Here is a 116,648-nt window from a genome sequence, read left to right as displayed (position 1 = left end):
AGCGACGCCAGGTCCCAGCTTGTCAGGCTCCTGCTGCCAAGGCCCCACGGCGCCGCGCTGGCTGGGGCTCCCGGATCTGCTCTTGCGGGCCTGGGGGCAGGACGTTCTCCTGGAGCCCTGTCCAGGAACTGCCTCGTCTCTGAGCCCGTTTCCAGGGCGGTGGGACCCCGTGCGAGGGGTGTTTGTTCAGCCAGGCTTGGGCCCAGCGCAGCGGCCTCTCCTTCCTCAGTGTCTGAGCTTTGGAGCTGCTTGCGAGCCATGCGCTCAGCTGGCCCCGCTCCTGGTGCTCGAGCTGCAGGCAGGGCCTTCGGCCCCACAGATCTTTGCCCAGACTGCTCCCAAATCCCTGAGCGAGGCTGAGGCAGCCCCCACCCCACCAGGAGAGCCAGAGCCAGGCCCAGGCGTGGGGGGCAACACAGCAGACCCCGGGCCCTGCCCTAGCGCTGTCAGAGCAAGGCTCACAGCACCTCCTAACTACTAGTGAACTGAGCCTCACAACCCACCGGGCTGAGCCAGGATCTCCAGCCCATTGCACAGATGGGGAAACTGAGGCACAGAGTGGGGGAAGGGGGCCAAGCTCACCCAGAAAGTGAGTGGCAGAGCCAGGAATAGAACCCTGGTCCCCCAAATTCTAGTGTCCCCCATCCCTACCCTGTGCTCTAACCATTAGAGACCCCTCCCCTCCCAGAGCTGGGAATAGAACCCAGGAGTCCTGGCTTCAAGTCCCCTGCCCACCCCCGCCTCCCAACCTCAAGAGCTGCAGATGTGTGTGTGTGTGTGGGGGGGGGGATGGGACCTATCCCCTTCGTGTGCCATTCACACCCATTGACGCTGGCGCAGGGCCAGGTTAGCACACAGGACACCCAGAGACTCCGCAGGCGCGCGTTGTAACCCGGTTACCACCACGGTGCAGCCTGCCCAGAGAAGCCCCGTCAGCTCCCTGCTAGCCAGCCCTGTGCTTCCCCCCAGGGGGCAGAGCGTGTGGGAAGAATCCCTGCTGCCCCCTCACCAGCGGCATGGGGCAGAGGCCGGGACATCCCCCCGAGCCTTGTGGCCAAGGGACTCCCCGGAGAACTCAGGATTCCCGGCCTCCAGGCCCCTGCTCTACCCACTAGACCCCATTCCCTTCCCGCTCAGACTGGCACGCTCGCTGGACGGGAAATCCCCTGTAGGTCACTCGTCCCCAGTTCAAGGGTGGGCTAAGGCAGGGCCCATGTGCTAGCGCCCTGTGGGCAGAGGGGGCAGTGGGGCAGAGCCAGGGACAGCAGTGGTGAGGGCGTGGGCGAGCATAGCCAGCCGTCTGGTCTCCCATGTTTAAGAAGGATGAATTCAAACTGGAACAGGTACAGAGAAGGGCTACGAGGATGATCCGAGGAATGGAAAACCTGTCATATGAAAGGAGACTCAAAGAGCTTGGCTTGTTTAGCCTAACCAAAAGAAGGCTGAGGGGAGATATGATTGCTCTTTACAAATATATCAGAGGGATAAATACCAGGGAGGGAGAGGAATTATTTAAGCTCAGTACCAATGTGGACGCAAGAACAAATGGATATAAACTGGCCACCAGGAAGTTTAGACTTGAAATTAGACGAAGGTTTCTAACTGTCAGAGGAGTGAAGTTCTAGAACAGCCTTCTAAGGGGAGCAGTGGAGGCAAAAGACATATCTGGCTTCAGGACGAAGCTTGAGAAGTTTATGGAGGGGATGGTATGATGGGATAGCCTCATTTTGGCAATTAATTAATCTTTGATTATTAGCAGTAAACATGCCCAATGGCCTGTGATGGGATGTTAAATGGGGTGGGATCTGAGTTACTTCAGAGAATTCTTTCCTGGGTGCTGGCTGGTGAGTCTTGCCCACATGCTCAGGGTTTAGCTGATCGCCATATTTGGGGTCGGGAAGGAATTTTCCTCCAGGGCAGATTGGCAGAGGCCCTGGGGGGTTTTCGCCTTCCTCTGCAGCGTGGGGCACGGGTCACTTGCTGGAGGATTCTCTGCACCTTGAGGTCTTTAAACCACGATTTGAGGACTTCAGTAACTCAGACATAGGTTAGGGGTTTGTTACAGGAGTGGGTGGGTGAGATTCTGTGGCCTGCGTTGTGCAGGAGGTCAGACTAGATGATCATAATGGTCCCTTCTGACCTTAAAGTCTATGAGTCTGTCTGTCCGTCTGCTGGGGAGGGGCTGGTTTTGCTGCTCCACTCTGGAGGAAGTTAACAGACTCCAGAGTGGGAGGAAGGCAGAAAGCCAGGGACCGGGGGTGGTGTTAGGGTTAAGGTTGGACTTGGAGGAGGATGGGGGAGCAGGGAGAGCACCACAGCGTGGGAGATCCCCAGCCCTGTCCGCCCCTTCATGCACCTGGCCAGGGCATCAGCAGTCACTGGGGTAGTCAGACCAGAGCAGGGAACTGGTCCGGGGGAAGGGCTCCTGGTTAAAGCAGATCCCTGCTCCGACCAGCCTCCATTGATCCCAGCCAGTCAGCTGCAGCGCCTGCCCCACCCAGACACTGACACATCCTGCCCGTCACAGGGTGAGCGAGCGGGACCCGCACACCCTCCTGGAGAAAGGTCGCCTAGGGCAGGAGGCACCCAGCCGCCAGCCGGGCTCTCTGCCAGGGTATATTTATCTGCCCTGCCCCCACACGGCAGGCCCAGGGCATTGCTGCAGTTTGTGTCTCGTTTAGGGACAAGGGACTTGGTGTCTAAGAGGGCTCTGGGTGCCAAGCAGCCATGCCTCTGAGTTGGGAATCCTCCCGCACGGGGCGAGTGCAGCGTGCCGTGCCCTGCGCCTGGAACGGACACACCTAGGGCAGCGCGGAGGCAAAGTCCAGGCACGCATGTGCTCTCCTCCCTAGGAGTATGGTGTGACGGAGCAGGGAGCGGGGTGGGGTAATCAGTAATGAGAACCAGCATGAACAACAGACCCACCCCCTCCTCCAGCCCACACCTCTCATCCCCCTTAGGGCCTAGACTCCACCATGCGTCGGCCTCGCTGAATGCCCAAAACGTCCATCGCTGGGACATCGAGGCACGAAGGGACTGATTTGCAAAGATGCTCAGTGGCCTTAAGCAACCTGGCCCTCCCCTTCCAGGAGAGAGAGCACAGAAACCCACCCCTCTCCTGGGGGAACCGGAAATGGAAACTGACTAGAGACTGATTCTGAACACTGTGAAACTGACTCGTCTACTTCAAAAAAAGAGATCACCCTGAAAACAGCACAGTCCTGGGGCTGGGCTGTCAGCACAAGGCAGGACAGGATTGGGGTTTATTTAACCCTTTGTAGGCATTAGACGGCATCATCCCCCTAGCCCAGGGGTCAGCAACCTTTCAGAAGTGGGGTGCCAAGTCTTCATTTATTCACTCTGATTGAAGGTTTCGCGTGCCAGTCATACAGTTTAACGTTTTTAGAAGGTCTCTTTCTAGAAGTCTATAATATAGAACTAAACTAAAGTAAATAAGGTTTTTAAAATGTTGAAGAAGCTTCATTTAAAATGCAAACGCAGAGCCCCCCGGACCGGTGGCCAGGCCCCGGGCAGTGTGAGTGCCGCTGACAATCAGCTCGCGGGCCGCCTCCGGCTCGCGTGCCATAGGTTGCCTACCCCTGCTCTACCCTCTGAGCATCGATGAAGATTAACAGAGCTGGCAGGACGTTATATTTGTGCCTAACCCTGTCCCTTACAGAGAACTGCACCATGACCTTGTCTAATGCCCGTTCATATTCTGTCTGTAGGCCCAGCCTCATCCAGTGCACAGGTGGGACACACGAGGGGCCCGAATCACGACTGCGTGGGCAGCTGCTTATCTGCCATCTCCTTTTCGAGTGCTTGACCTTGACAGCTCCCGCATGTGCTTTTCAGGTCGGCTTTGTGCACGTGTGTTTTTAAACATGATGCCGTCCCTGATGTGGCAGCTGAGGGGGCAGGGTTGAGAACGCAGGCGGGTTAACGCCTCTGCATTGCCTGTGTGATAAAAACGAGAGCAAACGGACGCAGCAGCCGGGTGCCTCCTCGCAGGAGGGCAGGCCATTGGTTTGTCTCTTAGTTAGCTGGTAGCTCCTTGCTGGTGCGAGCTGAGTCCCCCAAATGCCTTGCCAGGGACCCATTAGCACCGAGGGATCAAGACAGGCCCAGAAGAGCAGAGACTACAAGGCAGCTCTCTGGCCTCCCAGAGCTGCCCCCATGAGCCCAGCCTCCTGCTCTCCAGCGCTAACTGACCAGCGAGCACCTCGGCTGTCTCGGTCTGAAGGAAAGAATCGTTTTGCGTTGAAGCAGCTTCGTGTGCAAGAGATCTGGGTGCAGCACGGGCTGCACTCGTAGGCTGGCAGGGAGGGGGCTGCAGTTTGAATCCCCCCAGGCCGAGCAACCTCAGCCTGCGTACCAAGTGCTGGTTGGGCCCCGGGAGGAGGTCCGGCGTGGCTCAAGCCCCGCTGCCCTTCCCTAAGCAGCAGGCTGAGAGAAACTGGACAGGCCGCACCCAGGCTGGGCTCCAGGGCACAGACTGGGACAGCGTTTCTAGCTCTTCCGCCCAGAGCAGAACATCAGAGCCACCCTTTGCTCCCTGTTCCTGCTCTGCCCCCAGGCTCCAGACCTGGTCTCGCTCCAGGCTCCAGCAGAGATCACCAGCCCTGCAGAGCTGAGCTCCCACCCTGACTTCACGGCTGGATAGCCCTGCACACCCAGAGGAGGGCAGCTTCCAGGGGCACACACCCCGTGAGCACCCCAGTTATGGCTGGATTCCCAGTACACAGGGTGAGCAGCTTCCCCTTGCAACAAAGGCCCAGACACCAGCGTGAATGAAATGCCCCCTCTTTATTAAATGGCTCTATAGCTGTACAGCGAGGGGCGCGAGCTCGGCTAGCCAGCACATTCCCAAAGAGCTCCGCGCCCGCACACCCCCCGCTGGTGTCACAAGCGGAACAGGAGGGGGAGGGCAGCTTGCCATGCACACGGGCACACAGGAGACGGACAGACACAAGCACAGCACGTGGCAAGGTTCTCCGGCTGCTCCAGGCCTCGCCTCCCTGCCCCCGCCTCTAGGAGCCGCAGCCTGGAGCAGCTGCCAGCCACCCCTTCAGAAAGGCCCAGCGTTGCTCGGGGCTCAGAGCTCTCACCTGGGGGCTGTGGCTCAGGCTTGGAGACGCTCTGTGATAAGAACAGGAGCTCCAGGCTGAGTGCATCCCCCCAGAGAGCCTTGGCGGCAGGGGGACAAGCGCTGCGCAGCCAGTTTGTACAGAGCACAGCCGAGGGCCGTCACCCAGCCATTAATGCAGAGGTGCGACCCATGGAGACTACATTTCCCAGCATGTAGCCCCAGCCACACTGGCCTGAGACAGAACTAACTGCCCGCTGGGCCTTGCCATCTCCCAGGGCTGTGCTCTGGCCATGCCTGGCTCCTGCTGCGAAGGGAGCCTGAGGTCTGTCTCTTCTAGGCCCCAGGGCAGAGAGGGGCCGGCCTGGCGCTGGTTTGCTGGAGCCTTGCCCTGTTTCAAAGGCCACTGAAGCACTTTGTCCCTCATCAAACCTGTAAAGCACCAATAGGCTGGGCTAGTAAAGCTCAGGGCTTGCACCACGGAGAGGCAGGGGGTCCCAAGCCCCTTCAGGAGAACCGGGCGGGGGCATTAACGGAACAGCCAGCAGAGCCCCCCCCCCGCCGGAATAGTCAGTGCTCTGCCCGACAGGCAGGATGCCAGAGCGGCCCGGGCCACAGGGGAGCCGGCTCAGCCCTGCTTTAGTCAGCCAAGAGCTCCGCCCCCCCCCCCCCCATCACACAGGAAGTCAGTGGCAGAGCTGGGGAGAGACCCACGGGTCCTGCCCCCCAGGGGTACAGTGCAGAGCACCATGGGGCTGACCCCTAGCACTGGCAAGGAGCGCGGTGGTCGGGCTCTTAGGAGGTGCTCAGCGCTGTGGGAGCAGGGGCCCCGGCCTGAGGCCTACAGGAGCGGGGCTGGGGGGGCGATTGTCAGTTGTGTATGCAGGGAGAAGGGGTTAGCAGTCAGCCTGGCCTCTGGGAGCTGCCGCTGTCACTCAATAACCTAGCAGAGCTGTACTCTGATTGGCCGAAGCCGCCCACTCCCTGTGCTGTGACTGGCCATCCCTGTGCTAATGATTTATAAGGCGGGAGGCACAGCCTGTCCCATGCTAGGGGCCCAGGCCAGACTTCCCCCTAGCAGCAGGGAGGGGGGAAAGGAGGAACAAAGCTACTTTAGTCACCCGATTCTTTCCTTTGTGTTGACTGGGGGCCGGGGCAGAGGACGGGGCCTGTCCCCCCTGCTCTGCCGTCCAAGGGGAGGCTGCTGGAGGGGGCCTTGGTATAGCTCCCAGAGGGCCAGGGCCAGTATGAGAGGCAGCCCGCTGGGCGGCAGGCTCAGCAGAGGCCCTGGAGACGGAGCTCCCCTCTAGCCCCGAGACAGCAGGGCTTTGGCACGCCGGGAGGGGGCAGCGGGGGGCTCACTCTGCTGCTGCCCAGGCTGTCTGTGCTCTGAGGCTAGAGGGGTTGAGGCGCCAGGGCCCACGGCCAATAGCAGCAAGTGGGGTGTGGGATCACTTGGGGGGAGCACGGTGCCAGGAGCAGTGGCACCCCCCGCACCACAGACAGGACAGTTCGGGGCCAGAACACACGGAGCTGCATGGGCTTTGGGGGAGGGTGCGGCCTTGTAAAGGCCCCAGCAGGGATCGGACTCCAGCTCGCTCCTCCTCGGGGGAGCCCAACTCTCCACCCTTGTTACAAAAATAGATTCTGATGCGTCCCTCCCCGCGCGGGAACCCGGGCCTGGCTGGGCCGGCTGCAGCTCGAAGGAGGATCTTTACTTGGACTGTGGAAGAGGCGTCGCTGGCTCTGCTCAGGGACTCCACAGTAGCTTCTCCCGCCGGCAGCCGGAACCTGCACAGCTCTCCCCTGCCAGCTCGCTGGCCTTGCGCAGGCTCTGCGGTACTCCGTGCAGCTCTCGGCCGATTCCCTCCAACACGGACAACACATATGCAGACACGCATACACGTATGTACTCACACACGCATTCACCCAACATGAGTACGAGTCAGAGTGATGTTGGCTTGACACACGTCTGTACAGAAGCTTCCACTGCAAGGCGCTGACGTGGTGGTTCTGTCCCTTCGGCATGAACGCCAGCGCTAAGCACCTCTGCCCGCCCCACCTCTGCGAGACAGGGGAGGGGGGCCGGGACCCTGGGTCCTGCTGCCCAGGCTGCTCCAGAGTCCGGAATCCCACGAGATCCTCAGCCCCCAGAGCTACACCTGGAGGAGAGAGCCATGCCGTTACCTGGGAACGGCCCGGGCCCGTGGCCATCCACCCCCGTGCCCTGCCTCCGACAGGGGCCAGGACCAGGTGCTTCAGAGGGAATGAACAGAACAGGGCAATTATCAAATGATCCAGCCTGTCGCCCAGTCCCAGCTTCTGGCAATCAGAGGCCAGGGACACGCAGAGCAGGGGGTTGCATCCCTGCCCATCCTGGCTAATAGCCATTGCTGGACCTATCCAGTTCTTTTTTGAACCCAGTTATACTTTAGGCCATCACAAGATCCCCTGGCAAGGAGTTCCACAGGTTGTCTGTGTGTTGACTGAAGAAGTACTTCCTTTTGTTTGTTTTAAACGTGCTGCCTGTTAATGTCACTGGGTGACCCCTGGCTCTAGTGTTATGGGAAGGGATAAACAACACTTCCCTGGTCACCTTCTCCACACCAGTCACGATTTTATAGACCTCTACCAGAGACACCCTTGTCAGCTCTTTTCCAAGCTGAAAAGTCCCCGCCTTTTTAATCTCTCCTGGGGAGGGAGTTGCCGGCCAGCAGCCCCAGCCCCAGCCCACCCCGCCAGGGCAGCACTCACTAATGCCCTGCTCACACCACTCCCCCCAGCAGAGCCAGGCGCCTGGGCCGTACCTTGTGTATCTGAGGCGGAAGCTCATCCTCCGAGCTCTCCTCTGGAACCGGCTCCGGGTGTCGGGCCGACTGTCCGTCCTCAGCCCAGCCCCCTAGAGGCAGGCGGGAGAAGTGCGACGGGGCTCTGTGCACTGTGCCCGGATCTGCGGCATGGGCACAGAAGTCAGCAGAACGTGTAGATACGGGTGAAGCAGGCTCTGGTGCCAGCTCCCAGCAGGGCACCACTCAGGGGGCTCTAGGCCAATCTGTCTAACCCCCCAAGTGAGAGGGAGGGGCTGTTACTGGGTGGGAGCCTGTGCAGCCTTCCCCAGCCGACAGCTCCCCTGGAGGGGCTCCTCCCCACAGCACGCAGGGTGACATGGGAACATCACAGCGGGAGCCCACACACTGCCAGCCATGGATGAGCAGGGCTCCCAGGCGCCTCCTGCAGGCGCTACCACGCAGTGGCACCTGCCAGCCGCCAGCCCCAGCTGATCGCCTGGCATGTGGGGGGGAATCTCAAATGCTTCACTGGCGTTTAAACGATTACCCAGCGACCCGATGATGACAAACCAGCGTGTGGACCCACGGCACGTTCCAAAGGCAATGCCCCCTGGCCAGGGGGACAGGGAATGTGTGGGGAGGCTCCCAGGCTCCATCTGGAGTGGGGATCCCTGTCTGGAGGGGAGTCCCACAGCACGAGGCTGCCCCAGCACGTACCTGTGATGCCGCCGTATCGGCGCTGGAAGCCCGTCTGCAGGGTGGCCAACTCCTCCACAGCCTGGCGCGGCGAGGAGAAGGGGTAGCTGGCAGAGCGGGGGATGGCGGCGGGGGCGCCCTTCTGAGCATCCGGCTCCTCTGGGGCACTCTCCCCGCTCTCGTCGCTCTCCCGCCGGTGCCACACGTGCCGCTCGGGCTCTGTCTGCGTGTGCTGCTTGTGCAACTGCGCACAACACAATGGGGCGGGTCAGACAAGCAGGGAGGGGGGACAGAGCCGCAACCCCACCCCACATCCAGCCTGCAGGAGCCCCCGTGGCAGCCCCACAGTAGTTCTGGCTCCTTCCCTCTCCCCCTGCACTGCCAGCTCCTGGCACCGCTGCTCCCTCTGCCACTCCAATGCAGGATGGGGGCTGTTCTGCATCAGGCCCTCCTGCGCTCTGAGGTGGCATGCAGGGACCTGCAGAGACAGCCAGCATTGGGGAGCGCTGCAGGGGAAGGATATGGGCCTGGCTGCCTTTGCGGGACCTCCTTTACCCCCTGGGTACAGCACACCTCTCTCCAGCTGCCAGGCTGCCCTGCGCCCCCAGTGCTGCCCCCCCCACGAGCTGCCCTCTCTCCCCCTGGCCCAGGGCGCAGGCCGCTCACCTCGTGCATGTAGAGTGCGTGCAGGCTCATCTCGGTGGAGGCGTATTCCGACAGGATCAGGCTCTGTAACTGGCCCTCCCAGGCGCTGCTCCCGGAGCTCGCTGTTCTGGCATCTGTGCTGCAGCCGGGACACAGAGAAGGGCTGGGGGAGGGGGTCTGCTGCCCAGGGGCATGGCCCTAGCAGGCCCCACATCGGATCCACACAGCCCTTCTCGATCCCCTGCCCAGCCCCACTGCACTGCTGGGCTATGGGGTGTCCCATGGTGCCACCTCACCCACTCCCTGCCCTGGGTTTAGAAAGGGCCCCTCTGCACCCTGGATACGTGCAGCCTCTGCCCAGACAAGTGTGCTTTGCTCAGTGGGGTCCAGCCCCAACACAGGCACCCCCAAGGGCCACAGATCCCCATCACAGGGGGGCAGGAGCGCTCCAGCGCCCCCTCCTGGGGCGGAGCAGTCACTTACGGAGTCAACCCTTGGGGGCAATTCTTGTTCTAGCCATCTGTGTAACCTGCTCCATTGCAGGGGAGGGCTCAGAGCAGCCCCTGCAGGGACTCCTCCCGGCATGTGGGCGAGGAACGGACTGCAGAGCGTGCCAGCAGGAGGCGCTGTGAGCTGCTCCCAGCAGCAGCACAGGCCCAGTGAACCAGGGGAGCAATCCCTTCGGTCTCAGGTACACGAGGAGCACCCAGCACCTCAGGAGCAGGGCCTGGGCTTTGCAGCTCAGCAGACTCTTACCCAGAAGCCGTCATGGTGCTGTGGGCCCGGGGCGGTGCCCCCTCCACGTGGGACCCGGACGTCTGGAAGCCGCTGTGAGTTTGCTGGGCAGACTGGAGCGGGGAGAAGGAGCGCAGGGCAGAGGCCACCTCGGAGAGCTGGCGGGAGGCCTGCAGCTCGTGGCTCGCGTACCCCAGGGCCGAGGAGCCCGCGATCGCATTGGCAATCAGGCTGTGAGGCTGCAATGGGAAGTGAGGGGAGTCAGCCGTGGACAGGCAGCCACCAGACAACAGGACAGGACCCCTCCCCAACCCAGCTCCTATCGCCCCCCATGCCGCAGGGCAGAACCCCAGAACACCCCACTCCACACACCCTTGGAGACGGGCCCAGCCCTCCCTGGAAACCCAAGCCCAGTTCAGACCCAGCAAACTCACTGCACCGGCCGCCTGAGCCAGCCCCGCTGGGCTAGCTAGACAGTGCAGGGCAGCTGCTAGACCCCTGCCCTCCAGGCAGCCTTGGAGCACCAGAGCCCCTTCCTCTCCCGCCCACCCGCGCCCCGCCGCAGCTGGGGCACCTCGGACTCCGACTGCAGGGACTGGATGGAGGTGAAGAGGGCGTTGTCAGGCAACACGGCCTGCTGGGCCAGCGCCACGCTGCTGTCGCGCAGCACGCGCTCCTTGAGGAAGCCGATGAAGGCCGTGCTCTCGCGGGGCGGCTGCCACCTGGGGTTGGTGATGGCGAAGTGCATGAGGGACAGCTCAGTCTTGCCATCCTCGGCCTGCTGGTAGATGGAGGCCTCAGTCTTCCCCGCTGACATCCACTGCAAAGCACACAGGTGAGGTGAGGGAGGCCACTCCAAACCCATCCTTGGACCCCCCCCCGGGCCTGCCATACACCCACCGCGGGGTCTGGGGAGCCCCAAAGGCCAGGCCCCACAAAACCCACCAATGCAAAAAAGCCAGGAACCCCCCAGCAGCTGGCCTGGGACATTGCTCGCTGGAGCAGACACTCCATAGCCAAGCACGCCAGCTCCAGGGCCTTCCAACGCCCGGGGTAGCATCACATGCCCCCCTCCAGGGCACAAGCCCTCACCTGGGCAGCTGGGCTCATGCACCCATTGAACGGGACACCCCACGGAGCGTGCCCGGATGTCAGATACGAGATTGCAACAACACAGCCCACTAAGACTACAGGCCCCAGCATGCAACGCTTCAGCTTGATTGGCGCAGCCTGGCCACAATGCATTCTGGGACTGGCAGCCGCAGCAGAGGGTGTAAGATCTCTCTCACTACGGGCTGCTTGGCAGAACTCCGTGGGGGACGTCAGCCCACGCCTCGGTTCCAGCCACAGGCAGGACCCCCCCAAGTGCGGGGGGAGGGGGAAGGGACCGCGCCAGCCCACGCCCATGCCGCAGGCAGGCCCTACCGCTGGGTGCCCGTGCTGGCGCACGTCCATCTGCGCGAAGGAGCAGGTGTCGCCCACGCCCACCACCTCCACGGTGAAGTTCCGGAAGAAGTCGATGATCTCCAGAGACTTGGGCCGCAGGCAGAAGATGAGGATCAAGGGGGTAACGATGGGGCTGAGGAGCTCCTCCAGGATGAACACCTGGGAAGAGAGAGGGGGGCGCTCAGCAGGCAGCCCCGAGAGCAGCCCGAGGGGGCTGCTGCACCACGACTGGGAGGGGCCACCCAGGGAACATTGCCGGAACAGCAGCCCCATGTCAGTATCGCCCCCCCAGTGCTCTGCCCCCAGCTGACCAAAGATCCTCCCCCGCCCCCCCCACGTCCCTTGCTCTGGGGAACCACAGGAACTGCTGAGCCATCACACACACGGCCCACGGCCCTGGGGAGTGAGGCACACGCAGGTCCCCAGTCCAGCCCCTTCGCATGCACCAGCCTCTCTCTGGGCATCGCAGTCCGACAGACAGTGGCCCTGAGGTGGCACCCGTGTGTCAGAGACCCCCCCCGGGCACCGCGAGTACCCCTAGCTGAGCAGAGGAGTGCAGGAGTCAGTCCAATCCCACCCCGGTTCCAAGCTAGCCAGAGGGGCCGGGCTCACCGCTTTGTACTGGAAGAGCTGAGAAAACTCGTCCCGGGTCTCGTAGCGGTGGGCGTTGGCCTGCCAGTGGTCAGGCATGTAGTGGATGTGCGCCAGGATCACCCGCAGCAGCTGCTCTGGGCAGAACACCAGGTGCTGGTCTGGGATGAAGGACCTGCAGGGGGCAGGACAAGGATAGGAAGGACGGCACTTCCCAGAGAACCCCGGCCCGGAGTCTCATGCCAGGGGGAGATCACGCCTAGAGAAGGGCTGGGAGACCTTCCCCCACAGCCTTGCCGGTGCCCCTCAGTTCCGATCTGCAGCCCCCTGCTATCCCAGCCCTGCCTACCCCCAGCCCTGTCAGTCCCCCTCAATTCTGACCCACCCCGCCAGCCCTGCCAGTGCCCCATGGTCCCGACCTGCAGCCCCCTGCTACCCCAGCCCTGTCAGTGCCCCTCAGTTCTGACCTGTCCCCCGCCAGTGCCCCATGGTCCTGACCTGCAGCCCTCTGCTACCCCAGCCCTGCCTCCCGCCAGCCCTGTTGGTGTCCCTCAGTCCCAACCCGCAGTCCCCTGCTACCCCAGATGTGCCCCACACTAGCTCTGCTGGTGCCCCTCAGTCCTGACCCACAGCCCAGCTCCCTGCTATCCCAGTCGCTGCCTCCCCAGCTCTGCCGATGCCCGTCAGTCCTGATATGCAACACCCCTCCCCTGGCCCCCACACTAGGCACTGTGGCCCCAGGCTCTTCCTTCCCTACCCCCTGCCCCCCCCCCCACGCGTGCAAGATTTCTGCCAGTGCCCTTCACTCCTGGCCTGACCCACTGCTCCTCATTTCCAGTCCTGGGCCTCCCTAAGCAGACTTATGTTCACTTGTGGCCCAAGGACAGCCCGCAGCCTCCCCCTTCGACCCAGGGCAGGCAGGCCGTGCCGGCCCGGCCCGTCTCACCGGCAGATGGTGACGCCCACGCCCAGCAGGGTGACGGTGGTGAGGACGTGCTCCACGGCCAGCACGTCCTCGTCGTAGATGGTGAGGGCGATGAGCACGGCTAGGATGGAGCCGGCGAAGAAAGCCACGTTCTTGGCCACGATGGTGAGCAGGGGGGAGATGAAGCAGTTCATGTACTTGGAGGCCGGCTTGTAGCCCTTGCTGAGGCGTGAGTGCAGCTCGTGGTCCAGCTCGTTGAAGTGGCGCAGGTAGCAGCGGCCGTAGAGCGACCAGCAGCGGGCGCCCAGGCTGCCCGGCTCCCGCTTCAGGATCTCAGTGTAGCTGAAGAAGGCATAGAGGATCTGCCAGATGAGGATGAGGGGGCAGAGGATGAAGTTGGCGATGCCGATCCAGAGGATGCGGGCGCTCAGCTTGTCGGCCAGCTCCAGGCGGTTGCCGCCCCGCTTGTACTCCGCCTTGAGGCTCCACTCGTTCTCAAAGAGCGAGCCGGGCCCCCAGAAGAAGATGAGCTCGAAGTTGTACTTGAGGCCGCGGGTGTAGAAGATGGTGTCGCCCAGCCCGGGCAGGTGGAAGCGGATGGGCAGCAGCGACTTGTTCACCATGGCCACCATGTAGTTCTTGAAGCGCAGGATGCGGTGGTAGATGTCCAGCTCCGTCAGCTCCCTCTTGTGGATGCAGATCTGATGCTCCTTCTGGATCTGCACGATGCGAGCCTGCACCTCCTGCCAGGTGTAATAGGGCAGGTTGGACTGGCCGGGAGGAGAGGAGGCAGTGTTAGAATCTGGGGGAGACCAACAGGGGCCCGCCGGGCAAATGCTGCAACAGAAACTACAGGTCCCAGCATGCACTGCTCCAATGTTCCACAGACAGGCCATGCTGCATGCTGGGAGTTCCAGCCTCACATCAATGCTGCACCCTGCTCAGCATGATGCTTGCTGTGTGCTGCTCTGGGGTTCCCAGTGAGAGATAAACGCAGCCCTCGGGGGGGGGACAGGAGCCTCACCACCCCACCTGGGCTGGCAGGAAAGAGCTAGAGAACTACACGGGTCATCGCCACACGCACCCAAAGGGTGGCACTCCTATGTCTCCGTTACCGCTCCGAGCCCTTCCCAGCTTCCCCCTTCCCAGACGGGGAAGTGATGGGACGTGCCCAGTGCCCCGTGGGGAGCCTGCAGCCGACTGGGAGGAGAACCCAGGTGTTCGAGCCCCAGGCCCATGCCCTATTCCACAGGCTCATGGTCTCGCAAAAAATTAATGTAAAGGATCCTGCTGTTACTCGACTTACCCACATTCTCCCCGAGGGAGACCCTGGGCTGGGACTTGGGGCTCAATACCCAGCTCTGCCAGCCTCCCCCATGGCCTTGGGCAACGCCTAGCTGCTCTGTGACTCAGTTTCCCTACCTGTACATGGGGATAGAGACCCTGCCCCGCCTCCCAGGGAAGGCATGAGAATAAACTGCTTTACACCTCTGAGGCTGGGACACTGCTGTCGGCACAGCAAAGAAAAGCCTAGCGGTTATAAAGCAAAGCGATTGGCTGGCAGATAGTCAGCAGAACACAGCTGTCCCGCGACACACCCAGACACACCAGTGTGCAGGGGCAGGTTTGCCGGAAAACAAGCTGTAAGGAGATACACCGGATTATGTAACTCCCAAGGGAGGTCCGAAAGAGAGAGACCAGAACCCCTGAAGGCAATGGGCCGGTGAAACCCTCTCCTACAGCTTCAGCAAGGCAGCCCCGAGCTGGGGGGCAGAGGCAGGGGGAGCTCCCTGCTCCGCCACAACGGCCCAGTCCTCCAGCCCCAGGGTCGCTCACCATGGGGATTTTGAGGGCGTTGATGTAGAAGGAGTGAATCTCCCAGTAGCAGCAGATGTTGTAGATAAATTTGATGAGTCGATGGATCCAGAAAACCCCCGCTATCACCAGGATGGAAATGAGAAAGCCGTTCTGCTGGATTCTGCAAGGGAGAAGAGACTGGCTGCAACACTTGCCTTTCGGCATGCCCCACGGCCGAGCCTCATCCCACAGGAGCCCAAGCTATACGCACTGTCAAGGGATCGCTTCACCCACCACCAGAATGTAGCCACATCTGGGGAGGGATGCACCAGCTGTGTAACAGCACACAGCAACACTGCCATCAAGCACCAAGTACATACCCTGGGGATTACATGACCCAGAATACAACGCAGCTTGGCCACTCGGACCAAGACAAACCAGGGACTTGCAATCTTGGCAGGCTACATGCCTCTACTGCTGATGAGGGCTGCGTATTGCACGTGGGTGAGGTTCGGCCACTCCCACTGTCCTCCTTCTGGAAGGAGTCCTGGATCTTTAGCTCCAGTCTGGAGACGGGCAAAGAGGGAGCTCCCACTAACATGGCCTTTGGAGGGTGGCAGGCTGCCAGGGCTGGGGGCGGAGGTGTGGCTGCTGCCCTTACCTTGCGCTGCACACGCTGGGAGGCAGAAAGGCATCTGGCAGCGTCACCTTGACAAGCTCGCTGGAGTGCTGGCTGTGATTCACCATCTTGTTGGCAAACAGGATGTCATAGTCGACGCAGCTGACAAGGAAGGTGGTGAAGGCCACCACGAAAATGAACTGCCTGTGGGAAAGGCAGCAGCCATGAGGGGCATGCTCCTTCTGCCCCCAACTCCTAACACACCACAGTCAGGAGTGGCTACTGGGTCACACCCCACTGCCCGTGGCATGACGGGGGCAGATTCTGAGGAGAGGGAGACAAATTCCTGGGGATGGAGATGGCCAAAAAAGAGAGAGGGAGACAGGTCCTGATTGAAAGGGGAGTGGCCCTGACCACCTCACCCCCTGAAACCCAACTCTCAGCCATGGCTGTGCAGGGATAGCAGGAACACTGGGGCCCAAGGCCCTTCACCCCAACGGCAGCGAGAGCATGGGGAGAACCTGCCCCCTCCCTGGCCTCCCCACCCCCAGAGCAGGGGGACTCAAGACGTACATGAGCTCAAAGATCTCGCCAATAAGCATGCAGGTGAAGCCGTTCTTCTGATGCAGGTTATAGACGTGGGAGCTGCAGTCAAGGAGAACAGTCTGGCAACCCCTCCTCTCCAGCCACCAGCCGAGACCCCCTTCCACCAGCTGAGAGAAAACCCCTCCCATGCCAAGCCACCCCCTAGCCACCAGTCAGGACGGATGGCTGCAAGGCAAGTGCATTCTCTGCTTAGCTACAAAACGCTCCTGGGGCCTGGCCTCCATGCCCGTCCCAGGCTGAGGGTAACGCTAGCCTGTCACAGAAACCCTGGCCCCCACCATACCCCAGCAGGCGACTGTGAACTCTCCATTCACAGACCCCCCTGAGCCCTCTCCAAAGTCTGCAAAGGCAGGACCTGGCCAGCACAGAGGCAGGTAAAGCCATATCCAGAGCCTAGCAATCACAGCGACAAAGAACGGGCAGGAGGCTATCACCAAAGGGCTGGAGGGACCCGTTTCTGTCCCCCTACAGCCCCGTCTCCCAAGGGAAGGGGTGGAAACGCCACAGCTGGGCCCGTTTGGACTCCACGGAGCAATCCAGCCCCGGATGAGACAGGACCTGCGCCAGCTATTCCAATTCTGATCTGCGCCAAACGGACAGACTGTGTCAAGCTGATGCTGGGCTGGAGCAGCCGCCTCCCCTCCCCCCGCACGCAGCAAGGATATGCGAGAGAAGAAGAGGTCCAGGTTCTCTATGTGATGCCAGGGAGCTGCAGGAAAGAGAGGAGGCAAAGGGGGTGAGTGGGGCTCGCTACGCAGCGGTTTGCCCAGCAGCAGGGGGTCAGTTGGTTGCCGCTGGCTAGTTACCCTTGTGACACAGCCCAGGGCACAGAGCAGGCTGGGTCCCCCCGGTCTCCCCAGACTCCAAAGGGCTGCTCCCGGGTTTACACAGCGCACGGAAGAGGCGTCACCGCTCCAGATCAGACCCGGTGTCTGGCCTGCGGCAGTGGCCAATACCCGGTGGCACATAGAGGATCCGCCCCCGGCGGAGGGAAGGACTTGGGAGAAGGGGGGGATCCCCCCACCCTGGCCAATGGGGGGAAGGGCTTGGGAGAGAGGGGGATCCCCCCACCCTGGCCAATGGGGGGGAAGGGCTTGGGAGAAGGGGGGATCCCCCCACCCTGGCCAATGGGGGGGAAGGGCTTGGGAGAGAGGGGGATCCCCCCACCCTGGCCAATGGGGGGGGAAGGGCTTGGGAGAAGGGGGGATCCCCCCCACCCTGGCCAATGGGGGGAAGGGCTTGGGAGAGAGGGGGGATCCCCCCACCCTGGCCAATGGGGGGAAGGGCTTGGGAGAAGGGGGGATCCCCCCACCCTGGCCAATGGGGGGGGAAGGGCTTGGGAGAGAGGGGGGGATCCCCCCACCCTGGCCAATGGGGGGGAAGGGCTTGGGAGAGAGGGGGGATCCCCCCACCTTGGCCGGGGGGGGTAAGGGCTTGGGGGGGGGATCCCCCCGCTCGCCGCTCACATTTGCTGCCCTCGGGGACGTGCACCAGCAGATCCTCCTCCCCCGGGGGCGAGTCGCTGTAGGAGGCCTCCAGGCGCTGGTACTGCGTGTCGAAGTGCGCCATGGCGCCGGGCGCCGGGCCGCATGGAGCGCGGGGCCCTGCGGGGGAGAGGCGGGTCAGGGCGGGGGGCGCCGGACCGGACCGGACCGGGGCCGCCCCTGGGGGCTCGGGCCCCGCCGGCCCAACAGCCCTCGGGGCTGGGGCCGGGACCCTCCTGCGCGGGCCGAGCCCGGCCGGACTCCTGGGTTCTCGGCGGGCACAGCCCCCCCTCACCTGCCCGGTCTCCCCGGTAACCGGCCCCAGCCGCCCCCGCCCTGCGCCAGGCCGGGCCGCCGCCGCCTGTGTCACTACCTCGGAACTGGCGGCTCCGGCGGCCAACCGGGGCCTGCGGGCGGGGCCGCGGGGGCCAATCCGAGGGTGGGGGCGAGGCGCTGGGGGCGGGGCGACAGGGTTGTCCTCCACGGCGCTCCGTAGTGGGGCGGATGTGACGTACGGTGCGTCTGTCGTTAGCATCCGGGTGAGGCGCTCCCCTCTTCGCTGCCCCCCGGGACAGGTGAGCGCCGCCCCCGCGGCCTGGGGCTCTCAGCGCCCCGCCGGCCCCGTAGGGGGCATGGTCGGCAAGTGCTGGCCAATGCGGGGGAAATCCCTGGTCGCCCTGGCCAATGGGGGGGCGGGATCCCGGGCTGCTCTGGCCAATGGGGGGGCGGGATCCCTGGTCGCCCTGGCCAATGGGGGGGGGCGGGATCCCTGGCTGCTCTGGCCAATGGGGGAGGCGGGATCCCTGGCTGCTCTGGCCAATGGGGGAGGCGGGATCCCTGGCTGCTCTGGCCAATGGGGGAGGCGGGATCCCTGGCTGCTCTGGCCAATGGGGGGGAGCGGGGATCCCTGGTCGCCCTGGCCAATGGAGGGCTGGGATTCCCCTGACTGCCGTGGCCAATGGGGGAGGCGGGATCCCTGGCTGCTCTGGCCAATGGGGGGGAGCGGGGATCCCTGGTCGCCCTGGCCAATGGGGGGGGGCAGGATCCCCTGACTGCTCTGGCCAATGGGGGGCTGGGATTCCCCAGCTGCTCTGGCCAATGGGGGGCTGGGATTCCCCGGCTGCTCTGGCCAATGGAGAGGGTGGGGGATCCCCTGGCCAATGGGGGGGGGCAGGATTCCCTGGCTGCCCTGGCCAATGGTGGGGTGTGGGATCCCCCAGGCTCTGCTGGGCAGTCAGGGCACACGGTGGCCTGCGCTGACCCCTCTAACCCCATTGCCACCTTCAGGAGATCGAGAATCGTGCGTCGGACCCTCAGAAACCTGGAGATTGGCCCCCAAATCGTGACATTTAACCCGGATTCAATTGTGTGGTTTTGGCCAGTCTTGCCCCCCGCCCCCCTTTCCCAAGCTGCATGTGAGGGACAATTCGTGTCGCCTGCTCCCCCACATGGGCTAGATATGGCCACCGGACTCCTCCTTGTTTTTGTGGCTACAGACTAACACGGCTACCCCCTGATACCCGGCTGCAGGAGCTCTCACCCCCACATCTGCTGTCTCCTGCCCAGCACTTTATCCTGTCTCCCAGCCCCCCCCCCAGTTCTCTCCCCACCCAACCCCCCTTCAACTCCCCAGTTCAGTCTCCCTCCCCCATTGCCTCCCACGGCCCTCAGTTCACCCTCCCAGCACTCACCCCATCTGCCCAGAACCCCCATCAATACAGCCCCCCACCCATCAGCCCTCCCCCTCCTCACTGCAGCCCCCAGTCTCACCTCTGCTCCTTACGGTTCTTCACCCTCCCCAGACCCGGGGGAGGGGGGGGACTGCAGTGGGGTCCCCTCTCCCACTTCCCAGGCTAGCAGGGGGGCAGCCACCTGGGCTGACAGCTGGAGCCCCGGTCACGCCCGGGGTGGCTGACAGGATTTCAATATAAAATTAAGCCGATGAAGTGGGCTGTAGCCCACGAAAGCTTATGCCCAAATAAATGTGTTAGTCTCTAAGGTGCCACAAGGACTCCTCATTTTTTTTTCTAGTTGATTCAGTTGTTTATTTGAGGGTTTCCCTCCCACCCTTTCTATGTCCGAAGAAGTTTCTCTTCCCTGCTGGAGTGTAGGCTCCTGTCTCTTGTTAGCTTGACAGCTTTGTTTATCTGAGGTGTCAATGAATTCTCATGGTCTTTGAAAGTACTTTGTAATTAGCTGCCTGGTGGAGGAACCACATTCCTTTGTTCAGGGCGGGGTAACTCCTGCGTGACTGGAAAAAAACATCCTGCCATGTGAGCATTCTCTTATTCAGAAATCCCGACTCCCGAGAGTCTGCGGTGGGGCACTGGCCTCACGGTGCAGTTGGTGCCTGGTGTCCGTGGCGCAGTCCGTGGCAGGCTTGCCAGGTGGTCACATGGCTGCAGGGCTAGAACTTGGGACCTTTTGCTCCAAAGCCGCGGCCCTGCCCTGGAGGTGGACCTCCATCGCCAAGAGCAGCACTGCCGGCTCCCCCTAGCTAATGGGGCGGCACAACTGCCCGTGCTGGAGCAGGCTGGCCATGGCCCATCTGCACATCTGCTGTCTGCTCCAAGGCATGATGCTCCTGCCAGGTCACAGGTGCCAAGTCACAAGAGCCTGTCCATGGCTCTCTGTACCTCACTCTCATTCCTTCTTCAGACTCCTGCTGGAAACAATGCAGCCCCTCGAGGTCAGGTCTGTGTTCGAGGCTGCCCAGGACCCCACCTTCCTGCATGGACTCTCCCTCGTCAATGGCTTTTCAGAAGACTTGCCGTCCACAGACTCGAATGCCATAGTGCAAGGTAGCGTCTAAAAGCCAGTGAGGGGCAGTAGAGCCAGCCAAGGGGCTTCCTGGAGGGAGGGCGGGAGAGTGTCCAGTGGGGGGATTGATTTCACAGCAGTCCAACCCTAAGGGGTATCCCACTCTCTGGGGCTTGGTGGCGTGATGGGCTCTGGTTGTGAGCTGCTTTGCCCCAGTCAAGAGCCTTCAGCCTGAGGAGCGCAAAACACTTCACACGCTGAAACTAATCCTGTCTGGTGGGTCGGTATCATCCCTGTGTTACAGGTGGGGAAACCGAGGCACAGAGGTGAAGTAACTTGCCCAGGGCCATGCATCAAGTGAGTGGCAGAGTCAGGAACAGTCAAACTAACTCTTCACCCTTTGCTCTAGCCACACTTTGGAGTGATCTGTCTGTCCTATAGCCCTCTGTCCCACTCCAATGGAAGTGGCATATCTTCCCTGAGTTCCTCTCCCTCTTTCAGAGAAGCCAGTGGCGGGCGATGGGGAGGAGAGAGCCCGCGGGGTCCCAGAGATATCGGACCGGATGTGCTGCTCATCCTGCTCCCGGGAGTTTGACAGCAGGGAGGAGCAGGTAGGCAGCAGCCTGAGGGGTGGAGGTGGATGGGTGGTGTTTTCCATTGCCACCAGCAGGCAGCGCTGTGAGCGAGCAGGGGAAGCAGGCTGCTGTGAAATGGGTATGTGAATGGCCAAAATGTGGACCATGGAGCTCTGTAGTTGTGGCCTGGATACGTGGAGATGCAGCCCAGAGACTACTGGTCCTGAAATGCAGTACTCCATTTTGGGCTTACCCACCTGGCACAAGGTGGACTATTGCATGCTGGGATTTGTAGTCTCCATCAGCCGCACCCACAGGATGAGGGAGGCTACAATTGATTCTATTTTAAGCTAGTCAAGTGCATTCCTCAGGCCCCTGGTAAATTGCGGCTGCAGCTCTCAGCTGGGCAGGGTCTGGGTGCTCTGGCATAGCCACATTACCAGCTTCCGCACGCTGCAAAGCCCTGGCCCAGGGGGTCAGACCGTCTCTTATAAAGCTGGGGCCATGTCTCTGCAGCCCTGGGGGCAGGATGGGAACTTGGCAGTAAGGGCATTAGCTAACCAAGTGACCATGACATCGAAATCAGCAGAAGCTGCCTTGCTTTTTTGGCAAGTCCCCGGCAGGCTGGCATCTGGCTGAAGGGACCTCCGCGCTGTCCAGTCCCGGGGCGTGGGTTGGTGCGCTTCCATCCATCTGACCTGGGGGATCATCAGTATGGGATGCCCCTTCTCACTCCGTTTCCTCCCCAGACTGAGCATTACCGCCTGGACTGGCACCGCTTTAACCTGAAGCAGCGTTTGCTAGGGCGCCGGGCACTCACAGCAGAGGAGTTTGAGGAGAAGACCCGTGCAGGTGAGGGGGGACAGACGGGAAGGGCTGCTGTCATGGGCTCGCTTGAGCTGGTGGAGTGCCGCACGAAGCAAGCACCCTTTAATTATCAGTTGATATCCAACTCCAGGTGTCACCTGTGCTATAAATTCTGTCACTGGCTCAGTCCCAAGGTGCGGTTGGGGTTAGGCCCCTGACCAGACCAGCTTTTGGGATCAGCGGGAGCAATCCTTCCTTCCTCCCTGTCCTAGCTTCACCCAGAACTGGCCACTGGAGGAGGCAGCTAGCTGTTTTTATCTTGCCTGCTGGGCCCTGATTGGGTTTTGCCCACTCCTGGCCTTTCTACCTGCCGGAGGATCAATTCTTGTTGCTTCCACTAGCAGCTGATCCTAGGGGTGGCCTCTCTAGGCAGCTCTTGGAGGTCTAAACTCACTGCTTTTTTCTCCCCAAAGAGGATGCCTTCTTTGGATGGAGAGGTGACAATGTGGCGGGGGCATCCAATGTGTGGTACGCCCCATCACCGCAGCCCTTCAGCAGGGACATAGGCAGCAGGAAGCCTCTCTGGTGGCACCTGACCAGGTGGAGAAGCTCCGAGCACCAATCACACTTACCTTCTCCCCAGCAGCTGCCGGCTTCCCGGGTCCCTTTGTTTGCCTGCCCCATGCGGGAGGCTCCTCTGGGATGAGTTCAGGTCCTGTCATGTCATATCATATATTACCTCTGTATAAATCCATGGGACGCCCACACCCTAAATACTGCGTGCAGATGTGGTCGCCCCATCTCAAAACAGAGATATTGGACTTGGAAAAGGTTCAGAAAAGGGCAACAAAAATTATTAGGAGGAAGGAACAGCTGCTGTATGAGGAGAGATTAATAAGAATGGGATTTTTCAGCTTGGAAATGAGACGACCAAGGGGGATATGGTAGAGGTCTATAAAATCATGACTGGTGTGGAGAGAGTGAATCGGTAAGTGTTATTTACCCCTTCCCATAACACAAGAACTAGGGGTCACCAAATGAAATTAATAGGTTTAAAACAAACAAAAGGAAGTATTTTTTCACACAACACACACTCAACCTGTGGAACTCCTTGCCATAGGATGTTGTGAAGGCAAAGATTATAACAGGGTTCAAAAAAGAACTAGATAAGTTGCTGGAGGATAGGTCCATCCATGGCTATTAGCCAGGCTGGGCAGGGATTGTGTCCCTAGGCTCTGTTTGCCAGAAGCTGGGAATGGGTGACGGGGATGGATCACTTGATGATTCCCTGTTCTGTTCACTCTCTCTGGGGCACCTGGCATTGGCCACTGTCGGCAGACAGGATACTGGGCTAGATGGACCTTTGGTCTGACCCAGTCTGGCTGCTCTGATGCTCTTTGTGGTGAGGTTGGTTCTAGCCCCTCCTCTGCCCTCCGGAGCTGGCTGGCTCTGACCTGTCAAGTGGGGCCAGGCCATGGGCGGGTACCTCAGTGAGAACCGTATGTTCTGCAGATGCCTCCTCCCTCAAACACTCGCTCCTCCCCCACCCCAGGATCCTGCTGCACCCCATAACGCGGCGCCCTCCCTCCACAGCATCCGCCTGGCTCGCTACCCCTGGAGCGTCAGATGGGCTGTCTCCACATTGTTCACGTTGGCTGGGCTGCGAGAGGCCATTGCACGTGACCTAGAAGGCTGGAGGGGGCGAAGGGGGGCAGGTGACATTTGGGGGATCTCGAGGTCTCCAGCTGGGACGTGGAGGTGGTGGCTCTGTGATCCTAGTGGACTGGGAGTTGTTCCCTCCTCTTCATTTTAGGACTTGTGCCTTCCTTGGGTGCCTTAGCATCTGACACCCCGTCCCCCTCCTGCCCGGTTTGCAGGTGACGTCTCCAGCATCTCTGGGTCCGATTCGGATGACTCCGATTCGGGCAGCGAGTCCGATCTGCTCTCTCCCCGAAGCCACGGCGACCCGGGGAGCGGCCAGCAGAGCCACCGCCCAGGCACCCGCTCGGCTAAGGTCCTGTTCCACAACTCCCAGGGCCAGCTGCTCTCCGCCTACCGCTGTGTGCTAGGCAGTAAGAAGGCAAGTGACGGCCCAGCAGTGCTGGGCCCCATCCCCAGTGACCTGCCAGAGGTCTGGGATAGCCCTGTCGGGCCGGCAAGCGGGGTTTGGCTGGGACCCCGACCCCTCCTTGCCCTGTGATCCCGCGGGCAGCTGGACGCGTGTGCAGGGGAGCCGGGCGCCAGCTCTGTCGGGATCTGGTCTGGGTTTAGCTGCTTGCCAGAGGATCCTTGCCCAGGTGCGGGGGGTGGGGCCCAGGCCCAGCTCATCCGGATGGAACCAAGGCTTTACTTGGTGCCTGATGAGCCCTGTTCAGACGGGAGCTGCTGCTGCTGCCGCCATGATCACCTGTCTGGCCTCAGCCGGAAGGGGCAATCCCTGCTCCCTGCCCAGCCCCTGCCCCGTGGGTCAGCCCCCAGACTGCCCCTTCCCCCACTGCCTGCAGAGCCCCTGGCTAATGGCTCCCAGCTGGGTCATCGGCTCCAACAGGGGAGGCAGCTGATGGCCAGGGAGGGTGTGTGCCACCAGGCTGCTAACAGGAGGGTTTCCTTGTGCCAGGGCGGTGGTGAGCAGCAGGCAGAGCTGGTGGCATCTCTGCAGAGCCTGGGTGCAGGCACCTGTTGGGTTATCCTGATGACAGGCGGTGGACACTTTGCAGGAGCCGTTTTCAGGGGGTGAGTGTCCCAGGCTGGCCCTGGGGCTGGGGCAGGGGCAGGGTCTGGGTCTGCTGCTCCAGCGGGCAGAGTCCTGTGCGGGCCTTGGCGTGGGAAGGAGTGCTCTGTGGCTTGCAGGTGGTTTGGGGATGTCTGCCCCTGGCAGAGGGGATCAGAGGGGACGTGGTGAGATGGGCCCTTGCCCCCTGTCTGCTTGTGGGGGCTGGCCCAGAAGGCGCCTCTCCTCTCCCCAGGGACACGTGGCACTGCCACAGCCTTCACGGGCCCCTGGCAGCAGCAGCAGCTCCTGGGGTACCCTTCTTGTGCCAGTCCGTCCCCCGAAGCTAGCAGCTGCTCTGGCTGGAAGAGGAGTGTTCATTTCCCTTCTGTACGGAGGCTACGGCAGGGGCAGGGGCTCACCCGGGTCCCAGAGTGAGTCGGTGCCAGAGCTGGGAAGAAACCCCAGGAGTCCTGACACCCAGCCCAGCGTGTGCCGCACAGACCCACGGCCAGGCCTGCCCTCACCGAGTGGGGCTTTGGCTCTATTCCCCCATGGCAACGAGGGTCCCCGTCCTGCTGCCCTGGCCCACTCTGAGGTTTCTCTCCCCCAGGCCTGAGGTGCTGGATCACAAGACCTTCCACCGGTACACGGTGCGTGCCCGCCGGGGCACGGTGCAGGGACTGCGCGATGCCCAGGGCCAGGCCTCCATGCCCAAATCGGCCGGCGCCTCACTGCGGCGGTACAACGAGGCGGCTCTGCTCAAGGTGGGGGCGAGCGCACAGGCCCAGTTCAGGATGGGGCCCTCGCTGCTGGGGCAGCCTCTGGGTGGGGGCTGCCTAGGCCATGAGCAGCCCCTCCAAGGCCTTGGCTGCAGCTGGCTCCGTGTGTCCTATGGCTGGGGCGCCTCGGAGTGGGGATGGAGAGGGCACGTGGGGTCTGGCGGGGGGGGCTGGTACAGTGCCACGCTCCCCACTGGGATGCCACCCTGGTTTTCAGTCCTTCTGCTTAGGGGCTGGGGCATGAGATAGAGGCCCCTGTGCTTGGGATCCCTCTCCCACCCCCCAGGGTGCTCCCACCCCAGGCTCTCCGGCAGTGCCTGAGAGGGGCATTTAGGGATAACACCTCCCCGATCCCAGGCCAGCCTGCCGGGCGCATGTCACAGATCTAGCTCAGCTCCCTTATTGGCACTGACCCGGCTGCTGTGAGGGATTCAAACACTGGCATCTGAACAGGCCGGACGCTGCCCTGGCTTGGGGTGTCCGGCGTACAATGGAAATGCAGACCCCTCTTTAGTGCCCCCTCCCGAGAGCTGAGACCTCCCGGGCCCCTGCCCAGCCCCCGGGGACTGCTGCTGGCCCCTCAGACGTGCCCCATCGCTTAAACTCCGCCCCTGGCAGACCTCCATGGGCCGGGCGCTCTGGGGTCACCCCATGCACCCTGCACAGGATCCTACCCCACCACTGCTCTTCACTTCACAGCACGAGAAATGCCCAGATCTAGACCTAACCGATAATCCCTCTTCACATCTCCCTGCCCCAGCTTCCTCCCCGCTGCAGCGCGCTCTGTAGGGCCATGGCCCTGCTGCAGAGCTTGGCTTCACGTCGAGGCCGGCGTCCTCCCCGCCATGGCCAGCTGGCTTTCGCAGTCCTTGGCTGGTCCCACCGCTGCACCGGGCCCCCCTGCTGCAAAACCGGCCTGTCCCTGTGCCTCTCCTGCCCCGTCTTCCTGGCTCTCTCGCCAAAGCTTCTCCCCAGGAGTCCTTTTTAACCCTGCTGTGTCACCTCTGCCTCTGGGAAGTGCCCACTCTCCAAAGCAGCTGTAGAGAAAACCTGCACCTGGCTTCAGCCAAGCCCCTTCGCGTACCCATTAGGCATCAGAGCAGTTGTTAAGGTTAACGAGTCCCCGTTGTCCCTAGGCTGGGGGGGTGCCGGCAGGCAGCACATGGGGGGGATCCTGCACGTACACCCTGGTATTCCACGATGCAGCGAGCACCAGACTGATGCCTTGATAATATCAGAACCCCTAAGCTGTATGGCCGTATCCCCTGAGTCCCCGTCCCCACCCCAGCACCCCACAGCTGCACAGGGCTGGCCGTGCTTGGCCATACCCCAGTGCAGAGGAGGGCTGGCAGGTGGGGCCCGGGAGCTAGCGGTGATCCCTCCCCTTCCACCCCCAGGACATCCAGGACCTACTGGCTAGCTGGGCGCAGCATCTGCAGGGAGCCCAGCGCATCTTCCTGCGTGCCCCCCGTGCTAACCGGGCACTGCTCTTCAGCGGCAGGAACCCCCCTCTGCACAAGGACGACCCCCGCGTCTGCAACATCCCCTTCAGCACCCGCAGAGCCACCTTCAGGGAGGTGCTGCGGGTGCACGCGGCCCTGGCCACCCTGCAGGTGTATGGTGAGAACTGGGGCATGGGGACACTGGTGCTGGGGGCGAGGTGTGAGCGGCCCGTTCCCCTGGCCACCAGGCCGGGCTGGCATTGCTTCTAGACTCTGCCCAGGCCAGGGTGGCAGTGCCAAGCTGCCTACTTCAGAGGAACTCACCTTGGTGGGGGGCAGTGGGTTCCTCCCCCAGGGATGCCCCCTCCCACTCTGTCTGCAGCACCTGCCCTGCCCCATGCGCTATGGAAGGGGGGGGTGGCTCCCTGCTCTCGGCTCTGTCTGGGGATGGTCTCTGCGGGGCCCAGCTGGCGGCCCATGGACCCAAGGCTCCTGTCCCGCAGGGAAGGACACAGCGGTGGCGGATCTCGCTGGCTCCCCCCGGAAGGGCTGGAGGAAAGTGCCGTGTGCGCGGGTGGAAGAGCCCCAGCAGGGTGACGCCAGCAGTGAGTGAGGGGGAAGGGCGCCGGCGGGTGGGGAGGGCACTGGCTGACTCGCCCCCCCACCCCCATGGGGGTTTCCTGGATGGGGGAGGGTGCCCAGCACTGGACCCTGTGTGGCAGCAGCTGCCTCTTGTTTGTGCCCCAGCCTTGTGGGTCCCCTTGGGACAGCAGGTTCCAGGCATCTGGGCACCCCGTAAGAGTGCGCTGCCGCAGGGCAGAGTCTGGGGGTGGGGGGCAATCGTGGACAGTCATCACCAGCGGGCCCTTTCCCCAACTCACCTGCAGAGAAGGGGTGGGGCCTCTTTGGCAGAGCACACTGGGCAGGCCCACCAGCCCTAATCCCACCTGTCTCCCCCAAAGCCCCGTCGGAGGAGGAGGAGGAGGAGAGCCAGGCTGGGGAGCTGGAGACGGTGGAGGTGACGCTGAGCACGCTGCAGCTCCGGGAGTTTGAGGTGACGCCTAAGCGAAGCCGCAAGAGGAGGAGGAAGAAAGAGAAAGTGGGGAGAGGTGAGAACGGGGCTAACGTGGGTGTCCTTTGGTGTGTTTGGGGGGGGTGTATGAGCAGGTGGAAGCTGCTGGCTTCCCTGCCTTTGCCCCGGGGGCGGGGGGCGGGGGGCAGCTGCACGCCCCCAGGTTGGCGGGGAGGTGTTGGCCCCGGACCGTGTTTCTATCCCTCTCCCGGTCCTTCCAGGAGCAGGGGCCCGCACCGAGGGGCCAGGAGGCCAGGAAGAGCCCGAGGGCTCAGCACCCCAGCCGGGAGCAGAGACGGTGGCAGACCCTCAGGAAGGGCCTGGGGCAGAGCCTGCTCCCTGGGGGAAAGGAGGTAAGTCAGGCCGGGCCGTGCTGCTGTCTCTGCCCTGCCCGCGTGTGCCACGTTGGGGTTACGTGGGCTCAGACCGCTCCTCCCCCTGCACCCCCCCATGTGCTGCTGGGTGCGAGCAGGGGCTAGGGAGCCAAAGAGGCAGAGCCGTGACCGAACAGAGCGATCCGGATCGCCCAGCCTGCGCTGGAATACAGGCAGGTGGAAAGGCCCACCCCTAGGAGCGAGGGCTGCAGGCCACTCTGTGCAGGGGGGGCTGTATCCTGGCAGCTGGGCCTCGGGAAAGGACTGGGGGGTCAGTGGTAAATGGCTGAGTGAAGGGCTAACATGAGCCTTGGGGTGTGAACAGGGCAGAGAGGAGGGGATTTCACCTCTGTACACGGCCCTGGGGAGACTGACCCTGGGGTCCTGTGTCCAGTTCTGGGGATCCACATTTTAAGTAGGATGTCGAAAAACCGGAGGTGCAGAGAGGAGCCCCAGAAACGATTGATGGCCCCTTGCACTGAGACCTGTAGGGAGCGCTGTCTGCATCCCTTACGGAGAGGTGGTGATCGGGGGGTGTCACCTCTTGGGGGAGAGCCCGGCCGAGATAGGCAGAGCCAGTGGCCGCACAAACGAGAAGCTGGTGCACCTCGCTAACCTGCCGGCTCGTTAACCACAGTGTCTCCTCTCTCGCTGGCTTCGCATCCGGCCTGGTGCCACCCTGGAGCACGCTTTAGCCTCACCCGGGGTGACGGGAGGGGGGCGCACTCTGGTGTGTGCCGCACAGGGGTCAGACTCTGCGGGTCCCCGAGCAGGTTGTTCCCTGGGGGGATTCCTGGCTTTGGGGTGGGGGAGGAGCTGGCTCAGGCAGTGCTGCTCGGGCCGGGGGGGCCCTGGGGCTGACTCTGATCTCATCTGTCCTTTCCTGCCAGAAACGCTCCTGGGCCAGCTCCGCGACGCCCTATTCACGGCCTGCAAGACGGGGGACGTGGGGACGCTGCGGCGCCTCCTGGGTGTGGCAGAGAGCGGGGCACCCCCAGCAGGCAGTGAGGATGGTGCCATGGGGCAGCCCCAAGGCCACCCTGGCAGGGTGCAGAGTGAGGGGTCAGAGCCCAACCGCGCAGCCCCTTGGGCAACCCCTGGGCTCCTCTCGCTGCTCAGCGAGCCCATCGACGGGACCGGCTTCACCCTGCTGCACGTGGCGGCTGCGGCAGGGAAGGGGGCGGCTGTGCGACTGCTGCTGGAGGCTGGTGCCGACCCTGCGCTCAGGTACAGCCACCCCCGAGCCCAGCGCTCTGGGCGGTCACCCACCCCTAAGGCTGGCCCTGGCCCTGGCCCTGGCCCTGCTGGTGGGCCCGGGGGCCTGTGGGAAGCTGCCCTCTGCCTGCAGCCTGTTTAAAAAAAATAGGTACATCTCCATATATATATAATCATGGAATTGGAAGGGACCAGTTGAAAAGGTTGTTGAGTCCAGTCCTTGCCCCAGATCCCTAAGTGGCCCCCTCAAGGATTGAACTCACAACCCTGGGGTTAGCAGGCCAATGCTCAAACCACTGAGCTATCCCTCCCCTGTCCCAGGGCATCTAGCAAGCTGGGTGGGTGGGCTGGTCTGGGAGCTGGGTGGGGTGGGGTCCCCTTCCCAGCTCTCCCCAGGACTCAGCGGCCCCGAGGGGGCCTGGCTGGCTCGTGGGGCTGCCCATCCTGCGGGGGGGGCAGCCTGCCAAAGGGAAGCAGCAAGCCCTGGCCTATCCTGGCCCTGAGCTGCTCTCCGCTTGGCTCCCAGGGACTGGCAGGAGCGGCCCCCGTACTGTGTCTCTGCCGACAAGTCGACACGCAACGTCTTCCGCAAGTTCATGGTGGATCACCCAACCAAGTACGACTACGGGCAGGCCAAGGTGGGTACCTCCCACTGCCCTTCCAGCCCGGAGATCCCTCCCTGGCACCTTAGGACAGCTGGGGGGAGCTCAAATCCCCCCACCCCGGGGTGCCTGAGCCCTCCCTGGGGAGCACCAATACGGCTCCAGGCTGCTGGTTCCCCTCACGCACTTTGGGGCCCTGCCCCTCGGCTGCACCTGCCCCGCTCTGAGTTGGGGGGAGGGAGCCGTGCGAGGAGCCGGAGGGGCCATAGTGTTAAGGCCCCTGCGTAAAAGCGAGGAACCCAGCCCCCGTCTGGTGCAAGCAGCTGTGGGGGCTGTTAGCAGAGACAGGGAGGGGCTGCCAGGACCTCCCCCCCCTCCCCCACTGCCCAGGGTGACGGAGCCCGTCCTGCCCCAGGTGCCCGGGCCCCTGACGGCGGAGATGGAGGCCAGGCGGCTGGAGAAGCAGCGGGCGCAGAGAGCGCAGCGGAAGCAGCGGGCGCAGGAGCTGAGGGGGCAGCAGCAGCGGCTGGCGCAGGAGCAGGAGGAGAAGCGGCGCTTTGCGGCCCTGCCAGACCGAGAGAAGGTGAGGCCTGGGGCGCCCAGACACCCCGTCCCCCCGTGGGGGGCACCCTGCCCCGGCTCTCGGGCTGCTCAGGCTCAGACCCAGCCTGGGCCCCAGGGCTCACCCCACTCACTGAGGCTCCGGCTCTCTGCTCCGCAGAGGGCCCTCGCTGCCGAGCGGAGACTGGCTGCCCAGCTGCCGGACACGGGCGCGGCTCTCGCCAACACCAGGTAACGGGGCCCTGGGCACTGAACCTGCTGTGGGGCTGGGGGGGGAGGTACCTGGGGAGGCACCGGGGGGGGGGGGCCGGGGAGGTACCGGGGGGAGGAGATGCGGGGCGGGCACCGGGGAGGCACCGTTCCCCTGTGGGGCTGCCAGATCCCCTCTCCAGTTGCTGGCAGGGACCGGGACTGGGCCCCAGCCCCCAGCCCATGCTGTACCTTCTGGTTTGTGCAGGCGCTGCTGGCAGTGCGGGGAGTCCCTGCTGGGCCGGATCCCCTTCCACTACCTCGACTTCTCCTTCTGCTCCACGGGCTGCCTGCAGACCCACCGCCGGGGCCGCGCCGGCCCCACCTAGCGCCTGCGCCAGGCCGGCCAAGGCAGGGGGCTGCCACGTGTGGAAACGGACAGTCGCCTGCTGGGTGCTGTGGGGGAGGGGGAGGCGCTGGGCACTCCCGGGGGGGCTGAGCCCGAGTCACAGCCTCCTTCCCAGCCCAGGGGGCAGCCCCCTGCACATGCCCCCGCCTCGAGGGGAAGGGGATCATGGCACAGGATGGGTTGGGTGGGGGGACGAGCACCAACCCTTGGGCGGGAGTATCAGTAACACAAGGGGCAGGGCCCTGGTTTGGGGCAGGGGGAGCAGGCTGCAGCTGGGGGCAGCGTGGCTGGTGGATCAATGGAGGAGGGACCAGGCACCCTTGCCCTGTGCCCAGAGGGCACAAGGCTGGTGCTGTGCGAACCGCCTGAGGGGCTCCAGCTCCCTGTGCCAGGCAGCTGGGTGGCCCACAAGCCGGGGAGGGGGTGGTTAATGACGGGCAGCTTGGCTCAGAACAGCGCCCCCCATGGGCAGCAGCTCATTGCCTTGGGTGGGAGCTCGCTGCAGCACCATGGGCCCTGCCTGGCACCCGTGAGTCCTCCCCTTTACCCAGGGGGTGCGCTGGCCCCCCGCCCGCTCCAGGCCCAGGGTAGCTGAAGTGACTGACTCAGGCCACTGCCCCTGCAGCTCAGCCCAGCCTGCGTCTGCCCTTGCTGCTGGACCTGGGGAAGGGGGGGGGGAGTGATATACCCCCCGTGCCCAAGGCCCTGGTCACCCCCTGCATGGTGGGGGCCATGCTGCAGACGGGTGCCCGGTTCTTCCCCAGGATCCAGTACCTTGACCCCAGTACTCTGAGCAAGCCCCCCAATGGCCCTTGAGTGCCCCCAGGCTCTGAACCCAGGCTCTGGCTCAGGGCAGCTCAGCCGGGGCCCCCGGGCGCCCCCATGGTCAGTCCGAGCTGTTCACAGCCCATGAGGTTTGCTGTGAACCACGCTGGGGCAGGCGCAACGCCAGGGTGACAGAACACGCCGGACAGGGCAGGGAAGGCACAAGATTTTGCTTTAACAGGTAATAAAATGTAACCCCTGGTGCCCAGCCTGGGGGGCGTGAGCCAGCAGGCAGGAAACCGGCTCCCGCGGCTTTGCTGGCTCTGCCCCCCACCCCGGCAAGCGGCCACAACGCACCCCAAACCTGGCAATAAAGGGCAAGCTGCAGGCAGTGAACGCTGTGTCTCCATTCGGCGGGGCTCCGGGTGGCTGGGACGGATACCTGCCCATCCCAAGGGGCTACACGCGGGCTCTGCCGCTGGCAGAGGGACAGGCTCTGCCCGCTGGGGGCTGGCCCAGCCAGTACCTGCTACTTCACCAGGAGCAAGGCTGTCCCCCTCCTCTGCGGCTGTAGAGGCCCTGGCCCTGCCCTGTGAGTGAGGGTGGGGGCAGCCCGCAGCCCCTGGGCTCTGCTCAGCCGGCTGGACTCCCCCGCCCCTGCTGGCTGGACTGGCCACGCCCGGTGCGGCCAGGAGATCTGGGCATCGCCAAGGCACGGGAGGATGTCCAAAGGCACCGGAGCTGTAGCCAGCTGGGCCAGGGCCCTGGGCTGGGGGAGCCTGTGGGGCCCAGGAGGCACCGGGGGGTGCGTTAGGGAGGTGGTAGCTCGGTCCCAGCCTGGGGGCTGACGGTCTGGTTGAGCAGGGGCCGGTCCAGGAACAGCACGAAGGGCCTGGGGGGGGCCCCCTCCAGCTCCAGCAGGGTGATGTTGTTGGGGGCCGAGGCGCTCAGCAGCGAGCCAGGCACGAAGAGCGTCTGCTGGGGGCCCCGTGCCGGCCAGTACCGGCCCACGTTGAAGCCGTTTATCCAGAGCTGGCCCTGGAGGGGCAGAGAGAGGGCATGAGGGGGGGGAGCATTCTCAGCCTGGCACGCTGCCCCCCGCCTCCCATCCCCCTGCCCGCTGACTCCACCCCACACACCTGCCCGGTGCCCTCCCCCCCCACCCCCGGATCTCTCCCCCTCCCCCCCGGCAGGGGGAGCGAGCGGCTGTGACGTCCAGGCCCCAGCCGGCCCCCCCTGCCCTCAGCGGTACCTTGCTCCAGCCGGGGAACTTCACGAAGGTGTCCCAGGCGATGCCAGTGGTCTGGAAGGCCCCAGTGTAGAGAACCGGCCCCAGCCCGGCCCTGCTCCCCTCAGCCTGGGGGGTGGGCGGGGGCCAGCCACGTGTCACAGCCGAGTCTACGTCCAGGGGGTAAATCAGCCAGTCGCTGAGCAGAGCCGAGTCCAGGGAGAGATTCTGGAGCAGGCCCTGCGAACACGGGGACAGGAGACCGGTGGGGAGGGAGCGGACGGCCCTGCCCCCCTTTCCCCCCTTGGCTGCCCCATCCCCACTGCTCCCCGCACAGGGCGAACCCTGCTCCCCGGCGTCCAGAGGCAGCGCAGGGCCATGCCAGGAGGGGCTTCCACCTCGGGAGGCTGCCCAGCCCTGCTCCATGCCTGACTCCACCAGCTGCTGCCCCAACCCTGCCCAGCCCCTTCCTAGTTCTGCAGGGGCGGCAGCACGGAGGATGCCCAGCTCAGGGGGCACCTGGCAGCAGTGCGCCCACCTCCCGTCCCGCCCCTCACCTTGAAGTCGCTGGCGTTCACACCAAAGTTGATCCTGCCCATGTTCTCCACCAGCAGGTCCAGTGTGGCGCCAGCCTGGCCCGTGAGGTTCAGTGTCATCTGCCCGTCGCGCTCCAGCCTTCCCTGGTACTCCTGGCGCCAGGCAGGCATGGGGAATCGGGTCAGCACCAGCCTCCCCTCCCCCAAGGCCCCTCGGTGCCAGCCTTCCAGGGCCGGTCTGGGCCCCCCCACTCCCTGCACACACCGGGACAGGCGAGCGACCAGATGGACTCTCCCCAGCAGCAGACAGGCGGAACCAGCTCCCAGGTCTCCCTCCCATGTGGATACCCTGTGGGGTGAACGCGAAAGCAACCCCCCCCCCCCCCGACAGATCCACCCCATAGCGGAGATGGGACCAGGGCAAAGGCCAACAGGCTCCGGGGGCCAAGTGCAGGAGATGTGCCTAGAAGCAGGGACCCCTGCGAGGGTGGCACAGCCCCCACCCCAGGCTGCCTCCAGCACTGCCAGCCCCTCCGCCCCACGGGCACTAACCCCCCCGCTGCACAGAGAGGGGCTGGGCATTGCCCCCCGGGGCCCAGGAGCAGGACGGTACGCACCCCGTTGAGCAGCACGTATGCGCGGTCGCAGACGCCATTGGGAGGGGAGCTCAGAGGGGCTGGATCCCAGACGTCCCGGGGCAGGTGTGTCCGGTACAGGACGAAGCCATGAGCCTGCAGCAGAGCGGAGGGTGAGAGCCCCGTGGGAGCAGGGGGCCGAGGGGCTGCCCATGGGAAACCCTCTCCAGGGCCTCCCGTCTGCAGCAGGCCCAGCTCCTTCCTTCCCAGGGAAAGCCTTGGCACAGGAGGAGCCTGGCGCCAGGACCCTGTGCCCACCCCGCCCCCTCACCTGCTTCACGGCCTCGAAGGTGAGGGGGAACCGGCTCCGGATGGGTCCGCCGGGGCACAGCACGTCCAGCAGCTCCAGCACCTCGCCCTGCTGCAAGAGAGGAGAGGGGCAGGGTGGGTGGAGGCCTCCCAGGGTGGGGGGGGGCAGCTCCCAGGGCAGCCACTCACCTTCCGCAGGGGCACGTGGCCGTAGGCGTACTTGGGGGTGGCGGGCGGCATCGGACCCTCAGGCAGGGGCTGGAACTGAACAGCAAAGCCCCGTTAGGAGCCGGCCAGGCTGGGTCAGGGGCACGGCCCCCCCTGAAGACGCCATGGAAGGGGGGCAGGGGGCCAGAGCCGTGCCTGGCACCCCAGCTCTTTGGGCTCAGAGTCATTAACCCAGGGCACCCGCCAGGGGGCACCCCACTCCCTCTGCCCTGCCAGGGCAGAGCCGCCCTTGCCCCCCCTGTCCCTGCAGTGAGCAGGGCATTACGGTGCTAGCACCGCTGGGGCTGGGGCTGGCAGGACAGAGCCCTGCCCCGACACAGGCAGCAGCGCCGGCTCTGTGCTCTGCCCGGGGCTCCGCGAGGTGCCAGGCGGTGGCGAGGGTGGTTCCCCCCCCGGCCCGCTGGGCTCAGTACCTTGCTGATGACCGTCCGGATGGCAAACAGCTTCGCGGTGGGGTCGCCTGCCTCCGAGAGCGGCGCGTCGTAGTCGTAGCTGGTGGTGACTGGCTTGTAGCGGCCCTTGTAGTCGGCACCTGGCCAAGGCAGGCGGAGTGAGCCGCGGCTGGGCCCTGCCGTGCCCCCCACTGGCTCGGGGCCTGCAGCCTGGCAAGCCGAGGGAGATGGGGGCAAAGGCCAGGGGCTGCTGGGAGCTCCATGGGAACGGGCCCTGGCCCGCGGCACGGAAACCACACGGACCGTGGCCGGGCGCGTTCCTGGAGGATGGGGGCCGGTGCTGGCATGGGCCACAGGAGCCCCCATGCAGCGCTACTGACAGCAGAGAGCACCCCAGGGATGGGCAGAGAAGGGGCTCGCTGGACCAGGCCCCAGTAGGATGGGCGAATGCCTAGGTACCACAGCCCTGCAGGGACCCGCCAGGCAGCACCCGCCAGCCCTGTGCCCTCCATGGGTCCCCTGCTCCCCACGGGTGGGGGGGGACGACTCACCGCTCCAGTAGCCGAAGTTGGTGCCCCCCTGGAACATGTACCTACATGATAACCCAGAGGCGGCCATCAGAGCCCAGCGTGGCCCCACCAGCCCCCAGCGGCTAGCGCAGACACCCGCCTCCTTCCTGAGCCCACCTGGCCTGACTCCACGGGGACTCCCCAGTTCCCACCGTGGGCTGGAAATCACCAAATGCAGCCAGCCGTGTAAACCGGCTACTGCCCAAGGGAAAGGGCCAGAGCCTCAGGGGAGCATGGGACAGAGAGCGCCCCCGGGAGGGGGGCCGGGGCCGAGAGAGACCTGGGGTGCGGGAGAGGGGAGGCAGGAAGGAGAGGACGGGTTGCACTGGGGCCTCCTGCCTGGGGCAGGGAAGGGGGAGCCCCTCTCCCCAGCCTGGGGGAGCCCCCGGGGCCCTTTGCTGCCAGTCCCCGTGCAGGGAGCGCAGCGGGGGCCAGAATCGTGCCAGGGCTGCGGCACTGACCTGCACGGCAGGGTTGGCACCTGGCTCAGCCAGGGGACACCTGGGCGCTGGGGGTGGCGCAGAGACGGGGAACCAGGGGCAGCAGCCCCAGAGCTCCGGCCACACGGGGTCCCCTGGGGCAGGGCCAGCCGAACCCCAGTGCCGAGGGCAGCACATGTGGGGCTGGCCAAACCCCAGCAGAGGATGGCCCTGGCCCCCCAGCCCTGGCAGCGCCAATTCCCCCCTCACTCCAGCTCGACAGCTCTGGGGCCGGACCCAGCAGAACCTCCCCACGCAGCCCTGGGCAGAGGAACCGGGGCCTGGCGCCCGCTGGGATCCAGCAGCAGCGCAACCCGCCCAGGGCCGCCCCCCAGCCCAGCCCCCCACGCGGCCGGACAGTCACATGTTGACGTTGGCTCCCAGCTGCAGCATGTCCTGGAGACCCTGAGCCACCTGCGCGGGGCTGCTGCCGGCGTGCGGCTCTCCCCAGTAGTCCAGCCAGCCCGTGTAGTACTCCGAGTTCACCTGGGGCAGACGGGCCGTTACCCACAGCCCCCGGCAGCCAGCCAGGGCCCCCCACGCCCAGCCACTGGGCCCCCAGCTCCCAGCAGCTACCAGAGGGAGTCGCTCCAGGCACCGGGCAGCACCGCCCCCCAGCACTGAGCCTGCAGCAGTTGCTTCTGAGACAAGGGAGTCCAGAGCCCCCTGCCCAGGCCCCCTGTGCCCCATGGAGCCCCCCCATGTCCCCACCACAGAGCCTGCCCATGCCCCAGAGCGACATCCCCCAGAGCCCTTCTGGGCACAGAGCTCCTGCCACAACCAACCCCCCAAGCACCTGCCCCCCACGGCCCACGGGGCCCACTCTCACCAGAGGTCCCTTGGGTTCATAGAGTCGCTGAGGGGCAAACGCGGCTGTGACGTTGGGGCCTGGAGGACAGAAGGGGGCAGGTCAGTGCGGGGCCCTGTGCCCCCATCGGGCTGGCTGCCAGCCCCCCTTCCCTCCACCCCCACACCATCCTGCCCCCCGTGTGAGCCAGCCCCTTCTCTGTCCCGCCCACACATCCGAGCCAGGCCTCCCCCCTGCCGTCCTGCCCCTCGTCTGAGCCAGCCCCCCTCACCATCCTGCTCCCCCCAGTTGAGCCAGCGCCCCCCCATCCTGCCCGAGCCAGCCCCCGCCCAGGGGCACCTGGCCCGAAGTCCACGGTGGCGTAGAGCCCCTGCAGGGTGCCGCACCGCAGCTCGGCGGCGCTGTTGCCGTCGGTGGTGAAGAGCAGCACGTCGGGCCCCAGCCGGGCGCGGAAGGCGGCCAGCAGGTGACGCAGGTAGTCGTAGTCGCAGGCAGAGTAGCTCCCATACTCGTTCTCCACCTGCGGGGCGGGCGGCCATGAGTGGGCGGCACCGCGGGACCCTGGGCCGCCGCTGGGGGGAGGGTCGACCTGCACGGCCCCGGCCAAGAGACGGGACGAGTCCCCCCCACTCAGCCCCACCGCCGCTGCTCTGCCAGCCCCAGGGCACCTCACTCACTTCACCTGCTGGCCCCAGATCCTGGCCTTCCATGGCCTCCCCCTGCTAGCCTCCTGCCAGCTCTGCCGGCGCCCCTCGATCCCGGCCCGCAGCCCCCGGCTAGCCCAGCTCTGGGCTCCCCCCACCAGCTCTGCCGGTGTCCCTCGATCCCGACCCGCAGCCCCCTGCTAGTCCAGCCCCCCACAGCTCTGCCAGCGCCCCTCGATCCCGGCCCGCTGCCCCCTGCTACCTGAGTCCTGGGCTCCCTGCACCAGCTCTGCCAGTGCCCCTCAATCCCGACCCTCAGCCCCCGGCTAGCCCAGCCCTGGGCTCCCCCCCACCAGCTCTGCCGGTGTCCCTCGATCCCGACCCGCTGCCCCCTGCTAGTCCAGCCCCCCACAGCTCTGCCGGTGTCCCTCGATCCCGACCCGCTGCCCCCTGCTAGTCCAGCCCCCCACAGCTCTGCCGGTGTCCCTCGATCCCGACCCGCTGCCCCCTGCTACCTGAGTCCTGGGCTCCCCGCACCAGCTCTGCCAGTGCCCCTCAATCCCGACCCTCAGCCCCCGGCTAGCCCAGCCCTGGGCTCTCCCCCACCAGCTCTGCCAATGCCCCTCAATCCCGACCCGCAGGCCCCCGTATCCCTCCTGCTATTTCAGACCCTCCCTCACTTATTCTGAGGAGCTCAGTGCCCGTGACCCCTACACCCGATGGCTGGGGGGTGGTTCCTGCCTCCACCCCCTAGAGGTGAATCCAGGTCCCAGAGATGGACAGATGGGGGGAGGGGCAGGCTTTAGCTAACAGCTCCAGTTCACGTCCCCACCCAGTGCCCCCCCCCCCCGCATGGCTCCCCCTGCACAGCCCCAGCCTCTGGGTGTCATTTACTGTGACCTGCAGCTGGAGGGCTCAGCTCAGCCTCTGGTGGGGGGTTACAGGGGCAGGGGGCTCTGCGGGGGGGGGGGGGGTTACAGGGGCAGGGGGCTCTGCGGGGGGCAGAGGGCTCTGCGGGGGGGGGTTACAGGGGCAGGGGGCTCTGCAGGGGGCAGGGGGCTCTGCGGGGGGGGGGTTACAGGGGCAGGGGGCTCTGCGGGGGGCAGGGGGCTCTGCGGGGGGGGGGGTTACAGGGGCAGGGGGCTCTGCGGGGGGCAGGGGGCTCTGCGGGGTGGGCGGTTACAGGGGCAGGGGGCTCTGCGGGGGGCAGGGGGCTCCAGAGCGATGGGGGTTACAGTGTAAGGCCTAAGGCCTCAGGCCTTTCTCTGCAGCCATATTAGGAGAGCAGCAGCCATTAGCTGAGAAGCAGGAAGTCACCTCCTCACATTCCATCTAATCACATTAAAACGATGTACTCTCCGGCTGCTAAGAAGGAGACCCCGTCCGAATGGCCCCCACGATCACCAGATACAGAAACAGATCTTAAGATGGTTACAGAAAACTTTGTTTGACAGCATCTGTCTGGCAAGAAATCACTTATCAACAGTTGTGGTTGTGAAACCCTCATTTCTTTCTTGTTTTATCTTTATGGTCCCCACTTCCCTATTGTTTATCTGTCCGGTCTCTGTCTGGTTCTTGGATTGTTTCTGTCTGTTACCTAATTAATTTAGCTAGGTGTCAGTTAACTAAGGTGGTGGGGTAGGATTGGTTAGAGAATTCTGTTACAATGTTAGGATTGGGTAGTAACATTTTAGTATAATGATTGGTTAAGGTACAGCTAAGCAGGACTCAAGTTTCACTCTATAAACTGGGGTCCAAAAGGAAGTTCTTGGGAACCGACTCCAGGACACAGCCCAAGATCAGAGCTGCCAGACCCCAACACTCAGCCAATGACACTGAGCAGAAACTGGAGTCCCCCAGATGGCCTGATCCTGACTGGCCAGCGGGGAAAAGTTCATCTGCCTTCTTGGGAGTGGTGAGCACTGTGTGTGTAGCGTGTGCAGTCTGTTTTGGGGATTGTTAATAAATAGAGGTTAAGTAGGATATTGCTGTGTGAGGCTCTTTCACTGGTAAAAGACCCCGTAAACCTGCAAAAGATTAAGCCCTGAGTCCACATGGAATGGGTGTTTGCCTGGAGGAGTAGAGCCCGGAGCCCATGAGGGGTAAAGTTAGGTGCCTTTCGTCTGGAGCCCTAGGAATGGGGTAAGGTTGGGGGGTGCTTAAATTAACCGGGTTATGCCTTGAGCCCTAGGAACTAGGCAGAGGTGGGATGTCCTAGAGTGCAAGTAACAGAGAATTTTGTGCGGGTAACAAATTTGGTGGAGAACGCGGGCAGCCTAAAGTCTTTTTGGCCGAACTGATAGATTCCAACATGGTAAATGATAGCAGAGTACCTGTGCCTTCTGTCAGAAAGTGTCGCTACCTACCTGGCAGAATGACCACCCCAAAGCAACAAGAGAGAAAGGGAACGAAGAAAAGGGACCAGGAGGGGTGGGGGCTAGTTGAGGAGCCCCCCTCCTTGCTAAATGGTTAGTGGGACAAAGCCTGTGCCCAGGGGAAGGGGCTGTTCAGCGAGGAAAGCAGGCTCAGGCCCAGACAAGCAGGCAGGCAACAGATAAAGAGCTTGGAAAACAGGTTGGGAGCCCTGAGGGGCAGAGTGGCAGGAGTAAGGGAAGGGGTAAGCACAGGCCTGGGGAATTCAGACCCCTGGGACAATACTGGGAATGGTGAAATCTGAGCTGATGAAGGTGTCATTCTGGGAGATAAACAAGTGATTTAAGGACAGAGAGTGAGAAGTTAACCCTGCAGAGGCTGGAGGGAATTGAACAGTTGAAAGATGTGAAAATGTTAAAGAGGGAAAGTGTTATCAGAAGAGAATTCTTGATTTCTTTGCAGCCATTCTGAAGGAATGTCTGTAAATAATCCAGGCAAAGAGACAATCTGAGTTAAATCATTTGACTATAGACAATTTAGTCAAATTCGCTAAAAGAACAAGAGGTTTCTATTGGAATTTAACTGCCCCCAAGTATATAAAAGGGAACGTAATCTATGTACAGCTGTGTAAAAATTAAAGCAGTGCAAGGGATGTTAAGAAAAAAGAGAATGTAAGTACGTATCTGTGTGTGGGGGTGTAATTATGTGACGTTTTAAGGACCTAAAGCAACACTCCTGGTTTGTAAAACCCTGTTTTGTAGGTTTAAGATGAATTGGTTTTGTTGTTGTTGTTTTTAAATAATACCACTAAAAATCCATTTGAATCTTTCATTCAAAGTTGCAAAACTGACAGACACTTTTTGCAAGACACAGGTAACTAGTGGTGTTTGGCTTTGGTAGTTAGCATTTAACCCTTAAGATACCTCAATGCTTTATAAAGTTCAATGTTTTTTTATAGACCAAAGTCGTGGCTGTAGTAAGGGGCAGCCAGAACCGGGAGAATGGGGAGAGATTCTGAAACTTTTTTTTATTAACAAAAAGACAGTGCCCTCTGGAGCAACGCAGAGGTGAGGTGCACAAAGAAGCAATATCAGGAACACTGATAAGGTGGCTCTGAGTAATCAGACTGTATCTGTGATAAGGGTACATGAAAACTCTGTGAGCACAAAAGAAACAGTTACATCTTATGTAAAAATTGAGATGGCTAATGTAATGTTATAGAAGTTAAACTATGGAAGGAATGTGCATTTTTCCCAGGACATGTGCAGTGTATATTGTAGAAGGGGTAAAAGAAATGCAAACAAAACATTCTACTTAATTAAAATCCTATTAGGGCTCTAAAGGGAGCCACAATAGGATGTTGTGATAAATGAAGGGGTGGGTGGGGTCCTTTGATGGACACCCAGCCAGCCAGTTAGTTATAAAGTCCCTCCTGGTGGCTGTTCTCTGCTCGCTTTACCTGTAAAGGGTTAACACAGTTCCCCAGGTAAAGGAAAAGGAGTGGGCACCTGACCAAAAGAGCCAATGGGAGGGCTAGAACTTTTTAAAATGGGGGAAAAAAACTTCCCTTTGTTTGTGTGTGTCTCTCTCCAGGAAAGAGGGGAACAAAGGGCAGCAGCAATGCTGTGTAAGGCTTGAACCAGGTAAAAAAATTCATCTTCCATCCCTAGAAGAAATTATTGGACAGGGCATGTTTAAATAGACGCGATTAGGTTTATTTATTTATTTTTGTTTGGCTTGTGGATCTCCTCTGTGCTAACCCCAGATGCTTTTGTTTGCTTGTAACCTTTAAGCTGAACCCCCAAGAAAAAGCTAGTTTGGGGGCTTAATTTTTGTAATTGTTTCTTTTAAGATCTAGCAAAAAGCCTAAGTTCCAGATGTATTTTTTTCCTTTTGGTTTATAATAAAATTTACTTTTTTTAAGAACAGGATTGGATTTTTGGTGTCCTAAGAGGTTTGTGCATGTTGTGTGATTAGCTGGTAGCCACAGCTAATTTCCTTTGTTTTCTTTCTCAGCTCTTCCCTGGAGCAGGGGTGAAAGGGTTTGAGGGCCCCCCTACAGGGAGGAATTCCCAAGTGCGCCTTCCTGGGTTTAAAGGGGGTTTTTTTGCATTTGGGTGGTGGCAGCGTTTACCAAGCCAAGGTCAGAGAGAAGCTGTAACCTTGGGAGTTTAATAGCAGCCTGGAGTGGCCAGTATTCATTTTTAGAATTCTTGCGGGCCCCCATCTTCTGCACTCGAAGTGCCAGAGTGGGGATTCAGCCTTGACAGTTGTGTTTTTCTTTTTCCGATCGCTGTGTGTTTTGGAAGCAGGAGTTGAAAGTGGAAAGAAATCAAAACTCCAGTGGAAGTTGATTGTGTCCCTTGTAAGACAGAGTCTCTGAGCTGCTGATGGCTTTGGATCCAAAAGCAAGCCCGAAAGCCTCTGTGTTGATGCAAATTACCTCACTGATAGAGGCAGGCGAGAACTGCCCATAAATGGCAGCACAAAGGAGCTGCAGATAAAGGACAGACCTGGTCAGCAAACAGACCACCTGAAACCAAAAGGCTCCAATGATGACCCTTCGGAAAGGAAGGAAGGAAGGAAAAAGGAGTCAAGCCAGAGAATAAGAGGGACAGGTTAACCCTCCGGAGAAATGTTTGTGTGTGTGCACAGGGCTGAAATCTAAAGACAGATACAAAAGGGGTCTGCTGACATGCATGACCCCCCTACCGTGTAATTCACCTAACCCCCAAGGAGATCATTACATTAAAGCCTCTGCAAAGATTTCAAGAGGACATTGGGCACAATGGTCTCAACGACAAATTGTCTAAGTAAGAGGCATGGTATAACAAGCCACCTATAAATGCCCACGTGTAATCCATTGATGCGAATGTTACTGTTAATATTAAACACTGGGATAAATGCAACGTTAATGAGTAACTCTGTAACGCTGTATATGATTTTTTGGGAAAAAACCTTTAAGCCTGCTAGAAATGGTAATTGGAAACACACCTCATGTTAAAAAAAAAAAAAGGCATTCTGGTAATGACGCGTCTCAGCTATTACCTGGGAATAAACTTAAAGCTCAGCACAGCAAACAAACAAACAAACAAAAAACGATTACAGACTTGGTCTGCTGCATGGAAAGGGAAACTGAGGCACACCACCTCAGGAACGTAATGACTGAACAGTGCGATAATTCACCCTAAACCCTTAAAAGGGAGAAGCCATTAAACCCTGGCCTGCCTATAGAACAAAACCATTGGGAAACATGGGGGTAAGGCCTCGGCTTTGCCTGCAGTCAGCGAGGAGATCTGTCAAAGGAAGGGGGATTTTAAGCAATAATCTGCCGCCCCCCAAAGGGGGTAGAAAAACGTTCTCTTTGTCTTTCAGAACCTCAGGAAAAGCTGCTACCAGCTGAAGAGCAACCCAGAATTCCAGGAATCTATGGTCACAACAAAGATTGTGTTTGTGTTGTGTTGTTTGTCTTGTGCTAGCATTGTTGTGTATTGTGTTTTTTAAAAAAGATACTGCATTAGGCAGAAAAGGGTTAATAAGCATTTTAACTGTATTTACAGAACCCAATACTACAGAATGGCAGAGGTCAAGGGCGGAGGTTAACAGGGAAACATCCCCAGGTGGCAAAGGCACATTGAAAGGCAGAATATGCCTGGGACACAAGGTTGAGCTGGTGGTGGGAATGGAAGGATGGACATAGTGACATGAGCAAGGGAAAGAAGAGTGTGTGAAAACACTGGTTACTGGGGGAAAAAACTAAAAAAAAAAAAAAAAAAATCAGCATGGGTGGCATATGAACCACCGGCTGGGGTTCCCCAGAGCCCAGGCCCACTGCGGCCACTGGCCCAGTCCCACGACTAGCCCCCCAGCCCCAGAGGAGCGCCGGGAGAGAGGGCGGCGCACGGCCCCAGCCCCACCAGCGGAGCACTGGGGGGCTGGAGGAGCCGGAGAACTGGAGCCCAGGGAGTGGTCACGGCAAGGGGTGGGGGTCACGCCCAGCTGGTTTGGGAGGCTGAGCCTCCCCCAGGCTCTGCGACCCGCCGCTCATGAAAATCAGTAATAATTGGCAAGTCTTAATCAACTTCCAGCATGGAAGCCCAGCTGAACGCACCTGGGTGTCAGATCAATTGGAAGTAAGGAAAGAAAAGCCATTGCGACCCCTTCCCTGGTTACTGTAAGGGGCTGTCCAGTAAAGGCCCCGTGAAGGCAGAGCTGCCCTACCACTATCTCAGTGTGAACTACTGATGGTTATTGGCTTCGCCTGGCAGCCAGGAGGGGTGGGCAGCCTAAAGAAAAGGCTTCCAGGGGGTGTATTGGAAACTGCTTTGGGTGGAAGTGGATTAGGAGTTGGAGCACTGGATGCTACTAACATGGCAAACAAACCAAGTTATGTTACAGCTGAAATACAAGACTTGGGAAAGCCCATCAGTGCCTCCTTGTCAGAATTAGGAACAGGGAACAGTTATTTTCTAAAATACGCCCAGGGGAAAAGGATTTGTTACTGTTAGCAGGGACTCTGGAATCGATACAAGAAAACGTGTCCCTGGCATTCGCCTGTGCACGGGCCCAGGAAATAACTCAGCAATTGGGCATTCAAATAATCCGGGAAGGCAGGCGAGGAAATTAGCCTTTGGAAATAAAGAAGTTGTTGTGGGAAAATGTTACAGAAGGGGAGAGAGAATTAATGGCCTGGTGGAAACTGGTAAATTTGACCCTAAATAAAGATCAAATGGTTCTAGGAGCATAGGTAGTAACCGAACACCCCAGTCTCACTATGGATAAATAGCCAGTGGTACTTGTGGGAATCCAGCCAACAAAAAATGTGGTTCTGTATTCTGCTGATCATCATTTCTGGGCATATAAAGAAACCCAACAATGGAAAACCATTGACGTGTTTCTGTGTGTGGCCCATGAAAATTTGGGATGTGTGTGTGAGGATCAAAATTTACAAGAAAGAGATCAATGTTTCTATGTTAAAGACAAAGGAACCCAAAGCTGTATTCTGATATATTCACTGAACAAAAGCCAGCTGCTGTATATGCAGGAAGGGGATGTGTTTGTGTTCGAAGTCATTGTCCAATGGCAGTAGTAGACGATAACAAATTGAATTTTATGACTTATTTAGTTAAGAGATGTTTTTGCAACATTACAAAGATTAAAAATTGTGATTTTGAATACTATGTACCTGTATGGACTGTAAACTACAACTGTATCACAATGTAACGCCTGTAACCTCAGGCATGAATATGACCGTAAGAAAATTATTAATCCATCCTCTGTTACATTCGCATTTACAATCCATTGCGCAGACAGGAGAATACGCATTGATGTAGAACATGATCATACAGAACTCACTCATGTACTGAAAACTATTGCAGATGCAGGACGTCACTCCTGGTGGGAAATTAGGGTGGTCATCCTCTGCAACTGGTGTGCTAAATATCATGGTTCACCCCATTGTGGTGATCACTGGAATCCAACTGGCTTTATTAGTGAGCAAAAGAGCTCTGGCTTGCTGTAGGAGGAGAACGGGTGGAAGACTACAGGAAGCCGGCCAGCAACATCAGACTCCTGGGATAGTAACGGCGGCTTTGGTAGAAGGAAGGGACAGTAAGGATCAGGCCTTTTCCTGTAGCCATATTGGGAGGCCTAAGGCCTTTGTCTGCCACCATATTAGGAGAGCAGCAGCCATTAGCTGAGAAGCAGGAAGTCACCTCCTCACATTCCATCTACATGACATTAAAACGATGTACGCTCCGGCTGTTAAGAAGGAGACCCCGTCCGAATGGCCCCCACGATCACCAGATACAGAAACTGATCTTAAGCTGGTTACAGAAAACTTAGTTTGACAGCATCTGTCTGGCAAGAAACCACTTCTCAACAGTTGTGGTTGTGAAATCCTCATTTCTTTCTTGTTTTGTCATTATGGTCCCCACTTCCCTATTGTTTATCTGTCTGGTTCTTGGATTGTTTCTGTTACCTAATTAATTTAGCTAGGTGTCAATTAATTAAGGTGGTGGGGTAGGATTGGTTAGAGAATTTTGTTACAATGTTAGGATTGGGTAGTAACATTTTAGTATAATGATTGGTTAAGGTGCAGCTAAGCAGGACTCAAGTTTCACTCTATAAACTGGGGTCCAAAAGGAAGTTCTTGGGAACCGACTCCAGGACACAGCCCAAGATCAGAGCTGCCAGACCCCAACACTCAGCCAATGACACTGAGCAGAAACTGGAGTCCCCCAGATGGCCTGATCCTGACTGGCCAGCGGGGAAAATTTCATCTGTCTGACTGGGAGTGGTGAGCACTGTCTGTGTAGCGTGTGCCGTCTGGTTTGGGGATTGTTAATAAATAGAGGTTATGTGGGATATTACTGTGTGAGGCTCTTTCACTGGTAAAAGACCCTAAACCCACAAAAGATTAAGGCCTGAGTCCACAGGGAATGGGTGTGTGCTCTGAGCCCAGAGGAGTAGAGCCCAGAGCCCATGGAGGGGTAAAGTTCGGTGCCTTGCGCCTGGAGCCCTAGGAACTGGGAAAGGGTGGGACATCCTAGAGAGTGCGAGTAACAGAGAATTTTGTGCAGGTAACCACAGGGACAGGTGGCTCTGGGGGGGACAGGGGACTCCACAGCAATAGGGGTTGCAGGGGGCTCTGGGGGGGACAGCACAGAGGGCTCTGGGGTGCTGGGATAGGCTGGGAAAGAAGCGGTGAGCCAGGGAAGGGACCTTGAGCCCCCCATCCCACCCACCTGGATGCTGATGATGTTCCCTCCGTTCTGGTACAACCGGGGCTTGATCCTGGGCAGCAGGACGTCCAGCCAGGAATCCACAGCCTGCAGGTAATCTGGGAGCAGAGACAGCAGCTGGGCTCAGCCCCTGGTCTCTGACTGCACTGGCAGGCCCAGGGTTCATGTGAGAGCCAGGAGCCTGCCGTGGTTTGTGCGCAGGGCACTGGCAGAGCCCGCCAGCCTTTCCTAGCTTGCCCAGGGTGGGAGGCTGATGCCCGTCTCCAGGGGGCGGCGGGGAGGGAGGGGGAAGAGAAGGAGCCCAGCTGCTCTGCATTCGGGGCTCCAAGGATGGGGAGAGGCCTAGCAGGTAAATGCCAGAGCCCCACAGCGTCCTGGCACCAACTAAGTGGCCCTGTGTGGCTGAGCGCAGGAGCCCGGTGGGCTGGTCCCCGTGGGACGCCCCTTACCTGGGTCAGAGGAGCGCAGGACAATGTCTGGTTTCCACAGCAGCCAGGCAGGGAGGCCGCCCTAGAGAAACAGCCCAGAGGAGAAAGAGACTCGTCAGTCCCCGGAGACATGGCGGGTCTGGGTCAAGTGGAAGGAGCAGGAAGATCTCATTGGCCTGCGTCACAGACCCACCATGAAGGGGTCAGAATTCAGGGGCAGCAGCAGAGCTGGGGGGCAGGGCTGGGCTAGCAGGTGGCTTCAGATTGGGAGGCACCGGCAGAGCTGGTGGGGGGGGGAGTCCAGGGCTGGGCTAGCAGGGGCTGCGGGTCGGGAGTGAGGGGAACCGGCAGAGCTGGGGGGAGCCCAGGGCCGGGCTAGCAGGGGCTGTGGGTCGGGAGTGAGGGGAACCGGCAGAGCTGGGGGGAGCCCAGGGCCGGGCTAGCAGGGGCTGCGGGTCGGGAGTGAGGGGAACCGGCAGAGCTGGGGGGAGCCCAGGGCCGGGCTAGCAGGGGCTGCGGGTCGGGAGTGAGGGGAACCGGCAGAGCTGGGGGGAGCCCAGGGCCGGGCTAGCAGGGGCTGCGGGTTGGGAGTGAGGGGCAGAGGTGGGGGGCCTGGGCCAGACAGACAGGGGCTTGGGGTCAGACTCAGGGCAGAGCAGCCGCTGCCCAGCCCTCACCATCTCCCACTCGGCGCAGATGTAGGGCCCAGGCCGCAGGATCACCAGGAGGCCCAGCTCTGCCGTCAGGTTCAGGAAGTGTCCCAGGTCTCGGTCCCCAGAGAAGTCATAGACCCCGGGCAGCGGCTCGTGGTAATTCCAGGGGACGTAGCTGGGGAAGAGAGTCAGGATCAGTGAGGGGAGCAGCCGCTGGGGTCTGCACGCCCTGGGGGGGGGGCACAGCCTCTGGGGGTCTGTTCACCCTCGGGGGGCCCGGGACGTTGCCGAAGACCAAGCACCACAGCACAGCAGGGAGATCCCTAAGGAGACATGTGGGTCCCGGCGTGGCGCAGGACTGAGGGCCCTGACCCAGTTATCGGTGCATTAACTCTCCGGATCCCAGAGGGCCGACTGGCCGCACTGGGGGGGACACGTGTCCCCTGTGAGCCCCGGCCCAGCTGGCGGGGCCTGGCCAACACAACAGCCAGCGCAGAGCTGCTGTCACCAGCCGCAAGGGGCCACGGCTGCTCCGCCGGACGCTGCAGGTCAGGGCTGGGATCAGAGCCCCAGGCTCAGGGACCGGAGCTCACATTGGCCCCGCATGAGACTCTGGTTTTGGGGCAGGAACCGGGGACCCCAGGGCGAGAGCCGTGACCTGGAGAGACCGTGTGAGTGATGCCCTGCGGCCCTGGGGGCAGCCCTCCCCGTGGGAGCCCGGCCCGAGCCCGTGGGTCACCTACACCTGCACGGCGTTGAGGCCGCTCATGTACATCTTCAGGAGGCGGTCGTGCCAGGCGGGGCGCGGGATGCGGGCATAGTGGATGCTGCCTGAGACGTAGCGGAAGGGGGCGCCGTCCTTGCGGAAGCAGTCGTGGGCGTAATCCACCTGGAAGGAGCGGGCGCCGGCGCAAGCCTGGCCCCCCGGGAGCTGTGAGCACACGAGGCCCAGCCGGCCGCGCTCCCCGGGGAGCTGGCGTTACCGCGGGGGGCGCCCTGGATGGGGGATCGAAGGGAAGGTGCAGACGCCTCCTGCTGCCCCATGGCTGGGGACCAAGGGAGGGACAGGCGGGGGGGCTGCTGAAGCCGGGCAGGTTTGGATGGTTGTTGGAAGCAGCCACATGCCAGACCAGGGCGATGGCCCTGGGCTCTACCCAGCCCTGGGCAGGGTCACGCCCCCCAGGGCTGTGGCCCGGGGGGGGGGGCAGAGCGCTCCGAGTCCTGGAGCCCCAAAGGACCCCCAGCGGGGGCGGGGCTGAGCCCCAACAGGGGTGAGATGGGGGGGGACAGACCCAGACTCGGGTCTCAGGATTTTTAGCTGCTCTGTTAAAGCAGATCCAGATCCAGCGCCAGCCCCCCGGCCCGGCCCGGCTCGGCTCGGCCCGGCCCGGCTCACCTCCAGCTGCAGGAGCGCCGCGGCCAGCAGCAGGACGCGACCCCCGGGCCCCATGGTCACAGCTCCCAGCAGCTGCGGGAGAAGCGAAGCAGGAGCGTCACATGACCGCCCTTGGCAGCTCCCAGCCCCAGCGCTTCCTCCAGGTCCTAGACTCAGGCCCTTCCCAGGGACACCAGCCCCGGGGGGGGAAGGGAAGGGAAGGGAACCCCCCCCAGCTCCCCCTTCCCCCCCTCTGGCAGCGCCCGAGCCGGACCCCCGTGACCCCCACAGCAGCCCCCTCTCGGTGCCAGCCGGGCCCAGCCCAGGGCCCAGCCCCGCGGCTCTCAGCCTGGCCAGACTCCTGCCCCCTGGCACGAGGCGGATTTGTCTTGCGGACCCCAAGTTTCACCTCACTTGAAAACGACTTGCTGAGAAAATCAGACGTAAGGACACCAGAGCGTGACACACTCGGTGACTCCTGGCCCACACCCCGAGTGTGCTCCCATTTCCGGCTGTCCCACCTCGACAAGCCACTGTCTGAGTGAAATCTCAGATTGCGCTGACTTCGCTCGTGCTTGTGAAACTCGGCAAATCTTTAGCGGAGCTGATGTCCCCCCGGAAGACCCCTGTGTACCCCCAGTTGAGAACCACTGGACACGCCCGCAGCTGCGGCACCGGGGCCCCCAGTGACTCCAACTGAGGGAATGCCCCTGGCATCAGGGTCTGCGATGGGGGCAGCCGGGGGTCCAGGGGAGCAGCGATCTCTAGGGGGGTCTGTGCCGGGGGCAGATGGGGGCTCAGGGGAGCAGCGATCTCTAGGGGGGTCTGTGCCGGGGGCAGATGGGGGCTCAGGGGAGCAGTGATCTCGGGGGGGGTCTGTGCCGGGGCAGACGGGGGGCTCAGGGGAGCAGTGATCTCTGGGGGGGGGGTCTGTGCTGGGGGCAGACGGGGGCCCAGGGAAGCAGTGATCTCTAGGGGGTCTGTGCTGGGGGCTCAGGGGAGCAGTGATCTCTAGGGGGTCTGTGCCGGGGGCTCAGGGGAGCAGTGATCTCTGGGGGGGGTCTGTGCCAAGGGCAGACGGGGGGCTCAGGGGAGCAGTGATCTCTAGGGGGGGGTCTGTGCTGGGGGCAGACGGGGGCTCAGGGGAGCAGTGATCTCTAAGGGGGGTCTGTGCTGAGGGCAGACGGGGGGCCCAGGGATGCAGTGATCTCTGGGGGGGGTCCGAGCTGGGGGCAGATGGGGGCTCAGGGGAGCAGTGATCTCTAGGGGGTCTGTGCCGGGGGCAGACGGGGGCTCAGAGGAGCAGTGATCTCTAGGGGGGGTCCGTGCTGGGGCAGATGGGGGCTCAGGGGAGCAGTGATCTCTGGGGGAGGGTCTGTGCTGGGGCAGACGGGGGCCCAGGGGAGCAGTGATCTCTAGGGGATCTGTGCTGAGGGCAGACAGGGGCCCAGGGGAGCAGTGATCTCTGGGGGGGAGGTGTCTATGCCGGGGGCAGACTGGGGCTCAGGGGAGCAGTGATCTCTGGGGGGGGGGTCTGTGCCGGGGCAGATGGGGGCCCAGGGAAGCAGTGATCTCTGGGGGAGGGTCTGTGCTGGGGCAGACGGGGGCCCAGGGGAGCAGTGATCTCTAGGGGATCTGTGCTGAGGGCAGACAGGGGCCCAGGGGAGCAGTGATCTCTGGGGGGGGTCTATGCCGGGGGCAGACGGGGGCTCAGGGGAGCAGTGATCCCTGGGGGGGGGGTCTGTGCCGGGGCAGATGGGGGCCCAGGGGAGCAGTGATCTCTGGGGGGGGTCTGTGCCGGGGGCAGACGGGGGGCCCAGGGGAGCAGTGATCTCTGGGGGGGGGTCTGTGCTGGGGGCAGATGGGGGCTCAGGGGAGCAGTGATCTCTAGGGGGGGTCTGTACTGGGGACAGATGGGGGCTCAGGGGAGCAGTGATCTCTGGGGGGGGGGGGTCTGTGCCGGGGCAGATGGGGGCCCAGGGGAGCAGTGATCTCTGGGGGGGGTCTGTGCCGGGGCAGATGGGGGCCCAGGGGAGCAGTGATCTCGGGGGGGGGTCTGTGCCGGGGGCAGACGGGGGGCCCAGGGGAGCAGTGATCTCTGGGGGGGGGGTCTGTACTGGGGGCAGATGGGGGCTCAGGGGAGCAGTGATCTCTGGAGGGGGGTCTGTGCTGGAGGCAGATGGGGGCCCAGGAGAGCAGCGATCTCTAGGGGGGTGTCTCTGCTGGGGGCAGATGGGGAGGGGGGTCCCTCTGCTGGGGATCCCCCGGGACAGTCCCAGGGAGCAGGGCTGGTAACCAGGTGCTAGCCACAGGCAGTGCCCGCTAGGCACACTTGTCCCTCTGGGCAGTGCCAGGTGAAGCCCAGCTGCCCGGTGAAGGGGTTTGTGCCCTCGCTGGAGTCCTGTGTCCCAGCGGCTGGGGTGGGGCAGCCCCTTGGCCAGCTGAGCTGCCCTGTTACTCACCAGGTCGGGGCTGGCACCCTGGAGAGCGGGAGGCCCATGACTCCATTGGACGCTGCCCGCTGCCTTGGCCCCGACACCCCCCAGAGCAGGGCATCACCACGTTCCATGACAGCTCACAATGGGGGCGCAGCCGGGGCAGATTCCCATCCCCCCAGGACATTGCTCTTTGCCCGTCTCTGCCCCCCTTTCCTCTCTCCCACTGCCCTCCCTCGCACTCCCTTTGGTAAGTAGCGAGCTGCTCCGCAGCAAGGCCAGGGGGCGGCTGGCCCCCGAGCACAACGCGCTCCTGGTGGGTGTGTGGGCGCTACCACAGCACCGATCACCAGTGGGGCCTGTGCCCGGGACTGCCCGCTCTGCCAGCCTCGCCCTTCTAAGCACCTGCGTTGTTTGCCTGGAACGTGCTGCTGTCTGGGACATGGTTACCCACGGTCCCAAAACCGGCCCCGAGGGCTCGCTCTCACCAGCAAGTAACTCGCCATTCTGCTTCCAGGGTCCCAGCGCTGCACAGGGAACTTAGGGGAGCGGGGAGCTGATAGGGGGGCTGCCGGCCCACCCTGGTTCCAAGCCCCCACCAGCTAGCTGCAACAGGCTGCTCTTCCTGCAAGCAGTGGACAAAGCAGGCGGCTGCCAAACAACGTTAGAAGGGAGCATTGCACAACTTTAAACGAGCATGTTCCCTAATTGATCAGCAACGTAACAACGAAACAACGTTAACCAGGACGACTCTAAGTGAGGAGTTACTGTATTGTAGATTCCACTCCTGAGATATCCCACGTAGATCAACTGACGTCCATTGTCCGCTATGTGTCGCAAGAGAGGCAGATTCAAGAGCGTTTTCTAAAATTTCTCGCAATAACGAGTTATACTGGAGAATCGCTTTGTCATTCAGTTTGGCCAGTTTTGCAGAAGATGGACATTGACATAGGAAATTGCAGGGGTCAGTGTTATGACAATGCTGGGAACACGTCAGGTCTGCAATCAGGAATTCAGGTGATAAACCCTTTAGCAGAGTGGGTACCTTGTGCAGTTCACACTCAATTTAGTTGGGGTTATGAGCGTAAACTGCTGCTTGGAGGCAAACGCTTTTTTCCTTTGTTCAGTCACTTTTTAATTTCTGCTCAAAATCAGCCACTCGCTGGCAAATTGTTCCTGCAGGATTAGAGCCAAAAGACAATAAGCGAACTGAGACGCTGAAAGGTCTTTCAGATACAAGGTGGTCTGCACATGCCCAGGCTCCAAAAGCACTAAGGCTGCATTATGAAAATATTCAGGAATCTCTCTGAAAACTAGCCGACGATCCAAATCAGAACCCAAATATGCGCAACGAGGCTCAATCACTGGTCATGAAAATGGACCAGCTGGAAATGGCTTTTCTTTGCAACCTCTGGAACACAGTTCTGCAGAGATTTCAAGCCACAAGCACTTCAGGCTGCTGACCTTGACTGGTCTAATGCTGTAAAGTTGGTGGGCTCTTTAAAGGATTTTGTGGCTGGTCTACAAGTTCAGTTTGACAGCTTTGAAACTACCGCTAAACAAATGACACTTTGAGTTTCTCAACAGCAGAAATCGGAAAAGCACCGCGGATTGAAGGGTGAAAACCAACAGGACGAGTCTGGGGAGCCGGACTGTAAGTTGTCAGGCCAAGAGAAATTTTGCATGGAGATTTTCAACGTTGTTATTGTGTAGATAAATCTCTGCATTAAGCATCTTCACATAACTTTCATATGACTTTGTATTATGCCTCTATTTTCCTACAACTTTGTATCAGATCCCTATAGAGAAAACTTTGTATTGAGCCTTGGTATAATGTTAAAAAAAAAAGTCTTTTTGCTAGGAGTAGAATAAGATCCCCCCCCCCCCCTTTTAATCAATTGCCCTGTTGAATGAACGAGGTGTGAATGAGTAAAGGCGTGGAAGGCAGCACCTCCAGACAGCTGCAACAGTTGGAGAGGGGATGGAAGCCAGACCCAAGAACAATAAAACTTGTCAAGTGGGCTCACTGAAGAAGATCAGGTTTCAGAGTAGCAGCCTTGTTAGTCTGTATCCGCAAAAAGAACAGGAGTACTTGTGGCACCTTAGAGACTAACAAATTTATTAGAGCATAAGCTTTCGTGGGCTACAGCCCACGAAAGCTTATGCTCTAATAAATTTGTTAGTCTCTAAGGCCTGGTCTACACTAACCCCCAAATTCGAACTAAGGTACGTAGCTGAAGTCGACATACCTTAGTTCGAACTTACCGCGGTTCAGACGCGGTCCACACGCGGCAGGCAGGCTCCCCGTCGACTCCGCGGTACTCCTCTCGCCGAGCTGGAGTACCGCAGTCGACGGCGAGCGCTTCCGGGATCGATTTATCGCGTCCAGACCAGACGCGATAAATTGAACCCGGAACTTCGATTGCCAGCCGTCGAACTACCGCGGTAGTGTAGACCTGGCCTAAGGTGCCACAAGTACTCCTGTTCTTTTTTTGAAGAAGATCAGACATACTGACAGCCTTGGGGGTTAGAAGCCAGCACCTTCTTTTGAAAACACCCTCTTTGAACAGCATTGGGACAACACCCAGAAAGAAGCAGCACAAAGGACCAATGGACACAGACACAGATTTTGGATCTGGTACATATTTACATGAGAGGGAAGCTGCTATAAATGTGAGGTGTCTTGCAGAGGACCCCGGGTCTCGTCTTGTCAACATGGGAGCATCGATCCGGATCCGCAGAAGCCCGGCTCCACCCCTCCCCCCTCTAACTCACCTGGCCAGTGCAGTTAAGGGGAGCAACTAATTGGTAACAACAACAAGACGGAGTGTGCTTGTGTGTGTGAGGGTGGGCCGTCATTACGCGCGGCTCATGAGACGCCTAATGGTCTCGGACACTATTCGTTGGTCCCGGGACATCTACGTAGAGCACATCACCGGCCACCGCCAATACTGAGAGTGAGCCGGGGAGACCTCGTGCACCCACAAGGGGGAAGAGACCTATAAACCCCCCCTGCTGGACTTTATCCCCTGAGCCCTGAACCCACCGAACCTAACTGAATCCCACCACGTGAGGGTCACCCCATCCCCATTACCCAGCCCACTTACTTATACCCATGACTGTCTCTACTTTCTGCATGGGTGATAGACCATCACCGCTTGTCGGCTGTATCCTGATCCCGCCCACCGGTTACCCCCCCCCCCATTGGGGACATTGCAGTCTGTATATATTATGTGTGCTGCCCAACCCCAAAACACTAACATCCCCCCTATACTCTGTATGTTACCCCCAATGACCAATAACTGACGCCTCAAATTTTCTGTACTGTTTATTTTTCAAATATTCTTTAATAAAATTTATATCTCATATGCATATGATACAGTGTTGATTGATACATGTATTACTAATAAATGTGGTGCTTTGCCTTATTCCCCCTGAAAAGATCCTGTGCAGTACTTTAAGTACAACAATTGATAAACTTGTTGCAGAGTTCATAGATTCATAGATTCTAGGACTGGAAGGGACCTCGAGAGGTCATCGAGTCCAGTCCCCTGCCCGCATGGCAGGACCAAATACTGTCTAGACCAGTGTTTTTCAACCACTGTTCCGCGGCACACTAGTGTGCCGCGAGATGTTGCCTGGTGTGCCATGGGAAAAAAATATTAAACCATGCTTGAATGTCGGAACTGGTTACTAAAATTTTTGAATCCCACCACTGATGTTAAGGACTATAAATAGCTCCGGTGTCACTGTTACACTAACAGGAGGAGGACAGGAGGAGACATCGCAGTAGATCGCCGATGAGCAGAAGAGCGCCAATGGATCTGGATTTGGAGGAAACATGAGCAGAAGAGCGCTGACTGATGGATCTGGATGGAGACATGCGCAGAAGAGTGCTGAGTGTGACGGACAGCGGCTATCTGGAGGAGACAAGCGCAGTAAGTACTGAGTGACAGTGAGATACTGCAGTGATGGACAAGTTTTTGAAAAGGAAAGAACTGGACTCTGAACAAAATTTGGAGCCAGATGAGAGCCCAAGTATGAGTGGGGATCAAAAGAAAGCAAAGATGGTTAGCTCAAGCAAATTCTCTGGCGAAATATATATTTTATATTTTATTTTATTTTATATAGCGAAAGCTATATTTCATTTGGATTTACTTTCACCGGAGATGCAAACAAACCAACTCCACTGTGCGTGGTGTGTGGTGAAAAGCTAGCTAACAGTGCTATGGTCCCAAGCAAACTTAAATGCCATCTCCAAACGAAACACCCTTCGCTTCAAAACAAGAATGCGGACTATTTTGTTCGCCTGCGTGAAAACACGGAGAAACAGGCAACTTTCATGAGAAAAACCACAAAGGTAAATGAAAGAGCTCTTAAAGCTAGCTATCAAGTTGCTGAACTTATAGCCAAGTCAAAAAAGTCGCACACTGTGGCAGAGACATTAATACTTCCCGCCTGCAAAGCTATTGTAGAGGAGATGCTCGGACCTGAAGCAGCTAAGGAAATAGCCAAAGTCCCTCTCTCAGACAACACAATTTCCAGACGTATTAATGACATGTCTGCAGACATCGAAAGTGTGGTTTTGGAAAAGATCCGTATCAGTGAGAAATTTGCATTGCAACTTGACGAGTCTACTGATATCAGTGGACATGCTCAACTCTTGGCCAATGTGCGTTTTGTTGATGGTGATGCAATTAGAGAAAACTTCTTTTTTTGCAAGGCATTGCCAGAAAAAACAACAGGAGAAGAAATTTTTCGGGTCACATCAGAATACCTTGAACAAGGAGGACTTAAGTGGGAAAACTGCACAAGTGTCTGCACCGATGGAGCTGCAGCCATGGTCGGGCGCACCAAAGGCTTTGTAAGCAGAGTGAAGGAAAGAAATCCAGATGTGATTGTTACGCATTGTTTTTTACACCGTGAGGCCCTCGTAGCCAAGACTTTACCAGCAGACCTAGTTCATGTGTTGGATGATGTTGTGCGCATGGTAAACTTTGTAAAGTCACGACCCGTGAAAAGTCGCATATTTGCAGCTTTGTGTGAGGAGATGGGAGCGAAGCATAAAACCTTGCTGTTTCATACGGAGGTCCGGTGGTTGTCGCGTGGCAAGGTCTTGGTTCGTGTGTATGAGCTGCGGGAGGAACTTAAAGTATTTCTGACAAATGAGAGGTCAGATTACGCAAAGCTGCTTGCAAGTGATGAGTGGTGTGCAAGGCTGGCATACCTGGCAGATATATTTCATCATCTGAATGAACTGAACACACGAATGCAAGGCCGAAATGAAAACCTGCTTACAAGTACAGATAAAATAAATGGATTCCGTTCAAAGGTGCAACTCTGGCATCAACACGTGGAAAGTGGCAATCTTGAAATGTTCACACTCACCAAGCAATGGCAAGGTGTTCACACTGCTGCACTGTGTGAGATAATAGTTAAACATTTAAAAACTCTCGAGGAGAAGTTGTCATTTTATTTCTCTTCAGTCTCCACTGAATGCCTTGACTGGGTTAGGGACCCTTATAGCTCAGCATCAGTTGGTGGAAAGGACATGACTTTACAGGAGCAGGAGGAACTAACTGAACTGAGACAAAATCGTGGTTTCAAGCTAAGATTTGCTGATCTACCTTTGGACAGTTTTTGGTTGGATACTGCCAAGGAGTTCCCCCTTCTGGCAAACAAAGCTATTTTGACATTGCTCCCATTTTCCACTACATATCTGTGTGAGATGAGCTTTTCGAGCATGATTGCTATAAAAACTAAATACAGAGAGAGACTGAGAGCTGTTGACGAAGAGCTACGTGTGTGTCTTTCTTCGATTCCAGCCAGAATATCAGCTTTGTATTCAGCCAAACAGGCCCAGGTTGCGCACTGAATAAAGTATTTTATAATTTTTCATATTTTTGTTTACTTACTATTTCATAATAAAGTAATTATAAAATACTTTCTTTGTGTTTATTTGATTCCTATTCAAGAGAATTACTTTATATATAGTCAATATAGGCACAGAGTTAATTTTTTTAACATTTTCTAATGGTGGTGTGCCTCGTGATTTTTTTCATGAAACAAGTGTGCCTTTGCCCAAAAAAAGGTTGAAAAACACTGGTCTAGACCATCCCTGATAGACATTTATCTAACCTACTCTTAAATATCTCCAGAGATGGAGATTCCACAACCTCCCTAGGCAATCTATTCCAGTGTTTAACCACCCTGACAGTTAGGAACTTTTTCCTAATGTCCAACCTAGACCTCCCTTGCTGCAGTTTAAACCCATTGCTTCTTGTTCTATCCTCAGAGGCTAAGGTGAACAAGTTTTCTCCCTCCTCCTTATGACACCCTTTTAAATACCTAAAAACTGCTATCATGTCCCCTCTCAGTCTTCTCTTTTCCAAACTAAACAAACCCAATTCTTTCAGCCTTCCTTCATAGGTCATGTTCTCAAGACCTTTAATCATTCTTGTTGCTCTTCTCTGGACCCTCTCCAATTTCTCCACATCTTTTTTGAAATGTGGTGCCCAGAACTCAACACAATACTCCAGCTGAGGCCTAACCAGAGCAGAGTAGAGCGGAAGAATGACTTCTCGTGTCTTGCTCACAACACACCTGTTAATACATCCCAGAATCATGTTTGCTTTTTTTGCAACAGCATCACACTGTTGACTCATATTTAGCTTGTGGTCCACTATAACCCCTAGATCCCTTTCTGCCGTACTCCTTCCTAGACAGTCTCTTCCCATTCTGTATGTGTGAAACTGATTTTTTCTTCCTAAGTGGAGCACTTTGCATTTGTCTTTGTTAAACTTCATCCTGTTTAACTCAGACCATTTCTCCAATTTGTCCAGATCATTTTGAATTATGACCCTGTCCTCCAAAGCAGTTGTAATCCCTCCCAGTTTGGTATCATCCGCAAACTTAATAAGCGTACTTTCTATGCCAATATCTAAGTCGTTGATGAAGATATTGAACAGAGCCGGTCCCAAAACAGACCCCTGCGGTACCCCACTCGTTATGCCTTTCCAGCAGGATTGGGAACCATTAATAACAACTCTCTGAGTACGGTTATCCAGCCAGTTATGCACCCACCTTATAGTAGCCCCATCTAAATTGTATTTGCCTAGTTTATCGATAAGAATATCATGCGAGACCGTATCAAATGCCTTACTAAAGTCCAGGTATACCACATCCACAGCTTCACCCTTATCCACAAGGCTCGTTATCCTATCAAAGAAAGCTATCAGATTGGTTTGACATGATTTGTTCTTTACAAATCCATGCTGGCTGTTCCCTATCACCTTACCACCTTCCAAGTGTTTGCAGATGATTTCCTTAATTACTTGCTCCATTATCTTCCCTGGCACAGAAGTTAAACTAACTGGTCTGTAGTTTCCTGGGTTGTTTTTATTTCCCTTTTTATAGATGGGCACTATATTTGCCCTTTTCCAGTCTTCTGGAATCTCTCCCGTCTCCCATGATTTCCCAAAGATAATAGCTAGAGGCTCAGATACCTCCTCTATTAGCTCCTTGAGTATTCTAGGATGCATTTCATCAGGCCCTGGTGACTTGCAGGCATCTAACTTTTCTAAGTGATTTTTAACTTGTTCTTTTTTTATTTTATCTGCTGAACCTACCCCCTTCCCATTAGCATTCACTATGTTAGGCATTCCTTCAGACTTCTCGGTGAAGACCGAAACAAAGAAGTCATTAAGCATCTCTGCCATTTCCAAGTTTCCTGTTACTGTTTCTCCCTCTTCACTGAGCAGTGGGCCTACCCTGTCTTTGGTCTTCCTCTTGCTTCTAATGTATTGATAAAAAGTTTTCTTGTTTCCCTTTATTCCTGTAGCTAGTTTGAGCTCATTTTGTGCCTTTGCCTTTCTAATCTTGCCCCTGCATTCCCGTGTTGTTTGCCTATATTCATCCTTTGTAATCTGTCCTAGTTTCCATTTTTTATATGACTCCTTTTTATTTTTTAGATCATGCAAGATCTCGTGGTTAAGCCAAGGTGGTCTTTTGCCACATTTTCTATCTTTCCTAACCAGCGGAATAGCTTGCTTTTGGGCCCTTAATAGTGTCCCTTTGAAAAACTGCCAACTCTCCTCAGTTGTTTTCCCCCTCAGTCTTGATTCCCATGGGACCTTACCTATCAGCTCTCTGAGCTTACCAAAATCCGCCTTCCTGAAATCCATTGTCTCTATTTTGCTGTTCTCCCTTCTACCCTTCCTTAGAATCGCAAACTCTATGATTTCATGATCACTTTCACCCAAGCTGCCTTCTACTTTCAAATTCTCAACAAGTTCCTCCCTATTTGTTAAAATCAAGTCTAGAACAGCTTCCCCCCTAGTAGCTTTTTCAACCTTCTGAAATAAAAAGTTGTCTGCAATGCAGTCCAAGAATTTGTTGGATAGTCTGTGCCCCGCTGTGTTATTTTCCCAACATATTTCCGGATAGTTGAAGTCCCCCATCACCACTAAATCTTGGGCTTTGGATGATTTTGTTAGTTGCTTAAAAAAAGCCTCATCCACCTCTTCCACCTGGTTAGGTGGCCTGTAGTAGACTCCTAGCATGACATCTCCCTTGTTTTTTACCCCTTTTAGCCTAACCCAGAGACTCTCAACCCAGAGTTGCATCGCAGGTATGAAGCATACAAAGAGGTATGCAGCTACTTCAGATTTATGAACAATCTTCATCTACTTTCTGCATCAGAACTACATGAACTACAAAACAAATATAGTACCGACTTACAAGAGGATTTTGCAGATGAACTGGTTCAATTAAGGGACTTCACAAAAAACGAGGAAAACAAAACGGCAAACACACTACTTCACGTTTTAAGACAACGGAGCCTGCAGTCTGTGTTTCCCAGTGTCAACATTGCCTTACGGATTTTTTGACACTGCCAGTAACTAATGCTGGAGGGGAATGATCGTTTTCAAAACTGGCGCTAATAAAAAACAAGCTGAGGTCAAGCATGGATCAGATGAGACTGAATAATTTGGCTCTAATGTCAATAGAGTATGACTTGCTTCGTCAACTGGATTTCAGTGACATCATCGAGGATTTCTCAGCCCTGAAGTCCAGAAAGAAACTAATATAACAGCCGTTTAAGGGAAGAAGTAGGCTATTTTGAATTAACTTAACTAATATTCTACATGTTTTAAGACTGAAATGTAACCACAGAACGGCTTTATGTTAATTAAAAGGCAAGTTTGGTATAGTGTTAATAGCCTCGATGCCATAATTGTGATCATTTTGTTTTAAATTAGGAAAAAGACTTGTATACGGGGGCCCCTCAAAATCTAATAGCCCCGGGCCCACAGGAGAGTTAATCCGGCCCTGACTGACATTAGTCTTATTGGAAACCCGGGGGGTGGGTGGGCACAAGCATGCCCACTTCTAAAGGCCCCTCCCCCAGCCTAGCGGGAGGGACCACTGGACCCAGGGACCAAATAAATATGGGGGACAACTAATGAAAAAACCAGGGACTGAGGTGAAGGTCATAGGTTCAAAGCGAGGGTACTGGATGGGGACACCGAGCAGAGAACCCCGGCCAACGCCCACTGCTCCGCAAAGGTGTGGAGGGAGCCAGCGGACGCTGCCAGTGGACCTCTGGCCAGATGCGTGAAACTAGGGAGGAACGGAAATAGGCCCCACAGTCGCAGAGCAGTTCGTCCAGCATCCTCCTCCTGGTAGCGTAGATGGAGAGTTTGGCCAGGGCCAGGAGGAGGTTGACGAGGAGGTCTCGCGACTTCGTGGGCCCACTGACATTAGTGTGATGATCCTCCCACTTTATGTTGAGGAGAGGTAGATACGCTGGAGGGTAGGGATAGGGTCCAGAGTGACTTAGACAAATTAGAGGATTGGGCCAAAAGAAATCTGAAGAGGTTCAACAAGGACAAGTGCAGAGTCCTGCGCTTAGGACAGAAGAATCCCATGCACTGCTACAGACTAGGGACCGAGTGGCTAGGCAGCAGTTCTGCAGAAAAGGACCTAGGGGTTACAGAGGACGAGAAGCTGGATAGGAGTCAACAGTGTGCCCTTGTTGCCAAGAAGGCTGACGGCATTTCGGGCTGTATAAGTAGGGGCACTGCTCAGTTGTGACCGCTGATGCTGAAAATGCCCCCTATCCCAGTCCAGGGGCACATGACGACCATCTTGTGGTCATCTCCTGCGTGTGGGTCCGTGACTAGGGACTCCTGGTGCTCATTTCACCTACCCCGTCGCCACTCGCCCATCGCCGCAGGACTTTTATGGGTGGGGGGGGGGGAAAGGTCTTCCTGTGAAAGAAGCCTGTGCGTGAGTAGTTTAATGTGGGGGAGCTGATGCGCACCAGCAGCCACACACATCTTGGCAGAAGAGGCACCTGTGTCCAGTGGCAAGGAGGTCCGAGACGACCGGAGGTTTCTCCTCTGTTGTAGACTTTGTTCGCCTTCGCAGCCATTGAGAGGTGATCCTGCTTCATCCGCCTGTTCTGCCGTTGAGGTCTTGTCCTGGGTTGTGTTGGGCTGCACTTTGTCTGGTACCTCGCCTTTGACCTTACCGCCGTGGGTGACCCTACCAGGAGCACAGGACTCCAGACGGCATCGCTCTTAGTGGCTTAAGTATACGCAAGCTGTTCCACCACGTCAAGGTGGCAGCCCAAGGAGGAGACTGATGGTATTGACCCAGACATGGTTCTGCCTGCGGGCTCTCCCCCACAGCCCAGCCCTGCCCCTTCTCATCCACCCCTCCCCTCCCCCAGAGCCCGCCCCTTCTCCTCTCCTGCACCCTCCCTCCTCCCCTCCCCCACAGCCCCGCCCCTCCTCATCCACCCCTCCCCTCCCCCAGAGCCCGCCCCTTCTCCTCTCCTGCACCCTCCCTCCTCCCCTCCCCCACAGCCCCGCCCCTCCTCATCCACCCCTCCCCTCCCCCAGAGCCCGCCCCTTCTCCTCCCCTGCACCCTCCCTCCTCCCCTCCCCCAGAGCCCCACCCCACCCCTTCCCCAGAGCCCCGCCCCCTCTCCTCTCCTGCACCCTCCCTCCTCCCCTCCCCCACAGCCCTGCCCCTTCTCATCCAGCCCTCCCCTTCCCCACAGCCCCGCCCCTTCTCCTCCCCTGCACCCTCCCTCCTCCCCTCCCCCACAGCCCCGCCCCTTCTCATCCAGCCCTCCCCTTCCCCACAGCCCCGCCCCTTCCCCTCTCCTGCTCCCTCCCTCCTCCCCTCCCCCACAGCCCCGCCCGGGATGCTGGGCCGCTGGCGCAGGGTGATGACGTAGCGGCAGTTCCGGCTGAGGCGCCGGCCGGGAAGGGGCGGGGCTTGCGAGTCATGACGTCCCCGCCGGGGTCCGGTCCCCCCCCAGCCACCGCCAGCGCCGGGCCCGGGACGGGCCATGGGCCACGCGCTCTGCGCCTGCGCGCGGGGCAGCCTCAGCATCGAGGGGCAGCGCTACCTGCTGCTGCAGCGCCTGGGGGAGGGGTGAGCGCGGGGGGGCCGGGCCGGAGCGCGGGGGGGAGCGCGGGGGGGGCCTTGCAGCGGCCGGTTCCTGAGACCCCCCCCCCCCCCGCACCTGGCTGGTGCTGCCTGGAGGGGGGGAGGGTTGGTGTCATCCCCCCTCCCCCACTGTACAGATGGGGAAACTGAGGCAGGAAGGTGCCATGATTGGACACTGAGCAGGGGCCGGGGGCCACATGTTCGGGGGGGGCCGCTCATGGCTGCTTTCTGGCCCCCCCAGACCGGCCTGGGGCCGGGTGTGTTTCTGGGAAGGGGGGGGTCCCCCAGGCTCCCCAGCAGGGGGGGAACCCTCACTGGGGCCTAGGCAAACCTGCCCGTCTCCAGCCCGGGGAGGCCCCCAGCAGCTCCTGTCCGGCAGGGCCAGGCCCCGCTCCTGGTGCTGTGAGCCCAGGGGCCTGTCACCCCCTCTGGAGTGGGGAGCCGGGGCCAGCCCGGCAGGACAGGAGCATGTTCTGGTGAGTGGCCGGGCAAGCCCAGCTCTCCGGTCACAGGCCCCCTAACAGGGTGGGGCGGTGGGCACGAGGGGAGGCTGCCATGCATAGGCGGCGCGGCGCTGAGCGGGGTCCCTTGGCCAAGAGGCCGGGGAGGCAGCAGGCGGAGTGGATTGGAGGGGGGTTGGAGCAGTGAGTGATGCTGTGCGGCTGGGGGGGAAGGGGCTCTGTCTCTAGGCCTGGTTCTCTCTGGCATGTCGCCCTCTCCCTCAGCAGCCTGTCCTGCACCCGGGTGTGGCGCAGGGACCCCCGGAGATAACATCAGAACGGCCAGACTGGGTCAGACCAAAGGTCCATCCAGCCCAGGGTCCTGTCTGCCGACAGTGGCCAATGCCAGGTGCCCCAGAGGGAATGAACAGAACAGGGAATCATCCAGTGACCCATCCCCTGTCGCCCATTCCCAGCTTCTGGCAAACAGAGGCTAGGGACACCATCCCTGTCCAGCCTGGCTAATCGCCATTGATGGACCGATCCTCCATGAACTTATCTAGTTCTTTTTTGAGCCCAGTCATAGTCTTGGCCTTCACAACATCCTCTGACAAAGGATGTTAGGCGTTGTATGAAGAAATACTTCCTTTTGTTTGTTTTAAAGCTGCTGCCTAGTAATTACATTTGGTGACCCCTAGTTCTTGTGTGATGGGAAGGGGTAAATAACACTCCCCAATTCACTCTCTCCACACCAGTCATGATTTTATAGACCTCTATCATATCCCCCCTTAGTCGTCTCTTTTCCAAGCTGAAACGTCCAAGTCTTATTAATCTCTCCTCATACGGAAGCCGTTCCACACCCCTCACAATTTTTGTTGCCCTTTTCTGAACCTTTTCCAATTCCAATATATATTTTTTGAGATGGGGTGACCACATCTGCACACAGTATTCAAGGTGTGGACGTACCATGGATTTATATAGAGGCAATATGATATTTTCTGTCTTATTATCTCTCCCTTTCTTAATGATTCCCAACATTCTGTTCACTTTTTTGGCTGCCACTGCACATTGAGGGGATGTGTTCAGAGCACTAGCCACAATGACTCCAAGATCTCTCTCTTGAGTGGTAACAGCTAATTTAGACCCATCATTTTGTAGCTAGAGTTGGGATTATGTTTCCCCCCATTACTTTGCATTTACCAACAATGAATTTCATCTGCTGTTTTAATGATGTCTCTGGCCCCCTGCCCTGGGGTGGTGGGAGCCCAGGGAGCTTTTTCTGCCCCGCTCACGCTTCTCTGCCTTTCAGGGGCTTCAGCTACGTGGACTTGGTGGAGGGGCTGCAGGACGGCCGTTTCTATGCCCTGAAGCGCATCCTGTGCCATGACAAGGAGGACCGGCAGGAAGCCCTGCACGAGGTGGAGATGCACGGCCTCTTCGAGCACCCCAACATCCTGCGGCTCGAGGCGCACTGCATGGTGGAGAAGGGGCCCAAGCACGAGGCCTGGCTGCTGCTGCCCTTTCTCAGGGTGAGGCCACCCCCTCTCCCAGGGGAGCCAGGACACAGCCTGAGGTGCCCATCCCCAAGGGGTCACATTGCAGCTGGCCTTGGGGCCCAAAGCAGCAATGCATGCTGGGAGTGGTAGTCTTTGTGGGCCAACACTCTAGGCCAATGGCAAAGGGAGTGCGAGACGCAGCCTGTGGCTCTGTTGGGGAGGAGCAGGGTGGTTACTGTCCCTCCAGGCAGCTGTTACTCCAGCCCTGCCCTGCCCACCTGGGTCAGAGTCACCTCTGGGAGGGACTGCGCTGGGCCCCACACAGCAGGGGCCAGGAGCTGGGGACTGCTCAGGCAGGGCCCGGGCCCAGCAGCTGCAGAGGAAGGTGTAAAACTCCCAGATGGTCGCAGTGGGGGTGTTGAGTTGGGGCAAATAGCCTTTAGAAATGGGCCAGCACTGTCCAGACACCCCTCCAGCCCCTGCTGAGTTCGGCAGAGCCCTGGGCCCTGCTGGTCTCTTACCGCAGTGAGTTCCACAGATGACTGGCGTCTGTGTGCAGCATCACTGTCCCTGCTGACGAGACAGGGCCCAGGGCTTAGAGCAGCCGCTTGCTGGGAGACTCAGCCTGGGTCAGGCTGCTGTAGTTTGTCACTCTCCAGAGCTGCTCCTGCCCCCCGATGTCACTTCCCTGAGAAATCTTGGGAGCTGTTAGCAGAGGGCTCTGACTAGGAGCTGGCGCTGGTGGGGCAGTGCCGGCAGGCTGGGGAAGGTGCTGTCTGTCTTGGCCGGCGCCCTGCGGGGAGTGTCTGCTTTCCCACTAACCGGCGCCTGTTTGCTCGCCAGAGAGGGACCCTGTGGAGCGAGGTGGAAGCTCTGCGAGACAAAGGCACCTTCCTGCCTGAGGAGCGGATTGTCCCCATTCTCCTTGGCATCTGCCGGGGGCTGCAGGCCATTCATGCCAAGGGCTATGCGCACAGGTGAGCCCAGCCGGGGCTAGTGCCCTTGGCCACCATAGACTCATAGACTTTAAGGTCAGAAGGGACCATTATGATCATCTAGTCTGATCTCCCGCATGATGCAGGCCACAAAATCTGACCCACCCACTCCTCGAATAATTCTCTCCCATGACTCAGCTGTTGAAGTCCCCAAATCATGATTTAAAGACTTTAAGTCGCAGAGAATCCTCCAGCAAGCGACCCCTGCCCCATGCTGCGGAGGAAGGCGAAAAACCTCCAGGGCCTCTGCCAATCTACCCTGGAGGAAAATTCCTTCCCGACCCCAAATATGGCGATCAGTAGAACCCCGAGCATGCGGGCAAGATTCTCCAGCCAGACCCACATTGACCATTGATACTAATTACCAGCGATGGCACGTTATTGACTTATTGACTAAAATCACATTATCCCATCAAACCATCCCCTCCATAAACTTATCAAGCTTAATCTTAAAGCCAGAGAGGTCTTTCGCCCCCACCGTTTCCCTCGGAAGGCTATTCCAGAACTTCACCCCTCTGACGGTTAGAAACCGTCGTCTAATTTCAAGCCTAAACTTCCCGACGGCCAGTTTATATCCATTTGTTCTCGTGTCCACATTAGTACTAAGCTGAAATAATTCCTCTCCCTCCCTGGTATTTATCCCTCTGATATATTTAAAGAGAGCAATCATATCCCCCCTCAGCCTCCTTTTGGTTAGGGTAAACAAACCGAGCTCCTCGAGTCTCCTTTCATACGACAGGTTTTCCATTCCTCGGATCATCCTAGTAGCCCTTCTCTGTACCCGTTCCAGTTTGAGTTCATCCTTCTTGATGAAGGGGGGGAGGGATAGCTCAGTGGTTTGAGCATTGGCCTGCTAAACCCAGGGTTGTGAGTTCAACCCTTGAGGGGGCCACTTAGGGATCTGGGGCAAAAATCAGTACTTGGTCCTGCTAGTGAAGGCAGGGGGCTGGACTCGATGACCTTTCAAGGTCCCTTCCAGTTCTAGGAGATGGGATATCTCCATTAATTATTATTATTATTATTATTATTTATTCTTAAACATGGGAGACCAGAACTGCACACAGTACTCCAAATGAGGTCTCACCAGTGCCTTGTATAACGGAAGCAGCACCTCCTTATCCCTACTAGAAATACCTCGCCTAATGCATCCCAAGACCGCATTAGCTTTTTTCACAGCCGCGTCACATTGCCGACTCATAGTCATCCTGCGGTCAACCAGGAATCCGAGGTCCTTCTCCTCCTCCGTTACTTCCAACCGATGCGTCCCCAGCTTATAACTAAAATTCTTGTTAGTCATCCCTAAATGCATCACCTTACACTTCTCACTATTAAATTTCATCCTATTACTATTACTCCAGTTTACCAGGTCATCCAAGTCTCCCTGCAGAATATCCCAATCCTTCTCCGAATTGGCAATACCTCCCAACTTTGTGTCATCCGCAAACTTTATCAGCCCACTCCTACATTCGGTTCCGAGGTCAGTAATAAATAGATTAAATAAAATCGGACCCAAAACCGAACCTTGAGGAACTCCACTGGTGACCTCCCTCCAACCTGACAGTTCACCTTTCAGTACTACCCGCTGCAGTCTCCCCTTTAACCAGTTCTTTATCCACCTCTGGATTTTCATATCGATCCCCATCTTTTCTAATTTAACCAATAATTCCTCATGCGGTACCGTATCAAACGCTTTACTGAAATCGAGGTATATTCGATCCACCGCATTTCCTTTATCTAGAAGGTCTGTTACTTTCTCAAAGAAGGAGATCAGGTTGGTTTGGCACGATCTGCCTTTCGTAAAACCGTAGGCAGGCAGGGCGTGGGCCGGCTCTCAGCCCCCAGTGGCACTTGGGGTGCAGGCGGCCGCTGTGCAAGAGCTTCGTTCACAGGAAGGTGAGCGAGGTGGGTGATGGGATGGATGAAGCCCGTCTCAAGGAGCTCTTTGACAGCACAGGCACTGGATCCCGTGGGCAGGAGGAGCTGACCGATCTGTGTCACCAGTCTGGCCCCCGGGGGACCTGGCCCCCTCGCGAATGCAGGAGGCCAACTGGGCGCAAGAGCCTCACATGCAGAACTGAGTGACAGCACTGGGCCGTGGGGGGAGGGTTTGGGTCAGAGTGGGGCACCGGCCCGTGGGGGGAGGGTTTGGGTCAGAGTGGGGCACCGGCCCGTGGGGGGAGGGTTTGGGTCAGAGTGGGGCACCGGCCCTGGGCCCGTGTGGAGGGGAGGGTTTGGGAGCCAGCAGGGCTGCTCAGGAAGCTCCGTGCCCCTCTCCAAGGCCTGGAAAGCTGAAGGGAACTTGCCGGCTCTTGTCCCCTCAGAGACCTGAAGCCCACCAATGTGCTGCTGGATGACGAGGAGCAGCCAGTGCTGATGGACCTGGGCTCCATGAACCGGGCCCGCATCGAGGTCAAGAGCTCCCGGGAGGCCATGGCTTTGCAGGTACAAGGCTCCCGGGGGGAGGGCAGGGATCAGCTGGTGGGGGTCTGAGAGGCCCCAGGAACATTTCTCTCACCAGCCTCACTCCTGGGGCGGGGCCCTGTCTAACCCTGTCCCACACCCGTCACAGGCCTCCTGCCTTGCTCCCCCACACAGCCCCTGCCCTCCACTGCCGAGAGCCGGGCACAAGGTGCGGCCTTGCAGCGAGCTCTGAGCAGTGACTGAACGGCCCCTCCCCAGCCTGGCTCAGTCCCTGTGGGAAATGGCTCATCTCGTCCTGGTGCTGGGCTCACCCTGTGCTCTGCCCTTCCTAGGACTGGGCGGCTCAGCGCTGCACCATCTCCTACCGGGCACCTGAGCTCTTCACGGTGGAGAGTCACTGCGTTATCGACGAGCGAACAGACATCTGGGTAAGGAACCCCTCGGTGTACCCCCCCCCCATGTGGTGCTGGCTGGAGGGGGGCTCAGGGAGTGACTGGCCTGGTTCAGTCCCTAGGCTGCGTGCTGTACTGCATGATGTTCGGCGAGGGCCCCTATGACCTCATCTTCCAGAAGGGTGACAGCGTGGCTCTGGCAGTGCAGAACCAGATCCGTGTGCCCGCCAACGGCAGGTGAGGAACAGGCACGGATGCCCACCCTGGCAAGGGGGGGGCCTGCCCTGTGCTCACCCCCCTGCCTCACAGACCCGCTGTGCCTCTTGCAGGTATTCCGCTGCCCTGGAGTGCCTGCTCTCCTCCATGATGGTGGTGAACCCTCAGGACCGGCCCCACGTCTCCCACATACTTGACCAGCTGGAGGGGCTGCAGCCAGCACCAAGTGGCCAGGACACCACCCGGATCTGAGCCCTGCACGGCTCCATACCCCCAGGGACTGGGGTGTGGGGGGGGGGCTGCTGCCCTGCCCCAGGGGCGGGGTCACAGAACTGCTTTTAAAAATGGAATTTTAGGTGAAAAGCAAAACCAGCCTTGCGGTGCTAAGTCCTGCCACCAGTGCCCCCTGCTAGGAACTCAGCCAGCCTCAGGCCTGGGCCGGCTGCAGGTCACATGCCCTGAGCAGGAGGGTACCTGGGCCCAGCCGAGCTCCACGTGGCTGGGGAGGGGAAGGTGCTACCAGCCCTGGTCTGCCTCCAGCTGGAGTGGCCTTCGCCCCATTTCCTTGCCCGGGGGGGGAGAGACGCTGCCTTCTGCCCCTCAGCCAGAGCTGGGGGGGGGGGGGGGGGTTGCCTGCATCTGGGCTCTACCCTGCACCACCCCAGGCCCAGCCTTCCCCCTCCCTCAGAGCTGCTGCCACCTCCTCCTGCTGGAAGGGAGGTGGGGCCCAGCCTGTGACCCCACCCGGTGTTGTCTGTTCAGTAAAGTGTGTGCAGAGAATGTGGCCTGGCTCTGTGGGATTCCTGTGACCCCCAGGCAGCTGTGGGGGCAGAGAGAAGAGGCGTGGGAACATATGGAATTGGGGATAGGTGCAGAGATTAAGTCTGTCTAGCCACAACTCCAGCCTGACGGCTGCTTTCCTGCTGGGCTGTGGCTGGCAGCTGCTATCAGGCTAGGGATGAAGCAGCCCCTGGGCAGTACAAGAAAAATATTGCAGCCCCGCCCCAGTCTGGCTGAGAGCCCCCCCCCCCCCCCCCATTGTGGGCACCAGGGGGCAAGCAGCCTCCTGTGGTTCTGGGTGCGATTGCTGCTGGGAGCCCAGCTCTGGATGCTGGGGCTTGACCAGGAGAGGGCAGCACTGGAGCATTAGTTACTAGGGAGCAGGGCCATGTTGGGCTGGGGCCAGAGCACAAGTCAATGATTAACCACAACCCCCCCTTCCTGAGCCAGGCCTCCATTCCCAGCCCGCCCCCTCCCCCATGGGCTGCAGGGAGAGCCAGCACCCAATGGCTGGCACCACATGGGGCCTTGGGAGCAGGGGCAGAGCCTGGCCCAGGGAGGGGAACAGGGCACCAGTGGGTGTGGCCCAGCCAGATGCCAGCTCACCTTCCCGCACCTGCTCCAGTCCTACAGCTGCTGAGCCAATAGCCAGGGGCCCTCCCAAGCCAGTAGAGTAACAAACCCCTTCTCCTGTGTAGCTCCCGCTAGTCCAGCCCTGGGCTCTGCCACTGCAAGGCCATCAGGCAGGCTCCATGCCCCTCGCCTGGCGAGTGCAGGCAAGGCTAGAGCCCCGGGGCCTGCTCCCTGGAAGCCAAGGCACAGACTGGAGGTTTCAAACAGGGGAGCTCCCCTCGGTTAGTCCTGTCACCACCATGACACTTCCCATCATTAAGCAACAGAACTGGCCATGCTGCACTGGCTGCTTTGTGCAGGGGTGCAGCCCTGGAGGGCCCCTTACAGCTGGGCCCGTGGGGAGCAGCCCCTAGTACCTGGAGTTGTGTCCACCCCTCCTCCAGCGAGAGAGGGGGATTGATCCCCGAGCCACCTGGTCATGTCTAGGGCTTAGCAGCCACCACTCGCCCACAGCTCCAGCTAGGGGCCCGCTATCTGGTTTGGGGCTGTCAGCAGGGTAGGTTGCCCCATGCTATTGCACTGCCCGGGATGTCTTACGACCCCATTCCCAGCCTGGCCCCCAGGGCTGTAACGAGCCGCTCCGCGTCAGCGCAGCAGACCTGGGACACTCACTACAACCCTGCACCTGGCAAGAAACACCCACAGCCTTGGGTTCGGGTTCAAGACCAAGGAGACTGTTTATTGTTTAAAGGATTTTGCAATTAACACAACAACAACATGAAAGTCCTTCAGCCAGCGCCTCAGTACTCCTCTCCCTCCTCTTCATCCTCATAGGAGTCCAGGCCCACCTCCTCATAATCCTTCTCCAGGGCAGCCATGTCTTCCCGGGCCTCTGAGAACTCCCCCTCCTCCATGCCCTCTCCCACATACCAGTGAACAAAGGCCCGCTTGGCATACATCAGGTCAAACTTGTGGTCCAGCCGAGCCCAGGCCTCGGCAATGGCCGTGGTGTTGCTCAGCATGCACACGGCCCGCTGCACCTTGGCGAGGTCACCACCGGGAACTGCAGTTGGGGGCTGGTAGTTGATACCAACCTTGAAGCCAGTCGGGCACCAGTCCACAAACTGGATGCTGCGCTTGGTTTTGATGGCGGCAATAGCAGCATTGACGTCTTTGGGCACCACGTCCCCGCGGTACAAGAGGCAGCAGGCCATGTATTTGCCATGACGGGGGTCGCACTTCACCATCTGGTTGGCTGGCTCAAAGCAAGAGTTTGTGATCTCAGCCACGGACAGCTGCTCATGATAGGCCTTCTCTGCAGAGATGACGGGGGCGTAGGTGGCCAGCGGGAAGTGGATACGGGGGTAGGGCACCAGGTTGGTCTGGAACTCCGTCAGATCTACATTCAGGGCACCATCGAATCGGAGGGAGGCGGTGATGGAGGACACAATCTGGCTAATAAGGCGGTTCAGGTTGGTGTAGGTGGGGCGCTCGATGTCCAGGTTCCTGCGGCAGATGTCGTAGATGGCCTCGTTGTCTACCATGAAGGCGCAGTCCGAGTGCTCCAGGGTGGTGTGGGTGGTCAGGATGGAGTTGTACGGCTCCACCACTGCGGTGGAGACCTGAGGCGCTGGGTAGATGGCGAACTCCAGCTTGGACTTCTTGCCATAGTCAACGGAGAGACGCTCCATCAGCAGGGAGGTGAATCCAGAGCCGGTGCCGCCCCCGAAGCTGTGGAAGACCAGGAAGCCCTGGAGCCCCGTGCACTGGTCGGCCTGCGGGGAAAACAGATCAGAGCTCATTAGAGTAAGTACCAGCCAATCCAGGCTGCAGCACAGACATGGCCAAGAAGGACTGAGGTAGAGAACCAGCTGAGGGAGACTTCCCCCATTCCCTGGCCAGCCCACAGGAAGAAGCAGCCCCTGTGTCAGACAGACACCCTCCCCCCACCCCTCCAGCTCCCAGAGCCTCCCCAGGTAAGAGCACCTTTAGCCATGTTTTGTTGGGACTTCCAGTGAGATGCTGGAGCCCTCTTACCAGCTCCTTGGCTGGGCAGAGCAGCGCCCCCCCCCCCCCCCCCAATATCCCATCGGACAGGCTGCATACCAACTTCCGGATCCTGTCCAACACTTGGTCAATGATCTCCTTGCCGATGGTGTAGTGCCCACGGGCATAGTTATTGGCAGCATCTTCCTTGCCGGTGATGAGCTGCTCTGGGTGGAAGAGCTGGCGGTAGATGCCGGTCCGAATCTCATCTGGAAGAGACGAAAGGAGGGGTGTGGGACAGGACTCTAGGCCAGTGGTGCACAAACTTGTCCAGTCATGGTCTCCCCCCCCAATTAACAGTCTGTCTGTACCCCACCCCCTTGCTGCCAGCCCAGGCTCCTGCCCCAGCCTGGCCTCACTGGGCTGGCTGCTCACGCCCTCTGAATGTTCCTGTGTGCGCCCCACTGACATTAGCAGAGGCTGGTGCACCGAGTTGGCCTGCTAGCGCAGGGGGTGGAGGATGGCTGGCCTCCACCCAACAGGACAGGCTGCCCCAGGCCCTCAGGGCATGGCAGGGGGCCCAGTATGTCGCCAACACCAGGAAGTGGTACCCCCTGCCCCGAGGGAGTTCAGTCTAGCCCTGAGCGGACCTGCCGGCTGGGTAGGTCTCTCGGCACCACGCCTGGGTCATGGGTAAGGAGCATCAGCGTACACAGCGCTTCTCATCCTCAGAGCACTCCCCTGCAGCGGGGAAGGCCAGTCCCAGTCCAGGCGGAAGGGCCTGGCACACAGCTAGGGCAGGTGCTGCCCACACTAGCAGCTGCAGTGTATGGCAGTCCAGGAGGCAGACGCAGCTCTAGCCGGGGACCTAAATCCTTCACGAGCGAGCAGGGCTCTCCTCCGCCCCACACAGGTGTCTTCACTCACCGATCACGGTGGGTTCCAGGTCCACGAAGATCGCCCTGGGGACGTGCTTCCCGGCACCCGTCTCACAGAAGAAGGTGGTAAAGGAGTCGTCCCCTCCCCCGATGGTCTTGTCGCTGGGCATCTGCCCGTCAGGCTGGATGCCGTGCTCCAGGCAGTACAGCTCCCAGCAGGTGTTGCCCATCTGGACACCTGCCTGGCCGACATGGACTGAGATACATTCACGCTGCAGAGAGAGAAGAGCCATTGAGGGGTCTCTCCAGGACAGTGGACCCAGAGCCCCATGCCAGTGTTGGTGGTGAGGTGGGGCCCACAGCTCCCCCACACTCTGGGGGGGTGGGGGGGGGGGGAGGAGAGAGATCTCCGTTCAGTGAGGGCTGCTAGACAGCCCGGGACATTAGTGCCTGCTGGTCAGCACAGCTGGAGAAGGGACCTGGGTTTGGAGACCAGTCCCTCTACCAGCGCCCCCTGCCCCCCCCCGGCAGCCCTGCCCCAGAGCACAGGGAGCCCGGGATTCCATTTCACTGACTCTGGTGCCCAGCACTGCAGAGGAAAACGCTGCAGGCTGTGACTGGCTGCCACGCTGCGGCTCCGCGCAGACTGCAGGTGTGGGGGAGGAGCACAGCAGTGGCTCCGCACGCACGCAGAGCAGGCCCTGCCCTAGATCTAGCAGCAGTCACACACCCTGCTGAGAGAACCCCCCGGCCATGCTGGCCACCGCCGCAGAGCAGTGAGGGAGCTCCCTGCCACAGGGACCGTGCTGGGCACTTGCCCCCTTCAGAGCCAAGGACAGGCATCGAGCGGGGAGGGGGAGCGACTCACCCAAGGCCACAGCGCCTCGGTGGCAGAGCGGGGATCGAACTCCTAGGTGGTGCCCATCCCCCAGCCCCCTCGCTGTCCGAGGGCTGCGGCAGCCCCTGCCAGCTTACTGCCGGGTCAGGTCGGAGGCTGGGCTGTCCCCGGGCCTGGCTCGCTGCAGTGAGAGGGGAGGAGCCAGCACTGCAGCGGGGCTCCAGCATCAGGCAGGTGCTGACAAGCACATACCTAATGCATGAGCTCCAGTCCCACCCACCCTCGCTGCTCCCAGCCAGCCTGGGCACGCGCCGTTCCCAAGCCCACGGGAACCCAGCGCGGGCAGGGCTGCAGGGAAGCTGCCCAGTACCCACCAGTGCTGTAACAGGCAATAAGGCCCTTCTGCCCAGAAGCACAGAGCTATGCCCCCCTTCCCCAGGGCTGCGAGGGCCCAGGCTGGGCTGTGGGGAGGGGACGACGGGCAGTGGGCTCAGCTGTGCCAACAGCACAGGGGCTGTTCGCACAGAGCCGGCTGCATCAGGTGGGTGCTGGGGGCAGGGGCACAGCCCTGCTGCACGGCCGAGGATGTGGACACTGCCTTGCTCCCCCCAAACTGTGGAGGATGCAGAACCCCCCCTTTCCTAAACACTCCCCTCCCCCCACCGCAGGGCTCCTGCCCCATAGCAGCTCTGACCTCCAGGCCTGCAAGGCCAGACAGAGGCCTCTGGTCACTCAGGCCCTCCCCCACCCACAAGCAAGGACGCCAGCTGTACCAGCGATGGGGCTCCCAGGGAGAAAGGCACAAGCAGGCTCCAGCCCTCAGGAGCAGCAGAGGAGCCCTAGCAGGTCTGGGATGGGGGCCAGGATTCCTGCAGCAGCCAGAGGTCCAAGCCAGCGAGGCCCCTCCGCAGCATCCGCCCCAAACTCGAGGTGTTTATGGGGAAGCCACAAGGAGGAAGCACCCAGCTCGGTGCAGCTGCCACCTCACAGCAGCCCTCCCCCTGGCCCCAGCTGCATTTCCCCTTCTCTGATCGCTGCACCTATCACCCACCGGGTCCCCACCAGGGCGGCAGTGCCAGAGCGCTCGATGGACCTACACCGACCCCAGCCTCCAGTCACGCCTCAGAGCCCGGCCGCTGGAGCCGTGCCACTCTGCAGCCCGTTCCGGCTGGTCCCAGCATCGGTCTCTGCCGCGGAGCGACTCCCTGCAGGGCGGGGGTGACCGTTCTCCCAGAGGTGCGGGATTCACACTGGAAGTAGGGGGCTGTGGGTCAGGATTGAGGGGCATCAGCAGAGCTGGTGACGTTCTCCAGGCCGTGCCAGCGCTGAACCCGAGCGGGTGACACCATCTCCAGCTCCCAGCCTGTTCATACCGCCCCCGCCCCGCCCCGGGGGGAAGTCACCGCTCCACTACGCAGCAGAAATTTGAAAACACACAGACCAACCAGGAAGGGTTGTGAAATCACCAGCCCCACCCTCCAGCCTCGCACAGCCTCCATCGCCACCAGCCAGACAGTCACTCCCGCCATCCGCACGGGGGGGGGGGGGGGCAGGAAACCCCCTTGCCCAGGAGCTGATAACCCCTGTGCCACTGCAGCACAGGTGCCCCCGGCAGCGAGGAGACCCAGCTTTGGGGGCATGGAGCTGGGTTAGCCCGTGGGCCTGGACTCCTCTGTGGAGGGGGCAGGGATGTCTAGCTGCACTCACGCTCAGCCCCAAGGGCTCCCGGGCAGGGCACAGCTAAGGGGGCAGAGGTGGGGCACACAGCCGTGCCCTTGCATGGCTCCTCCAGGGGCCCAGCCCGAGGCCCGAGACAGACCGGAAACGCTGGTGGGAAGTGAGGCAGGTGCAGAGTCTCCTCGGAAGGTGCCAGGCGCAGGCCGCGGCCTCACCACGAGGCGGGAAAACCGGCTCAGCCACTGGCCAGGCAGCAGCCGAGGGTGCCGCCTGGAGGGCCCTTCCCCAAGGCACGGGGCGGGGGGGCTACTCCCTTAAAGCTGCCCCCCCCCCAAGCTCATTCACGCTCCCTGAAACACCATAGAGCCCCCCCCCACCCACGAGACAGGGCGGCCATTACCTAGTTTGGACAGGAGCCCGGCCAAGCTATTTCCAGGAGAGCCCCCAGCCTATTAATAACCCCCCCCGACAGACACAGCCGCACCCCCCCCCCGCACCCTCGTGTCCTTCCCGAGTCGGGCCGGGCGCCAATGCCCCCCCGTGCAGCTGCCCCTGCTCGTCTGGAGCAAGCGCAGACACGCGGGGGGGGGGGGGGAGGGCGGTGCCCAGGAGCCTGGCTGGGGGGGCCGCACACGGGGGGGGGGGCGCCTCACTGCGCTGAGGCCAGCCTCTGGCCCGGTTCCCCTCCCCCGGCCCAGCCCTGCCCCGAGGGGAGGAGAGCGCGGGAGGGGCCGGGGCTCTGCCCCCCCCAGAGCCGAGGGCCCGTCCGCAGGCTGCCCCCCCGCGCCACGGAGAGCCCGGCCCCGCGGCCCCCCGCGCCACGGAGAGCCCGGCCCCGCGCGCTGCGGAGCGCTCCGGGCAGGGGCGCAGCGCGGCCGGGAGCGCACGGGGCAGAGGCCCGGGCGGCGGAGCCGGGCACTGCGCGGGGGCTGAGGGACGCGAAGTCCCGCAGAGGATCCGCCCCCCCGGTCCCGAGCGGGGTCCCCCCACCCGCCTGCCCCGGGGGCGCCCCGGGCCCCGCACTCACCATGACGCAGCAGTGGCCGGGATCTCACGTGAGTCTGCGCGACGAGGTCTCCGTGAGAAGCTTCGCCTGCTGCAGTCCCGGCGCACCGGCCTTATATACCGGCGGGGGCTGGGACCCGCCCACGGGCGGCATGACGAGTCTGACCGCGCCCCACTGCCAGAGTCGCACAGGGGCGTGCTTTGTTTTTATGCGGGGGGGGTGGGGGGTGTCGTAACACACTGTACCATGAAAGGGCCACCCTAAGATTAACCCCCCCCCCCCGGGAAAGCCCATGGTGTTACCCTCCCCCCCCACCCATGGCATTACCCCCCCCCGCAAGCCCATGGTGTTCCCCCCCCCACCGCCCAGGGGGAATGTGCTTCAATGTAGCAAAACCAGGTCTCTGAAAGGGGGCTCTATGGGGAGCCCCTTCCCACGCTGGGCTCCAGCCCGGCTGCAGCGAGGAGCCCACTGCAGTCCCCTGCATCCTTGGGGAGCAGTGCAGCCGGGAGAGACTACAGGCCCCAGCATGCATGGCTGCAGCGAGCTGCATGGCCTGCCATCCCCCGGGCCCTGGCTCCAGGGGAAAGCTACCCCCACCTTCGGGCAGCCTCTGTTTCAATATCTGGAATGTGGATCCTGGTCTCCCAGTCCCAGGAGGTCTCTGACTCTCGGGGAAGGGAGCTGATCCTCTCGCCCCTCACTGACAGTGGTGGATTAACGCATGGGCCCACGGGGCCTGTGCCCAGGGGCCCCAGACAATGTGGGGGCTCAGGGTGTCGGGGGGCCCAAATGTTCTTCGTGCCCAGGGCGCCAATAAATCCTAATCCACCTCTGCTCACTGAAGGTGTGTAGTGCTCCGCCTTGAGCAGAGGGAGCTTTGCTGGGGATTTGAGTTAAATGCAGGTTAACAAAGCCAAAGCGAACGCAGAGCACTGCAAAGCGTTTCCCTTACCCCTCGCCCACCTAACCGGGATCACTGCTTCGGCATCCGTGATGCCACAAACCTACCCGTTCTGCAGTCACCCATAGAGCCTCCCAGGAAAACCAGGTGAGACAAGACCCGAATTGCTAAAGGAAACACAAGCAGAGAAAACACTTTAGAAGCAAAGAAGAATTTTCCAGGCCTCTGAAGATCAGAGAGAAGGCGGTAATAAAAAGGGGCCCCATTCCACGGCCGTTCCTTTGGCAGGTCCCCTTGCAGACAGGGCAGCCCCCAGCTGCCCCCCGAAATCACTCCCTGAGCTGCATTTGGTGCCTGGGCTGCACTTCTCACCCACTCTGCTAATTCCTTCCTACTCTTAATAAAAACGTATCATTTTCTAAAACGCTCGGAAACATCCTGCAGACCTGCGTTTCCATGCAATACGGGCTGCTCTCGGACTCAGCAAGCAGGGCTTGGGCAGCTTGATTAGACCCCATTTATTAGACCTGTATAACTCACCTGTCCCGAGCACCAGCCAATCAAAGCCACCCAGCACCCCAGCATGTTACAAATCAACCCCAGCCTTTCTCAGCACCCTGACTTATGACTGTCCAGTGACAGGCTTGGTCATCTCCCTGCAGACACTTACACCCGCGTTGTAACTTCAACGCCAGGCCTGCAGAGGCACTGTAAGAGTTTGCTTTTTGATTAAGTCACTGGGACCCCATGAAAAGTGCTTCTTTTTTGGACAAATTAAAGTGCGGAAAGTGAGTGATTTAAACCTCTCAGGTCATTCATGCCAACAGCACCGTTGCCATGAATGCTCAGAGCAGGTCTAATGGACGCTGTGCTTCAAAAGCAGCAGTGGGCTGTCTGCAGGGGGGTCCCAGTGCTACAAATGCTGCTGGAGCTGAACAGGGTCTAGCAGCAATGAGATGTTTTCCCAGAAATGTTTAAATTCATCCTGACACAAAGAAGGATGAATTTAAACCCAGGGAAGGTTGCTGGACTGCAGATGTCACCAACGGATGCAAACATAACAATCGAGGTGATAAGCAGTTAAGTCAGTCAACACAATCATTCCCAGAGAGTCATTATCAGCGGTTCACAGTCAGGCTGGAAGGGCATAACCAGTGGGGTCCCGCAGGGATCAGTTCTGGGTCCGGTTCTGTTCAATAGCTTCATCAGTGATTTAGATAATGGCATAGAGAATACACTTATATAGTTTGTGGATGATACCAAGCTGGGAGGGGTTGCAAGTGCTTTGGAGGGTAGGATTAAAATTCAAAATGATCTGGACAAACTGGAGAAATGGTCTGAAATCAATAGTACAAATGCAAAGTACTCCACTTAGGAAGGAACAATCAGTTGCACACATACAAACTGGGAAATGACTGCCTAGGAAGGAGTACTGCGGAAAGGGATCTGGGGGTCATAGTCGACCACAAGCTAAATATGAGTCAACAGTGTAACACTGTTGCAAAAAAGTGAACATCATTCTGGGCTGTATTAGCAGGAGTGTTGTAAGCAAGACCCAAGAAGTAATTCTTCTGCTCTACTCCGCACTGATTGGGCCTCAGCTGGAGTATTGTGTCCAGTTCTGGGCGCCACGTTTCAGGAAAGATGTGGACAAAGTGGAGAAAGTCCAAAGGAGCAACAAAAATGAGGGAAGATTGAAAAAATTGGTTTTCTTTAGTCTGGAGAAGAGAAGACTGAGAGGGGACACGATAATAGTTTTCAAGTACATAAAAGCTTATTAGAAGGAGGAGGGAAAAAATTGTTCCCGTTAACCTCTGAGGACAGGACAAGAGGCAAGGGGCTTAAATTGCAGCAAGGGAGGTTTAGGTTGGACATTAGGAAAAAGTTCCTAACTCTCCAGGTGGTTAAGCACTGGAATAAATTGCCTGGGGAGGTGGTGGAATCTCCATCACTGGAGATTGTTAAGAGCAGGTTGGACACACACCTGTCAGGGATGGTCTAGATGGGAATGTGAGCTGGGACGTGGGGAGAATCAGGAGCAGGGGGTGTGGGTGGAGATGAGGGGTTTGGTTGGGAAGGGACCAGGCTGCGTTTGAGACAGGGGACACGGTGGTGTCTTGCACAGCCCGGGAGGTGCCAATGCCTCAGCTCCCAGACGCTCGACTCTCTGGGCCCGGCTGCGCTGAGTATTCGAGCAGTAAATGAAAACCCGCAAATCTGACCCCCAGGAGCCCAGACCACTCAGCTGTGCAAGGAGCTGCAGCTGCTAAGCTCTCAGACGCACAATGCAGGTCAAGGACTGACAGGTGGAGTCTGACAAGTGCCTGACACCTTTTGGGTGTTGTAAGTGCAGCCCAGGTCCCCACTGGTGTGAATTCTGCTGTGGAGGCATTTCACAGAGTCCTTGCACAGGGATTTTTGAGTGAAATTGCCCCTGTGCAGAGGGCCAGCAGCAAATGGCCTAGTCTATTGCTGGTGAAGTCACGATGGGCTAGGGCTCAGAAGCACCATCATCAAATACTTTGGCACATTTTGCAGACAGCAAGACGGTTGGGTAATACATAGACCCAGAGGGTTAGAAGGGACTGCAAGGGTCATCTAGTATAACCCCTGATGAGATGCAGGACTTGTTGGGTCTAACCCATCCCAGACAGACGGCTCCAGCCTCCTCTCGAAAACCTCCAGTGAAGGAGCTTCCACAACCTCCCGAGGTGTCTGTGCCACTGTCCGACTGCTCTTCCAGTGAGGGAGTTTCTCCTGAGATTGACTAACTCTGCTGTGTTGTCGTTTGAACCCATCGCCTCTTGTCCTGCCCCCTGTGGCAAGAGAGAACAACTTTTCTCCATCTTATTTATGGCAGCCTTTCAAGTATCTGAAAATCCCTATCCCGTCCCCCCCCAATCTCCTCTTTTCCAAACTGAACATACCCAGTTCCTTCAGCCTTTCCTCGCACGGCTGCATTCCATCCCTGTGATCATCTTTGTCGCTCACCTCTGGATCCTTTCCAGGTTCTCTGCATCCTTTCTATACATCAGTGACCAAAATTGGACCCAGTTCTCCAGCTGAGGCCTAACCAGTGCAGAGGAGTAGGTCTATCCCCTCCCGTGACTTGCAGGCTCTGCCTCTCTTAGAGCAACCAAAAATTGCCTTTGCTTTTTTTGCAACAGCATCGCATTGCCGACCCATGTTGCGGTTGTGAGTGTGACCCACCACGACTCCCAGCTCCTTCTCAGCTGCGCTGCTGCCCAGCCAGGTCTCCCCCAGTCTGTGTTTGTGCATTTGGCTTTTCTTCCCGAAGTGCAGCACCTTCCGTTTGGCTTTGGGGAATTTCATGTTGTTGTCTATAGCCCAGTTCTCCAAGTTCTCCAGAGCCCTCTGAATTCTAGCTCTGGCCTCCAAAGTGTTGGCAACCCCCCCCACCCCAGCTTTGTGTCATGTGCAAATCTGATCCGTCTGCTCTCTAGTCCTACATCCAGGGCATTGATAAAGATGTTAAACAACACCAGATCCAGAACAGATCCCTGTGGAACCCCACTTGAGCCCTCCCTCCAACCTGACATCAGTCCATTAATAGTGACTCTTTGTTTGCAGTTAATTATGTATCTACTTAATGGTAGTTCTGTTGAGCCCGCATTTCTCCAGCGTATTTATCAGAATGTCATGTGGGACTGTGTCAAAAGCCTGGCTGAAGTCCATCGTATTCCCCCATCCACCAAACCAGTTACTCATATTATCGACATTAATAGATTTTAAGGTGGGAAGGAACCATTTCTCAGTCTGAGCTCCTGTATAGCACAGGGCAGAGAATTCACCCAGACACTCCTATATTGAGCCCAAGAACTTGTGTTTGACTAAAGCATCTTCCAGGAAGGCACCAGCCTGGCTCTGAAGCCACCAAGAGATGGAGGATCTGCCCCTGCTCTGACAGTAATGTTCTCTGTTGGACACAGAGTGAGCAGATGCAGCTTAACTGCTGGTTTAGATCAAATAAAAGCAGTAGTGAAATCTGCAGAGAGTTGTGGAGATGATAAAACGTCTGGAGAAAGTGATGTCCAGCTCTGCCTCCGGCCCCCAACTCCTGCCAGACTGGGCGAGGCCAGGGGGCAGACAGACCGGGACCCGAGAAACACTGCTCACCCATCGGCCAGTCTGAAAGGATTAGAGGATAGATTGGGGCTAGTCCACAAACCAGAGGGAGCCAGAAGCCTTCCCCTACTCGGGGCTGGGTGCGACTGACACCCTGGGACAACCAGGCAGATGCCCAGAGCAGTGCAATCGATGGCAACTGGCTAACGAGTGACCTCAAAGGACAAGTAAACGATGCTGATGGTCAGGCTCCTTTGAGCAGGCCCCGTGTGACTGAGGTCTCCAGGAGCCAGAGCAGACTCAGCTGCGTGGAGCGGGCGTGCTGGGCCTGCTCCCCGGCGTGTTCTCTGCACCCCACAGGTAGGTAGAGGGGGCAGGCCCCAGTGTGCCATGGGGCAAGCTAATGCTATTCGCTCCCCTTCTCTTGCAGGTTTCACAGCATGTGGTGACATCAAGGCAGGCCGTAAATGCACAACTGAAAATTGAACCGGAGTTCACTGCGCACAAGCGACAGCAGACCTGCCTGGGGCTAGAAAAGCAACAAGTGATTTGCTTTCCCCCAGCACTAGGTACAGGGGCAGGGCTGGGGCCGCTCTGCGTCCGGCTAGCCAGGAGAGAGCCCTGCACTGCGCGGGGTGGGGGGAGGCGGCGCCGGAGCCGGCTCCAGCAGGGCAGCGGGACAGGGACTCGCTGCTGTTATGCCTGTCCGTGCCCATTGCTCTGGGATATTGTTGATATTGCAACAAACGTGTGGTCACCTGGGCCTTCCCGTGCCGCAGTGCCGCACAGCAGGCTCTTGTAGGACATCCTAGCGAGGGGGGCAGGGGCAGAACTCCGTCCTTGCTTCCCCAGAGGCATAAGCCCCTCCCACCAGAGCTAAAGGAGAATCGCCGTTAGTACAGGGCCTAGGACACACAGCAGAGGCAGAGGGGACACAGACACACTAGCCAGTTCATTACAGCGTGTTGGGAGCCTTGGCCTAGCTCCAGGGAGCGTGTAGAACATCCCAGGCAGGAGCCAAAAGCAGAGGCCCCAGGAGCTCTGTCCCACTACAAACACCTGCTGGGGAAGAAGAATCCTGCAGACAGCGCCCCCCCCCCCCCCCCGCAGGAACCCCAGATCTGCCCCCCCCCCCCGCGTTTATTCAGTGTGTGTTTTTGCAGACTGGGCGGAAGCCACGTTGTGCAGACAGTTTGTTGACCCGGGTGTAAAGCGAGAGGGAGCTGGTGCACCCAGCCCAGGCCCATGGGCTGCTCAGGGCCGTTGGGAGCCCAAGGAAGTGGCCGGGCAGCCGGCCAAGCCAGGCCGAGGCTTCCAGAGGAAATGGTTCATTAGCGGAAGGCTGAGTGTAGCGAGCAGAGGCGCCGGCTCCCAGGGCTCTCACTTGTCCCCAGCGTGAAACAGCCAAGAGGCTGAGCAGGGCCAAGCTCCTGGCAGTCACAGGGTTAACTCCCTCCGGAGCCAGGCAGGTGGCGAGGGTGTGGCAAGGAGCCTGGAGCTGCCGGATAATGAGAGAGAGGGCAGAGAGCTTAGCCCTGGCCGGGCCACTGAGGGGACAGCCAAGCCTCCAAAGCACACGGTGGACTTTTGTGCTGGCTGGCCAGGCCTTTGTGCTGGGCTCAGCTTTTGCCCTGGCCTGGGTGTCACACAGCCATGCCAGGGGAAGGGCTGCATGGTCCCCATTTGGGCGCCCACTAGGAGCCTGCCCCCTTCCGTGCAGCGAAGGCCACTCCTCCTCCTCCAGCATCACTGGCTGAGCTGGCGGCTCTGGCGGGTCCCAGTTCCCTTTACGGTCAGTTTCTCAGCGTGATTCCCAGAGCGAATGTGCCAGTGACTGGGCTGGAATCTGCTATTGCTGTGACCATCTCTCCGCCTCGGGGCTGCTAGGAGAGGGGTCCCGGCTCTGTCCCCTCGAGGTGACTCCATGGAGCCGGCCCTCGGCCTCAGCGTTATTGGCTGCCAGCGATGGGAGCTGTAGTAGGGCCAGGGACGGACAGACAAGCCGAGGGTGGCAGAGTTCCGTGTGTGTGTGTGTGTGTGTGTGTGTGTGTGTGTGTGTGTGTGTGTGTGTGTGTGAGAGAGAGACAGTGACAGGAAGCCAATTCCCAGCTCTACACCCGGCGGCACTGTTGGCCTGAGCCTGCCTCAAGCCCTGGAGCAGGTGGAGAAATCCTGCCACTTAGAGACCAGGGAATGGCTCCATCTGGTGAGCACAGGCAGAAACGCTGACCGGGCTTCTCCCTTCCAGGGCCCTGGGATCTGGGCGCTTGTGGCCAGGACTGAGGCCTCCCTTCAAAAGACGAGACTCCAGGGCTCGGCAGCGCAGAGGGGGCCGCAGGGGATGCGGTGAACAGTCACAGTGGAGCCCGCTGGAAACGGAGCCTCCAGGCAGTGCAATGTCACAAAGCTCCCTTTACGGCGGTACGACTGGTACGTGTATTAGACATCGATGTCCAAAAACTGCAGCGTGAATTTGCCGGGTGCCTGTCCCAAAGCCAGGGGCGTGCGGGGCTGGCATTGCAGGCTGTGATGAGGAGAGCTGGGGGTGGCTTGCACCCGCTCAGCAGTGTCTGGCTATAGCAAGCTCTCTTGTGGGCCCAGAAAACCCCATGGCGGGGGGGCGGTGTCTGTGCAGCCTCCCCCCGGCGGCGCACAGATCTCTGCTGCTCATTAGGTCTGGGAGTGGTGCTGCTGTGCCAGCCATCTCCGTGATAATCACCCGGTCCTGCTCACGGCCGTTCTCCGGCTCGGCTCGGCGCCTGCTGCATCACCTGACAATTCGCGAGGGCTTGGCGCCTGGTGGCCAGGAAGTTCTGCTTCTAGCTTCTCACCATGACTCATCGCGCCCGTGACACACGGAACTGTCTCAGGTGTCAGATTTGTTAACAGGAACAATACAGCCAAACAGACCAGAAGGGGGAACGGTCCCTCTACAAGAACAACTGCAATGTAGGAACAATCCCAGGGCGCTGTGTGATGCCCCTGCCCAGCCCCTGGTCTGGGAGCGCCTGGCTGCTAGCAGGTCCCACAGAAACTCCTGCACCAGCTGGTTTGTAGATGGTGCCCAGCCGGGATGGTGGGAGGTTGCCTCTACTCGCTCCCTAGCGGGCTTGGGAGGTGAGTGACTGGGGCTCGCCAGGGGGCAGGGCACCGGCCCTTAGAAAGGAAGTCCAGTTCCCCAGCCCGCCCATGGATGCAGGGTCTCTGCCAGGCAGGGACAGAGACTGCCTCCGGCAGATGCCACTCGTGCCAGCTGCAGACAGGTGTGAAGGGGGCTGATGGCAGCTCCACCCTTTTGTAGAAGGTCAAGATTTTAATTGGCCGGTTGGCAGCCAGCCAGGAATGACTGACAGGATTTCACAGGGAAAACCAGAAGGGGGGGGGGCACTTTGGGTTCCACTGGTGTGGGTGGGGTGGCATCGGGACTGGCTGGCTCCCTCACGCGGCTGAGCAGACGAGCCCACTGCTGGAAAGTGTTAGCCCAAGCTAGCCCAGCAGAGCAGTGCTGCCCTAGGGGCTTGGGCACAAAGGACGAGGGACGTAGAAGGCTACATCTCTAGGGGAGCACTGGGCGTGGGGGTGGCTTTGCTGTGAGTCCTCAGTGTCCTGCCACCTCCCCGAGTGACTCACCTCCAGCCCCCAGAGCCGGACTCAGAGCGTGCTGCGTTTCCAGGGGCTGCTCCAGACCCTTGGCCACCTAGCCAGGCGCAGCTCACGAGGCTCCTCCGAGCCTGTTTTCGTCCCTTTGGACTATCCCAGCCCCAGTGACAGGACCAGGGAGGCCGAGGCCCCCTGCTCTGAGGGCAAAGGGGTGAAAGACAAGACCCTCACTCAGAGCCACCCAGTGGCCGTTATTCGTTACCCTTTCAGGGCACAAGGACTCTGTCCGGTCCTGAAGGCCTTAGCAGGGCATGATCCCCGTCCCCGAAACCTGCCAGTCCTGCTGCCCCTCAAGTAAGAGGCAGCAGGACAATGCCCCTGAGACAGAACAGACCATGCGAATCTCTGACCCCAGGCTGAGAACGGTTGGCAGGGAAGTCAGCCCCCAGGAGAATGGCAGGCGAGGGGTCAGTGGCACAGGGCCACCCACGCTGCCGCAGAGAGAGTATCAAGGAACGGCCAGGTCCACAGGCCAGGAAATCCCCACAGCGAGGTCAGTGCGAGAGCCACGAGCTCCCCTGGGATTGTAGCCAACAGGTTTGACCAAGGCAGGAGCCCTGGCAGACTTGGCCGTTGTTCTCCTAGCTCAGTGTGGGAGAGCGAAGTCTCCTCGTTTCATCTCAGAGCTTAACGTCCTTCGCCAGAGAGGATTTACAGATCCCACTACAGATGCTGCCAGAAGCCCATGGCCACCAGCCAGGGGGGAACTCACAGAAACGGCTCCAGAAACACCGGCCCCCAGGGAGCTGCAGAAGACTCTTCATTAGCAGTAGCAGCTACTAGGCCTTCTGTCCGTGGGCCACTGGTGAGGGACCTGCTTTGGCAGCAGGGCTGACATATTCCATCCCGGAGAAGGCAGTGGTGACTCAGGCTCATTAGCCTGTACATCACAGGGCTCTGCTAGCCAATTTCGGAAGCCACAGATTCAGATCTCCCTGACATGGAGACCTCAGAAACCAACCAGGCTTATGATAAAAAAAACCAGGTGAAAGAATATTTAGATGAGTTAGATGCACTTAAGATGGCAGATGCCAATGACATTCATCCCAGGGTACTTAAGGGAGTAGCTGAAGCACTCCTGGAACCCTTAGGAATGATCTTCGGGAACTCGGGGAGGACAGGTGAGGGCCCAGAGGACTGGAGAAGGGCAGACACAGCCCCTATCTGTAAAAAGGGGAACAAGGAGGACCAGGGAATTATAGATCAGTCAGCCTAACTTCGATACCTGGAAAGTTGCCGGAACAAAGTATGAGACAGTCGGTTTGTCAGCACCTGGAGGCTAATGGGGTTAGAAGGAGCAGCCAGCATGGGTTTGTCAGGAACAAATCATGCCAAACAACCTCACTTCCTCCTTTGGCAGGGTCACTGGCCCGGTGCCTGGGGGGAGCCGTGGGCGTGATGTATCTGGATGGCAGTAAGGCTTTTGGTACAGTCCCACGTGACATTCTCCTAAACAAACTAGGGCAATGGGGTCTAGATGAAATTCCTATCCAATGGGTGCACAACTGGCTGATGACCAGGTTCGCGGTCACCCAGGGAGGACGTATAAAACATTCCAAACCTGGTCCCTAACTGTTGTTGTTCAAGAGGTGTAGCACATCACTCCACTCTCTGCATGGGCTTGCCCTGAGCACAGTTGTCAGAGATTTTCCCTGAGCGGTACACATGGGGGCACATCGAGTACCTTCTGCTGCCGCGCACCACTCAGTGCAGGTATAAAGAGAAGCCGCCCCCAGCCCCCCTCGGTTCCGTCTTGCTGGAAAACTTGGATGCAAGGGGCAGGAGAGCGGGTGGTGGAACAGACGTGCAACACATCTCAAAGAACAACAGTTATGGGACAGCTAAGGAACCGTTTTTCTCCTTGGAGTGATGGCACATGCGCATTCCACAAATCAGGAGGTGAGATGGGAGTCTAGCTGAACAACGACTGAAAGGTAACTTGCCCCAAACTGGCATCGTCTCTAGAATCACAGAAATGCAGGACTGGAAAGGCTCTTGATAGGTCATCTAGTCCAGTCCCCTGCCTGAGGGGGGGCTAAATATTATCTAGTCCATCCTGACAGGTGTTTATCTAACCTGCTCTTCACAGCCTCCAAGGATGGAGATTCCACAATCTCCCCAGGTAATTTATTCCAGTGCTTAACCACCCTGACAGTTAGGAAATTTTTCCTAATGTCCAACCTAAACCTCCCTTGCTGCAATTTAAGCCCATTGCTTCTTGTCCTGTCCTCAATGGATAAGAACAATTCATAACCCTCCCCTTTATAAACAGCCTTTTATGGACTTGAAGACTGTTATCATGTCCCCCCCCAGTCTTCTCTTCTCCATGCTAAATAAACTGGGATGCTGTGTATAAGTGGTCACTTTTCTTATATCACTGTTGTTACCACTTCTACACCATTTCCATAAATCTTATACAAAGTGTCTCATGTCCGGTGTCAATGGAAACATTACAATCTATCATGTACCATTATCCTGGTTAAATCCATGTATCAGCTTTGTACCAGAAGTCATGATTATCGGCTGTGTCTTTGTAGCTTAAACCCATGATGTATTCCTGGGTGACACCCACCAGGTGCACTGACAGCAGGGCCAAACAGCTGTGTGTGGATGTCCCATCAAGGACACTCAGCTCTCACAATGGACGGCTTGAGTGGAGCCCAGCACTGCCCCGATAAATCATCTCCTCGGAACTGGGGAAAGGACCGACTTCTCAGAGCTGATCAAGAGTCGCAGGGCCTTGAAAGTTGACTGGAGCAGAGTTACACTGGACAGTACTTGAAGCCTGGAATGGCCTTGTGATGTTGCAGTCTATATAGTTTTATAAAAATATGCTAATGAGTGAATATGATGTCACTGGAATATGCTTCATGCAAAAGGTCTCTTGTAAGGTATCATTACAAAGCTTATGGTCTATTGAGTGTGATCACCCTATTTGTATAAATGTACCACTCTTGTATCTGAAACTAGAAACATGAAATAGAACTCTGAGGGCCTATTGTAATTATGCAACGTGTGGGCCATTAATGGTGGTTTGGAATCTTGACGACTCCCATTAACCAGGACCATTGACTGCAGATGGCTGTGTTTTACCTGTGAGTCTTCCTGTATACGTGTGTGCTGGCAAGTGGGTAATGAAGTCTTGCAGTGACGTGATCATGTCACCTGAACTGAAATCCACTTTAACCTGGTGTCTTTCCATTGAGAAGGAGGGGGTGGGAAGCCAGAGAGGGACAAAGGATTCCCGCCTTATGCAAAAGATATATAAAGGGGTGGAACAGAACAAAAGGGGAGGGGAGGAGCCATTATGAAGAATCCCCTAGCTACCACCTGAGCTGGAACAAGAGCTGTACCAGGGGAAAGAATTGTGCCCAGGCCTGGAAGGTGTCCAGTCCAGTCTGAGGAAAAAACTTACTGAAGCATCTCTAAGGGTGAGATTATCTGTATTCAGTTTGATTAGACATAGATTTGCGCATTTTATTTTATTTTGCTTCATGACTTACTTTGTTCTGTCTGTTACTACTTGGAACCACTTCAATCCTACTTTCTGTATCTAATAAAATCACTTTTTACTTATTAATTAACTCAGAGTATGTGTTAATACCTGGGGGGGGGGCAAACAGCTGTGCATATCTCTCGATCAGTGTTATAGAGGGCGAACAATTGATGAGTTTACCTTTATACAGGGTAAAACGGATTTATTTGGGTTTAGACCCCATTGGGAGTTGGGCATCTGAGTGTTAAAGACGAGAACACTTCTGTGAGCTTCTTTCAGGTAAACCTGCAGCTTTGGGGCAAGTAATTCAGACCCTGGGTCTTTGTTGGAGCAGACGGGTGTGTCTGGCTCAGCAAGACAGGGTGCTGGGGTCCCGAGCTGGCAGGGAAAGCAGGGGCAGAAGTAGTCTTGGCACATCGGGTGGCAGCTCCCAAGGGGGGTTCTGTGATCCAACCTGTCACAGGCCTCTCACAAGCCAGTCGGCCAGATAGGGACAGACTTGACCCCTAACTTTCTCAGGAAGGCAGCTACCAACACCATTCGTTTTGTAGAGCCCCAGGGAGCTGCTGACAGGCCGAAAAGCAGCACCATGAACTGGGAATGAGATTGGTTTGCCAAGAATATCAGATACACCCTGTGGCCTTGATAAAGGAACATACTTCCATGGGACAGTTTAAGTTGAGGATGGCATACCAGTCTCCGGGATCCAGGGAGGGGGCAATGGTAGCCAGCGTGACCAGGTGAAACCTTCATCTCTTTTAGATACCTGTTGAGTTGACATAGGTCTAAAGTTGGCCTGAGATCTCCCTTTGCTTTCGGGATAAGGAAGTAGCAGGAATACAACCCCATCCCTCTCTGACACTGTGGGACCTATTCTATGGCTCCCACCCAGAGTGGACACTGGGGCCACTCCAGGAGGTCCAAAGAAGAAGGGGCAGGTGGGAAGGAGGGGAAGAAACACATTGAAGGGTGTATCCCACTTCCACACTCCCTTAGACCCTTTGGTCTGACGCAATTTGGGACCAAGCACCGAGGAGGACTGGCCTGGCATCTCAACTGACCCATCAAAATGGCTGCTTAGTCCCCCAGTGGGCCTACGTAGACCAAGAGCTGCTGCAGAAGAAGAAGGGGTCAGCCTGTGCCTTTAACGCCTACTCTCTTGCCTTGATAGGTCCTGGCGAGGCGCAAGACTGGGGTATCGGTGGGACTGCTGAGGATGAAAGGGCAGGAGTATGTACCTCAGCATCTCCTGGGAGCCCTTTAAACTCGGACGTTTATCATCCACCTGCACTGCAAAGAGAGCCAACCTTTCAGTGGCAGGCCCTGCACAGTCTGCTGTACTTCTCAGGGCAACCGCGGAGACTGAAGCCATGAGCAGCTGTGCATAGCGAGGGCAGAGGCCATGGTCCTAGCAGCCAAATCAGTCGTGACCAAACTGGCCTGAAAGAAAGTTCTTGCCACTAACTCCCCTTCCTCCCCCAGCAGAAGGAACTCCTCCTCAGGGGCTTATCCTGGCATTTCAGAACAGAGTCCTGGATGTTAAATCACGTCGCCCGCGTGGTTGGTGATTTTAGGCTGTAGCCTCACCATAAAAGAAATGTTTCTGCCAAACAAGTCGAGCTTTTTGGCATCCTTTGACGTAGGGGTAGACGCCTGGTGCCCATGGCGTTTCCCTCTCACTCACAGCCAAGATGAGTGACCCTGGAGAGGGTTAGGACTGAAAATGCTCCAAGCCTCGGTAGGGTTCATAATCTCTGTGCTCTGCACAATTTGACATGGGAGGGAGTTTGCCACTGAATCTTGGCGGGCTCCAAGATCACCCCATTAATCAGATGAGCTGCACAAGATGGAGCAGCCAATGCCAGAACATCAGGGAGACGATGAGAAGACTCCCCAGCGCTACTCGGATGTCCAAGGCTGAGGTAAACCTCTCTGAGAGCTCCTGGCGAGCTCTGCAGTCACCCTGTGGGGGCGAAGACACTCCAGAGCAAGCTGCTTCATCCAGGGAGGAGGTGGGTGAAGCTAACAGGGGTGAAGCTGGGCCTCCTCTGACAGTTGCCCCTTAGGTCCTCTTGAACTTCTTCCTTCTGCTCGGTATCAAGCCCGGCGCAGGATCAGGAGGAGCTGGATGAGACGACTCCCCAGGTCTAGATGAAGAAACTGAATGTGAATGGCATGGGGAGGGTCTGGAAATGGGGGGGTCACTGAAAGGGCATTGCACCCCAGTGACTTTCTCGCCACGATTCCATGCCAGTGCTGGCAGCAGAATCCCACTAGTACCCTGAGTGGTGAGGTCTAGGAGGGGGTTGTGACGGGTTGGACCCCTTGGGAAGCCACCTGATGTGCTGAGATACCACTGAGTCTACCTGTTCTGCCAGCCTGGGCCCCCTTTAGCCTGTCGTGCTGAGCCAGGCTCTTAAACCTCCTCTAACACGCACACAGGCTGGGCCACACCCCGCTGCAGATCAGCTCTGGGCAGACTCAGCTTAAGGGACTTGCTCCAGCACTCAGATGCCCACCTCCCTTGGAGTGCAGACCCAAAGATATATTACAAAATTCGCCCGTTCCCTCTATGTGGGGAGAGGTGTGCACACTTCTTACCCCCATCCTCCAGTTAGAAATGACAGGAACTGGGTTTAATAATAAACAAAACAAATTTTAACAACTATAAAAGGCAGATTTTAAGTGGTAAAAGGGGTAACAAACAGAACAAAGCAGATTACTAAGCGAATGAAATGAAGCACACAAACTAAGCTAGTTTCACTAAAGAAATTAGTTACAAATAGTATTTCTCCCCCTAGATATTGTTGCAGGCAGTTCGCAGAGTTTCTGTGGTTCAGAGTTCCAGTTATATTCCTTTTCAGACTAGACCCCGGTCTCAGTCTGGACTCCCCCCTTGCCTTCCCTTTTGCAGTCTTTCTTTTGGGGCCGACAGGCCATGGAGAGGAGGAGTCCCGTTTGCCTTCCTCCCCACCCTTCAATAGGATTTACATAAAGCCAGAATCTTTTGTTTCCCAAACTTGACCCCCCTTCCCTTCCAGTGGAAAGTTACAAGAGGTCCCAGGTAATGTTTAGGATCAGGTGACAAGACCACCTGACTGTAGGATCACAGCGTCCATGAGTCAGGGGCAACATGGAGTGTCCACAGGAAAGCCAAGCTTTTCACAGTCCATTGTCCTCGCTGGTGGGCCATCCGCCCCGTCTGGCTTTTCCATTGTTGTATCTGAAGTGTTGGCAGGGGGCGTCACCCAAAGTAACATAGTTGAAATATAGATACATAGTCAATATTCCTAACTTCAGATACAGAAATGATACAGGCACACAAATAAGATAATCACATTCAGTAAATCATAACTTTTCCAATGATATCTCACAGGAGCCATCTTGCATAAAGTACATCTCAGTTATGTCGTATTCATCTCATAAGCATGTTTTCATAAGGAATATGGAATAACACGTCACAGGGGTGGCGAAACACACTCTGGGCTGGGAGACGTAAGAGTCTGAAGAAGAATCATCATCTCGCGACCATGGAGGGGCCAAACCTGTCAGTGCTGGAGACTGGTTCCAAGAGTCTGGGGAATAATGAAGAGAAGCCATCACCGATGGTGGAGAGCTCTGGGAGGCTGGAGGATGACATGGTACCAGGGGCTGCACTGAGGAGGTTGGTGCCGTGCGTTCTACTGGTACCATTGCAGGAATCTCCTGCACCACTGGGGACACCAGAACCGATAAGCTCAACAAATCCCTGGCTACTGCATATGCCTCTGGCATGGACAGTCCCGGAATAGTCTCTGACTAATGCACAAGAGATGAAGCCAGTGCCCCAGACAATGAAGGTGCCGCTTTGGGCCCTGGTCTGACAGTGCCTGCCCTGGTGCTGGAGTCAATGGTGCTATCTTACCTGATGAGCGAGTGCAGGAGTACTTAGATTTTGCCTGCACTCTACTCGACCCTTCGTCCCCTTGCTTGGTAGATTTAGGGGTGGTGATCTGCCTCTCCTGGCAGCATCCTTGGAAGTCTTATGTTCCTTCTTGGGCACCAGCAAGGGTGAGCAGTGCCGGGACTCAGCCAGGATTGGAGGCGCACTTCTCACACAGTCCGAAGTGCTCAGTACCCCCGTGACTGAAGCTGGTCTCACGAGCAGCCTCCAACAAAGGAAACTTCGGCCTGGCCCCTCTCTCGCTCTTGGTCCTCAGCTTGAAGTCCATACAAATCTGGCACTGATCCCTAATGTGAGACTCACCTAGACACATTAGAAAACTCGAGCGCGGGTCGCTCACAGGCTCACAGGTTTAGAGCATGAAAGGCAGAGCTTGAAGCCTGGTGACCCAGGTGTTCCTAGGTACCGACAAACAGAACCCCAGAACTGGGGAACCGAAAAACTAACTTCTACTAAACAAAAACATATCTGTTACAACTAACACCACAAAAGGAGTCTATGAACAGGTAACTCTGCATCTGGATGCTGAGAAAACTTGCTGAAGGAAGATAAACAGATTCCAAAAACCATAACGGGTGGTAAGGAGGAAGTGAGGGGGCCAGGGATGGTGTAACGGGGCGCACTCACCTCTTGTGAGCGCCCCCTTGGCCGAGTGCATGTGCTTGCACATTCTCTCTCTCTGTTTGTCCCTGCTCCGGGATAGAGCAGTGCCCCAGGGCTCCCTCCCTGGAGACAATGTCTTTTCCCTCTTGGGGCTTCCTGGCCACAGCTCTCCAGGTGGGCCACTACAGTTCAGTTCCCCCTCTGGGGTGCCTCACTGTCAGGCCACTTCCCCCAGGAGGTTGGGGGGACCCGGGCCCGCCCACTATTCTGGGTCCCAGCCCAGAGACCCTGTAGATAGCAGCTGTCTGCTGTTATCTAAGTCATGCTGCTGCTCTAATTCCCTGGGCCACTTCCCCACAGCCCTGTGCCGTCTTCACCTGTACCTCAGGGCCTTGTCCTCATGGAGTCCCTGCAACCAGCTCAGGGCTCCTTCTCGCTTTCCCTGGCTTCTGGCCACACTGCCCTGTCCGGGGTCCTGTAGCTCTGTCAGCCAGACACACCCCATCCACGCTTCTTCAGCTCCAGCAAGGAACTGGACTCCCTCTGGCCCTGCAGCTCTTTTTATACTAGGCTGCTGGGCCCTGATTGGCTGTGTCCCACACAGCCACTCTAGGCAGCTTGGAGGACTCTCTCCACTGCCCTTTTTTGGGGCAGGGTGTGGCAGGGCCACGAGGCCTCCAGCAGGGGGCCTCAGAGGGTCTGGTATACCCCGTCACAGATGGTTTTGCCCTTTATACCTGCAGGCAGTGGCATGTGGCAGCAAAGGGTGCTCAAGCCGCCCCCGACGAGTGCTGCTGAGAGAAAAATTTCCCACCACCGTGCTGGAGGTGAGCACACGCCAAGAGTGGAATGCACATGTGTAGTCACTCAACGAAGAACTAGTGGGGCCTCCTAGGGGTTAGTCCTGGATCTGGCACTAGTCAATATTTTGGAGAGGATGCAGACGACCCCAAGCTGGGAGAGGTCACAAGCACTTTGGAGGCAGGATCAGAATCCAAAGCGACCTTGACAATTGAGAACTGGTCTGAAATCAACAAGACAAATTCAATAGAGACAAGTGCAAAGTACCACACTTAGGGAGGCAAACTCAGATGCACAAGTACAAACTGGGGACTAACTGGCTCGGTGGCAGCGCTGCTGGACAGGATCTGGGGGTTACAGTGGATCACAAACTGAATGAGAGTCAGCAGTGTGTTGCAGCTGTGAAAAAGGCGAATCTCATTCTGAGATGGATGAACAGGAGCATCGTATGTCAGACATGGGAGGTCACTGTCCCGCTCTGCCCCACACTGGGGAGGCCTCAGATGGAGTCCTGTGTCCAGTTCTGGGCCCTGCACTTTAGGAAGATGAGGACAAACTGAAGAGAGTCCAGAGACGAGTTACAAAAACCATCAAAACTTTAGAAAACTTGACCTCTGGGCAAAGGCTAAAAAACCTGGGCATGGTTAGTCTTAAGGAAAGAAGACTGCGGGGGGGACCTGATAACAGGCTTCAAATACACTGCGGGCTGTTCTAAAGAGGGCGGGGATCAGTTGTTCTCTGTGCCCACTGGAGGTAGGACAAGCAGCAATGGGCTTAACCTGCAGCCAGGGACATTGAGGTTAGATATCAGGGAAACCTTTCTAGCTCTCAGGGTAGTTACGCTCTGGAACAGCGGCAAAGAGTCCTGTGGCACCTCATAGACTAACAGACGTATTGGCGCATGAGCTTTCAGGGGTGAAGACCCACGTCATCAGACGCATGCTCTGGAACAGGCTTCCAAGGGGGCTGTGGACTCCCCATTGCTGTAGGATTTTAAGAACAGGCTGGACAAACCCCTGTCAGGGATGGTCCAGGTTTACTTGGCCCTGTCACAGCACAGGGGGCTGGACCTGATGACCTCTCGAGGTCCCTTCCAGCCTGTCCCCTGGGCCATCTCTCCTCCCCGGCTCCAAAGCATGCTCTGCCCGGTCAGCTCTTCCAAGGAGCTGTATTTCTTTACACAGGGGTTATCAAACAAACAGATCACTGGCTTCGCTCAATCCGCGGCCCCAAGCTTCAGGGCAGCCCCTCCCAGGGGTCCCTGGCCCTCCAGTTCCCGGCAGGCCCCCAGCCTCAGCCAGCTCTGCTCCCTTCCTGGAGCAGCAGCTGCAGGGCTGTTCCCCGAGCCCTTGGCCCCCTGCTCCAGGGACTCACCACAGGAGCTAGCTCCACTCCAGCATGGCTTTCCCTCTCCAGGGCTCAGCCTGTCTCAGTTCTTCCTTCCCAGCTGCTCTGAGCAGCCCTTTATGGGTCCTGGGGCAGCCCAGCCCTCTTGAATTGGCTGGACTGGGCTCCCCTGCTCTAGTCCAGGGGCGCTGGGCTCAGTCTAGCCACAGGGACCAGTCACATGTCTATGATTCTGCACCAGCAGCTGAGCAGCCTGAAGGAATCACGCACAAGTTCCCTTGAACCACATGCACCCGTCCTGGCCACAAAAGTGAGACAAGAACCGGCCTGAGGGAGGCGCTTTAGGGACTTCCTGGACACATTTGTCCATCCATGCGTCAAGTTACCGGAGAATCAGCAATAACTAGACACTTGCTGTCAGTGCCAGGCCCGGTGGGTACTCAACCTACCTCCTGTGAGCATTGAAGCAGCCATGGCCGGACAATCCTGCTACTGTTTCGTCTCCGAGAAGGGTCCAGAAGCCAGGCCCAGCCCTTGAGAAGCTCCTCAGCACTGGAGCTGAGAGCGGCTCACCCCTGTAGCGAGAGGGAGAGAAATGCAATAGTAACATCCCCGTGGCTGAGCGAGACGTTTCTTCCTCCGTGTCTCCCTTTATTCCCGTTACAGGGACCTCTGCACAGGCCCCGTGGGATCTGCTGACTCCAGAGCTGCCCTCCCGCCTTGTGTGGCAAGGTGGGTAAGCGAACAGCTGCTGCTGGGGAGAGAGACCAGCGTTCCAGCTTGCCCAGGGCTCTCGTTAGCTCTGCAGACGAGCTCTGGGTGACTCGATAGCGTGTCTCTCTCACCAGCAGAAGCTGGTCCCCTCCCCTGCCTTGTCTCTCTAATATCCTGGGACCCACCCGGCTACAGCACCGTGTCACCGTACCGCTCACCGCCACAAGAGGGTGCTCCAGCCCCGTGCAAGGAACCATGGCCCTTGCCCCCCTCCTCCAGAGGCACGGCTCCTGGCCGGTGGGGACTCCTCAGTCCCCCTGGTGCTCCCCGCCCAGCAGGACTGCAGGCCTCAGTCACACACACCAGGGGAGGCTGCTGATGCTGACTACTGGGCCACTGGGTCCTGGGAGGACACCGCCGAACCTAGGGCACTGCCCAGCCTTTGGGCAGCACCCAGAGCCTGCCCCACCTGCCTTACCTCCGGCAGGAATAACACCTTCCCTATCACAGGCCGCGTCTCCATAGTCACGGCACGCTGAGGGAATCGCTGTGCAAACACGGCCGAGCCCTGCCCACCTGGCATGGCCAAGAAGGCCCCAGGCTTGTAGCAACCTGGGTATGTTTGTTACTCTCCTGCCCTGCCTTGGTCACCTTGTGCAGCTCCTCTCGGGCAGAGCGCGTCGGTGCTCAGGGGAGCAGAGGCCTTTCGCTGGCCTGCTGCACGGGGTGAGCTGTGGCCCGGGTGACAGCACAGTCTGCAGTCATTGCCTGTCACTACCTGTGTTGTGCGGCTGGGCTGGGCGATCTGCACAGACCGGGCTCTGGAAATGGGATCTCCCTGGTGTGACGGGCGAATAAACTAGACAAGGAGCATGTCAGCACCTCCTTCGCAGGGCTGCCAATGACGCCCTGTCCCATGCAATCCCCAGTGCCCAGCGGTGAGGGGCATCCCGGTGCGCACGGTGCTGATGGCACTGCCCGGGGGCGGGGGAGGGGAGTCCAAGTCCCTTGCCAGTGCTCTGTGGTTTGTTCCCATCCCCATAGCGTGTAAGAAGGAGCCTGGGAGCCTGACGCCGCTGCTGAACATTGCAGAGAAGGGGGAATTCGACTGCTCCCCCCAGAAGGATCTAGCTCCAGTGCTGAGAACTGGGAGAGGTGCTGGCCATGTGACAAAGTCCTTTCCACCCGGTGGCTGGGCGGTGGCCACCATGTGAGATGAGTTTGGGGGGTGTCTCGGTCTCATAGCTAGCGGGCAGCTGTGTCACAACTGGCACCAGCTGCCCCCTTAGTGAGTGCCAGAGTGGCCGAGGCGTGAATGGGCCCCAGAGACAGGACGACCTCGCTCCTAGGGCCAGGGCTCGGGAACAGCCAGAGCGTGGGGTGTGCTGCACCAGCACCTTGCTGAAGATGCTGTAGTTCTCCAGAATCTCATCCAGCCTCTAGCTGGTGGCGTTGCGAAGAGAACCTCCTACCCTGGTGCAGTGCCAGTGCTCCCAGGCACTGCCAGCGTCCTGAGACTGAACAACGAATCAGTGATCGTTAAACTGAACCTCTCAGCGCTCAGCACGGCTGCAGCTTCTCCTGTCACTCCAGAAAGGACCTTTCGTTGGGAACTGAGGGGCAGGTCTGGAGCCCTTAGCTGTGAGGGAAGCCCTGAAGCAAGCAGAATCCAGGGACCCTGCCACATGCACAGAGCAGACGGGTCCAATGGCTGAATTTAGGCCCTGAACTCAGAGAGCCGCCGAAGTGTGCAGCTCCCCCAGCCCCTGCGAGTGTATCGGGGCCCTGTGTTTCTGGCTTCTCCGGACGGTGTTTAGCCATAGTAATGATGAAAAACAGAATAACAAAAGCCCCAGCAGATCATGCCAGGCCAGGTCGAACCAGCAGGGATTCTGCAACGGGAAAGTCGCATCTCTCTAACCTCTTATAATTGCTTGAACATGCCAATAAAGCCGTGAATAAAGGTGATTCGGTGACATAATCTACTGAGACTTCCAAAAGGCCTTCAACCAGGTCTGGCAGAAGAAGCTACTAAAGAAGCTAGGTTGTCATGGGGTGAGAGGCAAAGTATGGTCACAGATCAAAAACCGGCCAGGAGACAGAGCAAAGAGTAGGACTACATGGTCGATGTTCATCATGGCCAAAGGGTAACAGCAGGAGCCACCAGCTTGTTGAATAATATATGTATTAACATTCTGGAAAGCGGGAGGTGGGGGCGTGAGATAGCAACGTTTGCTGATGACACAAAATTCTTTAGGTTAGTCAGGACCAGAGAGGAACTTCAGAGCGAACTAACCAAGCCAGGGCCATGGGCAGTGTGATGACACGTGAAATGTCATGTCAATACATGCACAATGGAAGGAAAAACAAACTCCTTGGACACCTCCCGGGGGGGGGTTAAATGAACGGTATCCTCTCGGGAAAGGGACCTGGCTGTCACTGCAGACAGAGCAATCAGGATGGCTGCTCAGTGTAGGGCTCATCTGAACAACACGTGGCTTAACCTGGCAAATTCAAGATCAAACATCTAGGGACGAAGCATGTAGGTCATGCTTATAAGATGGGAGGGGGCTGTACCCTGGGCAGCAGAGACTCTGAAAAGCACCAAGGGGTCACAGAACAAGCAGCTGAACGCATGCTGCCAGTGCAGTGCTGGGGCTGTGATGGCAAACGCGATGCTTGGATTGAGAAGCCGGGGCACACCCCGTTGGGGGCAGGGAGGTGCTATTATCTCCGTGTACGGCATTAGTGAGGCCTTTACTGGATCCTGCGTCCAGTTCTGGGCTCCACGCTGTAAGAGGCATTGGAAAATTGGGAAGGGTTCTGAAAAGAGGCTCGGAGGGCTGCCCTAGAGGAGAGACTAAAGAAGCTCAGTCTGTTTAGTGTATCCAAGAGAAGGTCCAGAGGAGACGCGAGTACAGTCTGTCCGTACCTACGTGGCAGAGAGATTCGGAGAGTGGAGGGCTCTTTAAGCTAGCAGAAAAAGGATAAAGATGCAGTGGCTGGACAATTCAGACTAGAAGTAAGCTGCACATTTTACCAGCGAGGGTAATTAAGCATCAGAACAACCTAGCGAAGGAGGTGGTGGATTCTCCGACGTCTCTGCTCTAGCTCAACCAGAAGGTCTGGGTTGGATGAAGGAATCCTGACGAGGGTCCCTGGCCTGTGTGATGCAGGAGGGCTTAGACTAGATGACCACGGTGGTCCGTTCTGCCTTAACATCACTGACTCTACGAATGTGCGGCTGGTGTCAAAAAAGCAAAGGGTGTTGGGATGCCCAAGGAATGGGAGGGGAAATATTCTAATGCCTTGGTGTAAATCACTCGTGTGGTCTCATCTAGACACTGGGCGGCACTGCTCACCCTGTCTCACAGCTCCAGGGGTCCCAGGGGAGGGTGACGAGAACCACCAAGGGCTCGGAAAACCTCTCCTGTGAAGAGAGATTCAAAAGACTGAGCCAGTTCCCTTAGAGAGGAGATGGAGAAGAGGGGACGTGACAGACGTCTATAAAATACTGACTGGTTGAGAGAAGGGAGAGAAGGAGTGTCTGTTCTCCCGTCTCATAGAACAAGAACAAGGGGACAATGGATGAAATTGAAAGGTGGGAAATTCAAAACTGATCAAACAAAAACCTTTTTCATATTGTCTAATTAGCCGGTGGAACTCACTGCCACAGGAAGTCACTGAGGCCAAGAATTTAACAAAATTAAAAAAGGGACTGGACATTTCTCTGGATACCAGGACCCTCCGGGGTTGTTAGAACAGAGTGTGGCAGGGCTCTGGTCCCTCCGGCTTCAGCCGATCTTGAACTATTAGAGACCAGGGTGAGACCTAATGTGTGGGGGTGGGCGAGGGGCAGATCATCCCACCTCTGCTGCAGCATCTGGGGCTGGGCACTGTCCCAGAGGAGACGGAGCTCGAAGGACCTGAGGTCTGATCCCTCCGGTGATGCCTGCGTTCCTGTGCCCCTGAGATCAGCGCTCTGCAGAGAAGCGAAGCTCGGTGCTGCACCGGGGCCAGCACGAGACCCCCGGGCAGTGGCAGGGAGGAGCCAGGCCCAGTGACTGGTTTGTTTGGTGTAACCAAGGCCCTGTGAGGCCCTCGTTGTGTGTTGCAGGGAGCTGTAACCCAGAGACAGCTCAGCAAAGGGCAGCGTGACGAGCAGCGCCCTGCACAGCCACCCCACCACAGCTGTTACTAACAACAAACCCTCCCTCCCAGTTACTATAAAAGGCGCAGCTCAGAGCAACTCCGTTCCCAGCCTTCGTCCTTCGAGCCCGTTGCTGTCGGATCGAAGAACCTCTGCAGCATGGTGAGTCCCCCAGGGCGAGTAGGGGGCAGTCCCAGGCTAGGGAGGAGCAGCTCCCTGGTTCCTGTGGTGCCCTGGGAGGGTTTAGACGTAAGAGAGCTGTACGGGGGGGATTGGTCCCGGCTCCTAAAGCTCCAGGTGAGCAGTGTGGGCAGGAGCATGCAGAACAGGCGCAGAGCAGGGCAGGCTCCAGAGCTCAGAGGCGTCACTGGGAGGGACGGCGCTTGGTGGGTGTTAGTCCAGCGGCTGTTGCTGGCTGGGAGGGGGAAGGCACCAATTCAGGAGTGGGCAAAGGAGACAGAACAAGCTGGGGCCGCGCAGGCTGGAATGAGGCTGAGACGCAGGCGAGCGGGGCCATGTGGAGGGGAGGCAGCCGGCCTGTGGCCTCAGCCAGGGAAGGGAGGAGAGCAGGTGGAGAGGGGCCAGAGAGGAGGTCGCCTGGGGAGTGGGGAGATGCAGGGAGGCTGGAGAGGAGGCTGGAGAGGTGACGGGGCTGGATCTGTGCGGATGGTGGGAAGGGGGAATTGTAGGGGAACGCAGCAGGAGAGGCCAGATGTGGGGCGAGCGTGAGGAATGAAGTCCCTGAGCCAGGCCGAGAGGCAGGACGGCAGAGGATGGAGAGGAAAGATGAGCCTGGGCTGAAGCTAGTGACTTGGAGGAAGCAGCACCAGGACCGAGGAGAGGCCAATGAACAACACTGAGCAGGTTTTCTGATGCACAAGCAGCCGGCCAATCTTTCCCTGACCCCCGCCCCGAGCCCAAGTTGAGGGGGGGCGGGGATGGCGGGTGGCTTTCCCCGGTCTCGGGATCCCTCGAACCCAGAGACTGTCTGTAGTGAAGGGCTGCGGGTCCTGTTCTAGGACGACATGCCCCACAGACAGCAGCTGGGCCCCCCGCCCCACCACGGTTCCTTGTTCTTCGCCCCCAGCGCGAGTGCATCTCCGTCCACGTCGGCCAGGCCGGCGTGCAGATCGGCAATGCCTGCTGGGAGCTGTACTGCCTGGAGCACGGCATCCAGCCCGACGGGCAGATGCCCAGCGACAAGACCATCGGGGGAGGGGACGACTCCTTCAACACCTTCTTCAGTGAGACGGGTGCCGGGAAGCACGTCCCCAGGGCCGTCTTCGTGGACCTGGAACCCACCGTGATCGGTGAGTGCTGCACGCCGGGGGAGGGATGGGGCTGGGGGCCTAGTGATCCCTGTGCGAGCACGGCCTGCCTCGGAGTTTGCATGCACCGTTCACAATCCGTTGAGCCATGCAGCCCCTCTGGCCTGGGTGTGAGAGGCTCTGGCTCCTTGGGCCACCCTCTGGAATCAGATGGCCCAGAGCAGGTGTATGAGCCCTCTGTGGGGCCGGCAGGGACAACACACATCTAGGGCAGGAACATCAGGGGCTGTGGGCAGGTCAGTGTCACAGTAACAGCTGCTGGGAACAAAGCTACGTGAGCCCTTCATCTCTCACTCGCTAACCCATGCAGCCCTGCTCAGGTGGGCACCGAGGTCCCTCCGGGAGGGGCGGGCGCTAACCGGGCTGTGCTGTGAATTCCAGACGAGGTTCGGACCGGCACTTACCGCCAGCTCTTCCACCCAGAGCAGCTCATCACCGGCAAGGAAGATGCTGCCAATAACTATGCCCGCGGGCACTACACCATCGGCAAGGAGATCATCGACCTGGTGCTGGACAGGATCCGGAAGCTGGTAAAGATGCTAGGGCAGGCAGGGTTCTGGGAAGCTCTTGGATTCCCGGTGGAGATAATGCCAAGCGGTGGTTGGATGGTGAGGGCAGGAGCGGCGCCAGGGATTTTGCCGCCCTAGGTGGCAGCACTCCTCCTCAGAGCATTCATTGGCGGGGGTCCTTCCGCTCCGCGTCTTCGGGGCACTTCGGCGGCGGGTCCTGGAGCGAGTGAAGGACCTGCCGCCGAAGCGCCCCGAAGACATGGAGCAGAAGGACCCCCGCTGCCAAATTGCCGCCGGGGACGGCAAAATGCTGCCCCCCAAATCCTTCCGCCCTAGGTGACCACCTAGGGTCACCTAGTGGAAGCGCCGGCCCTGGGTGAGGGAGCACAATCAGCTCCTGCTGCCCACACATTCGCTGGCTTCACCTCCAGCTTCCTCCGTCACCCTGGGGCAAGAGCAGTGATGGGCAACATGCAGCTGGGCCGCGGAGTCTGCAGGACCCAGCATGCAGGGATCCACTTTGAGTCAAGTGGCCTCTCTGCTTGGATCTAGCTGGAGACCTGAAACTGCCTCCCCAGGCCACACCTGTCACGGAGTCCCCGGGCGATGCTCTGGAACTGCTCCCCACAAAGCCAGTCAGGACTTTGGGGAGCCTCCTCTCCCTCGGAGCAGACTGTCTTCAGGGCAAGAAGCTCACACGGCTTCACCTCCTGGGTCTCTCCTGGGAGCATTCAGCATATGCCCCTCCGTGCGCTTCCCACAGCGAGTCCGCCCCGGCGGGGTCCTGGGGAAGCCAGAGGGTTCTGCACCCCCACTTCGCAGTCAGACGTGACTCTCGGCCAGCCAGTAAAACAGAGGTTTATTAGACGACAGGAACATGGTCTAAAACAGTCCATTCCGGGGCCCAGCAAGGCAGACCCCCATCTGCCCTCCCTTCCTGTCCCCAGCTAGCTCCAAACTCCAGCCCCCGTCCAGCCCCTCCTTCTCTGGGCTTTGTCTCTTTCCCGGGCCAGGAGGTCACCTGATCCCTTTGTCTCCAACACCTTCAGTTGGCACCTTTGCAGAGGAGGGGCCCAGGCCATCAGTTGCCAGGAGACAGAGTGTCGGGCATTTATGTGCCCTGGCCCTTTGCTCTGCAGCAACCATACACCCTTATCCCACCACCTAGACACTTAAGAACTGCATAGGGGAAACTGAGGAAAACATTAAGAACAGTCCCACTTCGTCACAACACCTCAGTCTGGAAGACGAGGACGGCTCGAATCTGCCCCATTGTATGGCAGCGAGGCGCGGCCTCAGGGTCACGGTGACCTGCTAATGCAGCCTTCATCTGGGCTCTGTCCGTGCCCTCAGGGTGCAGGGGAACTCCAGTGCCCGAGTGTGTGCCGTGAATTCAGGCTGTCTCATGCGCTGGCTGGAGCTGTGTTCACCTCTGCCTAGGGGAGCTAGAGCAGTTCCCGTCACTCCCGGGGCAGGGGACCCCAAACGGCTTGCAGAGAAGAGGCAGAAGTGCAGCTCCAGGACAGGCTCGGGCATGGGAGGTAGATGATGGGAAAGCCTGGGACAGGGGACGATGAGAGGGGATGGGTTCCCCATCCACCCAGGAAAAGGAACCGGTGGGAAGGCTCGGTGCATCCAGCCTCTTGCTTTCAGCGGTGCTGGCGCTACTCCGCATCCAATGCTGAAGTCATGCTGGTGCCGCCATAACTCACACCAGCAGCTCCCAGGTGAGCCGGGAGGTTAGCGGTGTCACGGACTCACAGATCGTGCCCACTCGAAAAAACAAGAAAATCCCCCACTTCGTCACAAGCGGTTGGCAGAGAGAAGCACCGGGCCCAGCCTGGTGAGAAGGAGATTAAAGCGAGGATTAGGAGCAGAAGGGTGAGTTGGGGGTGTGTGGAAGGAGGCTTTTAGGAGTCAGGATAAAGACAGGCAAGGGGTGAAAGACAGAGAGCGGGTGAGAGTGAGTCAGTACGGGGGTCCTGGAAGCCGACACACTTTCCATAAATCTCTTTCTGCTGGGACACATCCACCTTCCCCCATGGGGTCCTGAGCATCGACAGCCCCCCGGAGCCCTCCTGCCATCGCACAGCACAGCTGTGAAATCCTGGGGCCCCACTGCACAGCGGATGGGACGACTGAGCCCCTGGCAGGGTGCTGACTGCCCCTTTCCCAGGCTGAGTCCTCTCTCTTTCCTGGATCCCCGCAGGCCGACCAGTGCACGGGGCTCCAGGGCTTCCTCATCTTCCACAGCTTCGGGGGCGGCACCGGCTCCGGATTCACCTCCCTGCTGATGGAGCGTCTCTCTGTTGACTATGGCAAGAAGTCCAAGCTGGAGTTCTCCATCTACCCCGCGCCTCAGATATCCACCGCAGTGGTGGAGCCGTACAACTCCATCCTGACCACCCACACCACCCTGGAGCACTCGGACTGTGCCTTCATGGTAGACAACGAGGCCATCTACGACATCTGCCGCAGGAACCTGGACATCGAGCGCCCCACCTACACCAACCTGAACCGGTTGATAGGCCAGATTGTGTCCTCCATCACCGCCTCCCTCCGATTCGATGGTGCCCTCAATGTGGATCTGACGGAGTTCCAGACCAACCTGGTGCCCTACCCCCGTATCCACTTCCCGCTGGCCACCTACGCCCCCGTCATCTCTGCAGAGAAGGCCTATCATGAGCAGCTCTCCGTGGCTGAGATCACAAACGCTTGCTTTGAGCCAGCCAACCAGATGGTGAAGTGTGACCCCCGTCATGGCAAATACATGGCCTGCTGCCTCTTGTATCGTGGTGATGTGGTTCCCAAAGACGTCAATGCTGCTATTGCCACCATCAAAACCAAGCGCAGCATCCAGTTTGTAGACTGGTGCCCGACTGGCTTCAAGGTTGGTATCAACTACCAGCCTCCCACTGTGGTTCCTGGCGGTGACCTGGCCAAGGTGCAGCGGGCCGTGTGCATGCTGAGCAACACCACGGCCATTGCCGAGGCCTGGGCTCGGCTGGACCACAAGTTTGACCTGATGTATGCCAAGCGGGCTTTTGTTCACTGGTATGTGGGAGAGGGCATGGAGGAGGGGGAGTTCTCAGAGGCCCGGGAGGACATGGCTGCCCTGGAGAAGGATTACGAGGAGGTGGGGACAGACAGTGTGGATGGAGGAGAGGAAGAGGAAGGTGATGAATACTAGAGGGTAAATGTCCTGTTTGGTCGGCTGGGAATCAGCCTCACGTCTTCCTCACTGATGCACATGGGACGATTGTCCACCTTAAATAAAACAGTTCCTCCAGTCACGTTGTAGGGCTATAGTTTGCTGCATCCATTTACCTGTTCCCAATCTGAGCTATGCCCCTTCGTCCCACACCTGGCGCAGCCACGGGAAGGACGTGGACGCAACCCCTGTTATCTGCCAGGCTGAACTCGACAATCTGCCAGCTGCCCACGCGCACTTCTCTAGCTCGAGACGGAGCTGCTGTGCCATTGTCCCATCCCCCGGCACAGAGCTCTGTGCGAGGGGCTCCCGGTGAGACGCACGGCCCCTAACCCTAGACAATGCCGACTGGGTCATGAGTGACAGGGAGAATCAGATGGAGGGGACGAGGGAAACCGGTGGGCTGTGTAGATCCCTGGGGTTGGGATGCTGGGGCCAGCCCATGGGCCCCGAAGATCATGGGCCCAATCCAACACCATATATTGGCTGGGGACACGGAACCCTCCTCCGTGGTGCTGCTAAGAAATAACCTTCCCTGGTCTCTTCATTGCTCTCCCAGGTCTTCTCGTCCATCTCTGCTGGTTAGCTTTTCCCTTTGCCTCCCATGTCACCTCCGATACCGTTCACACGGGACTGACTGTATCCATTAATTTCCATGTTCTCGGTACCCTAGCACCTTGGAACCTGGTTCACTCCTTCAATATGGGGTGAAGAATTCAGTGGGAGGGGAGAGATCTGCCCCCGACCTTTGACCTTTGACTCATAGGCCATCCACAGGTCGCCCATCTGGCAATAGTAATTCCTTCCATGAGGCAGTCAGGTTGGGTGGGAGAGTCCGCCTGAGCTCCCCTATCTCCTGGACAGCCGGGAGGGAGGGAGAGTGCTGCAGGGGCCGATCCTGAGAGCTCGGACCCCCACAGGACTGATGGCTGTTTGCTAGCATCCTTTCCTGTTTCTCTTTTCCTTTAACCTAAGTGCTCTCCACCCCTTTCTCTCCTCTGTCTCCCGGGCTGAGTCCCTCTGTCAAAGGGAGACTTTCCCAAACTGCCCCCTGGCTCCTAGCAACTGTGCTCTTGAGAGGAACGGCTGCTGGAATCTAAACAGCTTTGAAACCACGCACAGAGAGGTTACAAAAACAGAACAGCCTGTTCTAGGAGCAGCCGGAGTGTAGCCGTGTGGGTCCCAGGATGTTAGAGAGACAAGGTGGGGGAGGGAATAGCTTTTATTGGACCCATGTCTGTAGGTGAGAGAGAGCAGCTTTCATACATCTCTTCAGCAGGCCTGAGGCCGAGCTCTGTCTCTCTCACCTACAGAAACGGGTCCAATAGAAGCTATTCCCTCACCTGCTCATTTTAGGAGTCTCACACAAGGGACCTCAGCCTCTGCACGCCCTATCAGCGCTGTGTGTGGTGGGTGTCTGGCAGTGCCCCATCCGTGCTCACCTGGGACTCCAGCAGCGCCAGCGCCCTCGGAACAGCACCTTGTCCATGCCCGGAGGACTCTGGGAGCGTCCTGGAGCGGTGCCCGTCGGCACTCATCAAGTACGCCCCAGCAGTGGCTGACCTAACGTTTCCACCCCAAGGAGACAGGTGTGCTAGAAACACCAGACAGAAGATCCAGGCTCAGTACAATAATTTCCAGCTCCACAAACCTACCAGCATAGAACCTATTAGTTCCTATGACAACCTGGGATTGGGTACTGTGAATTTCAAGAGGGCATTAGAGCATGTTCAGTGTCTCTGGGGGCTCAGGACTAGGTGTCCTGTGTGACCCGATGGAGCACGTATATGTCAGGGGTTCTGCACAACCAGGGCAATGTCTGGATAATAAATAAAAACAGTAACACACGTTAGCAGTGAAAGGGTTAATAGCGAGGGTGACCCCCCCCCCCCAAGAAACTGAAAGGAGGATCCTCTCTAGGGATGTAGAAAACTTGGAGATGGGGCAGAAAAGAGCCCCAGAAAGGACTGAGGGCCAGCGCTAATGGCTTGCCACGAGAGACTTACAGAGCTCCATCTTTTCAAGATGAAGCTCGAGATGTGACTTGCCTGCGTGTGTCAGGACCTTCGGGGGAGAACACAGTGGGTGCTAACGGGCTCTTTAGTCTAGTGGAGCCGGGCAGAACCAGAGTCAAGGCCTGGAAGCTGAAACCAGACTAATTCGAATGAGAAACGAGGCACAAATTAACCGTGCGGGTGATTAGCCATGGGCATTGCCAACTGGCTGGCTTCCCATCTGGCCCTGTGCCTTCCTGGATGATGCTTCTGCCGGACAAGTCCCTGGGCTCCAGGCAGGGGTGACGGGGTGAAATGCAATGGCCTGAGCTAGAGAGGGGGTCAGATTTTGTGATCTAAAGGTGCCTCCTGGCCTTCGCCTCTATGACTCTACGAGTGGCACATCAAGAGTTTGTAACCTCCTAGGGCACCGCCCTGACATCACAATCAGCCTGAGCTTTCCATTGGCTGCAGCAGCTGCCAGTCAGCAGGGGAGGAATGGTGAGCTCCTGCCCTGCACCCCCGTGGACCACCGAGGGCACCTGCGGGCAGGGGCAGTGCAGATCTCTCCTGATGCAGTAAGGTAGGGCCTGGGCTTTATCAGAGGGGTGGGGATCCCAGCAAGCACTGAGATACCCTGGGAGAGGGAAGAGCTGGATGGAGACCTTAGGGATGGGGGATGGTGACTGGAGAGCGCCTGATGCAATTGGTGCAGAGCAGAGAGTGGAAAGGGGATGTAGGAAGAAGCACAAGGGTCAGCCAAGGACTGGTCTCCTGGGCATGGGCCTAATACCTTCAGCCTAGAGGGAGCCTGGCCCCGCGCTCTGCCCTGGGAAGGGCCATAAACCTCAGCCAACGGTGAGCCCAACACCTCCCCACCCCAGCAGGTCTCCCCTGCCAGGACAGGGATGGGTCTGGCTTGTGGGCTGTGGGCTAAAGCTCCCAAGCACGTCTGAGAACCTCAGCGAGGGAGGCTGGTCAGATCTCACCCAGAGTATCAACAAAACATCTATGGCCAATTGGCTTAAAGAGGGGAAGAAGTTTATACAATATATCAGAACAATACTAGTATTAGCAATGGTATGGGCCCATTTCGAGACAGAGTGGTAAAAATGTCAATAATGATGTAGAAAAGGCAGAAGTGTTTAATAAATATTTCTGGTCTGTATCTCAAAACAAGCTGAATGATGTCTCCACATTATACATGATGATCACTTGCTTTTCCATCGGTAATGAAGGAAGATGTTAAACAGCACCTACTGAAGCTAAACATTTTAAAATCAGCAAATCCACATAACTTGCACCCAAGAGTTTTAAAAGAGCTGGCCGAGGAGCTCTCCAAATCAATGGTATTCATTTTTTGTAAGTCTTGGAAAATTGGAGAAGTTCCAGAGGACTGAAAGAAAGCTAAAGTTGTGTAATTATTTAAAAAGGGTAAACAGGATGACCCAGGTCACTCTAGGTCAGTGAGTCTGACATCACTCCCAGGGAAAATGATTGAACAGCTGATATGAGACTATCAATATGACCATGTAATTAATACCAGTCAATATCGTTTCCTGGAAAGCAGGACCTCTCCCAGTTTGGTGTCATCTGCACATTTCATAAGCATCCTCTCCACTCCATTATCCACGTCATGAATGAAAATATTAAATGATACCAGACCCAGGACTGACCCCTGCAGAACCTCACTAGATACACACTCCCAGTTTGACAATGAACCCTGGATAACTACTCTTAGGGTGCGGCCTTTCAGCCAGTTGTGAACCCACCGGATAGGAATTTCATCTAGACCCCATTGCCTTAGTTTGTTTTGGAGAATGTCACGTGGGACTGTACCAAAAGCCTTACTGACATCAACCCTGTCAAAGAAGGAAGTGAGGTTGGTTTGGCATGATTTTCTTGACAAATCCATGTTGGTTTTTACTTAGAACCCTATTATTCTCCAGGTTCTTTCGAACTGATTGTTCAATAATTTGTTCCGGCATCTTTCCAGGTATCGAAGTTAGCTGACTGATCTATAATTCCCTAGGTCCTCCTTGTTCCCCTTTTTAAAGAAAGGGGCTGTGTCTGCCCTTCTCCAGTCCTCTGGGACCTCACCTGTCCTCCCCGAGTTCCCGAAGATTGTTGCTAACAGCTCCAAGATTGCTTCAACTAGATCCTTAAGTAGTCTGGGATGAATTTCATGAGGCCCTGCCAATCTGAATACACGTAACTCCTCTAAATAGACTTTAACCTGTTCGTCCCCTATTTTGGCTTGTTCCTTCCCCCTTGCTGTTAATGGTAAGTGTGTTGAGTGTTTGGTCACTGTCACCTTTTAGTGAAGACTGAAGCAAAACAGGCCTTAGCCCCTCAGCCTTTTTGACGTGATTTTCTCTCCTTCCCTGCTAAGTAGAGGACCAACACCTTCCAAGCTCTTACTCTTGCTCCTAATGTATTTAAAGAACCTCTTCTTACTGCCTTTTATGTCTCTTGCTAGGTGTAACTCATTTTGTGCCTTGGCCTTTCTGATTTTGTCCCTACCAGCTTGTACTATTCCTTTGTACTCCTCCTTAGCAATTTGGCATCTTTCCACTTTGTGAGGGTTCCTTTTTGATTTTCAGGTCATTAAAGAGCTCCTGATGGAGCCATAGTGCTCTCTTATTATTCTTCCTATCTTTGTTTTGTTTTGGGGTAGTTTGCCGTTGTGCCTTTAGTACTGTCTCCTTGAGAAACTGCCAGGTCTCCTGAACTCCTTTTTCCCTTAGATTTTCTTCCCATGGGACCTCACCTCCCAGTTCTCTGAGTTTGTTAAAGTCCATTGTCTTTCTCTCACTCCTTCTTTCCTGAGAATCATGAAATCTGTCACTTCTGTCACCGTCACCCAAACTGCCTCCGCCTTCAGATTCGCTACCAACTCCTCCCTGTTGGAAAGAATCAAGTGAAAAATGCTGTTCCCCCGGTTACCTCCTCCACTTTCTAAAACAAAATGTTGTCTTCAACACATGCCAAATATTGACTGGACATTTTGTGTTTTGCTTTATTACTTTTGCAACAGATGTCTGTATAGTTCAAATCCCTCATTACTATCAGGTCTTGTGTTTTGGATATTTCTGTTATTTGTTCTAGAAATGCCTCATCCACCTCTTCTTCCTGATTTGCTGGGCTATAGTAGACTCTTACCATGATGTCACCCTATTTCCCCCCCTTTTATCTTTACCCAGAGACTTTCAACTGCTCTGCCTCCCACCGCCGTCTGGCTCTCAGAACAAGTGCATATATTCTTGATGTATAATGCAACCCCTCCTCCCTTTTTTTCTGCCTGTCCTCCCTGACAAGCTATACTCCTCGATACCAACATTTCAGTCACGAGATTTATCTCATCAAGTCTCTGTGAATTCTTCCATCAACCCAGCTACCAGCTCTCTCGGGGAGGTGGATTTACCACAGTGATGGAAGAACCCCTCCCACCACTGTGGTAAGTGTCCACACTGATTTCAGAGTAGCAGCCGTGTTAGTCTGTATCCGCAAAAAGAACAGGAGTACTTGTGGCACCTTAGAGACTAACAAATTTATTGTAGCATAAGCTTTTGTGGGCTACAGCTCACTTCTTCGGATGCATGTAGTGAAAATACAGTAGGAAGATATATATATATATGAAACAATGGGTGTTACCCTACACATTATAAGGAGAGTGATCAGTTAAGGTGAGCTGTTGTCAGCAGGAGAGAAAAATCACTGTTAGTAGTGGTAACAAAAGTGTTATCAAGTGCTGGAAATGGGCCATTTTTATTACCACTACTAACAGTGATATTTCTCTCCTGCTGACAACAGCTCACCTTAACTGATCACTCTCCTTATAATGTGTATGGTAACACCCATTGTTTCATGTTCCCTGTGTATATATATATATCTTCCTTCTGTATTTTCCACTACATGCATCCGATGAAGTGGGCTGTAGCCCACGAAAGCTTATGCTACAATACATTTGTTAGTCTCTGGTGCCACAAGTACTCCTGTTCTTTTTGTCCACACTGAGGCGCTAGAGCAGTGCAGCTCCAGCTATAGCATCTGAAGTGTAGACAGAGCCTTAATCCAGGCTATTTTGTGAATTAACTTGTTTTACTTTCACTAGAATCCAGTTCAGAGCTGGGGTTGAAGGGGCAGGTGCATCCACCCCAGTTAAAGTAATAAACTGGGACGTGCTGACTCCTTAGTGAACTTAATATCTTCTGCGACTGCCCCGTGCTTGTTACCTGCCTGGCAAGGTCTGGGGCGGGAGAGGCTGCAGGAGTTTGCTGGGGAGGAGGACAGGCTGGCGTGGCAGGGAGCTGACGCTGTCTAATCACCAGCAAAGCTCACGCTCACTGAGGCAGAGAGGTAACGCAGAGGATCACAGCTCGGGGTAGCCGCAGCAGCGTGTTCCACCATCATTGGAGGCATTTAAGAACAGGTTGGACAAACCCCTGTCAGGGCTGGTCTAGGGTGCTGGACTAGATGACCGGGCGCTGGACTAGATCACCGCTCGAGGACCCTTCCAGCCCCACATTTCTATGATTCTCTGAGCTCCGAGTGCGACGCGCTGGCAAAAAAGGCTCATGTTATCCTGGGATGTATAAACTGGGTGAGCACGGCGCAGAAGGCAGGTGTTATAATACCTCCTCCCGAGAGAACTGTTGCCCCTTTGGCTCAAGCACTTAGCCAAACTCTGGGGTCCAGCAGGCTTGGGTCTGTTAGGAGGGGCAATCAGTGAACCGAGTGAGGCCTATTCTTGGCGTGATCTTGTTCAGTCACAGAGAATACCCACAAAGTCCTCTCCCTCTGGAACCCAGCAGAACCCAAGAGCCCAGAAACCCCCAGGCGCCACTCCAGGGAACACTGCCAAAGAAGCCCTGTCCCCCTGAGGGTCACACTCACCGCTCCTTCTCCTGCCTTTCTGCCTCCAACACCCCCAGCCTGCACCAACACCCCAGCCCCCGCGTCTGCCACCAGGGAAAGCCCTCAGTGCACGAGGGTTAGCTCTGACCTGCCACGCACCCAGCCTAGCAGAGGGAGCCCCAGGGACCCGGACTGTTTTTTCTAAATCAAGGGGCTCCGTTGAACCTTCTGCTGAGCCTGTAAGAGGGTGCATGGCACAGCCACTGGCTATAACGAGACCTGTGAGGCTCTTTGGCTCCAAGAGCTCTGTGCTGGCAGCCAGTAGCCCCTTTCAGCAGCACCCGCCACTGGCGCGACCACTCTGACGTGCTGCATACCGTTCTGATGTTGAGAACTGGAGGCATTTCAGACAATATCTCAATATCTACACGAACGAATCTGAGGTTTGGGAAACCTTACGCTGAGGTTGCTCAGTCTTTGTGGTTTATCAAAGAGACGGTCACACGGTGACTTGATCGTGCCCTGTAAGTACCTACACGAGGGGATTTCTGGCGTCAGAAGGCTCTTGAATCTACCAGAGAAAGGCAGAACAAAATCCAAGTTCAGATAAGAAGTAAGACGCAAATTTGCACCGGTGAAGGGGATTAATGGAGCTGGCTGAACTCTCAACTTTTCATCAAACTCCCAAATTTTCACAGGAACAGGGGGATTGTCACAAAATTTTGTTTAGACAAATATTGAAAAAAGTGTTCTGATAAGAACAGCACGTTCTGTTTTTTTTGTTTCAAAGTGACTTTTAATCCCAAAATTTATTTAATTAAAAAAAGTTAAAAAACTGGAGGCAAACGTTTCAATTTTATCCAAACCGAGCGCTTGATGTGACCCGAAACGATTCTTCTTGTGCAAAATGTTGCTTCATGGAAATGTGGTTTGTTTTCGTTCCATGTCCCAGGGAATGGAAATGGCAAGTCTCCAGCAGCCCGAGGAATTAGCTGAGGAGCAGGGCACCGAGGGGGCCGGGGGGTGGGTAGTGATCAACGGCTCCATGTCTAGTTGGCAGCCGGTATCAAGCGGAGTGCCCCAAGGGTTGGTCCTGGGGCCGGTTTTGTTCAATATCTTCATTAATGATCTGGAGGATGGCGTGGACTGCACTCTCAGCAAGTTTGCAGATGACACTAAACTGGGAGGAGTGGTAGATACACTGGAGGGTAGGGATAGGATACAGAGGGACCTAGACAAATTAGAGGATTGGGCCAAATGGTCGGAGTCTGCTATAGACCACCAGACCAGGGGGATGAGGTGGACGAGGCTTTCTTCCGGCAACTAACAGAAGTTACGAGATCACAAGCCCTGGTTCTCATGGGGGACTTCAATCACCCCGATATCTGCTGGGAGAGCAATACAGCGGTGCACAGACAATCCAGGAAGTTTTTGGAAAATGTAGGGGACAATTTCCTGGTGCAAGTGCTGGAGGAACCAACTAGGGACAGAGCTTTTCTTGACCTGCTGCTCACAAACAGGGAAGAATTAGTAGGGGAAGCAAAAGTGGATGGGAACCTGGGAGGCAGTGACCATGAGATGGTCGAGTTCAGGATCCTGACACAAGGAAGAAAGGAGAGCAGCAGAATACGGACCCTGGACTTCAGAAAAGCAGACTTTGACTCCCTCAGGGAACAGATGGGCAGGATCCCCTGGGAGAATAACATGAAGGGCAAAGGGGTCCAGGAGAGCTGGCTTTATTTTAAAGAATCCTTATTGCGGTTGCAGGAACAAACCATCCCGATGTGTAGAAAGAATAGTAAATATGGCAGGCGACCAGCTTGGCTAAACAGTGAAATCCTTGCTGATCTTAAACGCAAAAAAGAAGCTTACAAGAAGTGGAAGATTGGACAAATGACCAGGAAGGAGTATAAAAATATCGCTCAGGCATGCAAGAGTGAAATCAGGAAGGCCAAATCACACTTGGAGTTGCAGCTAGCAAGAGATGTTAAGAGTAACAAGAAGGGTTTCTTCAGGTATGTTAGCAACAAGAAGAAAGTCAAGGAAAGTGTGGGCCCCTTACTGAATGAGGGAGGCAACCTAGTGCCGAGGATGTGGAAAAAGCTAATGTACTCAATGATTTTTTTGCCTCTGTCTTCACAAACAAGGTCAGCTCCCAGACTGCTGCACTGGGCAGCACAATATGGGGAGAAGGTGACCAGCCCTCTGTGGAGAAAGAAGTGGTTCGGGACTATTTAGAAAAACTGGACGTGCACAAGTCCATGGGGCCGGATGCTCTGCATCCGAGGGTGCTAAAGGAGTTGGCGGATGAGATTGCAGAGCCATTAGCCATTATTTTTGAAAACTCATGGCGATCGGGGGAGGTCCCGGATGACTGGAAAAAGGCTAATGTAGTGCCCCATCTTTAAAAAAGGGAAGAAGGAGGATCCGGGGAACTACAGGCCAGTCAGCCTCACCTCAGTCCCTGGAAAAATCATGGAGCAGGTCCTCAAGGAATCAATTATGAAACACTTAGAGGAGAGGAAAGTGATCAGGAACAGTCAGCATGGATTCACCAAGGGGAAGTCGTGCCTGACTAACCTAATTGCCTTCTATGATGAGATAACTGGCTCTGTGGATGAGTGTTATTCCTTGACTTTAGCAAAGCTTTTGATACGGTCTCCCACAGTATTCTTGCTGCCAAGTTAAAGAAGTATGGGCTGGATGAATGGACTGTAAGGTGGATAGAAAGCTGGCTAGATCGTCGGGCTCAACGGGTAGTGATCAATGGCTCCATGTCTAGTTGGCAGCCAGTTTCAAGCGGAGTGCCCCAAGGGTCGGTCCTGGGGCCGGTTTTGTTTAATATCTTTATTAATGATCTGGAGGATGGTGTGGACTGCACTCTCAGCAAGTTTGCCGATGACACTAAACTAGGAGGCGTGGTAGATACACTAGAGGGTTGGGATCGGATACAGAGGGACCTAGACAAATTAGAGGATTGGGCCAAAAGAAACCTGATGAGGTTCAACAAGGACAAGTGCAGAGTCCTGCACCTAGGACGGAAGCATCCCATGCACAGCCACAGACTAGGGACTGAGTGGCTAGGTAGCAGTTCTGCAGAAAAGGACCTAGGGGTCACAGTGGACGAGAAGCTGGATATGAGTCAACAGTGTGCTCTTGTTGCCAAGAAGGCTAACAGCATTTTGGGCTGTATAAGTAGGGGCATTGCCAGCAGATCGAGGGATGTGATCGTTCCCCTTTATTCGACATTGGTGAGGCCTCATCTGGAGTACTGTGTCCAGTTTTGGGCCCCACACTACAAGAAGGATGTGGAAAAATTGGAAAGAGTCCAGCGGAGGGCAACAAAAATGATTAGGGGTCTGGAGCGTATGACTTATGAGGAGAGGCTGAGGGAACTGGGATTGTTTAGTCTCCAGAAGAGAAGAATGAGGGGGGATTTGATAGCAGCCTTCAACTACCTGAAGGGGGGTTCCAAAGAGGATGGAACTCGGCTGTTCTCAATGGTGGCAGATGACAGAACAAGGAGCAATGGTCTCAAGTTGCAGTGGGGGAGGTCTAGGTTGGATATTAGGAAACACTATTTCACTAGGAGGGAGGTGAAGCACTGGAATGCGTTCCCTAGGGAGGTGGTGGAATCTCCTTCCTTGGAGGTTTTTAAGGCCCGGCTTGACAAAGCCCTGGCTGGGATGATTTAGTTGGGAATTGATCCTGCTTTGAGCAGGGGGTTGGACTAGATGACTTCCTGAGGTCCCTTCCAACCCTGATATTCTATGATTCTATGATTCTATGAAAAGAAACCTGATGAGGTTCAACAAGGACAAGTGCAGAGTCCTGCACTTAGGATGGAAGAATCCCATGCACTGCTACAGACTAGGGACCGAATGGCTAGGAAGCAGTTCTGCAGAAAAGGACCTAGGGGTTACAGTGGACGAGAAGCTGGATATGAGTCAGCAGTGTGCCCTTGTTGCCAAGAAGGCTGACAGCATTTTGGGCTGTATAAGTAGGAGCATTGCCAGCAGATCGAGGGACGTTATCATTCCCCTCTATTCGACATTGGTGAGGCCTCATCTGGAGTACTGTGTCCAGTTTTGGGCCCCACACTACAAGAAGGATGAGGACAAATTGGAAAGAGTCCAGCGGAGGGCAACAAAAATGATTAGGGGTCTGGAGCACATGACTTATGAGGAGAGGCTGAGGGAACTGGGGTTATTCAGTCTGCAGAAGAGAAGAGTGAGGCGGGATTTGATAGCTGCTTTCAACTACCTGAAGGGGGGTTCCAAAGAGGATGGATCTAGACTGTTCTTAGTGGTACCAGATGACAGAACAAGGAGTAATGGTCTCAAGTTGCAGTGGGGGAGGTCTAGGTTGGATATTAGGAAACACTATTTCACTAGGAGGGTGGTGAAGCACTGGAATGGGTTACCTAG

The 116,648-nt window shown here is 57.8% G+C and overlaps 6 protein-coding genes across 10 annotated transcripts; 3 read left to right on the top strand and 3 right to left on the bottom strand.

Annotated features, from left to right (window-relative positions):
• Positions 1-4,787: 4,787 nt before the first annotated feature.
• On the bottom strand, positions 4,788-17,513 carry ATG9A (autophagy related 9A). 2 transcript variants are annotated; one of them, XM_065413119.1, is made up of 14 exons: positions 17,402-17,513; positions 16,601-16,644; positions 15,903-15,967; positions 15,372-15,533; positions 14,750-14,891; positions 12,935-13,683; positions 12,010-12,163; positions 11,377-11,556; positions 10,526-10,771; positions 9,973-10,190; positions 9,238-9,355; positions 8,593-8,815; positions 7,894-8,036; positions 4,788-7,248 (listed from the first exon to the last, which is right to left on the bottom strand). In XM_065413119.1, exons 1-14 carry the CDS (start codon positions 17,502-17,504, stop codon positions 7,243-7,245), a joined length of 2,553 nt encoding a protein of 850 aa, XP_065269191.1. In that variant the 5' UTR covers positions 17,505-17,513; the 3' UTR covers positions 4,788-7,242. The 2 variants fall into 2 exon arrangements, with proteins under 2 accessions (XP_065269191.1, XP_065269190.1); XM_065413118.1 differs by lacking the exons at positions 16,601-16,644; positions 17,402-17,513 and having other exon boundaries at positions 15,903-15,968.
• Positions 17,514-19,814: 2,301 nt separating this feature from the next.
• ANKZF1 (ankyrin repeat and zinc finger peptidyl tRNA hydrolase 1) lies at positions 19,815-30,897 on the top strand. The gene is given in 16 exon segments (XM_065413736.1): positions 19,815-20,220; positions 20,681-20,790; positions 21,344-21,412; positions 21,414-21,606; positions 23,439-23,641; positions 24,179-24,294; positions 24,885-25,038; positions 26,451-26,673; positions 26,999-27,100; positions 27,458-27,602; positions 27,778-27,920; positions 28,832-29,168; positions 29,683-29,794; positions 30,174-30,341; positions 30,480-30,550; positions 30,777-30,897. Coding segments are annotated over 16 exon segments (2,673 nt in total).
• Positions 30,898-32,492: 1,595 nt separating this feature from the next.
• On the bottom strand, positions 32,493-61,686 carry GLB1L (galactosidase beta 1 like). Its single transcript, XM_065413658.1, has 19 exons — positions 61,668-61,686; positions 61,106-61,264; positions 52,226-52,284; positions 49,044-49,115; positions 48,391-48,578; positions 47,672-47,822; positions 47,016-47,076; positions 46,570-46,664; positions 37,146-37,326; positions 36,828-36,886; positions 36,363-36,484; positions 35,502-35,542; positions 34,972-35,090; positions 34,520-34,594; positions 34,353-34,442; positions 34,064-34,177; positions 33,468-33,599; positions 32,935-33,150; positions 32,493-32,720 (listed from the first exon to the last, which is right to left on the bottom strand). The coding sequence occupies exons 1-19, from the start codon at positions 61,684-61,686 to the stop codon at positions 32,493-32,495; spliced, it is 2,181 nt and encodes a 726-aa protein (XP_065269730.1).
• Positions 61,687-62,819: 1,133 nt separating this feature from the next.
• On the top strand, positions 62,820-69,132 carry STK16 (serine/threonine kinase 16). 3 transcript variants are annotated; one of them, XM_065413447.1, is made up of 7 exons: positions 62,820-62,905; positions 64,670-64,889; positions 65,700-65,833; positions 68,173-68,293; positions 68,605-68,700; positions 68,780-68,901; positions 68,994-69,132. In XM_065413447.1, the coding sequence occupies exons 1-7, from the start codon at positions 62,820-62,822 to the stop codon at positions 69,130-69,132; spliced, it is 918 nt and encodes a 305-aa protein (XP_065269519.1). The 3 variants fall into 3 exon arrangements, with proteins under 3 accessions (XP_065269519.1, XP_065269520.1, XP_065269521.1); XM_065413448.1 differs by lacking the exon at positions 68,605-68,700; XM_065413449.1 differs by lacking the exons at positions 64,670-64,889; positions 65,700-65,833.
• A 1,813-nt stretch (positions 69,133-70,945) lies between these two features.
• On the bottom strand, positions 70,946-76,723 carry LOC135885620 (tubulin alpha-4A chain). The gene is made up of 4 exons (XM_065413446.1): positions 76,640-76,723; positions 73,147-73,369; positions 72,340-72,488; positions 70,946-72,008 (listed from the first exon to the last, which is right to left on the bottom strand). Exons 1-4 carry the CDS (start codon positions 76,640-76,642, stop codon positions 71,034-71,036), a joined length of 1,350 nt encoding a protein of 449 aa, XP_065269518.1. The 5' UTR covers positions 76,643-76,723; the 3' UTR covers positions 70,946-71,033.
• A 24,735-nt stretch (positions 76,724-101,458) lies between these two features.
• On the top strand, positions 101,459-105,349 carry LOC135885627 (tubulin alpha-1D chain-like). Of its 2 annotated transcripts, none has more exons than XM_065413456.1 (3): positions 101,459-101,575; positions 102,094-102,180; positions 104,369-105,349. In XM_065413456.1, exons 1-3 carry the CDS (start codon positions 101,459-101,461, stop codon positions 105,347-105,349), a joined length of 1,185 nt encoding a protein of 394 aa, XP_065269528.1. The 2 variants fall into 2 exon arrangements, with proteins under 2 accessions (XP_065269528.1, XP_065269527.1); XM_065413455.1 differs by having other exon boundaries at positions 101,480-101,632; positions 102,032-102,180.
• Positions 105,350-116,648: the final 11,299 nt, after the last annotated feature.

The sequence above is a fragment of the Emys orbicularis genome, chromosome 11 (assembly GCF_028017835.1).
Source record: "Emys orbicularis isolate rEmyOrb1 chromosome 11, rEmyOrb1.hap1, whole genome shotgun sequence".
NCBI classification, from domain to species: domain Eukaryota; kingdom Metazoa; phylum Chordata; order Testudines; family Emydidae; genus Emys; species Emys orbicularis.
Note: the sequence above shows the minus strand (reverse complement) of the source record. Positions and strands in the feature narration are given on the sequence as shown.

Excerpts from the sequence above, each read along its gene's own strand:
- ATG9A (XM_065413119.1), bottom strand. The coding sequence starts at position 17,504 with ATGGCGCACTTCGACACGCAGTACCAGCGCCTGGAGGCCTCCTACAGC. Across the intron at positions 14,892-15,371 it reads CCCAGCGTGTGCAGCGCAAG|AATCCAGCAGAACGGCTTTC; the intron begins GTAAGGGCAGCA and ends TCTCCCTTGCAG. Across the intron at positions 10,772-11,376 it reads GCCAGCACGGGCACCCAGCG|TGGATGTCAGCGGGGAAGAC; the intron begins GTAGGGCCTGCC and ends TGTGCTTTGCAG.
- GLB1L (XM_065413658.1), bottom strand. Across the intron at positions 47,077-47,671 it reads TCTGCGCCGAGTGGGAGATG|GGCGGCCTCCCTGCCTGGCT; the intron begins GTGAGGGCTGGG and ends CTGTTTCTCTAG. Across the intron at positions 37,327-46,569 it reads GGAACATCATCAGCATCCAG|GTGGAGAACGAGTATGGGAG; the intron begins GTGGGTGGGATG and ends CCCGCCCCGCAG.
- STK16 (XM_065413447.1), top strand. The coding sequence starts at position 62,820 with ATGGGCCACGCGCTCTGCGCCTGCGCGCGGGGCAGCCTCAGCATCGAG. Across the intron at positions 64,890-65,699 it reads TGCTGCTGCCCTTTCTCAGG|AGAGGGACCCTGTGGAGCGA; the intron begins GTGAGGCCACCC and ends TTTGCTCGCCAG. Across the intron at positions 68,294-68,604 it reads GGGAGGCCATGGCTTTGCAG|GACTGGGCGGCTCAGCGCTG; the intron begins GTACAAGGCTCC and ends TGCCCTTCCTAG.
- LOC135885620 (XM_065413446.1), bottom strand. Across the intron at positions 72,489-73,146 it reads CCTGGAACCCACCGTGATCG|ATGAGATTCGGACCGGCATC; the intron begins GTGAGTGAAGAC and ends CGTCTCTTCCAG. Across the intron at positions 72,009-72,339 it reads TGGACAGGATCCGGAAGTTG|GCCGACCAGTGCACGGGGCT; the intron begins GTATGCAGCCTG and ends TTTTCCCCGCAG.
- LOC135885627 (XM_065413455.1), top strand. The coding sequence starts at position 101,512 with ATGCCCAGCGACAAGACCATCGGGGGAGGGGACGACTCCTTCAACACC. Across the intron at positions 101,633-102,031 it reads CCTGGAACCCACCGTGATCG|ACGAGGTTCGGACCGGCACT; the intron begins GTGAGTGCTGCA and ends TGTGAATTCCAG. Across the intron at positions 102,181-104,368 it reads TGGACAGGATCCGGAAGCTG|GCCGACCAGTGCACGGGGCT; the intron begins GTAAAGATGCTA and ends GGATCCCCGCAG.